Genomic DNA, 144,179 nt, shown 5'->3' with positions numbered 1-144,179 from the left:
GAAATCGTGGGAAGTCCGCTTCAGAAACATTGAGCCATGCTGCCTCTATACGCATCTATTGCTTCGAAAGTGTTGCCGGTACAGAATTTGTGCACGAACTGACATGTCGACTACGTCCTATAAAATTTCGATGGGATTCATCTCGAGGCGACCTGGATGGCCAAACCATTCTGTCGAATTGTCCAGAATGTTCTTCAAACCAATCGCGAATAACTGTGTCCCGGTGGCATGGCGCATTGTGATCGATAAAAATTCCATCGTTCTTTGGTAACATGAAGTTCATGAATGATTGAAAATGGTTTCCGCTAGCCGAATATGCAGAGGACTCAGTCCATTCCACGTAAACACAACTCACACCATTATGGAGCCACCACCAGCCTCCACAGTGCCTTGCTAACAACTTGTGTCCATGGCCTCTTGGGGTCTGCATCACATTCAAACCCTAAAATCGGCTCTTACCAACTGAAATCGGGACTCATCTGATCAGGCCACGGTTTCCCAGTCGTCTAGGGTCGAACCGACACGGTCACGAGCCCAGAACAGACACTGCAGGACATGTCGTGCTCTTAGCAAAGACACACTCGTCGGTTGTCTGCCGCCACAGCCCGTTAACTCCAAATTTCGCCACACTGTCTAAACGGATTCGTTCGTCGAACGTTCCACATTCATTTCCGATGTTAATTCACGCAGTGTTGACCGTCTGTTATCAGTGACAACTCTACACAAACACCGCTGCTCACGGTCGTTAAATGAAAGCCGTCAGGCACAGTGTTGCCCGTCGTGAAAAGTAACGCCTGAAATTTGGTATTCTCGGCACACTCATCGCATCGTGGATCTCTGGATACTGAATTCCCTAATGGTTTCCAAAACGGAATTTCCTATGCATCTAGCTCCAAATAACTTTCCGCGTCAGAGTCTGTTGATTCTCATCGCGCGGCCATATCAACGTCGAAAACTTTTTCACATGACTCGCTTGAGTCATGTGACAGCTCCACCATTGCACTGCCCTTTTATACCATGTGTACCCGGCAGTACCGCCATCTGTATATGCCCATATCGATATCGCGTGGCTTTTGTCTTTTCAGCGTAAATTTGCGGTTAATAACTATAGATTTACACTACTGGCCATTAAAATTGCTACACCACGAAGATGACGTGATACAGACGCGAAATTTAACCGACAGGAAGAAGATGCTGTGATATGTAAATGATTAGCTTTTCAGAGCATTCACACAAAGTTCGCGCCGGTGGTGACACCTACAACGTGCTGACATGAGGAAAGTTTCCAACCGATTTCCCATCACAAACAGCAGTTGACCGGCGTTGCTTGGTGAAACGTTGTTGTGATCTCTCATGTAATGAGGAGAGATACGTAGCATCACGTTTCCGACTTTGATAAAGGTCGGATTGTAGCCTATCGCGATTGCGGTTTATCGTATCGCGACATTGCTGCTCGCATTGGTCGAGATCCCATGACTGTCAGCAGAATATGGAATCGGTGGTTTCAGGAGGGTAATACGGAACGCCGTGCTGGATCCCAACGGCCTCGTATCACTAGCAATCGAGATGACAGGTATCTTATCCGCATGGCTGCCACGTCTCGATCCCTGAGTCAACAGATGGCGACGTTTGCAAGAGAACAACCATCTGCACGAACAGTTCGACGACGTTTGCAGCAGTATGGACTATCAGCTCAGAGACCATGGCCGCGGTTATCCTTAACGCTTCATCACAGACAGGAGCGCTTGCGATGGTGTACTCAACGACGAACCTGGGCGCACGAATGGCAAAACGTCTTTTTTTCTGATGACTGCAGGTTCTGTTTACAGCATCACGATGGTCGCATCCGTGTTTGGCGACATCGCCGTGAACGCACGTTGGAAGCGTGTCTTCGTCATCGCCATACTGGCGTATAACCCGGCGTGATGGTATGGGGTGCCATTGGTTACACGTCTCGGTCACCTCCTGTTCGCATTGACGGCACTTTGAACAGTGGACGTTACATTTCAGATGTGTTACGACCCGTGGTTCTACCCTTCATTCGATCCCTGCGAAACCCTACAATTCAGCAGGATAATGCACGACCGCATGTTGCAGGTCCTGTACGGGCCTTTCCGGAAACAGAAAATTTTCCTGGCCAGAACATTCTCCAGATCCCTCACCAGTTGAAAACGTCTTGTCAATGCTGGCCGAGCAACTGGCTTGTCACAATACTCCAGTCACTACTCTTGATGAACTGTGGTATCGTGTTGAAGCTGCATGGCGCAGCTGTACCTGTACACGCCATCCAATCTGTGTTTGACTCAATGCCCAGGCGTATCAGGGCCGTTATTACGGCCAGAGGTGGTTGTTCTGGGTTCTGATTTCTCAGGATCTATGCACCCAAATTGCGTGAAAATGTTACCACAAGTCAGTTCCAGTATAATATATTTGTCCAATGAATACCCGTTTATCATGTGCATTTCTTCTTGGTGTAGCAATTTTAATGGCTAGTTGTGTATTTTCTCATAACTGAGAGCACTCTAAAATCAAAGGGCAGACCTGGAGGAAATGCAAATCTGCTACGTAACTTAGCATTAAGCACACGCAGATATGTCTGATGATGGCTACCCGAGTTGGTAGGGATGACTTATACTGTTATTATCATCATATTTAGTGGAGCAAGATTCATCTTTGGGAAGTTCTACTGATAATACGTTGATGGACTACCAATTGACTAAAACTGGCTGAATTCTAGACATGGGCCCTCTGAGCATGGTGGGGACACCACTGATGAACATTACATACAATAACAGGCAGACATTTTCAAGTGTAACAGATCTGATACTACCGATGGTTGTTTCACTTACCGATCAAGCAGTATTTTTTCTTATCTTCTTTCACCTTTTTCCTTCCTGGAGGCACCGTGTTGTAATTCGTGGCAAGTAATGCGTCATTGACTCACTAGAGAGTTCCTTTTAAATGACCGTATAGTACTACAGAGCCTACTATTAAACGTAAACTCACTGACTGATAATTCTTCAAGACATAAACAGAGAAAATTTTCGTTTCTCGGAAGTCAACGTCGCGTGTAAACAGGTAAAATTACGTACGCATTCTTCTAACAAGTGTAAGGATTGACTGACAGAGAAATGTTATTCATCGTAGGAATCCTTGGAAGGCTAGAACGACATGCAAAAGGAATCTATGGAGCTCCAGAAGAGCTGATCACTGCCACCAGTGTCGCTGACTTACAAGACCGCCTAATCATCTCGCAAGGTTTGTCCAGACTCCTACTGGTTCTTTAAAGGAGGCAACGTTGTGCTGTAATCATCCCTAGGCGAGGTCACTGCTCTCTGCCTGTGTTTGGAGTATATGTCCAGAGGTGATGGGTTGGGATAGTGGTGGCACAGGAATACCATCGTACAATATGTGTTAGATGAGTATGTGCGAAGCAAGATCGTAAGAGATGGAAAAGAGCCACCGTGGTGCAACAACCGAGTTAGAAAACTGCTGCGGAAGCAAAGGGAACTTCACAGCAAACATAAACATAGCCAAACAAACAAAAATTACGCGAAGCGAAATGTAGTGTGAGGAGGGCTATGCGAGAGGCGTTCAATGATTTCGGAAGTAAAGTTCTACGTACTGACTTGGCAGAAAATCCTAAGAAATTTTGGTCTTATGTCAAAGCGGTAGGTGGATCAAAACAAAATGTCCAGACACTCTGTGACCAAAATGGTACTGAAACAGAGGATGACAGACTAAAGGCAGAAATACTAAATGTCTTTTTCCAAAGCTGTTTTACAGAGGATAACTGCACTGTAGTTTCTTCTCTAGATTGTCACACAGATGACAAAATGGTAGATATCGAAATAGAGGACAGAGGGGTAGAGAAACAATTAAAATTGCTGAAAAGAGAAAAGGCTGCTGGTCCTGATGGGATACCAGTTCGATTTTACACAGAGTACGCGAAGGAACTTGCCCCCCTACTTGCAGTGGTGTACCGCAGGTCTCCAGAAGAGCGTAGCGTTCCAAAGGATTGGAAAAGAGCACAGGTCATCCCCGTTTTCAAGAAGGGACGTCGAAGAGATGTGCAGAACTATAGACCTATATCTCTAACGTCGATCAGTTGTAGAATTTTGGAAGACGTATTATGTACGAGTATAATGACTTTTCTTGAGACTAAAAATCTACTCTGTAGGAATCAGCACGGGTTTCGAAAAAGACGATCGTGTGAAACCCAGCTCACGCTATTCGTCCACGAGACTCAGAGGGCCATAGACACGGGTTCCCAGGTAGATTCCGTGTTTCTTGACTTCCACAAGGCGTTCGATACAGTTCCCCACAGTCGCTTAATGAACAAAGTAAGAGCATATGGACTATCAGACCAATTGTGCGATTGGATTGAAGAGTTCCTAGATAACAGAACGCAGCATGTCATTCTCAATGGAGAGAAGTCTTCCGATGTAAGAGAAAATTCAGGTGTGCCGCAGGGAAGTGTCGTAGGACCGTTGCTATTCACAATATACATAAACGACATTGTGGATGTCATCGGAAGTTCACTGAGGCTTTTTGCGGATGATGCTGTGGTATATTGAGAGCTTGTAACAATGGAAAATTGTACTGAAACGCATGAGGATATGCAACGAATTGACGCATGGTGAAGGGAATGGCAATTTAATCTCAATGTAGACAAGTGTAATGTGTTACGAATACATAGAAAGAAAGATCCCTTATCATTTAGCTACAATATAGAAGGTCAGCAACTGGAAGCAGTTAATTCCATAAATTATCTGGTAGTAGGCATTAGGAGTGATTTAAAATGGAATGATCATATAAAGTTGATCGTCTGTAAAGCAGATGCCAGACTGAGATTCATTGGAAGAATCCTAAGGAAATACAATCCGAGAACAAAGGAAGTAGGTTACAGTACGCTTGTTCGCCCACTGCTTGAATACTGCTCAGTAGTGTGGGATCCGTAACAGATAGGGTTGATAGAAGAGGTAGAGAAGATCCAACGGAGAGCAGCGCGCTTGGTTACAGGATCATTTAGTAATCGCAAAGGCGTTACGGAAATGATGGATAAACTCCAGTGGAAGACTCTGGAGGAGAGACGCTCAGTAGCTCGGTACGGGCTTTTGTTGAACTTTTGAGAACATACCTTCACCGAGGAGTCAAGCAGTATATTGCTCCCTCCTACGTATATCTCGCGAAGAAGCCATGAGGATAAAATCAGAGAGAGTAGAGCCCACAGAGGCATACCGACAATACTTCTTTCCACGAACTATACGAGACTGGAATAGAAGGGAGAACCGATAGAGGTACTCAAGGTACCCTCCGCCACACACCGTCAGGTGGCTTGCGGAGTATGGATGTACATGTAGATAACGTCATTCACCTGCAAGTGTACAGCAGGTATGTAAAGCACGTGAAGTCTTACTGGTGTTGATGACTAGATTGTACGTAAAACTACACAATTAAATCCCAGGTCAAGTGTCAGTGTTTAATGTAGTGAAAATAAATGGTAACGATGGTGATTACGATGGTCAGTCGCCAGGTCGCGGTGACATTTCAGAGGCGTAGGCCATGTGCCATGTTTCAGCTTCTGTCTCATTTTTTTTCCACACTCATCCGTAAAAACATAAACCTCTACGCTGAACAGACAATCTTCCTACCCATACACTCTAGGAAAATTGGTATTTCGTCGAATGTGCGAAGGAAGGAATTGGAGTATTACATGCCAACAAGGAGTTCCCCTCTACAGCCTAGCAAGTCTGTAAATAATGCTGAGTTTAAGTGCATACGTTTTCCTTAAAAATCAAATACTTAGTATATTCAATCGATTCATCACATATAATCGTAAGGTATGATCTATATGACCTTCCACTTATATTTAAATGTTAGCATCTCAAATAAAGGTACACGAATGCAACGCCATCTATACGTTTTTTTTCGAAACCAAGGAAGTTAATGGTTCTATTCGTTGGTCGTTTGTCTATGGGTAAAAATAAACTACAACGGCTTCCACCAGTTGCTAAGTGCATGCTGTAATTAAATTTTTGTCTACAGCTTTTCAATCAGGATTCTGCATCTTATTTATGAGGCAGCAGTATCAGCTGAGGTGAAGGATAGAGAACCGTGTCGATACTTATAAATGGCCCTACAAACGCGCACCAAAGTCTGTGACGCCTGTGGCTTACAAATCACTATATGCCAAAACTTTAACCATTTTATATTGTGATGAGAGGGCAGAATAAAATTTTAACTTATGAGTAGACGAGTCTGGTAAATCTTTTAAAGTTCCGGGTATTGTCTGGATTGCATGCTAAACGTTCAGTCTGGAGATGTTAATATGTTGCACTGTGGTTCGCTAATACTTTGAAGTCCACCAATCAGCCATCCAAAGATATCGGCTGTATTATTTTAATGCCATCCGACAAATTTAGTTTTTCTATCGTAAGTTGTAGAACTGATTAAATGAATGATTTTCGTATTGTGTGTTTGTCTCTATGCACACGCGTGTGTGTACGTGTGTGTGTGTGTGTGTGTGTGTGTGTGTGTGTGTGTGTGTGTGTGTATGTGTATGTGACAGCGCGCGCCTCCTTTTAGGGTATTTCTATATTTTCTTTGTTGTTCAAGCTTTATTGTTTTGCCTCTTTAATCTATATTTGCCTCACTACATTTTACTAAGGACGCAACAGACTTCCCTGTCATGTGCAGAAGTAAATACATTATCATCACCATTATCATCACTCTTGAAAGGAATTTTTCTTGAAAAATGTGATTTCACAAATGAACGTAATGAAGTACAAGAATTTCTCCCTTGTGGCAGCTTGCACTATTCGCTTAGGAAAGGGGAGAAAATGGTTTCTGGAGAGTACTCGCACAAGAAAGCTCCGGTACGTTGCAGAAGCAATGCGATGAGAGCATTGTTTGTTTATCCATTCTCCAGTAATGGGTGAATGAAATTCTTTTTGCGATCCACAGCATTAAATCACACAGACAGTATACATCTATGATATTCCCTCCGGGATCTGTCCACTGAGTAAAAGTACTTTGGGAAGGGATGCCTGCTCGGAATTTATTCATTCGTTGCCTTACTTCTGCTTTTCTATAAGGAAACCCAACGACGAAGCTGGCGTATATCGTGATTATGAAAGTTTCCGTTACAGTAAAGTTACTACGTCCTCAGCTACCGATGTTTTTGGATTGGAGCCAGTGGCTGCTTGCTTCTGAGCACGAGATTTCAGTTGGGCACAAGCCAGCTGCCATCAGGTGAGCCGCTAAAGACTCACTTGCACCTCACATGCCACAACATTTATTAGCATTTTTGGAGTCATGATCGTAATAATAAGCACCACACACGACCCAGTGACACAAGCAACACTAAAGATGGTAACAATTTGAGGTTTACGTACTGTATCTTAATCTACTCGTAAGAGTACTGAACATACTATGCAAACAAAAGAAGGTGATTATTCGACTTACCTAGTCCTTCTGATGGAATAGTCCAATTACATCTGTTTTCTTATTCCCTCGTAATGTATTCAAACAGGAGTGTAATGAATATTAAACAACTGCCAAACAATATCCAAGCCTCCAGTAACATTGCATTCTATGGGAGTGAATCATTTTGAGAACTGATGTGGATGCAGTGGAAGCGGGTTAGTGGTCTAAGAACTAGAGGATCTGGATCTACAACCTTCTGACATTGTTTTCCACAATTTCTGAGAAGACAGTGTATTCTAGCATAGTATATCACCTGAGTAACAATAATATTCTCAACAAATCACAGCGTAGAATCCAGAAGTGTTGTTCTACTGATAATGCTATTCACATGTTCACTCACAAAATTTTACGAGCATTAAACAATAAAATTACGTAGGCTTACCTTCAAGTGCGAACATTTTATTTTAGGCTTTACCGTTACTGTTATTGACATTAAATGAAACAACTAGTTTACTGTTACCAATCAATGTTAATTTATCTCCACGACGCGTTTCAAAGGTTCAAACCTCCATCATTTGGTGGATTTACATTTGTTAGTATGACATTTGTGTGTGTGTTGTGTTACGATTTATTTTTATATTTTCTGCGACCTGTATAAGGCATCTGACTGTAAACCACAATATTTTCCTAGATAAATTGAAGTTTTATGGGACTGATGGTATAGCCAACTAATACATGTCGTCATACATCTGACCAAAAGAATGCGGGAATTAGTAATTCAAACAATGTAGCCTGAGGACATTGTTCTCACTGGGAGGAATTCACGTATGGGGCTCGCCTCGGCTCGGTCTTATGTCCAGTATTGTGCCTGATATATGTAAACGATCTTCTGTCTGATATAAAACAAGCAGAATTAGATCTGTCTGCAGTTGGCACTAGTATTACAACCAGTCCAAGCAAACATACAGAAACAGAAGAAACAGTTAATATCATTGACCGTTTCTCTGGGATTGGTCTTACCCTCAATTCTAAAAAGATACAAGGTATTCAGTTCTATGTACCTAGGGGTCCCTACAGCGGTGCTAAGTGTAACACATGACGAGGAAACGATAAACAAGGCGAAAACTTCAAAAGTCTTAGGTGTTCATAATGATGAGAATTTAAACTGAAAAAAAAAACACTTCTTGGAGATCCTAACAAATAGAATCATTGCAAGTCTTGGGGAGAGACAAATCAGTAAGTTGACACATTTTGCATATTTTATTTCAATAATATCGTGTGGAATAATGTTCTGATGTAACTGGAGTAAAGTCTTCGTTGCTCAAAAAAAATGCTGTGAGAGTGATATGTGGTGCTCATCTACGATCGTATTGTAGACTTCTTAAATAGTTGGGCATTCTGAGTACTGTTTTACAGTATATTTATTTTCTCATGATGTTTGTTGTAAGCAATCGATTCACTCTAGTTCTAAAGGATCAGTGACGCATATTATAGCAGTATCGGAAAGAAAAATGATATTCATTGCACCACTTTAACATTTTCTTTAGCACTAAAAGGGGTGTATAATGTTGCAACAAAAATATTTGGTGACTAGCTCGAGGATAAAAAAGGCCTGACAGAAAAGTAAAATTTGAAAACAAACTGAAAAATTTTCTCTTTGACAATTCCTGTTTAGCAAAAGAATTCCTACTCCTGCAACGTACTTAAATAAATAAAAATAGCTTTGTAAATGTTTAGCATGCAGCCATATTCAAAAATTAAGTTGTGATGTGTACGTAAAATAACGCGTTCCACATCATTACGAAAAATCGTGGAAACGATTGATGGAATGTATAGCTAAATAACTAATAACGTTTTTGAAGAATTAAAACTAGTTTGAACAGAAACTTTTGATTTCAAATATTCCGTTTCTTTAAATTTAGTATAATTAGTTAACCGTTATTCTGATTGTGTATTCGTTTGCGACAGATTTGAGATCTGATATGAGATTATGGTGCTTCTGCCGTTCGTGGAAAATGCTTTCAGTGTTACCAAACTCTGTTGACTAAAACCGCTACTTTTTGGGTGAATAAGGGTGAATATGGACAACTACTTTTGCTGGTGTATTTTTTGCTATTCTGTCGCAGATGGTAGTTAATGTTGAAGGTGATCGTACTGAATACGATATGTGCAGAGCTGTTATCGCATTGCGCCAAGGGAGAAGCATACCTCATGCTGCAGAATTATTTGACCTGCTTTGTTCATGTCCTTACCGTCGTCTACAAAGTGGTAATGATGATCATACGAAGAAGAAGAGATGACAAACTATGTTTACTGTCGAACAAGGAAAGCTATGTAGAGCGGATGCTTAGCTTGTCTGCTTGTGGCTCCTGATTGGATCCTGACTTGGGATCTAGGCTACCTGATTGCAATCAGGTACTGGCTTGGGATCTGAATTTCCCGGTGGTAGTGTCGAGCGAGCGGAGAGTGCAGCGTTCCCTGCAGTGCCCGAGACCAAACGGCGCGCGCCGCGAACAAAGAGACGTGGAGCAGAGTTGGACGAAACGGCGACCTCACAAAGCCGGCGTACGCGTGACTGCAGCACCGGTTTTGCCTGGTAGTCGGTGTCCACGTTTTCGCGAATGTGATGAAACTTGAGCACGGAAGTAGCAGTACTGCTCAGGCCTATTTTGTAGAGATAAGAAATTTGGAAAACAAATTACTTAGGAGAGAATTTAAATGAAAGAACTCAATTACCAAATCTCTATGATGTGTACCCTATTTTCTTGCACGTACTATGCAAATCAAATCTTTGCATCGATAGTAAAACACGAATGAACAAACTGCATACGGTCAAAAGTATTTCGTTAACGCTAAACAGACGAATAAGAAAATGGGGTCTTGACCCATGGTGTTCTTCGCTTAATACTTCGTTGCACAGTCATTTACATCTGCTACTGCACCATACCTGGGTGCCATAGAATCCACGAGTTTGGCCAATCGCGCCTGAGGAATCCTCTTCGATTGCTCACAGAATTCTTTGTAGGAAGCCTCCCTGTTGGTGCAGTTTTCTTGACGAACGCGCCTACCCAGCTCGCCCAGAATATGTTCTGTGGGGGTTTAAATCTGGACTTCGGCTTGACCAGTCGAATACGTTTAAAGTGCGCTGCTTGAGAACTATCTTCACATGGCCATAAGTGTGCTTCTGATCGTTTTCATGCTGGAATTGCCAATTACGAGGGGTATTTCGTCTTCCGTGAGGTATCATATCGTCTGTTGATGTTTTACTATTGTTCACAGTCTCCATTAGCCCATGAATTTCGACGAGAGGACAGCCCCACAGTATGGTGCCTCCTGCTCCTCCTCCGTCCTTCATTGTGGGTACTCAGTACTTTTTGTCATTCCTCTATTTCTTCGGCTGTCGAACGTGCTGTGTCCCGTCTGAAGAGAAGATTAGTATTGCTTTTATCACTCCCTAGAATTTTTGACCGGTCTTAAGTAATCCTCGTACTGCTTGGAAAATGGCAGCCTGGTCTTCCTATTTTCCTCAATTACCGTATGTTTTCGAGAAAGTCGCCTGCCATTCAGATCTACAGCAAATAAGTGACGTTCAACTGCCGAAACATGGACAACATGGACCCTTACCCCGTATTCTACCTGTAGGTCACACGTATTGACTGAGCTCATTTTTTTCGGATCAGTCATCGATTGCCTTCGACTGATCCTGTCCTGTTTTTGGATGGTTTATTTGTGCAGACCACTTCATGCGTTGTTCTATATCGTCTGATGTAATATCTTTGCGCACATCGTCTTCAGTCCAAGTACCTTCATCATTACCCATCTGCGAGAGAATAGCAAAAACTACTTCAGCAAAATATGTTCCCTGTATTCAGTCTTAATTCAGTCTTCCTATTCACACAATAAGTAGCGCCTTAGTCGACAGAAGTTGGAAATTCTGAAACCATTTTCTATGAGCAGGGAGAGTACCAAAATCTCCTTTCAGATCTCTGAATTAAAATCTGTGCAAACGAATACAGAATCACAGTAACTGTCAATAATTGTACTAAATTTAAAGAAACAAAATATTGGAAATTCACGACACTGGGCTGCCACTCTGTTAGGCAATTTTCTGATGTACAAATAAAGACGATAATCAGGAGATGGCAGCACCTTCTTATATGCAGTTCAATTCTACTGGGGAACCGATAATCTAAAATTGTCCATATTCTGCCGCTGTCCCGATTACCATAACAGTATACGAAGAAAGTACAAAACAATTCATTGTACATACGACCAAGCAGTATCAGCGGAATCAGACAGAGGAAGCGCTGCAGTATAATTAAAGTGTGAAGAGTATGAACTGGAAGACAAAATGTAGGACAGACCAAAGTGATTTGAATCAGCAAATCAGAAAAATCAGTCAGAATATTATTAGAAAGACGGATCTTGCTCTATGTAAAATCTCGTAGGTGCAGCGGAAGTTGGTGAAAAATATCTACAGGTATGGAAAAAATTTTGAAGTGGTGAAAGGTTGTATGGCATCAAAAAGTTTTCCGACAGACCTCTTAAAGGGTTTCGGCAAATGTTTTCAAAGGAGTGAAGGAAACTAGCCACTATAAATGTTTGTTGACAGCGGTGTGCGCGAGAATATGTTGTCGCAAGAAGACTGATTTCCGGAAAACCACGTGGCACTACCGAGGGGGAAGACCATAGTGTTCGATGTATGGGTCTGGCACATCGTAGAAATCTGAGGAGTATTTGGCACCGCAGTGACACAACGAACTGTTCCAAATCGGTTACTTCAAGGAAACCCAGACATCCTGTAACGTGCATTGCATGCCCCCAAATCACCGGCCATTGCCTGTTACGCAAGGTGTTTTATGTTTTTAAATATTTTAGTGATGAAAAACCTTTCATAATGTGCTATTTTTATCCACTTGATATCTTGTATGTTAAGTCCGCTTAAAACGAACATGTTTTACAACAAAAGTTTTTAAGGTATTTAAATGTACAGGTCCATCTCCAGTTTTTATAATACCAATCCAAAACTTTTATATTAAATGTTACGTCTTAACTTATGAAACATGGTCCGTGTATATACACTTTCTTACAGACCTGAATATGGTAGCACAGTCTGTTGAAACCGGTTGTGTTATATATATATATATATATATATATATATATATATATATTTAATGGATCTTGGCTGATGAATGGTTTTTAACAATTAAACAGATCACCCTTCAGTTCGCTCAGAAGCAGAAAATTCAATTTGCGACTTCAATGGTGTGAAGCGATACCTCATTGGAGAGAAAGGTGGAGATGTGTTTTCTGATGAAATCTGGTTCTGCCTCGGTGCCAGTGATGACCGTATGTTGGTTAGAAGGCAGAAGCCAATTGAGCACCTGCAGCTAACCTGCTGCATCCTAGACATACAGGACTTACACCTGGAGTTATCGTCTGGGATGCATTTCGAACGACGCAGGAGCACTCCCTTTGCTATCCCACGCGCCCTGACGGTAGAATAGTGCGTCAGTTTGTTGATTCGACGTGTAATGCTGCCATTCATGAGCAGCAGTCCAGGGGATGTTTTCCAACAGGATAACATTCCCCCGCATACCGCTGTTGTACTCCAGCATGCTCTACAGAGTGTCGACATGTTGCCTTGGGCTACTCGATCACCCGATCTGTCTCCGGTCGATCTCATATGGGACAGTATCCGACGACAACGCGAGCTTCATCACAAAGCCGGCCTGAGTGCCAGAGCGGTTCTAGGCGCTACAGTCTGGAACAGCGCGACCGCTACGGTCACAGGTACGAATCCTGCCTCGGGCATGGATGTGTGTGATGTTCTTAGGTTAGTTGGTTTGAGTAATTCTAAGTTATAGGGGACTGATGACCTCAGGAGTTAAGTCCCATAGTGCTCAGAGCCATCTAAACAATCTTCATCATAAAGTGCTCTGTACTGACCGAGAAGGTGCAGCAAGTATGGAACTCCAACCCAAAAACTGACATCCGGCACCCGTACAACAGATAGCATGCATAACTGCATGCTTGCATTCAACATTCTGGTGGTTACAACGATTATTAATGTACCTGCATTTCATATATTCAGTGGCCTATGTCGCACTTACATTAACTTCAGTTCACTAAAATATGTTACCTAGACGCATTATTTGTTGGTGTTGTGATTCTTTTCGTCAGTATGCATAATAAGCAAGCATGTTACCTCTTGTTAAGTTTCGCTCCCTCCTTTTAATGGGATAGCACGCAGCACTTTCACTGCCCTTTAACCATTTACACTTTTGTCTCAGGAAGTGTCACTCTTCTCTCATCTTATTGCTAGTTTTATTTTGCTATTGCGGAATGCGTTCTTCTTTTGTTTGTTTTCATAGGGGTGGAGGAATCCGCTTTCGTTATGCGTGTGTTTATATTTTCTGACTAGGAAGAGAGAGAGAGAGAGAGAGAGAGAGAGAGATGTATTTTATTAGTTTGAAAAGCATCAGGTTTCTGATGTTTGACTGGTCATCTGTTATGAGTTTCCTCTCTGTTATTGGTTTTTGAATTTAACCAGTACAGTGATACTTCTCGACAAAAGTGTAAATGTGTTAACTGCAGTGAGAGTGCTATGTCCAAATACTCCGCACATACACGTAAAATACTAAGAAGAAAGAAATAAACTTAAAAAATTAGAATAAAAAATAAATAAATGAGCGTAACGAAAAGAATACAAACTGTTTATAGTAATAAGTAAAGCATGCGAAATGTTAATGATGATAATAAACAAAATTGTAACAGAAAAAACCATATTGTTGCAGTGATCATTCCACTAAAAGTGCTTTAAAATAAAGCCAAACCCGTCTGTTCTTAATAAGACTTTTATTACAGCTGCTTAAGACGGTAATTAATTTATACAAGTTGGATATGTGCAACTGCGGAAGAAAGAGGCTGAAAAAAAGAAGACAACATGTACATTTTATTCGTGTTTACATTGTGTATATAATTGCTTCAATTACTTGAGGCCAGTGGCAATGACAGAAGTACTGCCGACATTTATCATTACTTTGCTTCTGAGTTTCCTGTGTCACTTGGACGTTAGCTGGTTCTTATATTTTGACTCATTTGGACTCTCACGCTGGTGGCCATTTGGTGATTGCTCTTCAGTCTACCTTTATTTTCGTGTCTGATGACTAAACATCTTGCCTGTTGTGTGTGTTTTAAATTTAGATTTAATCGTCTGTGCTTATGTAAATAGTATTTAACAGCTTAAATACTTTTGTTTTGCCTCAAGCAGCTTCTTCATGTTTGTGGGCTTTGACATTGTAAGGAATATATAATCTTGAAAGATAGTTTCGTGGGAGGCCTTGTTTCCTAAAGGTTTCTGAACAAGAGCTGCTTTCTATGTTTTGGTAACTAATTTGGAATGTATTTGGGCACCTGAGGTAGATAGTTAAATTCTTATGTTCTTTGATTTGGTGATTTAATCTGGTTGCTGTCACGTCTATTTGTCACATGTTATTTTTATGTAATTTAGCTTATCTGATCTTAGCTTATCTTGGTTGTGTTAAACATATTGTTCGCTTTGAAGGAGTCTAGTTAATTACTGTGTCTCAATATTCTACTGCCTCTTAGGGCAGCTGATAGTTGCGACTATTTTTCATACTTTATTGCTTCTACTCTTGTTATTATGAGTGTTTCCCAGAGCCAAAAAAATTTAGAAGGTATAAACTGCTTTTCTGTTTAATGTTCGCCTGGAGCATTGATCGAAGTAACAATGAAGAAGAAAAAGACTCACTTGGAGATGACTAGCCGGTACAAGGAAGAAATAACGTGCTTGGCCATTAACGACCACGACTTTCAAACCTGAAACATTATCAAGCACGGACATAAAACATCGAAGATTACCACGTACTGGTTAGCAGCAGAAGATATTATCAATTATGGATTTTTGTGTGAGGTTATCGTGACTCACAGTTCGTCCAGAATATGATGCCTCGGCCATGTTTCCAGAAGCTGGATGCAAGAGCATTCTCCTGTCGCTTCCTTAGCACACCACATAACACGACACTCCTACGCATTCAGCTGTGCCGGGGTACACGTGCCATAAGTGGGCTGTAGCTACGCACACATCGGTGCTAATTTTGTGCAACGGCTCTACGGTGAAAAACGCACACAACGTTCGCCTTAGCTGACTTATATTGTCCCGTGTTAATGTATTTTTGCGGTTTATCCTTAATTTATAAGCAGCTGGAATGCTTACCCAGCACCTTACTGTAGATGATCATGTACAACAGTAATAAAAAGTACTTAGGTAACACAAATAAGCTGCACGCCGTAGACACTGAACATTTTAAACGAAAAAATATCTCTGCAATTTGAATATACAGGGTAAATCAGAACTCCGGCGACAAACTTTCAGAGGTTACTCAGGGACACATTCTCAGTACTTTAGTATCAGGGATCGTCGGTCCCTGGCGTTTCATTACAGAGTTTCATGTGGTTTCTTTCTCCAGTCAGTTTTGTTTCTGTATTACATTGAGACTAGCGCAATCGTCAACGGTATGTGCTGTGCGTCTTCTTTCCGTTCACCCACGCTGCCAGCTACTGACAACGGTAGTAGCCATTCAACACTTCACCTTCAAGTTTGCGGTAAGTGCTGCCCGGTTCTCTCTTGGGAGTGTTTTCCCGGCAGCGTTAGTTGTGTGCACTAACAATCATACACAGCTGTGTGGAAATATTTGCTGATGAAGTGTTGGCCGATATGCATCACAGTACACTGCTTCGTGTGAGAGTCATTGTGTTACGCATTAACGTGTAGTGTACTTTTGGTTATTGCATATTACAGGCTTCTTCACTGTTGAGAAGATATTCTGACAGAAGCAGGGACGATAGGGGAAACAAAACAAATAAATCGTAATTACATTATCACTCCGTAAAGAGCCACTGGAGACCGTTGATCCATTGTACAAAAATACTCAGGTTTCCCTGAACAACCTCTGAAAGCTGGTTGGTAAAATTCTGTTTCACTCTATATATTATTATTATTATTATTATTATTATTATTATGTGCTGCTGGACGGTGTTGGAACTCACAAAGCTTCTTGATTCTTTTCAGTTTTCTTCCACACTGCTCTCATTCTTTCTGCATGCGCTCTCTTACTTTCCTGTGTCTATTTTGGTTGTGCTTTCTTGAGAGCATCGTTCTCTGAGTTAACTTCCCATCTGTCAACTTTCTGCTTGAATACCTTCCTGTCCAAAAATCTGAATAATTTATCTCAGCTTCTAATAGGTCCATTTTGATCTATTTTATCCAGGATATTGTTTCCAGTTCTCCTATGTACACTACTGGCCATTAAAATTCCTAGGCCACGATGATAACGTGCTACAGACACGAAATTTAACCAAGTGGAAGAAGATGCTGTGTTATGCAAATGATTAGCTTTTAAGAGCATTCACACAAGGTTGGTGCAGGTGGCGATACCTACAACGTGCAAACATGAGGATATTTCCAACAGATTTCTCATACACAAACAGCAATTGACCAGCGTTGCCTGGTGAAACGTTGTTGTGACGCCTTGTGTAAGGAGGAGAAATGCGTACCATCTCGTTTCCGACTTTGATAAAGGTCGGATTGTAGCCTATCACGTTTGCGGATTATCGTATCGCGACATTGCTGCTCGCCTTGGTCGAGATCCAATGACTCTTAGTTGAATGTGGAATCGGTGGGTTCAGGAGGGTAATACGGAACGCCGTGCTGGATCCCAACGGCCTCGTATCACTAGCAGTCGCAATGACAGGCATCTTATCCGCATGACTGTAACTGATCGTATAGCCACGTCTCGATCCCTGAGTCAAAGATGGGGACGTTTGCAAGACAACAACCATCTGTACGAACAGTTCAGTGACGTTTGCAGCAGCATGGACTATCAGCTAGGAGACCATGGCTGCGGTTACCCTTGACGCTGCATCACAGACAGGATCGCCTGCGATGGTGTACTCAACGACAAACCTCGATGCACGAATGGCAAAACGTCATTTTTTCGGATGAATCCAGGTTCTGTTTACAGCGTCATGATGGTCGCATCTGTGTTTGGCAACATCATGGTGAACGCACATTGGAAGCATGTACTCGTCATCACCATACTTGCGTATCACCCGGCGTGATGGTATGGGGTGCCTTTGGTTACACGTCTCGTTCACCTCCTGTTCGCACTGACGGCACTTTGAACAGTGGACGTTACATTTCAGATGTGCTACGACCTGTGGCTCTACCCTTCATTCGATCCATGCGAAACCCTACATTTCAGCATGATAATGCACGACCGCATGTTGCAGGTCCTGTACGGGCCTTTCTGGATGCAGAAAATGTTCGACTGCTGCCCTGGCCAGCACATTCTCCAGATCTCTCACCAATTGAAAACGTCTGGTCAATGGTGGCCGATCAACTGACTCCTCACAATACGCCAGTCACTACTCTTGATGAACTGTGGTATCATGTTGAAGCTGCATGGGCAGCTGTACCTGTACACGCCATCCAAGCACTTTTTGACTCAATGCCCAGGCGTATCAAGGCCGTTATTACGGCCAGAGGTGGTAGTTCTGGGTACTGATTTCTCAGGATCTATGCATCCAAATTGCGTGAAAATGTAATCAAATGTCAGTTCTAGTATAATATATTTGTCCAATGAATACCTGTTTATCATCTGCATTTCTTCTTGGTGTATCAATTTTAATGGCCAGTAGTGTATTATGTCTGAAGAAGAATACGTGGACCGAGGACGCTGTAAGAGGCTGATTGGTGAGGCCAAAGAACGACTGCGGTTTGTGTGGCCAACGTAGTAAGTAAGTAACGTATTTAAGAATTTTGTGCGTTAAGTCTTGCTTTTGGAAGCCCAGAGACGTGCCCATAAAATTTTAGGCGCCTTTTTCGAATGTGTGCTGCCAGATTGGACAATTTCTCAGTTGTTTGACGAGATTGTAGTCTATAGCCCTCTTCTGTCCCTTTAGCCCTAGTATCTTTCTGATGATTTTGTGCTCTTCCTTTAATAAGTTTTTTCGGTCACCTTCTATGTGGGCTGTCAGGGTTTCACTGGGATACAGGACTTCAGGTTTTAATACTGTGTTATAGTGCCAATTTGTAGTGTTTCTGGACAAACACTTTTTACTGTACACCTTGTAGGTTTATCCATAGTTTCTCTTTAGTTTTTGGAGGCGAATGTTTTGTACTCTTTTGCCTTGCCCCCTTGGTTCAAGGACTTCACCTAAGTATTTAAAATATGAGACTCTATTGATATGGCCGTATTTTGTAGTCAAGTTTCGGTGTCACTTTTTGGAGCGATGAACTCCGACTTTAGGAACGATATTTGGAGACCAGCTTCTGCTGCACATACTTTAAGGGTTTCAACCCGTTCCATTGCTGTTACCTCATCATGCACTAGTAAGTCTAAGTCATCAGCAAAAACTAAACATGAACTTGTTATGTCATACTTGATTCGCCCCATCAGTATAGTTTTCCAGCAGTTTTTATTCTTCAATTCCTTTTCCCATTCGTTGATGACGACCAGCACAAGGCTGAATACGACCGGAGACAGACCATCACCTTGTCGGACGTCAGTTTTGATCAGGAAGGCTCGGATATTTCACCCATGAATTTCACCTTGGAGATAGTATCGGTCAGTGTATCTTTGATGAGGTTAAGGGTTTTTGGATCTAACCCTTGTTCTTCAACGACATCAAAAAGTGACGGTCGGTCAACTTACTGGTATGCCTTTTTAAAGTTATTGGGCTGTTTCTGACTGGTCTGTATTTCAGCACGGTCTTTGGAATGAAAATTTGTTCTGTGCAGTATCTACTGGGGTGCAAGCCACCTTGGTATTCACCAGTTTTGTTTTCCAGTTGCTCTTGTGCCCTTTGAAGAAGACAAAGACAGGCTGACAGAACTTTCAATACGACCTCAAGTAGAGATATGCCCCGATAATTATTTACATCAGATTTTTCTCCTTTTTTGTGTAACGGATGAATAATCGCCCATTTCCATTCATGGGGTAATTTTTCTGTCTCCAAAATGTCTGCGATGATTTGGGTTAACTCTCTGAGAGAATTTGGTCCTAGAGTTTTCAGTAGCTCTGCAATAATCCCATCTTCACCCGCTGTTCTATTGTTTTTTAATTTAATGATGTGTTTTTGAATTTCTTCTTGTGTTGGTGGCGATGATTCAGGGTGCATGTAAGTAGATCTTTCTTTACGGAATCTCGAAGGTGGTTCCGCACACTTAATGAGTGTTGAAAAATAATGTGCCAGTTACTTACAGTTTTCCTGGTTTGTGAGTGCAAGTTTTTCGTCGGATTTCTTGAAACATAAATTTAGTGGGCTGTATCAGCGATTTTTTTCTAAGGCAGTTCTGTAAAAATGTCGTCCATTGTAGTTGCGGAAGTTTTCTTCGATTAAGTTCAGTTGGTTTTTCAGGTATTTTCTTTGGGTCTGCCTAATGATTTTCGCCACTTGTTTCCTAGTTTCATAAAAGTATTGAAGATTTTCCAGTGTTTTCTTTCTGTTGTAGTTCAGCCTCTTTTCGTTTTTCCAAAGCTTTATCACGTTATGTATCCCACCATGGATGTTTTGTGTTTTTCGTCAAGGGGACGAAATCTTTAGACTTTTGGATTATTTTACTGTGAAATTTTTCACAAGTGTCGGCGTGGACTTTTTCGAGTTCTTCTCCAAGCTTAGTTTCTTCGATTCTTCCGGTGTCAAATTTCTGCTGATGCACTTTCTTGTGGTGGACTCCCTTTGGGATAAATGTCATTTTCAGCTGTGTTAGATAGTGGTCTGAATCTATGTTTGCACCCCTACAGACTTGTACGTCATGAACTTCCTTCTGTAAAGGATACGAGACGCCAATATGATCAATTTGATATTCACCGAGCTCCTTTTTTGGGAATTCCAGGTCGTATGTTCTTGGGGATTCTTCCTCAATAGTGTTTGCATGATTTCAACGTTATTTTGTTGGCACAGTTCGATAAACCTTTTTCCGTTTCGGTTTTTAAACTTATGGGCGAAACGGTTCAAATGGCTCTGAGCACTATGGGACTTAACTTCTGAGGTCATCAGTCCCCTAGAACATAGAACTACTTAAACCTAACTAAGGACGCCACACACATCCATGCCCGAGACAGGATTCGAACCTGCGACTGTAGCGGTCGCGAGGTTCCAGACTGTAGCGCCTAGAACCGCTCGGCCACTCTGGCCGGCTATGGGCGGAATACTTTCCTACAGTTTTCCAGTATTGTTTTTCTTTGTCTATCTGAGCACTGAAATCATGCAATAAGATTTTGATGCCCTACTTTGGAATTTTAGCCATTACTTTCTCAAGATCGGTCCAGAATTTCTCCACAATCTGTGCATCTTTCTGTTAGCAATTTCCGTGGGAGCATGAACATTAATGAAGGTATATTTCTCGTTAGCACACTGCATGCACATTGTCATAAGGCGGCTGCTTTTGGGACACACATCTCTTGTGGAGTCTGTTATATTTCTATGTATGAGAAAAGCCATTCACAGAAGCGGAGTACCTTTAGCAATACGTTTTTCTGTTTTACATTTAAAGATGCGGTAATTTCCATAATCTATAGTGGTTTCATCTGTGAATCGTTTTTCTTGAAGGGCTAAAATCTGAATTGTTTGTCGATCTAAATCCTGCATTAGGCTGTGTAGTTTTTTTCGGATGAATAAGAGCGTTGATACTGAATGCGCCTATATAAGTGACAGTTTGGATGGAAGTCCACCAGAGAACTCCGACTTTCTCTGTGTTCGAGACTGCACAGGTCCCCAAGAGTCCGAAGGCCCGGTTGCCGCTTGTTGGCGGGTGGATGAGAACAACATGGGGTAACATTGTTATTTACATTCACGGATCATGATGGCTTACAGTTTTTTGTCCAATGTTGAAACTGGGTTACTAGAACCAGCGATTGTTAATTGCTGTAGCAATTCCTGCAGTCGCCCCTAACATGGCAAACAGACACTGTCCAGAAAGAAACCCATTATGGGTTCGGACGCGTCGGGGTTAGCTATCGTTAGCCTTTATATTAACCCTAAAAGTAGGGCCGCCTCATCCGCCAACTCCACCGTATGGATAAAGACCGGTGAGGTCATCGTCGTTTCACAAAGTTGTTAAGGCTTTCGTGGCAACTTGTTGACAAACTGCCTATTGGCTTCTGTCTCGGGTTCTTTGGCCGACGCTCGTCTGATGACTTTACTGACGTTTCACCAGCACGAAAGGCTGGCATTGTCAAAGCTTCACCCGCCATTCCGGTGCGGTTTTATCTTGATAACTGCGACGGTCGTTCGCTGTGGTACGGGAGGCCAGGTTCCGTTTACCTTGAGACTTTCTTCTTTCTTGTTGAAGCTGTTCCCGTGTTTTTGTATTTCTACACCTTCTCCGAAGAAGCGGGTGTGGTAGTGCTTCACTATAGCCAGAACTTACGTGTCGGCGAATTTTGTTACGTGGTCGGTCTCATTCAGCCCGTGCTCTGCCACGGTCGATTTCTCCACCTGCCCCAGCCTGCAATGTCCCTTATGTTCTTTCATCCTGGGGTTGATTGACCCTCCAGTCATTCCGACATATACTTCTCTGCATGTGCAAGGTATGCGGTATATTCCCCACATTGAAAGTTGATCCCTTTCCTTCTCTGCTAATCATAGACACTCTTTGATCTTGCTTGTCGGATTGAAAAACGTCTTTCCGCCGTTTTTGCGGAATATACTGCCGGTTCTCTCTGCCACTCTGGGAATGTATGGCAGAAAGGTCGCACCCGACCTTTTTTGTCTGACTTCTTACTTCACCAAATGTTTGGCTCTGTTACACTTCTAATATAATTTGTGGAGTACCCATTGCTCCTCAGAAGATTTTGCAGGTGTTGCATTTCGCATCTGAGGTGCTGCGGCTCACATACTCGTCCCGATCGCGTTACGAGCGTATTAATCATGCCTCTATTCTGGATCGGGTGGTCGTTTGATAGGTTGTGCAGGTATGGGTTCTTGTGTGTCGTTTTTCGGTACACGCTATGTCCAAGTTTTCGCCATCCCTTGTGACCAGCACATCTAGAAAAGGTAGTTCTATGTTCTTCTCTACTTCCATGGTAAATATTATGTTGGAGTGGAGGCTGTTCAGTTGTCTTAGGAAGTCACCGAGCTGTTCTTCACCATGGCTCCATACAATGAAAGTGCCGTCGACGTATCTGTACCACACCTTAGGTTTACAAGTCGCCAAGACCAGTGCCTGTGTTTCGAAATGTTCCATGAAGAAGTTGGCCACCACTGGACTAAGCGGACTACCCATGCGAGGCCTTCCAACTGTTCACAGAAATTGCCACCCCATGTGACATAGCTCGTTGTGAGATGTGCATGAAAGGGCTTTGTGATGTCTTGCGGGAAAATGGAACCGATGTGCTCCAGAGCGTCACTGAGTGGCACTATGGTAAACAAAGAAACAATTTCAGAGTTGAAAAGGATGTCGTTTTGTGCATGTTTTAGTTTCTTCATCTTCTCAATGAAATGTGTTGAGTCCTTTATGTATGTGTCGGTCTTTTCCACGTCTGGGTGGAGCCGAGAGGCCAAGTGTTTTGTCAGTTTATTGGTCGGTGAGACAGGAGCGCTAACAATAGGTCTTAGTGGAACGTCGTTCTTACGGATCTTAGGTAGTGCATACCGCCGAAGTGAAAGGGCTTCTGTGTTGCGCAGGTTTCTCTGTATGTCCGCCGGCAGAGAAGAGGCCTTGATTAATCGATTCGTATTCCGTGTGATACACTGCGTCGAATCTACGCTTAGTTTTCGGTACGCTGTGGGATCTGATTGCTCTCGGATCTTTTGCTCATGATCTTCGGTCTTCTTTACGACTGTCGCACTCCCCTCATCGGCAGGCAGTACCAAAATACTCTTGTCGTCGTTAAGATACTTAACAGTTTGTACCTCTTCTTTCTTCAGATTGCAAGCTGGTAGCTTTGCTCGGCGCAGTATCCTGGCTGTTTCAGTGCTTTATTCCTCTGCCCTTTCACATGGAAGTTATGGCTGTGGAGAAGTACTATCATACCTGTTTCTTCAGAGAAACTGTAGAGATACAAAAACACGGGAATAGCTTCAACAAGAAAGAAGAAACCGTTAAGGTAAACGGATCTTGGCTGCCCGTAATGCAGCAAACGACCGTAGCAGGTAGCAAGAGGAGAACGGCACCGGAAATGCCCGCGGAAAAGCCCTCGGACGTTGGCGCGTCAGGTATATATAATCTGTGGCCGCGAGCTCGGCTCCAATTCACCACCGGCAATGGAAGATGGAGCTTTGACAGTGCCAGCCTTTCGTGCCGGCGAAACGCCATTAAAATCATCAGACGATCGTCGGCCGAAGAACCCGAGACAGAAGCCAATAGGCAGTTTGTCAACAAGTGGTCACGAAAGCCTTAACAGTTTTGTATTACGCCCCTACGTGGAGGAGATTTGCAGATAGTACCGACGCCTTGACCTACGACGGAAGAAGAATGCGCGATTGATGTCCTCTCTCGCTTTACTGTCTCGGTACCATGATGAAGGTGCTACACCGAAGTTCTTGAAATGTAAGCGCCTATTCACCATCGCCCAAGCACATCGGATCCACAACAGAATGGAACGAGCTTCTCTTCGTGAGCCAATTCATAACACGGAGAGACTTGGCAAGAACGGATCAGGAACTTCTGGACATATTCTATCAACTTCGTAGCAGAACGCATCGAGACGACTGGGACAAGATCGACATCATCGCTCACAGGAGCATGCTCAACGAACTCGAGCGCTGCACTGAGTGACAGAAGACAAAGTTTGAAAGATGCCGGAAGCAGGCGATTCTCGACATGTCACCCACAGTGGTCAACCTCACTGGACGACAAGTGAGCGAAGAGGAAGTGTCTGTTCTTAAAAAAGGAGTGAATTTCGCTGTCATCCCGAGAACTATACCCATAGAGGACATCACACAATGTTACTGACGTGGCACTGACATCACAGCTAATATCGATGTGGCCATTCGGACCCTTTCTTGTGAAAGGGCAGAAGAAATACGCACTGAAACAGCCAGGATAATGCGTCAAGCAAAGCCACCAGCTTGCAATCTGAAGAAAGAAGAGGTACAAGCTATTAAGAATCTTAACGCGAACAAGAGAATATTGGTACAGCTTGGCGACAAGGGCAGTGCGACCGTCGTATTGAAGACTGAAGATTATGAGCAAATGATCCGGAAAGTATCAGATCCAACGACGCCCCATAAACTAAGTGCAGATCCGACGCAGCGCATCACACGGAATACGAATAGGTTAACCAAGGCGTCCCGTGTGCCGGCAGACATACAGAGAAACATGCGCAACGCAGAAGCCCTACCAAGTCGGCTGTATGGGTTTCCCTAAGATCCATAACAACAACGTTCCACTAAGACTGACTGTTAGTGGTCCTGGCTCACGGACCTATAAACTGACAAAGCACTTGTCTTCTCAGCTCCAGCCGCACGTTCAGAAGACCGACACACACATGAAGGACTCAACACAATTCATTGAGAAGATTAAGAAACTAAAAATTGCACTATACGAAATACTTTTTAGATTTGATATTGTTTCTTTGCTTACGAAAGTGACAGTGACGCACTGGAGCAAATCGGTTCCATTTTCTCGCAATACATCACAAAGCCCTTTCATGCATATCTGACAACGAGCTATGTCACATGGAGTAGCAATTTCTATGAACAGCTGGAAGGCGTTGCATGGGTACTCCTCTTAGTCCAGTGGTGGCCAACTTCTTCATGGAACATTTCGACACACAGCCACTGGTCTTGGCGACTTGTAAACCTAAGGTGTGGTGCAGATACGTCGATGGCACTTTCATCGTGTGGAGCCACGGTGAAGGACAGCTCGGTGACTTCCTAAGACAACTGAACAGCCTCCATTCCAACACAATATTTACCAAGGAAGTAGAGAAGAACATAGAACTAACGTTTCTAGATGTTCTGGTAACAAGGGATGGCGAATAATCGGTCATAGCGTGTACCGAAAACCGTCACATGGACCCATACCTGCACAGACTATCAAACGACCACCCGAGCCAGAAAAGTGGCATGATTAATACGCTAGTAATGCGAGAAGGTCGAATATGTGAGCCGCAACATCCCAGACGCGAAATGTAACACCTGGAAAGTTTCCTGTGGAGCAATGGGTACTCCACAAATTATACTAGAAGTGTAACAGAGCGAAACACTCGGTGAAGTAAGAAATCAGAAAAAGAAATGTCGCGTACGACCTTTCTTCCATACATTCCCAGAGTGGCTGACAGAATCGCCCGTATATTGCGCAAACACGACGTAAAGACGATTTTCAATCCGACAAGCAAGATCAAAGAGTGTCTGAGGTCGCCAAAGGAGAAAAGGGACCCACTTTCAATGTCGGGAATATACCGCGTACCAGGCTCATGCAGAGAAGTTTATGTCAGAATGGCTGAACGATCAATCAACACCAGGATCAAAGATCATAACTGACATAGCAGGTTGGGGCAGTTGGAGAAATCGGCCGTGGCAGAGCACGGGCTGAGTGAGCCCAACCACAATAATAAAAGTCGCCGACACGGAAGTTGTGGCTGTAGAGAAGCACTATCACACCCACTTTTTCAGAGAAGTTGTAGAAATACAAAAACACGGGAATAGGTTGAACAAGAAAGAAGAAAGCCTTAAGCTAAACGGATCCTGGCTTCCCGTACTGCAGCGAACGACCGTCGCAGGTAGCAAGATAAGACCCGCACCGGAAATGCCCGCGGAGAAGCCCTCGGGCGTTTGCGCGTCAGGTACATTTAGTCTGCGCCCGCGAGCTCGGCTCCAGTTCACCACCCGCAATGGAGGGTCTTTCTTGCTGGCGAAACATCGGTAAAATCATCAGACGAGCGTCGGTCGAAGAACCCGAGACAGAAGCGAATATTCAGTTTGTCTTCAGCGTTACTCTAGAAAGGGATCCTCACAAGGTAGGAGTCGGCCCAAGAAAATACTGATTATCTTTTGTTTCATGTAACGCCCAAGGTTGACAGAAAGCGTCGTTTGGCCTCCTGTTACGAACAAAATTTTAATATGGTACTTTGACTTGCCCATTCTATAAAGCGATCACATATTAGTGCGAAATTCGTTTTATCGATATGTATTGTGCCATCCTGCCCACTCGTGTAGTGTAGGGTGCCAAGGATGCTGATTTCTTGGATAGCTAAACAACAATTTGAGCAAATCACGTTCATGGTTTTTAATACAATAAAGTAGATCGAAAACACTTAACTTGGCGTCTTTACAAAGATTCGTCGCAAGCATTTGGCGACATGCATGTAATCAATGTTCTTCAGTGTATACAATTTCCATGCAAATAAATGATACTGTCCACAAGGCACGGCTCGGCTTTCAGTGCAGCTCTCCTAGTGTGGCACTTCTAGTGCAGCCGAGAATAGGCGGCGTGTCGCTTTTATTCTGTTCGTGCAAACTCCATTCGTGGTGACGTCCTAGTCAGCGTGCTATTGGATGACGTCGTCTCACAGCCCTCTCTACTGTATCGTTCTTAATCTTTTGGCCTGCGCTCGTAGTTACGCCCGAGTATGTATTAACAGGAATATTGAAACAAGAAGAATAACCAGTACCCCAGCAGCCCTCGAACAGCTATGTTGCATAGACGTAGCAGGCAGTGCGAAATACGACGGAGCGGTTCTGCCGCTGCTGAGTACTGCTTACTTCTCATGTTTTAACGTCCTTATTAATACATAACGATGAGAAAAATATCGCTCTGATTTGGGGTCACTCTACAGAATGAGCACGTAAAAATTTCAATTTAAAAACCATTTTGTTTGTAACGTGAAAAAATCGACGCTTTCCTCTCACAGTGGGTATCGCATGAAACATGTGATGAATAGTATTTGTTTGGAGCCACTTCAGCTTTTTTTTTTTCTTGCTCATCAGTCTTCCGACTGGTTTGAATTCCTCTCCTGTGCTAACCTCTTCATGTCAGAGTAGCACTTGCAACCTATGTCCTCAATTATTAGAGCTGATTTTATTCCAATATCTGTCTTCCTCTACAGTTCCCCCCCCCCCACCCCCCCTCTGGAGTTCCATGGAAGTCATTCCTTCATGTCTTAACAGATGTCCTGTCATCCTGTTCCTTCTCCTTATCGGTGTTTTCGACATATCCCTTCCCTCTCCGATTCTACGCAGAAAATCCTCATTCCTTACCTAATCAGTCCACCTAATTTTCAACACTCGTCAATAGCACCACGTCTCAAATGCTTTGATTCTCTTCTGCTCCGGTTTTCCCACAGTCCATGTTTCACTGCCATATAATGCCGTACTCCAGACGTACATTCTCAGAAATTTCTTCCTCAAATTACGTCCGATATTTTATGCTAGAACACTTCGATTGGGCACGAATGCCTTTTTTCCAGTGCTAGTCTGCTTCTGATGTCCTCCTTGCTCTGTCCTCATTGGTTATTTTACTGCCTTGGTAGCGGTATTCCTTAACTTCGTCTACTTCGTGACCATCAATCCTCATGTCAAGTGTCTCGCTGTTCTCATTTCTACTTCTCATTACCTTCGTCTTTCTTTGTTTACTCTCAGCACATACTGTGTACTCATTAGACTGTTCATTCTGTTCAGCAGATCATGTAATTCTTCTTCACTTTCACTCAGGATAGCAATGTGAACAGCGAATTGTATCATTTATATCCTTTCACCTTGAGTTTTAATTCTACTCCTTAAACTTTCTTTTATTTCCATAATTGCTTCATCGATGTACAGATTAAACAATAGGGCGGAAAGACAACATCCCTGTATTACACCTTTTTTAAACCAAGCGCTTCTTTCTTGGTTGTCCACTCTTATAATTCCCTCTCGGTTCTTGTGCGTAATGTATATTCCCCGTGTCTGCCAATTTTTTCAGAATTTCCAACATCTTACACTAGTTTACATTATCGAACGCTTTTTACCGGGTCGACAAATCCTATGAACGTGTCTTGACGTTTCTTTAGTGTTCCTTTCATTCATTATCAACCGCTACGTCAGAATTGGTTATCTGGTTACTTTACGTTTTCTAAAGCCAAACTGATCGTTATATAGTACATCCTGATTTTTCTTTTCCATTCTTCTGTATATTATCCTTGTCAGAAATGTGGATGCATGAGCTGTTAAGCTCAATGTGCCATATTCTCGCACTTGTCAGCTCTTACCGTCGTCGGAATTGTGCGGATGACGCTTTTCCGAAAGTCAGATGGTATGTCGCGAGACTCATACATTCTGCACACTAACTCGAATAGTCGTTTTGTTGCAACTTCCCCCCATGAGCATAGAAATTCTGGTGGAATGTTATCTATCCCTTATGCCTTATTTCACCTTAAGTCCTCCAAAGCTCTTGTAAATTCTGATTCTAATACTGGATCCCCTATCTCTTCTAAATCGACTCTTGTTTCTTCTTCTATAACATCAGACAAATGTTCCCCCTCACAGAGGCTTTCAGTGTATTCTTTCCCCTAAACGCTCTCTCCTCTGCATTTAAAAATGGAATTCCCGTTGCACTCTTAATGTTACCACCCTCGCTTTTAATGTCACCGAAGGCTATTTTGACTTTCCTGTATGCTTAGTCTGTCTTTCCGACAATTATTTCTTTTTCAATGTCTTCATATTTTTCCTGCAGCCATTTCATCTTAGGTTCCCTGTATTTCCTATTTATTGCATTCCTCAGCGACTTGTATTTCTGAATTCCTGAGTTTCCCGGAGCGTTTTTGTACTTTCTCATTTCATCAATCAACTGAAGTATTTCTTCTGTTACCCATGGTTTCTTTGCAGTTATCCTCTTTGTACCAATGTTTTTCTTCCCAGCTTATGTGGTTGCCCTTTTTAGAGATGTCCATTCTTCTTCAACTGTACTACCTTCTAAGCTATTTCTTATTGCTGTATCTGTAGCCTCAGAGAACTTCAAGCGTTCTTCCGTATCCCACTTCAGCTACATGTTGCTAAAACGAATATGGGCTATAATTCTACATCTACATCGATACTCCGCGAGCCACCTTACGGTGTGTGGCGGAGGGTACTTATTGTACCACTATCTGATCCCCCCTTCCCTGTTCCATTCACGAATTGTGCGTGGGAAGAACGACTGCTTGTAAGTCTCCGTATTTGCTCTAATTTCTCGGATCTTTTCGTTGTGATCATTACGCGAGATATATGTGAGCGGTAGTAAATGTTGCCCATCTCTTCCCGGAATGTGCTCTCTCGTAATTTCGATAATAAACCTCTCCGTATTGCGTAACGCCTTTCTTGAAGTGTCCGCCACTGGAGCTTGTTCAGCATCTCCGTAACGCTCTCGCGCTGACTAAATGTCTCCATGACGAATCGCGCTGCTTTTCGCTGGATCATGTCTATCTCTTCTATTAATCCAACCTGGTAAGGGTCCCATACTGATGAGCAATACTCAAGAATCGGACGAACAAGCGTTTTGTAAGCTACTTCTTTCGTCGATTAGTCACATTTTCTTAGAATTCTTCCTATGAATCTCAACCTGGCGCCTGCTTTTCCCACTATTTGTTTTATGTGATCATTCCACTTCAGATCGCTCCGGATAGTAACTCCTAAGTATTTTACGGTCGTTACCGCTTCCAATGATTTACCACCTATGGCATAATCGTACTGGAATGGATTTCTGCCCCTATGTATGCGCATTATATTACATTTATCTACGTTTAGGGAAAGCTGCCAGCTGTCGCACCATGCATTAATCCTCTGCAGGTCTTCCTGGAGTACGTACGAGTCTTCTGATGTTGCTACTTTCTTGTAGACAACCGTGTCATCTGCAAATAGCCTCACGGAGCTACCGATGTTGTCAACTAAGTCATTTATGTATATTGTAAACAATAAAGGTCCTATCACGCTTCCTTGCGGTACTCCCGAAATTACCTCTACATCTGCAGATTTTGAACCGTTAAGAATGACATGTTGTGTTCTTTCTTCTAGGAAATCCTGAATCCAATCACAAACCTGGTCCGATATTCCGTAAGCTCGTATTTTTTTCACTAAACGTAAGTGCGGAACCGTATCAAATGCCTTCCTGAAGTCCAGGAATACGGCATCAATCTGCTCGCCAGTGTCTACGGCACTGTGAATTTCTTGGGCAAATAGGGCGAGCTGAGTTTCACATGATCTCTGTTTGCGGAATCCATGTTGGTTATGATGAAGGAGATTTGTATTATCTAAGAACGTCATAATACGAGAACACAAAACATGTTCCATTATTCTACAACAGATTGACGTAAGCGAAATAGGCCTATAATTATTCGCATCTGATTTATGACCCTTCTTGAAAATGGGAACGACCTGCGCTTTTTCCAGTCGCTAGGTACTTTACGTTCTTCCAGCGATCTACGATAAATTGCTGATAGAAAGGGGGCAAGTTCTTTAGCATAATCACTGTAGAATCTTAAGGGTATCTCGTCTGGTCCGGATGCTTTTCCGCTACTAAGTGATAGCAGTTGTTTTTCAATTCGGATATCGTTTATTTCAATATTTTCCATTTTGGCGTCCGTGCGACGGCTGAAGTCAGGGACCGTGTTACGATTTTCCGCAGTGAAACAGTTTCGGAACACTGAATTCAGTATTTCTGCCTTTCTTCGGTCGTCCTCTGTTTCGGTGCCATCGTGGTCAACGAGTGACTGAATAGGGGATTTAGATCCGCTTACCGATTTTACATATGACCAAAACTTTTTAGGGTTCTTGTTTAGATTGTTTGCCAATGTTTTATGTTCGAATTCGTTGAATGCTTCTCTCATTGCTCTCTTTACGCTCTTTTTCGCTTCGTTCAGCTTTTCCTTATCAGCTATGATTCGACTACTCTTAAACCTATGATGAAGCTTTCTTTGTTTCCGTAGTACCTTTCGTACATGATTGTTATACCACGGTGGATCTTTCCCCTCGCTTTGGACCTTAGTCGGTACGAACCTATCTAAGGCGTACTGGTCGATGTTTCTGAATTTTTTCCATTTTTGTTCCACATCCTCTTCCTCAGAAATGAACGTTTGATGGTGGTCACTCAGATATTCTGCGATTTGTGCCCTATCACTCTTGTTAAGCAAATATATTTCCCTTCCTTTCTTGGCATTTCTTATTACACTTGTAGTCATTGATGCAACCACTGACTTATGATCACTGATACCCTCTTCTACATTCACGGAGTCGAAAAGTTCCCGTCTATTTGTTGCTATGAGGTCTAAAACGTTAGCTTCACGAGTTGGTTCTCTAACTATCTGCTCGAAGTAATTCTCGGACAAGGCAGTCAGGATAATGTCACAAGAGTCTCTGTCCCTGGCTCCAGTTCTAATTGTGTGACTATCTCATTCTATACCTGGTAGATTGAAGTCTCCCCCTATTACAATAGTATGATCACGAAACTTCTTCACGACGTTCTGCAGGTTCTCTCTGAGGCGCTCAACTACTACAGTTGCTGATGCAGGTGGTCTATAGAAGCATCCGACTATCATATCTGACCCACCTTTGATACTTAGCTTAACCCAGATTATTTCACATTCGCATTCGCTAATAACTTCACTGGATATTATTGAATTCTTTACTGCTATAAATACTCCTCCACCATTGGCGTTTATCCTATCCTTGCGGTATATATTCCATTCTGTGTCTAGGATTTCGTTACTGTTCACTTCCGGTTTTAACCAACTTTCCGTTCCTAATACTATATGCGCACTATTTCCTTCAATAAGAGATACTAATTCAGGAACCTTGCCCTGGATACTCCTGCAGTTTACCAATATTACGTTAACTTTTCCTGTTTTTGGTCTCTGAGGACGGACGTTCTTTATCAACGATGATAATGTCCTCTCTGGTAAGCCGTCAGGTATTTTATCGTTTCGCCCAAGGGGGGGTCCCTCTAACCTAAAAAACCCCCGTGTGCACGCCACACGTACTCTGCTACCCTAGTAGCTGCTTCCGGTGTGTAGTGCACGCCTGACCTGTCTAGGGGGGCCCTACAGTTCTCCACCCAATAACGGAGGTCGATGAATTTGCAACCATTATAGTCGCAGAGTCGTCTGAGCATCTGGTTTAGACCCTCCACACGGCTCCAAACCAGAGGACCGCGATCGACTCTGGGCACTATGCTGCAGATATTAAGCTCAGCTTGCACTCCGCGTGCGATGCTGGTTGTCTTCACCAAATCAGCCAGCCGCCGGAAGGAACCAAGGATGGCCTCTGAACCCAAGCGGCAGGCGTCATTCGTTCCGACATGTGCTACTATCTGCAGCCGGTCACACCCAGTGCGTTCAATAGCTGCCGGAAGGGCCTCCTCCACATTACGGACGAGACCCCCCGGCAAGCACACCGAGTGCACACTGGCATTCTTCCCCGACCTACCCGCTATTTTCCTGAGGGGCTCCATAACTCGCCTAACGTTGGAGCTCCCTATAACTAATAGGCCCGCCCTCTGTGACTGTCGGGACCTTGCCGGAGAATCGGCCACTGGCCCAACAGGCGAGGCATCCTGTGGTGGCTCGGAAACGATGTCATCACCACTAGGAAGCACCCCGTACCTGTTGGAAAGGGGTAAGGCAGCTGCCACGCGGCCAGATCCCACCTTCGCCTTTCGGCCAGGCACGCGCGAGCCCACCACTGTCCGCCATTCACCCTGGAGTGATGGCTGACCGGTAAGATGCTCACTGCCGGAAGACGCAGCGACATCAGGGGTTCCATGTGATTCCAAGGCCACCGAAGTAGGCATAGGTCTCACCACAGTTGCCCCAACGCCACTACGAGCCGACGCCTGCGCCTCGAGCTCGATGAGCCTAACAGACAAAGCCTCCACCTGCCCCCGAAGAGTGGCCAATTCTCCTTGCGTCCGCTCACAACAACCACAGTCCCTACACATGACTATGTTTACCCTACTCTATACGGTGACAAATTCCCAAGATAATCTTCTGATGAGCTACTCTGATAATCAAGAAACACTCACTGAAATACGAGACGCGAAAACTACGCTAGGTTTTCCCAGAAAAACTATTTAAAAGCTAAGCGCAGCAAATAAGTACAAAAACGCTTTATACAAACAGTACTCGCTGCTGCTGGTGCTCTCGCTCTGGCTGTCACAAGACAACTGCTGATTCAAGTGACTAGTGGCTAACGGCCGCGAAACAAACAAAAGACGGTTTTAGGGCGCTTTCTGTTCTAAACGATCAAGAAAACACTAAGAAATCTAACACGAAAACTACGTAAAGTTTTATCAAGAACTGTTAGTTACTATGCAGAGCAGATAAACACAAATAGAATCCCTTCCTTAGTGGAAGGTCGTAAACAAAATGCAAAATAAACGCTTTATACAAACAGTACTCGCTGCTGCTGGTGCTCTCGCTCTGGCTGTCACAAGTCATCAGTTTTCTGATTGGTTTGTTGTGGCCCGTCACGTATTCCTCTCCTGTGACGACCTCTTCATCCCAGAGTAACACTTGAAACCTACGTCCTCAATTATTTGCTGGGTTTGCAAGTTTTGTCCTCTACAGCTCCGCCTAACACCATGGAAGTCATTGCCTGAAGTCTTAACAGATGTCCTATCATCCTCTCCCTTCTTCTTGACAATTTTTTCCACATATTCCTTTCCTCTACCATTCTGCACACACAGAACCTCCTCATTTCTTGCCTTACCAGTCCAATTAATTTTCAACATTCGTCTATAGAATCGTATCTTAAATGTTTGTGATTGTAGCACTGGATCCTGTTTCGTTTCTAAATCTACTCCTGTGTCTTCTTTTATCACATTAGACATTATCTCCCCCACTCATAGAGGCCTTCAATGTATTCTTTCTACCAACCCGCTGTCTCCTCTGCATCTAATAGTAGGATTAACCTTGCACTCTTAATGTTACCATTTCTAGTTTCAATTTCATCGAAGATTGTTTTGAATTTTCTTTATGCTAAGTCAGTCCTTCCGACATCTCTATTTTCGATTTCTTCGCGTTTCTCATGAATCTACTTCGTTTTCGCTTGCCTGCTGTTCCTACTTATTTGCTTCCTCAGAGATTTGTGTTTCTTTATTTCTGAATACCCCCCAACGTTTCCTACTTCTTTCTTTTATCCATCAACTGAAGCATTTCGTCTGTTACCCACTGTTTCTTCGCTGTTATCTTCATTGTACCTATGTTTCTGTTTCCAGATTCTGTGATCACCCTTTCTAGAGATGTCCATTCCTCTTCAGCTATAATGCCCTCTGAGCTATCCCTTATTTCAGTATTTATAGACTTAGACAACTTCAAGCGCACCTCTTTATCTTTAGCACTTCCGTAAGCCAGTTCTTTGCGTAATGATTCTTCGTAACTATTCTCTTAAACTTCACCCTACTCTTCATCACCACTACATTGTAATCTGAGACTGTATCTGCTGCTGGGTACGCCTTACAAGCCAGTGTCTGATTTAGGAATCTCTGTCTGACCATAATGTAAAGTAACTGAAAACTTCCTCTATCTCCCGACCTTTTCCAGCTGTACCGTCTCCTCTTATGATTCTTCAACAGAGTATTTGCTATTACTAGCTGAAAATGATTACAGAGCTCAGTTAGCCTTTCTTCTCTGACATTTCTAGTACCAACCCCATCTTAGAGGATGTTTTGATTGATAATAAAATACGCTACCCCAAAACGACGGCTGCAAACTCAGTAGGTGTGATTAATAGGATTGAGTAGCAGTTTGAGGAAAAGGATTATCTTATGTTACTGTAATGTTCCGTCTTGAACGCTCTTTACTTTCATGTACAATGAAACGCGATTCACCTGAAGTAGTCATAAGAATTTGTCAGTTAATAACACAGACAAACAAATAAGAAATAGTTTTACACAAGTCACTCAGTATTATACATGTAAGAAATTGAACATACCACGTTTAAATGTTATTGATCCACATTGTAAGAGAGTAATTGTTAAGTATCATAACACACGAAAGCAGACAAAGATCAAGACGTTGCACTACGGTAATTAGCGCTATTACCACCGCGCACTCTCATACTGATTCTATATTCTTTACCGACATTTTATTATGAATACACGTTAAAAGTTGAACTCTTCTACAAGTGATTTAATTCAAATTTAGTATCATGTGGGTAAAGAATTTTATATGTTCTTCGAGAAAAAAAGGTGTGTTATTCAAATATATGATTAATAGTAGTTCTCCTGGGATCGTGAAATGCATTGATTAAGGCAGTAATACAGTCGAACAAACAAAAAACTGTTTTACACATCATACAATACCAAACATGTGATAAATGCAGTGTTGCTGGGTTTCTGTAAAGCATTTTACTCAGAACTACACAAACGCTCATTAACGGAACTACAATTACGTGGGGTGTTTGACGAAATTTGTGACTAAAGGTCTCCTGCTAGGGAGGACGCAGCGAGTTATCTTGGATAGAGAGACATCGCCATAAGTAATTTCAGGCGTATTCCAGGGAGTGTGTTTTGACCTTGCCGCTCATGTTGTAATTTAGTGACCGAACAGAAAATATTAATTGTAGCTCCCGACTTTTCACAGATGATAGTTATCTACAGCGATGTACTATCCGACAAAAGCTGCACAATCAGTCAGGTCTTTATATTAAAACTCTGCACGTCACAACAATGAAAACAAATATCTAGCATTTTATGACCAAAAAGTCAATGAGTCACAATTAGAATCAGAAATAAGCGAGGTGAAGCAATTTATAGCGATGCGAAATGGAATGTTCACATAGGTGTCACAGGTGAAGTAGATGCCGGAACTAGAATCGTTGACAGGATGCTAGGAATATGCAATCAATCTACAAAGGTCATTGCTTAGAAAACATTTGTGGTACCTGTCCTGGGATACTGCTGTACTGTATGGGACCCATACCATTTAGGGGATACCTTCCGTCTACAAAGAAGGATAGCTCGAATGGTCACAGCATCACAGGTTAGTTTGACCCTCGGAGGAGCATCACGGAGAAGTTGAGATACCTGAATTGATGAACGCTTAATAGAGGCGACTGTTATCACTTTAAGTCCACACAGAGAGTTTCAAGAACCACTATTAATAACGAACGAAACGAAAATATTCTACGAGCCTGAGTGTGGAATATCAGAAGTTTCAACGTGGTAGGGAAGCTAGAAAATCTGAAAAGAGTATATAAAGACTCAGTCTAATCACAGTGGGGATCAGTGAAGTGAAATGGAAATAAGATAAGGATTTCTGGTCAGACGAAATGAGGCTAGTATCAACAGCAGCATAAAATGGTGCAAAGAGAGTAGGATTAGTTATGAATAACACGACAGGGCAGATAAACAGTTACTGTGAACAGTTCACTGATAGGGTTGTTGCCATCAGATTCGACAACAAACAAACGCCGACAACAATACTTCAGGTACACACGCCGACGCTGCAAGCAGAAGAAGACGAGATAGAAGAGTATACGATGATACAGAACGGGTAATTCAGTATGTAAAAGGAGACGAAATCTAATAATAAGGGGTTGCTGGAACGTGGTTGTAGAGGAAGGAGTAGAAGAAATGGTTACAGGAGTATACAGGTTCCGTAGTACGAATGAAACAGGGGAAAGGCTGATAGTGTTCTGCGATAAATTTCACATGGTAATGATGAGCACTCAGTCAAGAATCACAAGAGGAGGAGGTGTACTTGGAAAAGACCCAGAGACAGGGCAAGATTCCACCTGGATTAATATTTGCCACGCAGATATTCAGAAGTCAGATATTGAATTTCAATACGTACCCAAGTGCAGTTAGACACAGGTCACAATTCATTAATAATGGGAAGTAAACTGAAGTTTAAGAAAACAGTCCGAAAGATCGAGTGCGGGAGGAGGTGCCGTACTGAAGTATTCAGGAATGCGTTGTAAGTTCACTAAAGATGAGGATACTCTGAGAAGAAATACCAGAGAAGCCAGTACAGAAATCTCTAAAATGGGCAATCACATATTTTGAGCAGACAAACGTAGGTGTAATAAAGGTAACTGCGAAGAAACGTAGGTGACAGTAGACATACTTCAGTTAATCGACGAAAGAGGAAAGTACAATAATGTTCAGGGAAAGACAGGAATAGAGTAATATAAATCCTTAGGAATGAGGTAAATAGCTTGCGCAGGGAAGGCAAGGAGAAATGGCTGTAGGGAACATGTGAAGAAATCGTAAAAGAAATGACTAAAGGCAGGTCTGTCCCGGCATACATAAAAGACGAAACAGCCTTTAGTGAAATTAAAAGAAAGAGTGATAACATTAAGAACGCAATGGCATTTACGGAGATAAACACAGAGGAGAGAGCAAATATATGGAAAGAGTACAGTGAAGCTCTGTATGATGGGGACAAACTACCTGATGACGTGGTAGAAGAAGAAATTTGAGTCGATATGGAAGCCACGAGGGATGAAGGAACTTTCGAAGACCTGAGATCAACTAAAATCATAAAATCGAGGGAGGAAGTGGCAAACACACGACTATTCATGTTTGTGTTTACAAATGATGAGTCTGGCGATGTACCATCAGTCTTTCGGAAAAATGTGATCCACACAATTCTGAAGACACCAAGAGAAGGTAACTGCGAAAACTGCTGCACAATCACCTTAACAGCTCATACACCCAAACTGCTGACCAAAAGTGATATTCAGGGGTTATTGTTGTTGTGGTCTTCAGTCCTGAGACCGGTTTGATGCAACTCTCCATGCTACTCTATCCTGTGCAAGCTTCTACATCTCCAAGTATTTACTGCAACCTACATCCTTCTGAATCTGCTTAGTGTATTCATGTGTTGGTCTCCCTCTACGATTTTTACCCTCCACGCTGCCCTCCAATGCTAAATTTGTGATCCCTTGATGCCTCAGAACATTTCCTACGAACCGGTCCCTTCTTCTGGTCAACTTGTGCCAAAAACTCCTCTTCTCCCCAATTCTGTCAGAGACAGCAAAGGACTTGGAAGAGCAGTTGAATGGAATGGACCGTGTCTTGAAAGGAGGATATAAGATAAACATCAACAAAAGCAAAACGAGGATAATGGAATGTAGTCCAATTAAGTCGTGTGATGCTGAGGGAATTAGATTAGGAAATGAGACACTTAAAGTAGTAAAGGAGTTTTGCTATTTGCGGAGCAAAATAACTGATGATGGCCGAAGTAGAGAGGATATAAAACGTAGACTGGCAATGGCACGGAAAGCGTTTCTGAAGAAGAGAAATTTGTTAACATCGAGTATAGATTTAAGTGTCAGGAAGTCGTTTCTGAAAGTATTTGTATGGAGTGTAGCCATGTATGGAAGTGAAACATGGACCATAAATAGTATGGACAGGAAGAGAATAGAAGCTTTCGAAATGTGGTGCTACAGAGGAATGCTGAAGATATTCAGGAGTATGGAAAAGTTGGGAACAGTTAGATGACAATCAGTTTATTTTTAGGAAAGGTAAAGACAACACATGGTCATTTCTGACGTTTTGTCTGATAATGAAAAAAAAAGCACTCCGTATCCAGGCCACAAGTGGCCCATCGGGAACATACGACCGCCGTGTCATCCTCAAATAAGGATGACACTGTCATTACGATGGTTTTCTTTGATCGGAGCCGCTACTATTCGGTCGAGTAGCTTCTCAATTGGCATAAAGAGGCTGAGTGCACCACGAAAAATGGCAACAGCGCATGGCGGCCCGTATGGTCACCCATCCAAGAGTCGGCCACGCCCGACAGCGCTTAACTTCGGTGATCTGACGAGAACCGGTGTATCAACTGCGGCAAGACCGTTGCCCTCTGATAATTAAAGCAAGACTAGAAAAATCAAGATCTGTTCATAGGATTTGTGAACCTAAAAGAAAAAGAGAATGTCTGACAATGTAAAATAGTACAATGTGTTCGAATTTTTGAGAAAAATAATATAGAGCTATACGGAAATACGGGTAATATACAATTAGCACAGGAGCCAAGAACGAAAAATAACACTGAAAGACCAAGAACGAAATGCTCGAATTAAAAAGCATGTAAGACAGGGATTTAGTCTTTCACCGCTACTATTCAGTCCACCCCTCGAAGAAGCAATGACGGAAATGAAAGAAAGGTTCAAGAGTCGGATTAAAATTCTGGGTGAAAGGACATCGATGGCAAAGGTTCGCTGCTGATGTTGCAGTCCTGAGTTAAAGTGAAGAACGATTACAGGAGCTGTTGAATGCAGTGAACAGTGTTATGAGTAACGAATATGGATTCAAAGTAAACCGGAGGAAGACAAAAGGAGAGGTAGCATAAATGTGAATAGTGGGAAAGTTAACACCAAAGTTGGTGATCATGAAGAAAACTAAGTTAAGGAATTTGCTGCTTCGGAATGAAAATAACGCTAGATGGACGTAAAAAGAAGATTAGCACAGTCAGACGGGGGGGTGTGGCCAAAAGAAGTGTACTAGAATCAAACATAGGCGTTTATTTGAAGAATAAATTCCTGAGAATGTACGCTTGGAGCACAGTGGTTTTTTGGTAGTGTTTCTTGGACAGAAAACAGGCACGGAAGAGATTAGAATAATTTGAGATGTGGGGCTACAGAAAAAATTAGGTGGACTGATAAGGATTCACGAGTTCTTCTCAGAATCGTCGAAAAAATGAACATGAGAATAACACTGACGAGAAGGAGGTGCAGGACGGTAGGATATGTGGGGATAACTTTTATCGTACTAGAGGGAGCTGTAGAGGGTAAAACTGTACGGAAAAAGAGGGCTTGGGGTACATAAACAAATACTTGAAGTATAGGGAACAAGACCTACTCTGAGAAGGAGGTTGGCACAGGAGAGGAATTCGTGATGGCCTGCATCAAACCAGATGGACGACTTGCGGTGGGGTGGTGTCGGTCGTCGGGGTTGTTGTTAATGCTGTCGCTCAGTCCACCTTCCTCGATAGGATTTTTGCTGATGTCCCTTCACTCTATGGTAGCAGATACGTGAGGGGCAGTGTAAAGCAGCGTTGATGAGCCCACTACCTAATACCTACCACACAGAGGCCGCACAACACTAGTTGAAAGTCAGTTCCTGAAAGTTCATGATTAAAAAATCGGGCATTCGGATTATTCAGTCTGCTTGCAGGAAAGCGTTAAAAATTAGATTAACTCTGTTTATTATTTATACTGAAATATACACTCCTGGAAATTGAAATAAGAACACCGTGAATTCATTGTCCCAGGAAGGGGAAACTTTATTGACACATTCCTGGGGTCAGATACATCACATGATCACACTGACAGAACCACAGGCACATAGACACAGGCAACAGAGCATGCACAATGTCGGCACTAGTACAGTGTATATCCACCTTTCGCAGCAATGCAGGCTGCTATTCTCCCATGGAGACGATCGTAGAGATGCTGGATGTAGTCCTGTGGAACGGCTTGCCATGCCATTTCCACCTGGCGCCTCAGTTGGACCAGCGTTCGTGCTGGACATGCAGACCGCGTGAGACGACGCTTCATCCAGTCCCAAACATGCTCAATGGGGGACAGATCCGGAGATCTTGCTGGCCAGGGTAGTTGACTTACACCTTCTAGAGCACGTTGGGTGGCACGGGATACATGCGGACGTGCATTGTCCTGTTTGAATAGCAAGTTCCCTTGCCGGTCTGGGAATGGTAGAACGACGGGTTCGATGACGGTTTGGTTGTACCGTGCACTATTCAGTGTCCCCTCGACGATCACCAGTGGTGTACGGCCAGTGTAGGAGATCGCTCCCCACACCATGATGCCGGGTGTTGGCCCTGTGTGCCTCGGTCGTATGCAGTCCTGATTGTGGCGCCCACCTGCACGGCGCCAAACACGCATACAACCATCATTGGCACCAAGGCAGAAGCGACTCTCATCGCTGAAGACGACACGTCTCCATTCGTCCCTCCATTCACGCCTGTCGCGACACCACTGGAGGCAGGCTGCACGATGTTGGGGCGTGAGCGGAAGACGGCCTAACGGTGTGCGGGACCGTAGCCCAGCTTCATGGAGACGGTTGCGAATGGTCCTCGCCGATACCCCAGGAGCAACAGTGTCCCTAATTTGCTGGGAAGTGGCGGTGCGGTCCCCTACGGCACTGCGTAGGATCCTACGGTCTTGGCGTGCATCCGTGCGTCGCTGCGGTCCGGTCCCAGGTCGACGGGCACGTGCACCTTCCGCCGACCACTGGCGACAACATCGATGTACTGTGGAGACCTCACGCCCCACGTGTTGAGCAATTCGGCGGTACGTCCACCCGGCCTCCCGCATGCCCACTATACGCCCTCGCTCAAAGTCCGTCAACTGCACATACGGTTCACGTCCACGCTGTCGCGGCATGCTACCAGTGTTAAAGACTGCGATGGAGCTCCGTATGCCACGGCAAACTGGCTGACACTGACGGCGGCGGTGCACAAATGCTGCGCAGCTAGCGCCATTCGACGGCCAACACCGCGGTCCCTGGTGTGTCCGCTGTGCCGTGCGTGTGATCATTGTTTGTACAGCCCTCTCGCAGTGTCCGGAGCAAGTATGGTGGGTCTGACACACCGGTGTCAATGTGTTCTTTTTTCCATTTCCAGGAGTGTATGAAATGGCTATCAAGTCCGTATTGAATTTGGTGAAACTTTATCGTTGAAAGTTCACTGTCTGTATAACAAATATTCACTCGTAAAAGCAGACGCCACGCAGAGTTGTTACTACGACCAGAAAGTTCACACGCTCATATCTCTCAAACTATTTAACTTAGAAACACCAAGCTTTCATTAAAAAGTTCGTAACTCCAATCGCTTCAGTTACGATATGTTCGAACCTAAATTAGCACACTATTTCCTCATGTTACAGAGTATTTTTAAGGAGCCATCTAACATAGTGTTAACCGTAGGCCGGCTAGCAAGCGACTCTCTCTCGAGTTACTCTCCTCTCTGCCCACTCCTCTATTTGCGCGGGAACAGCTTGATTCTGTTTGGCTGTTGATCAAAATGACCAATCATAACGTTCCTTCCTGATTATTCTCGCGGCAAATCTTGCCTTATCCAATCACTAATTTGATAGTAATTAATGTCAGCATAACTTCAATTTCTTGTATTATGTTTATTAAAAATAAGCAAAGTGTGAAACATTCTTCAAATTGATAAATACACTTATTCCGCCTCTAATTGCCATTCTGGCTGCTTTTATACAAAAGCATGCTCTCACAGACATTCGTCACCTGAAAATCGTGGTTGCAACTTAACTTTCCCACGGTTCATTTGTACACGGTTTTCCGTAAAATGGAATGTTAAATTTTAACATGTGTCCTGTGTACACTCTATCAATCATTCTCACACACTCACACAACAAAATATAATCAAATAATAATTTAGACCGGTTTTTGTATTACATAATGCAGAGTGACTAAAGTTTTAAAAAGAAAATTCTAATTGATTTTTATGCATTGACAACTTTGTAATGGCTTCAGATGATAATGAAAGTCAATCTGTTATTGTTCCTTTCTTGTTTATAAAAACACAAGCTTAGGTTTTAGGACTTTTAGGTAATTCTCTCTATCTCCGGAACTATAATAAACTAAAATCTGAAAATTTGACAGCATCATTCCATTAATAACATAAGGCTGTGTACCAAATTTGAACAAAATCGGATAATAACTAATATGGATTATTTAGATTTGTAGAGGGTATGCCACCGCACTAGACGGCTGCGTGCCATACTGCAACCAATGTTATCTCGTAATAACTTGCGGCGTTACAGACTGAAAGGAAAAGAAAAAGTGAAGTTCGATTGTAGGGAATATACTTATACTACAGCACATGAGTATGCTGAGAAAACTGTGGCTAGGAGCGACTAGCGCGCTAAGTGATGAGTGACCACTGAATATTTGGCTGAGCGGCTTGTGGCTGGAAAGTTGCCGTGAAGTGGCTGGGCTATGTGAGCGACTGAGCGGTCGCGGAAAGTAGCACAGGCCACCTGCTGACAGGCAGGTAGTGGTGGGTCAGCATCGGGAAATCCCCGACAGCGAGGGGACTCGGGCAGCGTGTCTGCTGAGCGAGTGAAGACACCACCAGCGCCTGAGAACACCGAGCAAAAATTGTTATATTGGACAAAAATACCAAAAATGCCTATCAGACGTAATTAAACCATAGACAACTTACGATTAGCTGCGTTGAGACGAGTTCCTTGCAGTTCATCCGTGCTTGTAAACACATTATTCATAAACTTGTTAAGATTTGCAGTTATTGCTGTTTATAAAATTCTCGAAAACTGTTGCAGGTACGCACAATACACATGCAATACATCGCCTGGAAATTCTTGATACCAGTAATGAAGATAACAAGTCACTTTCATTATTAAACATATTAGTAAATAGTAATTACCAATTCATTCAATAACATACCAAAAAGTTTCAGTGCAGTTGTATCTAAAGGTGTGCTTTAATGACACGGTGAATTTCGACTCAAAAGGTGCCTACAAACTTTGTATTGGTGGAAAAGTGTGGCTGCATGTCACGTCACTTTCGTGCTTGACAGCAGTTCAAACGGCAAGGTGTCAATACATGCATAAAAAAAAGGTCAGAGCTCAGTTCACGCGAGATGTGAGGTGAGTTAATGCTGTCACATTGGCACTAAATATTACCACAGTTCTGTTCAACGTCGTCAAGGACATGAAACAAAATGGTAAGATCTCTTAACCACATTTCACCTCTTCTTTTGACATCTGTGCAGTGGAGGTCAGACCGGCGGCACCTAGCTATGAAATCACAGCATTTTCTTGTGGGTGGCGGAAGAAAAGATTTCAGACGCACTGCCGCTCAGAATTGAGACGGAATGTCTCACGGGGTAGTATAACGGGCGTCAAGCAAACCACCTCTCTCGTTGCGTCGTTGATTCGCGCAAATTTCGCGGTTGAAAACTACAGCTATCATTGCAATAAGTAACAGGATGATCTTCTTGACAGCCTTTGATGCTTGTTGCCCCACCAGAAGATTCAACCTTTAGGTAAGAACATTGTAGGCCTGATACCACTGCTTTCGAATACAGCGCGACCGTGTTTTTAACTTTCGTGTACAGGTTGGAAACAATAAGGGCCATTCGAAACCATTCGAAGAAATTTCGACGTTATCTAGAGCAGCAAACACTGTATATAATTTTGCAGCCCTCCTGTGCTGGAGGTGCGCAACGCATGCATGAATGGAACGGGAAAGGATGCCTCCAAGACCCCCCCCCCCCCTCCATTCAGCAATGCCCTCGATGGCACCTGTACCCATTTATTCAGAATTTTTAAAATATACCCTTACAGGGAAAAGCTGTTAAGTAGGTCTAGGCACCTGCAGGCAGGCAACCACTTGGCACCCCTCCACTGCTGGTTGCCTGCCTATAGGCATCCAGAACTGCTTCATAATATTTCTCTGCACAGACACATTTTTAAAATTCTCTGTAAATGCAGGCAGATGGCAGTGGGCTATTTCTGAACTGGAGTGTCTTCGAGACACGATTTGCCGCTTTATTTATACATGGATCTCTGTGATCACACTCAAGGACGGCGTGAAACGACTGAAAAAGCATAAGCACCCTTCGGTACTTCGGATCACGTTCATATTTCGTCAATTGGGTTTCGGACAGCAACTACTGGTCCTGAGCTGTACAAGAGAACAAGCATTGCGGTCGCGCTGCACTCCAAAGGGATGCGATCACTTTCAAATGGGAAGCAGCCACGCAACGTCTTCAGAATATGATTGAATCTTCTGGGGGTGTCAGTAGTGTGACATGCTGTCAAGAACTTCGACCTGAGAACTGTTGCTTTCTACCGCGAAACGTGGGCGCCACCAGGAAAGGCGTATTTTTCATTGACGCTTTCTATGCCACCCTCTGAGGGCTTTTCGTGTCGTCCATGAGTGGCAGTGTGTCTAAAATCTTTTCCTTGACCACTCATATGGAAACAGCATGACTTGAACGCTGGCTGTCCAGTGGAGAGGCGTAAACGGTGTAATATGGGCAACAAGGGGTGTGACGATCTTCCCAACTGTGTGACACGTCCACAATGGTGTTCGGCAGAGTTGTGGTGAAATTTGATGTCAATGTGACTTCACTAACTCATCTTACACATCACATGAACTTCTGAGCTGCTGCCCTTTCTTTGTATAAGTCGACACCTTGCTGTTGGAAGCGACTTCAATCCCAAGATTGACATCACAAGGTTACACGCTTTTCTACCGTTGCAGAGGTAGGTTTTAGTGACCTTTGAGCCAAATTTTAATCTTATCCGTTGCAAGAGGAGTAACTTATGGGTTTTGGAAAGAAATGACACTCTAGTTGAGTTGTGGAGTGTAGTTATGCTTGTGCCCAATGTGGCGAATAAATATCTGAATGCTAATTATTATTATAAGACTTTCATTTAAATGAATTTTTTGTTATGAGACAACAATTTGATTCAGTAACTTAGGCTTTAAATAAGCATACTAAGCAGGGATAAAAGTAGCGAAACGCTGATGGTTGTTGTAATGTGGGATCTACCAAACATTTAATTCTCGACATGAGTTTCCCCCTGACGCAGACCGATCCTTAAGAAATAGCTCTCTACTCTGTACGCAGCGGATTCCTAGAAAGCCAATTAATTACATTTTGACCCTACAGTGAATATTAGGTTAGTATTTCGACACAAATCAATATACAGCATGTAAAATACGCCACAAATGAAATTATAAATGCTAAGTTAAGTGACTAAAAACAGATATCAACTTTAAAATGAGAGGAATTTCACTATAACAGATGGATTTATCTGTCTAAAAACACGTGAAAAACAGTGTTTTGTCTTAAGCAAAATGAAATAAAATTATTTCAGCTCATGAACCATATTTATGGGCACTGAAGTGTTCAGTTAGCAATGCCTATATCAAAAGGGCTTCTTCACGAATAGCCGGCCGGTGTGGGCGTGCGGTTCTAGGCGCTTCAGTCTGGAACCGCTTGACCACTACCGTCGCAGGTTCGAATCCTGCCTCGGGGATGGATGTGTGTGATGTCCTTAGGTTATTTAGGTTTAAATAGTTCTAAGTTCTAGGGGACCGATGACCACAGCTGTTAAGTCCCATAGTGCTCAGAGCCATTTGAACCATCTTCTCGAATACTCTACAGCAGGGGTTGGCAAATAGTTTTCAGTGGGGTCCGGATTCGGTGTAAAATTTTTATGGAGGTCCAGAAAAAAACTAACAATTTAAAGGTACTGTTTTTTATTTTGTTTTCAAGTCGAGTTGGTTTCCGAAAAAAGCGTAAACCAAGTAAAACAATCTGTTCTCAGTTAATATTGTAATATATTCAATGTGAGAAATCACATCGACAGTCTTGAACCAGTTTTATAAGGTTCGTTATACGAGGGGTACAGCAAATGCGAAGTATGTCTTCGAGGTGGGCGTCCGTCAACCTTGACCGATATGTGCTCTTCGAAAAATTCATTTTCGAGAACGACGATTCGCATATGTATGTCGAACCAAACACAGTGGCCAGATTGATGGCTACTTTCTTACAATTTTCATATTTTTCTGAAACATGTTTACCCCAAAATTCTTCAGTGGATACAGTTTTACACATTTGCAAAGAAATATCTGCTTGCAAGTAGGTTATCTCCACTTGAAGTGAAGAATTTGAAACGCTGAACATCTTAGCAGCCACATCAGTCCATTCTGACGATGCATCAACTTCATAGGGAAATTTTAGGAATTGAGACAGCTTTCCAATTTCTGAAAAGTCTTGAAATCTTGTAGCAAATTCGTTCCTTAGATTGGACAGAAATCTTACAAACACTGCATGCAATGTTTTCTTCAGAGTTCTCTTTTTTTATACTCAATAATTGTTGGGAAATGAATAATTCGTGCCTTGCAATATCTTTTTCAAAAATATTCAGCTTACGACGAAAAGCAGACACACTTTGTATCAAATCACATATTGATTTGCTAATCTACTCGATTAAATTTTTGTTTTTCAGACACGTTTAGTTACTAAATTACTCAGTACGTGACTAAATTACTAGTCTATTGCGAACGAGGCGCCGGGATACTTAGTTGGACGACGGACTGTATTTAAGAATATTTGGCGGTCCGATGTTCGACCTTCCGCGGTCCGTATACGGGCCGCGGTCCGCCTGTTGCCGATCTCTGCTCTAGAGTATGCTATCTCTTAGAGTATGATTGGTAACGCTCTGTGATTGATTTCACTCCGTGAAACAGTGATCGTGGATTGCAAAAGTTATCACCTGCAGTACATGCAACAACTGTTCGGCTGCTGTCCCTAAGTGCTAAATACGCTACGGTGAGCGTTACTAGCAAAACTTTCAAATGCTGGAGCTGCGAGTATAATTATCACAGTCCTTTGCCGTCGAGAGCGCTTGGTGCTCAGCGGTGTGATGGGTTCAAAATCTGCGCCAAGGGCCGCATGTGCTCGATCACGGACACCGGACTCTGTCGCCGCCACGGACTATCAACTTTGGCTTCTCTCCATCGACCCCCCCCCCCCCACCCCTCTACCTTTCGCCGCCGAGCGCCTTGCACTCTCAAATTATTCCACGTGGACTGCGCCAAAAACGCATGCCAATGAGTAGGCGACGCAGTTATATTTCTACGCCATTCACATAAAAAAACATATCTGGTCCCTTTCCCTCCAGCAGGTGGGCAGAAGTAGCTCTCCCAACAGATTTACTTGCCACCAAAAAGTTAGAGATGCCTCATTGTGTCTTCTGATGTCACCCTCTGATTTCCAACCATAAAGCCCGCTTGTTGCACGCAGACGTAATCACCAGGCGTGAGAACCCAATAGAAAACAGAAAAATGTGCTTTCTGCTTGGCACTCATCCCGCAAATGCCGAGAGAGTCTGAAAACAGTCATCTTTCGGCATAAAACGTTTTAGAAGGCCACCATCTGGCGTTGGGCGCGACCCCTGTGAAAACTTGCTACGGACACCGGCCAGCTGTCGGACAATGCAGCCAGCTGGCTTTCTCAGCAGCCACACGGCCCCGTTCGGCCAAGATATTGTTCTCTCTCTTTGTGTAAGGTCTAGTTTCTACTTTGAGTGAAAAGGGTTGCCATGATCTCGCCTGCTGTGTGGATACTAGTCTCTATGTAAATATTTACTCAGTCGTCGCCCACCGAAAACACCTCACTGTCATGTGCTTCCCTCTGCTTACAGCAGTAGTAAAACAGACCAAGGAAATAACAGTCAGAATGAAGAAAGGCTTCGTAACCCAGTGATTAACCAGAGCAACTAAATGCTGACCCTCTAAGTGCATTCTCACTCTTAGATCAAACATACTTCATGACAATCGTGATCATAATTATGAAACGTTGGCAATCCACTTGGACCTGCCACCTTCCAAAGTCTTTCGTAATTATTTTGTCATGTTGTCTTCGGTATTGTATCGTCTGGTGGGTTAAAAGTCTACTTTCAGTAACTGGTTCGTTGCATCCACGTGAACTATATCGCTGTTTCTTTCTAAGCAACTGCGAAACAGGTGGTTTTGATCCACTTCGATTTAACTGAGTGACTAACTTTTAAGATTCTGCTGCTGGTTCGTCTTGAATTATTGCACAACGTTATGCATTTATTCTACACTTGCTACTGTCTGTAAATGATTTCCTTGTACTAAGTAAGTAGGTTTTTCTTTGTTAGTTTAAATTATTATTCAATTAATTTGTAAATTTGATATGAGGCCACCATTCACATATAATTCTGTGCTTACTGTGAACAAACTTACAGTCAAAAGTCGAAACAACCTTTTATTTTTTGTTCTATATCGTTTTTATCGATGTTAATAGAGGCCTTTAGGGTTAATTAGTAGTTTAGTTTGGGCTTAAAATGGGATGTATTCTATTAACCCCCTTTGATTCAGTAGTCAATATCCCACAGCAAGTCGTTTATCCAGTCGCTACTGAGTTGTGTCTAATAATGCCAAAGATTCAAATACTTTGCAAGCACTTAAGTGTGAATTGCATAGAAGTAATGTAAATGTAGATGCTTGCCCCTTAGGCATGAAGTATTTAAGCAGTGATTCATGTAAGGTCTCGACCTTTAAGCATTCTTCCCGCCCTCCGCACGCTAAAGGAACCAGAAGCATCCCTAAAAGCTGGTATTATGGAATGTATCCTCTGCCATGTACTTCACAGTGGATTGTAGATTAGAGAAATCAAGCGGAACTGTAGTGCAATGGGGTTAACAGAAACAAAATTTGCAAATCTGTTCTGTCCTATCATGTTGACGGACGAATGGGAATAGCACTGAGCGATTTATTCCTCTGGGTTGGTGGTGAACCATTATGACAAGAAAATTAACTGTTTCGAAGTTGACAATACTGTCAAGTAGTATTTTGTTCATTCTATGACAAACATCGGATGTGGCGCAGAATTTGCTTACTTTGAACTTCATTTGCTGGCTGCTGTGGCCAAGCGGTTTTAGGCGCTACAGTCCGGAACCACGCGGCTACTATGGTCGCAGGTTCGACTCCTGTCTCGGGCGTGGATGTGTGTAATGTTCTTAGGTTAGTTGGGTTTAAGTAGATCTAAGTCTAGGGAACTGATGACTTCAGATGTTAAGTCCCATAGTGATTAGGGCCATTTAAAATTTATTTGTGAGTACTAATCACCTAAATTATGGTGTTGTAATTAAAGTAAATAGTAAGCACATTTGCAGTCTCTCTCACTAATTGGAAGTTCAGTTTTGAAATTATCTTTAATCTGTCTTGTGTTCAGACTAACTGAAAATGTACGGTTGTGTTTTGGGAATCTGGGTCGTCAATACACATTGTCAACAACAGTGTTTTTTCGGAAGAAGACCAAGAATTTGACAAAAGGAAAGAGCCACATGGCACTGTTCTTAACCCTGGAGATTGAACTGTGATTAAAGCAAATGGGAAACATAAACAGTCACTTAGACTGTATGCTTGTAAAATTTCTTATTTAGAAGGCAAAGGTTATGTTGACGTTTTTCTGAAGAAAACGACACCGTTAGAACACAATTATTTTAACAGATGAGATGTCATTGTACAATCAAGGAAATGTTGTTCTAAACATGTTGTGAGTTCTGGGGTATGGCTCGTAGAATCAAAGACAACATTTTTATACATAACGTAACTTTATGTCTTAGCAAACAAACCAAGTACATCAATTTAATATTACAATAAAGTCATTGGAGGTATAATAAGTTTTAATTGTAACACAGATTTTGTTGTTTCTAAGATATTAAACTATTTCATCTACTCAGTACCTCCATTTCCTGAGATGAAAATGTTAATGTCAGAATTGGGAATAAAACAAGGATATTATTTCAGTGTAAATTCGATGTTAGGCTGTTTAACTAAGGTAAAATATGTGACACATTAAGTAATGAGCTACAAATAAATTATAACTGTTGGACATAGAAAAAAATAATCGAAAAGTAAACTTTGATGACATATTGCAAAGATGTGACCAAATAGATAATCTTGGCCATTCCATTAGACATCTCCACTAAACTGTTCGTAGACCATGAACTTTAAATATCTAACCTCGTTTGCGGTGCACCACCACCTAAAGGACAACAAGTATTAAACAATGTCGAGAAGAAAATGAATGACAGTAATGTTATAGCAATCCAATCATATGAAGGAAATGCTGCTGTCTTAACGAACAAATGTTATTATGTTAACAAAGTTGAAGTTTTCCTGAATGCCACAAACTTCTAGCGATATAGAAAGAACTTACAAAATCCTAATAGTGATAAAATTAAATTGTTATCAAACTTTTCTAAAGTATAATATTAGACCCCATAAAAACTCCATAAACTTCATAAACATAAACTCCATAAGCATAATATCCCAATCCGTCCTGTGGTGTCTTCATTCTCAAATTTATGTTACAAGTTAACCAGAGAGTTAAATGACCTGATCAAGATCAAAGGCAATTTCAAACCTAGTCGTGGTATTTAATTCAGCTGACTTAATGAACAAGTTAAAAGACATGCAGGTCCCCCCTCCCCCCCTAATGCCAAGCTGTTTTCTTTCGATGTTAGCAACTTACTCACTACTCCAGTGCAGGAGTGCCTAAACATTCTCACAGACTACTAGATAAATCAGAAGTTTATACAGTTGTCACAGGTGACAGATGACAGATGATTACAGAAACTTGTCTAACAGAAAATGATTCCCATCTGAATGCCGGAATATACAAACAATTGGATGGTCTAGCTATGGGTTCCCCTCTCAGTCCAGTCCTAGCTGAAATCTTCATGAATGATGTCGAAACACAGTTTTTGGAAAATAATACACTCTCTTCCATGTTGGATACTGTCTTAGGTACGTTGGTGGTGTGTTATGCTTATGGACAGGAACTGTCAGACAACTTCAAAAATCCCTCAAGCAGCTGAATTCTAAACGCAACAGTATAAAATTCACAATGGAGTTTGGGGGTAACTGCATAAATTATTTACATCTAACCATAGACATCAGTGACTGTATTCAAGATTTACATGTAACCTGCTACCACAGATATGGTAATACCAGCCAGTTGTCAACACCCAGTGACTCAAACATGTTACCCTTCATTCAATTATATCTCATCTAATATCCGTCCCCACGCGTCAAGAAAACTTCCGAAAGTAATTAAATACAATCAAACAAATATCATCTGACAATGACTCTCTCCATACCTTAGTGCACCCCCATAATGCACAAAAAGCAGAAACACCAATTGTACTCTCTTCTTCACCCTGCCCTTGACCCACCACCTCAAAAGCCCAATAAGAGGTGTATGATTACATACATAGGAAAAGTCTCACTTTATATAGCAAGAAAACTTCAATACAGGAATGTAAAAACATCATTTTATGTGCACAACACTGCTGCAGACTTTTTGCCCAATGGTAAAGATAGCGCAGCAGCTCTGGAAAAGATTGGAATATGTAAAATTATTTGCATGTGTGGAAAATTCTATATAGGTGTAGTTTGGCAGGGCAATATGTACCTGCTTTGAGGAACACCACAGAAGTTGGTAACTTTGGAAAAGAGACTCTACTTTTGAAGACCACCTGCTTAATAAAGTCCATAGTCACAAGGAGTAGTGTTAAGTATTACATCACATCCATAAAGGAAGGAAGATGAACTGTCTAGAAATAATGGCAGTTAATAAACATGTGTCCATCAACCAAAGCCCATTACTGAATGACCACACACAGTTCCTTAACTCCCTACTCTCCCCCCCCCCCCCCATGAACCATGGACCTTGCAATTGATGGGGAGGCTTTCATCCCTCAGTGATACAGATGGCCATACCGCAGGTGCAACCACAACGGAGGTGTATCTGTTGAGAGGCCAGACAAACGTGTGGTTCCTGAAGAGGGGCAGCAGCGTTTTCAGTAGTTGCAGGGGCAACAGCCTGGATCATTGACTGACCTGACCTTGTAACACTAACCAAAAGGCCTTGCTGTGCTGGTACAGCGAACGGCTGAAAGCAAGGGGAAACTACAGCCGTAATTTTTCCCGAGAGCATCCAGCTTTACTGTATGGTTAAATGATGATGGCGTCCTCTGGAGTAAAATATTCCAGAGGTAAAATAGTCCCTCATTCGGATATTCTGGCGGGGACTACTCAAGAGGACGTCATTATCAGGAGAAAGAAAACTGGCGTTCTATGGATCGCAGTGAGGAATGTCAGATCCCTTAATTGGGCAGGTAGGTTAGCAAATTTAAAAAGGGAAATGGATAGGTTAAAGTTAGATATAGTGGGAATTAGTGAAGTTCGGTGGCAGGAGGAACAAGACTTTTGGTCAGGTGAATACAGGGTTATAAATACAAAATCAAATAGGGGTAATGCAGGAGTAGGTTTAATAATGAAAAAAAATAGGAGTGCGATTAAGCTACTACAAACAGCATAATGAACGCTTTATTGTGGCCAAGATAGACACGAAGCCCACGACTACTACAGTAGTCCAAGTTTATATGCCAACTAGCTCTGCAGATGATGAAGAAATTGATGAAATGTATGATGAGGTAAAAGAAATTATTCAGCTAGTGAAGGGAGACGAAAATTTAATAGTCATGGGTGACTGGAATTCGAGAGTACTAAAAGTGAGAGAAGGAAACATAGTAGGTGAATATGGATTGGGGGTAAGAAATGAAAAAGGAAGCTGTCTGATAGAATTTTGCACAGAGCATAACTTAATCATAGCTAACACTTGGTTCAAGAATCATGAAAGAAGGTTGTATAAGTGGAAAAATCCTGGAGATACTAGAAAGTATAACAGATAGATTATATAATTGTAACACAGAGATTTAAGAACCAGGTTTTAAATTGTAAGATATTTCCAGGGGCAGGTGTGGACTCTGATCACAATCTATTGGTTATGAACTGTAGATTAAAACTGAAGGACCTGCAAAAAGGTGGAAATTTAAGGAGATGGGACCGGGATAAACTGAAAGAACCGGAGGTTGTACGGAGTTTCAGGGAGAGCATAAGGGAACAATTGACAGGAATGGGGGAAAGAAATACAGTAGAAGAAAAATGGGTAGCCCTGAGGGATGAAGTAGTGAAGGCAGCAGAGGATCAAGTAAGTAATAAGACGAGTGCTAGTAGAAATCCTTGGGTAACAGAAGAAATATTGAATTTAATTTGTAGTGACGTAACAAGACTGTTACGCCACACGGTAGTAGCCAAAAGAAAGGCACGCTAGACTAATGCTGTGGCCGATAGTGCACGAACGGCAATAAGCAGACGGGCGTGAAGTCTGGAACATGAGAACTTATGAATGAATAAGAAGAAAAGTATGTAGATGCTTTTTACTTAACTTTTATTGCTTCCTTGGAATACATCTCTCTTGAATACTTGTAAGCTATAGGCACTGATTCAAATGGCTCCTTGCTAGTTCGTAGCCATTAACTTCTGATGGCTATTCTGTCTCTCGGCTAATGAGAGAGAAAGGCTTCGTACAACTGGGCGATAGCTAGGTTCGCGTACAACTGGGCGGTAGCTTGGTTCTCGTACAACTGGGGTCGAGTCCACTCTCGTATCACGAGACCTGCCTTGGTGGTGGCGCTAGGTCTGCGGTCACAGTGGCGACACGCGGGTCCGACATGTACTACATGGACCGCGGCCGATTTAAACTACCACCTAGCAAGTGTGGTGTCTGGCGGTGACACCACATTCCTCCCCCGCAAATCGGCGAACGGTCGTGTAATAAGGCTTCCGCCCGCCGTGGGGAGGACCACATGTTGACGTATGCGATGAGGTGGGGAGCCTAACAACAGGCGAGGCTGTGCCACCCGCACCCGGCCATCCGGTCCGAGGGGAGCTAGGAAACGCCTGCAAAACTAGTCCAGGGTGCACGTCAACATGCGGTGTATGCGCCCGTAATAAGACATGAGGGACCGAAGGGTCGATGTCCATGGCGTCGGGGTAGCCGACGCGCGATGACGTCATGTGGTCCGGAGCGGTCGGGAGTTCCATGGCGGAGGACAGCTGGTCACGGGAAGCGATCGGCGGCGCATGACCCTGGGAGGCGCTTGGCGGCTGCAACGAAGCGTCGAATGCGGTCGGCGGCGGCGGCGGCTGCTGCTGCGGCTGCTGCTGCGGCGGCGGCGGCGCGTCGCCATGGGGCAAAATGGAAGGCATCGTCGGTAACACCTGGGGATGAGGCGAGCCAGTAGATGGGTCCCCAGGGCGCTGACCGGACGGCACCGTCGCTGAAAGCAGACGGGGAGCGGCAGAACCCGAGCGACGACAGAGGCGCAGCTGATTGAGATGCCGACGCACCTCACCAGAGGCCCCCAAAACCAAATACATCGCGCGGCCGAGGCAGCGAAGAATGCGCCCTGCGAGCCAACGCCGTGAACCTCGATAGTTGCGATAAAATACAACGTCGCCTGGAGCAAAAGCAGGAGTCTGCCGCTGCGCAGGAACCTGATGCGGCGGATGCAGCAAAGACATCAAGGTGCGATGAGGACGACCGTGGAGCAACTCAGCCGGCGAGCGACCATCTCGGGGCTGAGAGCGATACGAAGACAAAAAGAGCAACAATGCGTCCTCCCGAGAATGCGACTCTTTCAATTTCAACATCTGTGACTTGAAAGTCCGGACCAATCGTTCAGCGGCACCGTTGGACTGAGGCGAAAACGGCGCGGATGTCAGATGTTGAATACCATTGGCCTGGCAGAAAGACTGAAATTCTGCGGACATGAATTGTGGGCCATTGTCGGAAACAATAGTCTGCGGAAGACCTTCAATGCAAAAGATAGCAGACAACGCTTGGATGGTGGCGGAGGACGTCGTGGAAGACATCCGGACAACAAAAGGAAAATTACTGAAGGCGTCGACCAGAACCAACCATCGAGCATTCCAGAATGGACCAGCAAAATCAATGTGCAAGCGTTGCCAAGGGGAAGTGGCTTTTGGCCACGCAAAGACTTTCCGCGGCGGTGCGGACTGTTGTTCGGCACACGCCGGGCACGAAGAACACATATTCGTAATCGCAGCATCGATTCCGAACCAAGTACAGTGCTGACGAGCAAGTTGTTTCGTTCGCACTATACCCCAATGTCCTTTATGAAGAAGCCGTAAAACAGAGGACTGTAACGAACGTGGGACCACGACTCTGGACTGATCATTATCAGAACGCAACAACAAAACACCACGTCGAACAAAAAGTCTCTCCTTGTGAGCAAAAAATCGGCGAACCAACGGATCCTCGATCCGAGACTTTGACAAAGGCCATTGCGTAGCAACAAAACGTAAAACAGTAGCAAGGACAGGGTCAGCAGCTGTGGCTGTAGCGACACGACGAAAATCAATCGGAAACGATTCGACCACTTCATCGGTTTCCGAATCAATGAACATGCAAGCAAGTTCGGAAGAATCGAATGCTTTATCCTCAGCAACAGGCAAACGGGACAACGCATCGGCGTTTCCGTGCTTAGCAGTGGACCGATACAAGATATCGTAGCGGTACTGCGAGAGGAAAATAGACCAGCGAATGAATTTCAGCGCTGTACGTGGAGGTACAGGCTTGGTCGGATGAAAAAGCGATGTCAAAGGTTTGTGGTCTGTGATGATGGTAAAGTGACGACCATACAAGAAATCATGGAACTTAGTAACACCAAACACGAGAGCCAAAGCTTCTTTCTCAATCTGTGAATAATTTCTTTGCGCAGACGAGAGCAATTTGGACGCAAAGGCAATAGGGCGATCATGAGATCCATCTTTGTGCGTAAGCACAGCACCGATCCCGAAATCCGATGCATCTACCATCAACAAAAGGGGTTTCTGGGGATCGAATGGCGTAAGGCAAGTATTAGAAAGCAACGCCGATTGCAACTGGCAAAAGGCGCGTTCGCATTCCGTCGTCGAGAGAAACGGAACACCTGCACGGCGTAAGCGATGAAGCGGAGCTGAAATGAAAGAGGCATTGCGCACATTCACTCACACCTTGTGATTCTACATTGTTCAATGTTCTTGCGACCTCCTGACGCAATGCGTGGGGAACATTGCGCGCCCCGAAAAATTTCGGTTGCGCGTTTACCTTCAGTTCTAAATGTGCTTCATAGTTTTGAGCGCAACCTAAGCCCGGTGCAAAAATGTCTGCAAATTCGTCACACAGCCGGGAAACACTGTCTGTAGGCACAGTCTGATTCACTGAGAGGACCTGATTTACAATAGACATGTTAAACAACTTAAATAAATCTAGACCAAACAAGTTCACTGCAGAAGAAGAACGAAGAACGTAAAATGACACAAGTTTTGTTTGTCCCTTGAATGTTGCAAGAAGGCTGCACTGTCCTAACACAGGAATTTTCTGTCCGGAATATGTAGTTAGCTTAACATTTGCGGCACGCAACGGAGGTGCGCCCAGTTGTTTGTATGTGTCGTGATTGAGCAATGAAACTGCAGCTCCGGTATCGAGCTGGAATGGTATCACTTTGCCTTCAAAGTCTAAGTCCACAAAAAGTTTATTGTCCTGCTGACGACAAGAGCGACTGTTTTGTGCAATTGGAACAGACACTGGTACAGAATCACTTGCTAATTGACGTGATTTCCGGCGACGTCGACGCACAGTTTTTGTGGGACGATCACTGTTACTGGTAGAGAAAGTGTCACTGGACGAAGCGGAATTAACGACATGAATGTCCATAGGCGAAGGTCCACGAGCCTGAGTGTCCTTGGTTCGATTCCGGCGCGAAGCAAAGGGCCTGGAATGATTGTGATTGTCTGATCTGAGCTTTTTCTGGCAAACACTTTGAACATGTCCTTTCTTATTGCAGAAAAAGCAAATAGCTTGGCGTGACGGGCAATGTTCACGCGAATGTCTAGTAGCACACCGCGGGCATGATTTCACTGCATTTGTGTGCTGGCGCGGCACACCTGGCTTAGCACGCGGCGGTCGCTGTGCGTCCGTGCGCGAGGCCCGGTTACCGAGCCGCGCAGCGCGTCCAGCGGGCCGGTTAATGTTACACACGGCTGGCGAAGTTTCAAAAGATTCCTGAGCACAGTCAAGTGTGTCCTGTCTATCCAATATGTCTATCACTTGTTGAAGGGAGGGATTAACTAGTTTCAAAATTTGCTCCCGTATACGAACATCAGAAACGTTCTGTGCAATTGCATCACGCACCATTGTATCTGAATAAGAAAGACCACAGTCACATTCAAAGGCACAGTCCCTAGTAAGTCCTTGCAATGTTGCTACCCACTCCCTATTAGTTTGACCGGCCGTACGTTTTGTACGAAAAAACGTATACCGTTTTGCAACCACATTAACTGTTTCTTTGAAATAGGCATCTAATGCAGACAAAATTTCCTCGTAGGACAGAGTTGCTACGTCGCGCCGGGGAAACAATTTCACTATCACACGGTATGTGGACACACCGACACAAGAAAGCAAAAACGGCTGCCGCTCATTACCTTGAATTCTGTAGGCAGCCATGTGAAAGGCGAACTGACGAGACCACTCTTGCCAGGTCTCATCGGCTGCCACGTATGGTCGAAAGGGAGGTGCAACAGCGTTCAGTGGCAGCGGTAGCGAAGAAGCGGCGGCGGCCGCATCGGTGTGCAGCGCACGTTGACCCTGGACGAGCTGTCCAAGGGCATCCAGTAACGCCTGCGTCTGCTGATTCTGCAAGCGATAAAATTCGGACAGTACATCTGGAGAATGTGGCGAAGCCATGACACAATTAAATGTAAGCAATCAGAAATAAATGTAAGCAATCAGAAAAAGGTCCTTTTCCCTCGTCGCCAATCTGTAGTGACGTAACAAGACTGTTACGCCACACGGTAGTAGCCAAAAGAAAGGCACGCTAGACTAATGCTGTGGCCGATAGTGCACGAACGGCAATAAGCAGACGGGCGTGAAGTCTGGAACATGAGAACTTATGAATGAATAAGAAGAAAAGTATGTAGATGCTTTTTACTTAACTTTTATTGCTTCCTTGGAATACATCTCTCTTGAATACTTGTAAGCTATAGGCACTGATTCAAATGGCTCCTTGCTAGTTCGTAGCCATTAACTTCTGATGGCTATTCTGTCTCTCGGCTAATGAGAGAGAAAGGCTTCGTACAACTGGGCGATAGCTAGGTTCGCGTACAACTGGGCGGTAGCTTGGTTCTCGTACAACTGGGGTCGAGTCCACTCTCGTATCACGAGACCTGCCTTGGTGGTGGCGCTAGGTCTGCGGTCACAGTGGCGACACGCGGGTCCGACATGTACTACATGGACCGCGGCCGATTTAAACTACCACCTAGCAAGTGTGGTGTCTGGCGGTGACACCACATAATTGATGAAAGGAGAAAATATAAAATTGCAGTACATGAAGCAGGCAAAAAGGAATACAAACGCCTGAAAAATGAGATCGACAGGAAATGCAAAATGGCTAAGCAGGGATGGCTAGAGGACAAATGTAAGGATGTAGAGGCTTATCTCACTAGGGGTAAGATAGATACTGCCTACAGGAAAATTAAAGAGACCTTTGGAGGAAAGAGAACCACTTGTATGAATATCAAAAGCTCAGATGGAAACCCAGTTCTAAGCAAGGAAGGGAAAGCAGAAAGGTGGAAGGAGTATACAGGGTGTTACAAAAAGGTACGGCCAAACTTTCAGGAAACGTTCCTCACACACAAAGAAACAAAATATGTTATGTGGACATGTGTCCGGTAACGCTTACTTTCCATGTTAGAGATCATTTTATTACTTATCTTCAAATCACATTAATCATGGAATGGTAACACACAGCAACAGAACGTACCAGCGTGACTTCAAGCACTTTGTTACAGGAAATGTTCAAAATGTCCTCCGTTAGCGAGGATACATGCATCCACCACCCGTCGCATGGAATCCCTGATGCGCTGATGCAGCCTTGGAGAATGGCTATTGTATCACAGCCGTCCACAATACGAACATGAAGAGTCTCTACATTTCGTACCGAGGTTGCGTAGACAAGAGCTTTCAAATGCCCCCATAAATGAAAGGTAAGAGGGTTGAGGTCAGGAGAGCGTGGAGGCCATGGAAATGGTCCGCCTCTGCCAATCCATCGGTCACCGAATCCGTTCTTGAGAAGCGTATGAACACTTCGACTGAAATGTGCACGAGCTGCATTGTGCATGAACCACATGTTGTGTCGTAGTTATAAAGGCACATGTTCTGGCAGCACAGAAATCATGATTACGTGCTCCATTGAGCGTAGGTGGACGAAACTAAAATGAGCTCTAACATGGAAATCAAGCGTTTCCGGACACATGTCCACATAACATCTTTTCTTTATTTGTGTGTGAGGAATGTTTCCTGAAAGTTTGGCCGTACCTTTTTGTAACACCCTGTACAGAAGGTTTATACAAGTGCGATGTACTTGAGGACAGTATTATGGATATGGAAGAGGGTGTTGATGAAGATGAAATGGGAGATACGATACTGTGTGAAGAGTTCGACAGAGCACTGAAAGACCTGAGTCGAAACAAGGCCCCGGGAGTAGACAACATTCCATTAGAACTACTGACGGCCTTGGGAGAGCCAGTCCTGACAAAACTCTACCATCTGGTGAGCAAGATGTATGAGACACGCGAAATTCCCTCAGACTTCAAGAAACATATAATAATTCCAATCCCAAAGAAAGCAGGTGTTGACAGAGGTGAAAATTACCGAACTATCAGTTTAATAAACCACGGCAGCAAAATACTAACGTGAATTCTTTACAGACGAATGGAAAAACTGGTAGAAGCCGACCTCGGGGAAGATCAGTTTGGATTCCGTAGAAATGTTGGAACACGTGAGGCAATACTGACCTTAAGATTTATCCTAGAAGAAAGATTAAGGAAAGGCAAACCTACGTTTCTAGCATTTGTAGACTTAGAGAAAGCTTCTGACAACGTTAAGTGGAATACTCTCTTTCAAATTCTGAAGGTGGCAGGGGTAAAATACAGGGAGCGAAAGGCTATTTACAATTTGTACAGAAACCAGATTGCAGTTATCAGAGTGGCAATAAAGGGAAGCAGTGGTTGGGAAGGGAGTGAGACAGGGTTGTAGCCTCTCCCCGATGTTATTCAATCTGTATATTGAGCAAGCAGTAAAGGAAAGAAAAAAAAAATTCGGAGTAGGTATTAAAATCCATGGAGAAGAAATAAAAACTTTGAGGTTCGCCAATGACATTGTAATTCTGCCAGAGACAGCAAAGGACTTGGAAGAGCAGTTGAACGGAATGGACAGTGTCTTGAAAGGAGGATATAAGATGAACATCAACAAAAGCAAAACGAGGATAATGGAATGTAGTCGAATTAAGTCGGGTGATGCTGAGGGAATTAGATTATCAAATGAGACACTTAAAGTAGTAAAGGAGTTTTGCTATTAGAGGAGCAAAATAACTGATGATGGTCGAAGTAGAGAGAATATCAAATGTATACTGGCAATGGCAAGGAAAGCGTTTCTGAAGAAGAGAAATTTATTCGAGTTATGATTTAAGTGTCAGGAAGTCGTTTCTGAGAGTATTTGTATGGAGTGTAGCCATGTATGGAAGTGAAACATGGACGATAAATAGTTTAGACAAGAAGAGAATAGAAGCTTTTGAAATATGGTGCTACAGAAGAATGCTGAAGATTAGACGGGTAGATCACGTAACTAATGAGGAGGTATTGAATAGAATTGGGGAGAAGAGGAGTTTGACGCACAACTTGACAAGGAGAACGGACCGGTTGGTAGGACATGTTTTTAGGCGTCAAGGGATCAGAAATTAAGCATTGGAGGGCAGCGTGAAGGGTAAAAATCGTAGAGAGAGACCAAGAGATGAATACACTAAGCAGATTCAGAATGGTGTAGGTTGCAGTAAGTACTGGGAGATGAAGAAGCTTGCACAGGATAGAGTAGCATGGAGGGCTGCTTCTAACCAGTCTCTGGACTGAAGACCACAACAACAACAATTGCCTACTTCTAACTGTAGGTACTCCTCAGAATCCCATCCAGGTCATGTTGTAAATTACTCACATGCACCATTTCCCTTTATTTCAGTTACTGTAATTTCTCTTGTTCCATCAAAAAATTTAATCTGTACAATCGCAGCTGCTTCATTGACCTACTGAATATCACTATTATCACTTATCGGTTTGTAATTTAGAACCTATTAATGAGGAGATTATTTTTCTCAGCGACATGTTTGGCAATTATCACCAAAATCTATTGTTCAAATATTTTCTTCTATGTACAACTGTTGTAATTTGACTATAGGTCATTAGTTAATGTGTCGTATATTTTATACTAGTTAAATTATCTTTTTTCGCATCTACGCTGAAGTAATCCCTCTCGTTTCATTCCTTATTTTAGCATTAACATTTTCATTTCTGGAAACAGAGATACTCTGTAGATGCACTAGGTTAAACCATTGAGGCCGAGCGGTCCAAGGCGCTGCAGCCATGGACCGCGCGGCTGGTCCTGGCGGAGGTTCGAGTCCTCCCTCGGGCTTGGGTGTGTGTGTTTGTCATTAGGATAATTCAGGTTAAGTAGTGTGTTAGCTTAGGGACTGATGACCTTAGCAGGTAAGTCCCATAAGATTTCACACACATCTGAACAGTTTTGAAACCATTGGTCCAACAAAATTTCACTGCTCCACATACCTATCTTTGTACGTTATGATGACGTAACAGCCGAAAACCGGTTCGTGTAACAGACAATAAATATCGTCGAATATTACACCAGTGTTGCGTGTGTTTCATTCATAACAGATAAGTTTTGTTTCTTACTCTCATAGACTCGACAGAGATCTTGGAATGTCCGTATTTACCCGAAAAGACCAATAAATAGAAACAATACCTATATAATTTTGATTTTTATATGCTTCTTAATAATCAATTTTTTCATCTGCGGATGAAAACTGTTAGTATTCACCCCATTTTACGGTATTAAGTCTGTTTACGTGTGCTCCTAGTGCAAAATAATCGGGTTTACTGTCTCCTCAAAACATTTCTCACTTAACAGTGAAGAACGCATCGAAATGAGTCTCGCTGTCGCTGCTCGAAAGCGCCGTTTAGGAGTCTCACGCCAGATGGGCACGTACCTCGCTGCGATTCACCCTGAGCTGCAAAGTGCGCCTAGCGGCAGGCTTCAGCCGATTGTAGCGCTTGCAGTTTCAATCCACGTCCAATTAGCACCCGGATGGCGATATAATTAACTCGATTCTGGCCTCGTTAAACATCTCTTCCTGCTGCGGACGGGACGGCTGACGAATGGTCCCTCCCCCCCCTTTCCCCCTTTCCCTCTTCCCCCCCCTTCCCCCCTACCCCCTCCACCTAACAGACATCCAGCAGAGCGGCTGACTGCTAGCTCAGCATCTCAACGCCGTCTCGGAATCGTCACACTAATACGGCGCGCTCACACAGGAGGTATACCTCCCTCGTAATTATATACCTCGCTCCTTCTCTCTCTCTCTCTCTCTCTTTCTCTCTCTGTGTGTGTGTGTGTGTGTGTGTGAGAGAGAGAGAGAGAGAGAGAGAGAGAGAGAGAGAGAGAGTGAGTGAGTGAGTGGCGAAATATTCAAGACTGCTGACTTCAGAGCTGATTCGTTGATTCGTGTTAGAGGACAGAAAATTCTCCTTGCGCTGATTGCTGCATACTGTTACCATTTGACCTTTTATATTCTTCAAATTGCCCATCACGATAAAAACAATACTTGCAAAAAGGCTTACAGTTTCTACATATCATGTCTCCCTCTTTTCATTAATATATCGAATGCTGTACTACCTTCAGAAACACTACATTACTGATGTCCATCGACAAAAATAGATCGTTTTCTCTTTATGATCCAAGCAATCACCGATGTCAAGTTGCATAAGTGCGTCTATGATACTCCGGTGCTAAATTTCTGATGCAAATGAGTTACTGTGCACAAGAAATATGAATCAACAATCCTATTACTGTGATCGTTTATATCATTTTTAATATGTCTTTTGTATTTTTTTCCACCCTCAGCAACATTTACAGAATTTTATACTTCATCGGCACTTGTAGCTCTTGAAACGCACACGAGTTTCTTCATAAAGAAAGCAGCATTTTTACTTTTTGAAAAATAGTAAAAGAGAGAGATATGTTTCGTTCAGTTGGGCCGTGGTGCAGAAGAGTTATTCTCAAAATCAACGTTATCTGATGGAAATTTAATGTTTCTAATAATCATCGATATTTCATTGTCAGACTTTCATGCTTCCTCTGCAGTTTTCTTTCTAGAGTAGTGTATGAACGGTGACGAAATGTCACGGTTGGTTCTCTGCGTTTCCTCCTTGTCTGTAGAGCGTTCCTTCTGAAATTTCGGCCTCGCGCTCTGCTGTTTTCTTACCATAGCCAGAGGGCGCTGTGGCGTTGCTGCAGCCGGGTGTCTGCCGTGTTTGCGGCGAGCGTCGGTCTGGAGGAACTCTAATTGCGGACGTCTGGGAGCGTACAGGAGGCCACGCTGTTTTGTTGACGTTTGGCGCGACTCGTGTCAGGTGTGATGCATCTTTAAGGCCGTGATAGCAGCCCATGTTACTGTCTCGGTCGCAGGTGGATCAAAGGGGATGAGGCCTGGTTGTCCATTGAAACTCCAATCCTACGGATGTCGTCGGACTTAAAGTAAGACGTTTCGACGGTTATTTTGCGTTATTTGCAAGCAACTGGGCATTCCGGGGTGTATAGTAATTCGGCGAAGGTTATCTGTTTCGTCGCTGTGTAAATCACTGAACAAGGAGCACTTTATTTAATGTTCACCTTATGCTCGGGTTCTGCGTGTGCTGTTTGCGAGTGTAATCTTGGCTCTCATCGTCAAATACTGGATCCAAGAAGTGACTTTCAATTAATTAGCTGGATTCTTTCATTTCCTCGTCGCGACGCGTGTTAAATGGCAAAGTAGATTCGTAGACCTTAACTTGCTACCTCATTTGCATGGCTTCAATAACAGAGTCTAACCTGTTGACTAATTAAGCCTTGTGGTAAACAAAGGTATTTAAGTATGTTGTTTTAAAATATTATCTGAAATATGTCAATGATTTACGTTGCGCTGGTTGATTCTGGGGTATGAACGGATGTGTTGGCACGTCTGCCTTGTAGGGGAATCCTGCTAGTTTTGATTACCTTCTGACCAGAGTCCTTGCTCAACGCTTGTCTTTACATACGCTGCTAACCTGGTTAGCCTATGTTGTGGCTATTTTAAATTAATCACTGCTCAATAGCCCAACACAGTTTATCGGCCGTCAGGAGCCGTGTATGTGTTATTTATTACTTTACTCTAGTCAGTCTATAAACATGTTATTCTTAATTTGTTACTCTAGGTAGCCATTAAGTTGCCATTTTTGGGGTATTTAGATGGAGTGCGGTGCCTTTGAGTATAGATTTGTCAATTTCTAATTTATTGTTCTTCCACCAATTTTTAATTGTGCTTATGCGCGTCTATGTATTTACATATTTGTTGGTGGAATCTAATTTTTTTTTATTACTGTTGAGCTGTACTTAATGTCATTGTAAAGAAAGGAACTTATTGGAAGTTAACTGTCGCCGTAAGGTGTTGTGGACTGTGCACTATCCTGTTATTTATTTTAATGTTCTAGTCAATGTGTAAACTTGCTGGTTATTTTCCCTTTACATGGAGCGTGTCTGCCTTGATGTTATGAGCGACTGTTTCATAACCAGTTCTGTAACGCGCCTACGTCCATATTTATATTTATGGGAGAACTTAAATTGTGTTCCCCTGTTGAACTTTAACTAAAGTGCAGAAAACTGAATCAGGTGTTTATTACTGTTTTAGTGCTACTATCAGTCAACTGTAACATGCGACATTTTCTTGGTCTGTTATCAAGTGTTACAATAAATGCAAAATGCAGTGAAGCGTTGCGCTATTTCGGTTATTCTCGTGATTTCCTATCTCCGCATTGGTTAATCTAAACTAATAATATTTAATTGTTTAAATATTGCAGGGAGATGCGTGTGTCCCAGTGTAAACTGGCCACTTCAGTACCTATTTCCTTGATTGTGTCCTACCAGCACCATGTAAACAGCTATTTTGATTAACAAAAAATGGTTCAGATGGCTCTGAGCACTATGGGCCTTAACAGCTGTGGTCATCAGTCCCCTAGAACTTAGAACTACTTAAACCTAACTAACCTAAGGACATCACACACACCCATGCCCGAGGCAGGATTCGAACCTGCGACCGTAGCAGTCGCGCGGTTCCGGACTGCGCGCCTAGAACCGCGAGACCACCGCGGCCGGCTTTTGATTAACACCTCACGCTGTTGAGTCTAGACCAATTTTTTAGCTTCGTCTCAGATGATCAGACATCTCTACTGTGGTTCGTTAGCCTCATTCGTCTCCCTGTTCGGCACTTGTAAACCTAAATGCTCATCTGCTGCCCCCTCCTCAAACTCCTCGCCTGTGCTAACTCATTTCTGTTGCCAGACCCATATGAAGTATATTCTAGAATATTCTTTCACTTCTAACGGTTTATTTCCATTGTAAAAGTAACCCTTTGCTCGTCAGTTCTCGATCCAAAAGAAGGAAGAAAGCTTCGATCACTCTGCAGAAACGTTTTGACAGTTGACTTGTGATGAATAAAAAAACGTAATTTGGTAATGCAAAGTAGTACTGTTACATCGTCGTTACTAACAATCCATATGCAAGGGACAATTGATGAAACGTCAATAAAAATTGTAACACAATAAGAAAACAAAAAAGAACAAGAAATTACTTTCTTCATTGTTATTTGTGCGATCAGATTAAGAAAGGTACGAAAGTTTCTGGCAAGGCAGACTACTTAAATACGTCAGTTCTAACAATGGACAGACAGGCGTGTACAGTCTTCAGACTGATGACCACAACAACGTAACAACAACAGCATCCACTATGGAGAAAGTAGCTGTGTGAAGTGTGGTACTCCCTTGAGTATTTAATATTTTCAGTCTTGTCTGTATCTAAGATACCGATATCCGAACTGATATCTAGAGGAAATTACGGCATCGTTAAATAGTTGACGGTATCCAATGCGACGGATCTATTACAAGGACCAGTATTTTATAACGCCTCAAAAGTTTTCTTCTAAACTTCGTTACTAACAACATGTGAATGTGAAAAACAAATTGGGCACAAATGTGTTTCAGGTAACAAGCGCCGAATCCAGAGTATATGACCATTTTGCACCGTGCGATGTTCTACAGTTGGCCGTTGAGAATAAAATGGCTATTCTTGCCAAGCAAGTAGGTCCCTGTTCCTAAACCCACTACTTCAGTGCACATACTGTATACACCACTTAGATGGCGTTTTTCTGAGGATAAGTTCAAGTCCTCAGCTTTTTTAGTATCCACAGATGTTTTACTACTGTGCGCCTCTGACAAGGGGAGGCCACGACGTTTGGAACGCGGATTTACTGTAAACTTCGTACACTCGTAGTACTCCATGAGGACAACAAAATGTGTAAGCAGTAGCGCGTACTTCTCAAGCGTTACTGAGAAAATCGCAAGATAATTTCGGTCGTCAAATATATATCTGTGCGTGGCCATTTTAACCAAGAAGCGGCTACAGCCGAGTGGTGCCGGCACGGTTGCTCAGCTAGTCTGGCTTTAGATGTCGCAGCGGTCGCACGCTCCTCAAGTTTGCTCCGTGAACGTTCAGTGTTTACGCCAGTGTTTTCGAGTTTCGTGCTCGTTTATTGACGTTTTGCACGTGAATTAAGCTTTATCAATTGAGCAGTTTGTCTTCGTCGTGTCATCTTTCACGTAGTGCTGTTGGGATTTCGGCGTTGTCCGAGATTTCTTCGCTGCAGAACACCATGGCAAACTCCGTGACAAAAAACACCGTGATTTTCACCTTCGACAAGTACACCCGTCGAGTACAGCCCTCTGCACTTGAAATACACGACTGGATTACCGAAGTAATTGACCTTCATTCTGAATCTGTTCATACCATGCAGCTAGACTCGGATGAATACTGCATTTTTGTAAAGTTTAACGATTCCGTGAGTGTAGACCGCTTTCTGGCAAAATTTGGTTATGAAACGGAATTTATACAACGTGATGGTACTAAAAGTACTGTCAAACTCCGGAATTCCGAGTCTGTAATTAGGAATGTTAGGGTTTTGAATATTCCCATAGAAGTAGACAACTCGAAAATTAAAGATGTCCTTTCAAAATATGGGGTTGTCAGGCAAATAGTCAACGAAAGGTGGGCTTCGCATTTCAAGCTGCAGTGCTTTAACGGCATTCACTCCGTGGAGATGGAAGTGAAGGGAAACATTCCCTCCCACATCTTTGTTGACGGGCACAAGGCGCATGTTATGTACCCAGGGCAAACCCCTACATGTCATGTATGTAACGAGTCTGGTCACCTCCGTCAGGACTGCCCTCGCCGTGTTTTTGTGCTAACAAATAACCTTACGCAACGCCGGAAATTAACACTTAACGATTTGTTGCCAGCCAGTAATACAACAGAGCCGGCGGCTGCCGTGGATCCTGTTACTACCTCTGAAAATGTTGCACTTATTGTTAATGACTTTCCGTCCTGCATTAACTGCTGAAATTCCGTCCCGTGACAGCGAGATTCCCACTAAAAAGCGTCCTCTAGAGGACACTGAAAAAAATGTTGATGAAGACTCTTCCTGTGAAACACCCCTTGCCAGGAGGCCGAAGCCCAGTCCTGAAGATCTGTTGGAAGTGGGGAAAGGAGATGGAATGCAGGTCGATGTGGCTCCCACTTCCGCACAAGAAATTATACCGCCACGAACAAATAGTGACGCAGCTGGTAGTGACCTTTCACGGAAATGTGACCCTGAGCCTGAGGTCACGACTGAAATAACCGCATCAAGTGGACAGCCCATACAGTGCGAACAGTACGAGGAAGTACCAAGTAAACAACCTGCTGACTCCGAAGCGCAACGCCGCGCCGAAGGAGGAAATAAACAAGCATCACCGCCTCGCCAGCAAGACAGCACAACAGACACCACGCCGGAACCAAATATTGACGACTCGCAAGCCACGACCGTTGCCCCATTCAGCCACCGCCGGCGGCAGCGACCGACACCGGGTCTTGCTGTCACGCGTCATCAAGCGAAAGCCACATCAGAGAAGAAAGACATAAAAAGAAAAAATATGAAACATGAAGTCATCAGGGCCAACACTGACGAGGAGGAAGAGAATGACCACAGTGACTTATAGAAATGCATTGTCGGAATTTCAGGATACTTTTCTTCTCAAGCTCTTTGTTTAAAAGCAGTGCAAATTTTTCTAGGAATTCAGTACATGTAATGGGCACACAGCTTGTAAAGATCGTGCCTTGTAGGGAAGCATGTTGATGCTATAATCATACCGATCCTCATCCCAAGTAGCTTCTTATGGTATGTCTGTGATGCAAGTTTATAGCATTACTACTATTAACATTAATAAAATAAAGTCACCCTTGAAATTGGCAGCACTAAAAGAATTCTTGTACCAGTCCGGGACCGATATCGCGTTGCTACAAGAAGTTGCGATAACGGAATTTCGGATCCCAGGCTTTTTTGAAATTGTTAATGTTTCTACGGAAGCCAATATCGGTACAGCCATTCTTATAAGGGAAGGCATTCCGGTGACTGAAATCGAACGACAAGAATCAGGAAGAGCCATAGGCATAAAAATATTCGATGTGACAGTGCTTAACCTTTACGCCCCATCAGGAAATAACCACAAATTGGATCGTGCGAAGTTTTTTCAAGGTGAACTGATTTATTTATTGAGGAAAAATCCGTGTTCTCTTATACTAGGTGGAGATTTTAACTGTGTTTTAAACCTGAAAGATCAACAACCCAATTTCAACTACTCGCCACAGTTAAAAAAGATAGTAAGTGATCTACACCTTAAGGATGTGTGGGAACTTCAGCACCCGACGTCAGTCGGGTTCACGTATATAACCAGCCACTCCTGCAGCAGACTAGATAGAATTTACGTGTCACCAAATTTGCAAAATTATTTATTAAACGTTGAAACTATTCCCGTGTATTTTAGCGATCACAGTACACTTTTAACTTGCTTTAATTTAAGCGTACAGCCAACCCGACGATTCAGAGGCCAATGGAATTTAAATATCTCTGTTTTAACTGACGAAGAACTGGAACAGGAAATAAGAGTAGCGTGGAAAAAATGGCTCTGAGCACTATGGGACTCAACTGCTGAGGTCATTAGTCCCCTAGAACTTAGAACTAGTTAAACCTAACTAACCTAAGGACATCCATGCCCGAGGCAGGACTCGAACCTGCGGCCGTAGAGGTCTTGCGGTTCCAGACTGCAGCGCCTTTAACCGCACGGCCACTTCGGCCGGCGAGTAGCGTGGACTATGTGCCTCCGCACAGTAGACAAGCACCCAACAGTCATTGACTGGTGGACTAGGAGGCCTAAACCAAGGCTGCGGAAAGTTGTCATGCAGTATAGTGCAGCGAGGCACAGAGAGTTGAGGAATACAATGGAGTTTTATTATAAAGTTTTAAGAGACTTATATCAACAGGCTCATGATCACGTAATTCGTCTGAATGATATAAAAAAATAAAAGCCAAGTTATTAAGCATTAAACGGCAACAGATGGAGGGACTAAAAATTAAATCGAAAGCCACATCAGTCGTAGCAGATGAAACAGCTTCTCTGTATCACTTGGTGCGACATGCTAAAAACAGACGTCTAACATTTATTAATGAAGTCCAGACGCTTACTGGTACGAGGCTCACATGCCAGAAAGAAATACTGGACGAAGTCCACAGGTACTATGAAACCTTATATGCCCCTACCACAGTGGAAGATGCAGCTCTCGAATACTTTCTCACTATTTTAGGTCCACAATTGTCGGGAGCAGACAACGCTGACATCCTGTCACCTATTACTAAAGATGAAGTGCATGAGGCAGTGCGTAACTCACCTCTCAAAAAATCTCCGGGACTTGATGGCCTCCCTGTGGAGTTTTATGCCTGCTACTGGTCTATAATTGGGGACAAGATCACTTCCATGGCAAATGAGGTCCTGAACGGAAAACCGGTCCCTGCAGAGTTTAAGGAAAGTAAAATAGTACTGATTCCTAAGAGTAAAGGCAAAACTAACTTAAACAATTTTCGGCCTCTTTCGCTACTAAATTCTGATTACAAAATAATTTCGAGTAGTATCAACAAAAAACTCTCTGCCTTTTCCAACAAAATATTGAGTCATCATCAATCTTGTTCTCCGACCAGAACGATATTCGAAAGTCTATCTGCATACAGAGACGTCATTGCAATTACGTCAGTGACAAGTATAAAATGTGTGTTAATCTTTATAGATTTCAACAAAGCTTTTGACCGCGTTAGTCATAGATACCTCTTTGCGACGCTGTCAAGAATGACTTTCCACCCCCAGATTGTGAACATGCTAAGGAATATTGCAACAGGTATAAATGCGAAAATAGCAATCAATGGCCAAACATCTAAACCAGGCATCCAGTGATGATGCCTAAGAGATGAGGATGACACGGCGGCCAGTCAGTACCCTTGGTCCTTCATGGCCTTTTTATGGTGGAGTTTAGTTCTTAGAGTTTAGAATAGATGTCAAAATTCTGTATAACCACTTTTTGCAGCGCAGTCCGCTGCGAGACGTGCAAGAAGAGTCAATGAGTTTCTGGCAAATACCGACAGGGATGTGGAGAACCATACCAGCTGCACTGCCGTGCAAGCTGCAATAGGTTTCCCAGTTGAGGTTCCATCGTGCGGACCCTCGATGGAAGCGGTTTTAAATCCGGGGAGTTTGGTGGGCGTGAAACACAGTAACTTCATCTTGATGCTTTTCGAATCACGCGCGTACCCTGCGAGATACGAGAAACGTTGCGTTGTCCTGCTGGTGGGTTCCTCTGTACTGAGGGAAACCTAACAGCGATGGCTGCATACTTGCTTTGAACCAATGTGCCTTGCATGCAGCGTCACAAAAACGTTCTCCAGATCAAAGCACACCCACCTCCTGCCTGGATCCTTCCAAAGATAGTTGCAGGGTGTTTGCTTGCAGATATTAAAAGTTATACACGCCAGCGGCGCATAAAACGTGATTCATTTGAAAAGACCACTTGTAATGGTACTGGTGTGCAAATTTCAGCCTTTGTTGTCGATGAATAGCCGTCAGCATGAGAGCACGAACTAGGCGTCTTCTGTGCCGGCCCCTACGCACCAACTTTGGCTGAACTGTCGTTGAGGAGACACTGTCGGTAGCTCGTTGGTTCATCTGGCCGTTCACTTCCTTAGTGTTTGTAAGTCTGTTGTCCCATAATGTCTCCACAACCGTAATTCATTCTTGTAATCTATGGCTCATGACGTACCACAGTTACCTCGGTATCGGTTTTTGATAGAGCCATTTCGGTACGCATAGTGTAGTTCAACCATGGTGGCATGTGAACAGTTTACAAACTCAGTTGTTTCAGAAATGCTTCCACCTCTAGTCCGAAAGCCAGTGTTCATGCACCAATTGGACGTCGGATAAATCACTTCGTTTCCACATTACGACCGTGACTGCACGGTTTCCACGTTTCCTCACCCCATCCCCCCGACACGCTTTATATACCGTCTACTGGTAGTGACTGGTTATTCCACACTGATGCTGAAAACCGACGGTGGGCACATTAATTTGGCTGGACCGTATAGTAACAACACACGAGCCACACCCATACAAACAAACACACGCACACAAACTCGCTCGTATTCTCATATTAGCTAAAATTGTATACGAAGTGACATTCATGTTATCACCATAAAATTATTACAGACGAAAACATGGACCCAGTCTGTGGGATATATATACCCCATCAGACCCTACTGACGCTGTCTCTCACACTGAATAGCATTTAAGCTAACGTACCTTCTTACCAAATGCACTGTGACTTCAGTGCTCTAGAGTCAATCATGCGTTGCAGCGTTAAGATTACGTGTCCTTTGTTTCAATGTATGTTTTACATAATTTTTAATTGTGCTGGAAGCTAACATGAGGAATGTGTGTGTCGTCATAAGCCTGCCGGGGTGGCCGAGCGGTTCTAGGCGCTACAGTCTGGAACCGCGCGCGCCGGCCGAAGTGGCCGTGCGGTTAAAGGCGCTGCAGTCTGGAACCGCAAGGCCGCTACGGTCGCGGGTTCGAATCCCGCCTCGGGCATGGGTGTTTGTGATGTCCTTAGGTTAGTTAGGTTTAACTAGTTCTAAGTTCTAGGGAACTAATGACCTCAGCAGTTGAGTCCCATAGTGCTCAGAGCCATTTGAACTGGAACCGCGCGACCGCTACAGTCGCAGGTTCGAATCCTGTCTCAGGCATGGATGTGTGTGCTGTCCTTAGCGTAGTTACGTTTAAGTAGTTCTAAGTTATAGGGGACTGATAACCTCAGAAGTTAAGTCCCATAGTGCTCAGAACCATTTGAATTTTTTTTTCGTCATAAAAATGGGAGTCCCTCAGAAAGCTCTGATTCTGTATGAACGGACATCAAGTTTATAATATCTTTATCGAACCAGATTGGTACGACATAAAGGTTGGAATTTTTTTAAAAACATTTAACATTAAAAAAGCAAAGTAAAAACGTGAATATACACTGCTTAGCAAGAAAAATTATTACAACGCACATAATATCCGGTATGTCCACCTTTGACATGGAAAACAGCGGTGACGCGTCTTGCCATGGAAGGAAGTGGGCCTTGATAGGACGGTGACACCACTTCTGCGCACACACACACACACACACACAAGTCACCTAATCCCAAAAGTTTTTGTGGAGGGTGGCAATTGACTCTGACGCCGCGTTAAATCACACCCGAGATGAGTTCGATCAGGTTCAGATCTCGTGAGTTGGGGCCAGAATATCAATTGGAAGTCGTCAACATGTTCCGAAAACCACTCCATCACACTCCAAGCCTTGTGACATAGCGCACTACCTTGCTGAAAAATGACACTGCCATTGGGAAACATGATCGACCTGAAGGGGTGCACATGGTCTGGAACCAATGTACAATACTCCTTGGTAAACATGATGCCTTGCGCGAGCTCCACTGGACTCATGGATACCCACGTGAATCTCCCCTCAGTGTAATGGAGCATCCGCCAGCTTGTCTCCGTCATGCACTACACGTTCCATGGAGCTGTTTCCCTGGAAAACGACAGCTTCGGGCTCCCCCATTGGCAAGATGAAGAAGATATCGGAATATCAGACTATGTAACGCTCTGCCACTGTGCCGACATCCAGAGCTGATGGTCACGTGACCATTTTGGTCATAGTCCCCCATGTCGTGGTGTTAACATTGGCACATGAATGGGTAGTCGGCTGCAGACGGCCATAGTTAGATGTATTTGGTGCAATGTGTTTTCAGACACTCTGGCACTCTGCCCAACATTAAAGTGTGATGTTAGTCCCACTAGTGTTCGCTGCCTGTCCTGTTTTACGAACCTGCCCAGCCCACGACGTCCGCTATAACGAGGGGCGGGGGCCAAACCTCACGACCCCAGGACATGGTTTCACCTTTGTTTTTTCACTTGTTGAAGACATTCGCCGCCGCACACCTTGAACACCTGACAAGTTGTGCAGTTTCCGAAACGCTCGTGCCGAGCCACTGGGACATCACAATCTGTCCTTGATCAAACTAAGTTAGATCACACTCCTTCCCCATTCTACACACTGATTCTACATGCATCGTGCATGTGTCTAACAGTCATTCATCACCAGGTGCCACTGATATCGTTTGGACGGGTTTATATATGTGTAGTAAGTCGGTGGTCTTAATGTTCTGGCTGTTCAGTGTACACTGCCTAGCACCCAGTAGACATCATCGGATGCCAGTATAGCTTCGTACATGTACAAACCATCTGCTGGTATTTAAGCAGTTCAAGAACCGCAGTTCTTAGGGACATACAGAATGACCATCAGAGAGCGTTAATGTTGATAGGCCTGATACAACATATAAATGTGCTAACGGCTTCAGAAGTTGAGTGATCACTGTGAAGGACATGTAGATGTCGAGTACTCGTCCGAGACAGCGTTATCAGCAGTTGGAAACGGGCCTTATTGTGGGTTTTCATTTGTCTGGGGTTTGAATCGTTCAATATCCAGATTTGTGGGACACTCGAACGTGATAGTTGTATAGTGTTGGACTACATAGGTACGTGAAGGCAGACATACTAATCTTCAACATTTTGATCGAACTAACCACCAAAGGACATTATTGTGCACCAAGCACATCGCAGCCCCTTCACATCTGCATAATGGATTCCTTGCAAGATTATATGACACCCTGCACCATTGGTCTGTGACCACAACAACCGGGTTAGGGAATTACGGCGCCATGCGTAAGCTGCCGTCAACGTGACCACACTAACAGTTATTTTTGGAGTTATGCCTTGACCGGGAAGCACATAACATGTGTGATACCAGTTCGGACATATGTCACAGTGCCAGTATCGAGGATGACAAGGAGCAGTTGCAACAGCTGTGAGTCAGCGTGCCTCAGAAGAAAACACAATGTCTCTGTGATACTGTTCTCAAACGAATCAGTGCTTCCATCCAGCTCAGAGGGTGTACAACGTCACCCTCATAAGTGAGCTAATGTTGGTAAGTTGTTTGTAAATCTGTTTCGATTTTGGAACAACTGAAATAACATCACAGATCCATTCGACCCTTCAAGTTTAATTAAGTTTCCCCCTCCCCTTCTGGACGCTTTACCTTTTCTATCAGGAAGACGATACACATAAAAAGATAACATTTCATTTGGAGAATATGATTCCAGTATGAGATTTTTTCGTTGCGACTTACTTACATCTAATACACGTGATATCTTACGTTTTCGTGGGATGAGAGTTAAATGATGCTCTTTGGGGTATGAATGCAGCCATCCTGCTGTTTCCATATTTTGCACAATCTTCGATCCTCCATTGGTCGTCAAATTATTTTGCAAAAGATGGCAACTGCAACACGTTTGTCTGCCCAGAAGCACACTACTAATACACGCATGTCTGGTGACTGAAGAACGTATTGAAGCAATGAATAACAGAATGAATAGAGTGAATCAATTAAGAAAGAACTGGTATGTTGAAGTACTGAGGAACGATGAGTTGCGTTAAATGTCTGTAAAGCTGTTTTCATTGCGATACTGTATGCCACACTAAGTAGCTCAGTGGAAGGGAATGGTCATCTATAAAAAGAACATCACAGAAATTTGACAGGCAAAACAGCTACGAAGAAAACATCAAAGAAATACGTATAGCGGTGGTGACAGAGTTTATGGTTCATATGGCTCTAAGCACTATGGGACTTATCATCTGCGGTCATCAGTCCCGTAGACTTAGAACTGAGTAAACCTAACTAACCTAAGGACATCACACACATCCATGCCCGAGGCAGGATTCGAACCTGCGACACTAGCAGCAGCACGGTTCCGGACTAAAGAGCCTAGAACCACTCGGTCACAGCGGCCGGCTGACAGAGTTTATCGACCGTTAGTATAAGAGCAGCAAACTGACCTTACGCTAATTGAGATGTCATATCTAGTTTAATGAACTACTCAGCTATGAATGTGCACTATAGTTTAAATGTGTGATACTTCGAATGGACAGATAGTAATGGACTACTTTAGGGTAAACTCACAATAAAACTGACTATTAAAACTATGGTTATTTCAAAATTCCCTTTCGGTAATATTACGTAATTTAAAGCAAGAAATGTAACCATAGCCACATTTTTAAGGGATAATATACGTGTTCTATGAATGTGAGTCCACTACGCATCCACCAGTCTGAAACGTAGACATCAATAAACTGTAATAGCATATTTGTATAAAAACTTTTACACTACATCAATTTGCAGATCTTCTAAAAAACCTATCGTATTAAGTTACCTAATATTCCATGCCCTGACCTGTAGAATTTCAGGTTTTTGACTACTCATCCTCAACGTGAAACATATCATTTTCTGGTTGCACCTCTGTGCTCTTCCTGTGGCTATGATATATACCAGGGTCTACTTTTGTACCTGGGAATGGAGGCTTTTTCCAGCATGCAAATGATGTGATGATCTTTGCCTTACCTTCCTAAATCTGTTGCGATTGAAAACAACTAGACTGACTAAGGCACCTCGTGATTTTCTAGCGTTTTCCAGCACCCTCTACAGAGAAACATCTGAAAGAGACATGAGGACAGTAAAATAATGAGCTGTTATCGAGAGAGGTAAATTATTATCGGGGAAGTTAACAAACAGAAGAATTACTTAACCTGTATTTCTCCAAGTGTACAAAGACTCACCATATATGATGCAGCAAGAATTAGTCCCGTTCCTACAGTAGCAACTAGGATGAGGCTCACTGAACTAAGATTGAACTGTGATGTTGTAGTCAAGAGACTCCAAGAGGAATTGGGATGTGTGGCTGCCACTGGCCACCCTATATCATGGCGGCAGAGGGCGCTTGTAGTCCATAGCCGCTGGAGGCGTGGCTCTGTGGGCACGCACCACTGGATCCTCCTGATCCTGCATGCCTGCTATCAGCGTCAGGCAGCAACATGCAATTCTGTTTCCAACTTTGCGATCCCTGTTGGGTAGCATCAATAAGTGATACCACAGTAAATATCGGTATTGACTTAGAAAGTCTCTGACAGAGCTATTTACAAGAAAAGGGGTATGACTTGGAAGGGGAAGGAATATGGCTTGGTAAGTCAGTGGGGATTAGAAGGGTGGGGCATGATATGCATTTGCCATGGCCCTGACTGTCGGCAACCCAGTTAACAAAGGTGCTATGGTGCAAGGAGTACTCTGCTTTTCTACTATGATTCTTTCACTTTCTTCATAACTGTGTCGTTCGCAGTTTTGATATGAACCAGGTCGTTATAATCATTCCTACTACTCTGAGCTTCAAATTTAGCTTTAGCTTATAAAGTTTAATACAGTGTCACAATGGATATATTCTATTTTGTATGATGTGCAGCAGCTTGCTCTAAATGAATCAATATGTAAGTAGGAAAAAACCAGTCCTGGAATGTTCGAATGTAGTGTCGGTGGTGTGCTGCTTAACACAGTCACATCGATCTAGGTGTACAGTTTCAGAGCGACTTGAGATGGTACGAGCACCTGTATTCGGTAGTAGGGAAAGCGATTGGTCGACTTCAGTTTAATGTGAGTATTCTACCAAAGTTTAGCTTGTCTATGAAAAAGACTGCGTATAGAATACTAGTGACCCATTCTTCAGTACTGTTCAGGTGTTTGGGATCTCCATCAAGTCAGATTAACTGAAGGCGTCGAAGCAATTAAGAGGCGTGCTGCCAGATTTGGTATCGGTAGGTTCGATCAGAAAGCGAGTGTTACGGAAATCCTCCGTGATCTCAAATGGGAATACCTCAAGGGAGCCAGCCGCGGTGGCCAAGCGGTTCCAGGCGCTTCAGTCCGGAACCGCGCTACTGCTACGGTCGCAGGTTCGGATCCTGCCTCGGGCACGGATGTGTGTGATGTCCTTAGGTTAGTTAGGTTTAAGTAGTTCTAAGTTCTAGGGGACTGATGATCTCCGATGTTAAGTCCCATAGTGCTCAGAGCCATTTGAACCATTTAGAACCTCAACGGAAGTAGTTCTTCCGTGAGCCACTGTTTAGGACAGGTGCCAGGTGGTGCCAGTAAACTGACGGCGTTCCGAGTGCTGCATTACGAACTGAATACATCGGAGGACGCTGAAACGTCGTAGATACGTTCATTAACCGTTGCGCTAGTGGAGTGTGATGTAAAAATAATAGTTCCGCTTCATGCCATCAAGTGAAAATATGGCTGTACAAGCAGTCAGAAATTTAAATTTTTGACGACAGTACGCTGTTTGTCGCTTGGCGACATATGTTGATTTTTAAGTGACTGTTGGCGTAAAGGTTTAAGAAGGTTGAAATTTACCATGCTAAACGCAATGGCTTTGAGAAGCAACACCGTGAACTGCTGGTAAAGTAAGTTTATCAGGACGGCAACAATAAGAGCACTGCATTCCGGGATTATCGCACAAGAAACAGGTGGAAGAGGCCCCGTTCAATTAACGGGCTAAAGACCATGATCAAAAACTTTGAAGCACCAGGTGAATCAAGTGGTGCAGCAGGGTGAGGGAGGTGGCCCGTTCCCACGGCAGTTGTTGATCAGGCTGCTGTAGCTACAGCCGACAGAGCAGCACATGCCTCACATTCTTCAGCCAGCGCTCGAGCTGGGTCACAGGAAATGTCTCTCCCCTAGTCAACGGTTCATATGATTTCACAACGATTTTTCACTGCAGGCTGACGCGAATACACGGAACTGTCGCTTAAGTGGTCCTACTCCGGCACGTGTTGTACGGGAACATCCACTGCTCACAGTTTGTGTGACTGTGTGGAGCGGTTTTGTAAGCTCCTTCATTCTCTGTCCATTTTGCTTCGAGGAGACTACACCTTACAGGTCTCTTAGGTGTGTAGTGACATGTGGACGTTATAAGAACTTTCATGTGCAACAAATGATGCCAGGTTTGCAGGAAAGAACGATGTCTACAACACTATTTTCGTTTAAGATGTGACGACACCACATGTACATACTGCATGAAAAATTTTCTTTGAGGAAGTTCGATGGCGACTGCATCATCTCTATGCAATTTCAAGATTTATGGCCTTCCAGACCTTCGACTTAAGTCCATGTAGGTTCTGGTTGGGGCGATATCTGAAAGACCCTGTCTGTGAGGTATATAATCGAAATTTTCCTGATCTGAAGGACAGGATAGGCCGACATATCGTTGTAATTACACCGGATATGCTGCGAGCAAGTCGATAATGACGTATTATGCGTGAATTATGTTCCTTAGTCGACAAACCATAGTGAATACACGTTGTAACTCGTAACCATACCATATCAAACTTGCCAGAGCCACCTTTAACATGTGTTTGATTTTCCTGCACTCACATCACATTCTGACTGCTTACAATGATACATTTTCACACCCAGTGACAAAAAGTGGGACTATAATTTTTACAGCATACTTCGTGAGAACAACGATTAATGAACATACCTGCGATGTTTCAGCGCTCTGCGATGTATTGAGTCCGCACTGCTGCTCTCGGAACACCGTCAGTTTAATTAAACGGGAATGCTCAGACACCGCCATTTCCCAAAAAATTAAACTTTTCAGGAGACACAAAAAACTTTCCAGGTCTTAACATAATGCCGAAATTCCGGTTTCTTCTCACTCTCCGCCCAGCCAACGACTTTTCTCCAGTGCTAAACAGATTCCCGTCATATCACCGAAGTTAAGCGCTGTCAGGCTTGGCTAGTGCTTGGATGGTGACCATCTGGTCTTCTGAGCACTGTTGGCAAGCAGGGTGCACTCAGCTCTTGTGAGGCAAATTGAGGAGCTATTTGACTAAGAAGTAATGGCTGCAGTCACAAAAACTGCCAATGAATGGGAGAGTTGGGTGCTGACCACATGTTCCTGCATATTTGCACCCAGTGATACCTACAGTTTGGGGATGAGCTGGTGGACGGCCAGTACCTTTGGGTCTTCCAATACATGTTCAGATGGAGGAGTTATCATTTTTCATTAAAATGATGTTTTGTGCTCCCTCGGTTCGAGATCACCCGTCCTTACCACTTGGCACACACAGAGATATATGACAGAACTAAACTGAAGTGAAGCCAAGCCCTGCAAGGCAAGGATGAAGTCACAATTAGACTTCAGGAAACCAGCCGTCATACAGTCCTAAGATATTTCACTAAGGAAGGGGTAGTCCTAATCTAGAACACATGAACTACTGTTAACTGTACTAAATCTTTTTATTACAGAATCACCATACACATTGGTTTAAAGTGTGTTGTTTGCGACTGAGCCGCGCTGCAGCTCGCGTTGGTGCTGTTGGTAGGTTTCTGTTCCCTGTTGGAGGCCAGGCCGTATCACTTAGCTGATATGGTTACGGTTGTTTGTCTCCTTCTCGTGTTGACTGGCGCCACTTGGTTTCGCAGGCATTGCCTGTTAGCAGCAGCGGCAGTAATCGGTATACAGTAACTATGGCCCTATCTTTAGGGCGACGTCATGCTTCTTCCGGGTCGTGTCAGTGTGCAGGTCGGTTGGGGACTCAGGAGAAGCCAGGTCCGCACAGTGTGAGAACACGCCGGGACTGCTGATGGAGCACATGGACTGCCGGATCGAAATCCTGTGGTCACGAGGGTGCACGACCTCGTCGTAAACCGGATCCTGCAAGTTTTAAGTTGAGTGCATTTGTTTACTATCAAAAACAGTCTTGATCACAATTTATTTATTACGGTGACCGGTTTCGACCACTAATGTGGTGATCTTCAGACCTACAAGTCGTATACAAAGCTTTAATTAGGGGGCTAAATACATTAAAGAACATACATAAAGTTATAAAGCTATAAAGCTATAAAACGATGAATTACCAATGAGTATGAACCTCCTTCTGGTGCTAAATCACTACTGGAGAAACCAGTGTAAGTCTAACTATATATAATTGAGGCTCCGCCCACTTCTGGCGGAAGTGTACTCTAGATTTTAACTATTTTTCATTTAATAATAGCGCCGGATTAGCCGAGCGGTCTAAGGCGCTGCAGTCATGGACTGTGCGGCTGGTCCTGGCGGAGGTTCGAGTCCTCCCTCGGGCATGGATGTGTGAGTTTGTCCGTAGGATAATTTAGGTTAAGTAGTGTGTAAGCTTAGGGACTGATGACCTTAGAAGTTAAGTCCCATTAGATTTCACACACATACGAACATATATTTAATAATAAAATGTATATTCAGTAAGATGGACTTGCAATGGGGAATTCCCTGGCTAGCACTATAGCAGATATCTTCGTCAATTATCTTGAAATTCAATTTTTCAAAAATAATCCAGAAATAACAAATAAAATTATATACAACAAAAGATATGTTGATGACACATTGCTATTATATAACAGTTCTAAGGAAAGAAATTGATGCTTTCACTAACAACTTAAATAATTTACACCCAAAACTTGTATTTACAGTAGTACACGAAAGTAACAATAGTAATAATTTCCTGGAGCTCACAATTGCAAACAGGAATGGAAAACATAATATTTTTATTTATAGAAAACCCACATCAACCGACATCACAATAAATGCTACATCATGCCATCCATTAAAATAAAAAATGGCATTTTTTAAATCAATGATACATAGGATACTGAAATTACCTCTTCAACCTGATTCAATCCTGACGGAAATTGATACCTTAAAACAGATAGCAGAGGCTAACAATTATAATTCCCATCAAGTTGATCTGTTATATCAAAAATTACAACAAATGAATGATGCTGTAGTATATTCGAAGAAGAGATTTACAAAAATGACATACATGGGACCTATTTCAGACAAAATAAGTAAATTATTTAAGAATACAAGAGTGACAATAGTATTCAAAACCAATAATCCACTATAGATGAAACTGAAACACACAATTTGGGAATCAAATATACACCAGAAGTCAGGCGTTTACAAAATACTATGTAATGACTGTGAGACACAGTATATTGACCAAACTGGCCGTAACTTTCTAACACGATTTAAGGAACTACTGGTACTGTACGTACCAAATCAATATCTGGTCAACATCTTGATAGATACAATCATTCTGAGGGTTACATTTCTAACAATTTGAAAATATTACATACTGTGCCAAAAGGACTACTGCTAAATACTTTAGAAGAAATTGAAATCTAATCACTTTAAAAAAAGTAAACCGTCATCTGTTTTAAATGGACAACTTGAATTCAAAGACAAACATTTCTTTGATCTTTTCGATGATCTGCTTTAGAATGTTCACTCTTCTGTCCTTCGTTTGAATTCAAGTTGTTCATTTAAAACAGATGACGGTTTACTTTTTTGAAGATCTGCTTTAGAATGTTCACTCTTCTGTCCTTCGTTTTTAAAATTATTAAGACTTTTAGGAAACATTTTATCTTTACTTTGTAATTTTCTTTCGCAAACATTATTTTATGACTGACTATCTGTGGTTGGAATGTTTGCTAACATGCTTTAAGACTGCATATTGCTAATTCACATCCCTTTATTTTTGACACTACGGCTCGTAGTACTATAATTTTAAATTCCTTCGATTTTCATTATTTTTATTTGTTTATAAGACTGGCATGCAACATAAGATATAGCAATGCCTTTTAAAAATTGTCACATGTAAAAAGAAAAGAGAAATGGAATTTACATATGAACTTCATAGACAATATTTCATAAACATGCGCAACTACCGCGCCCTCTCGATTTGTTATTAGTATTGATCTGTAAGGATTATCATGTAATCTATATAATTGGAAGTCTCTTATTACACCAGTAAATCGTATCTGTGCAGCATGTACTATACATGTCAGTTAACGACCATTGCAGCTTTCTCATTGAAAATCGTTTCAAGAAAGACATATTGCTGCTCAATAGTACATCGCCTGACGTGACAGTCTTTGCCATTCCACTTCGCAACAACTTCGTTAGAAAAAAGCTTGCTGCCACATCTTTGGTACGGCGTCCAACTTCAACATGGCAACCAATGGTTCCAAATGGTTCACCAACAGGCCTTGAGAGGGCAACCCATGTACTGTCAAAATGAATTTCATTTATCCTACATGTTTAAATATTTTAACGCTTCTTAATTGGCAATAGCTGTTAAACAAACTAAGTTTAGTATGTGTTTATTGTTATTTCTTGACAATGTTCTTTTAACTAAGAAATTTAAATTGTTACTCGACCTATAATCCATTGGTTAGTAATGACATCATTCCGTCAGAAGTGGACGGAGCCTCCATTATATACAGTAAGACGTGCACTGGTTTCTCCAGTAGAGATTTGCCACTTGAAGGAGGTTCTTACTCGTTGGTAATTCATCGTTTTATAGTTTTATAACTTTATGCATTTTCTTTAATGAATGCAGTCCTCTAATTAAAGCTTTGTATACGACTTGCAGGTCTGAAGATGACCACAGTAGTGGCCGAAACCGGTCATCATAAAAAATAAATTGTGATCAAGACTGTTTTTGATAGTAAACATTTGTAACACATTGATCACTGTTCACTCCCACAAAGTATTCAAAAGTAATGAGTGCATTTGGATTCAAGTAGAGAGAACCTCCACCACCGTGAGATCTTGCGAGTCTCCAGGACTTGGGTTCGTGTTGCTACTCGTAGTGTTGCCGAGTCGAAGAGCAGCGAGTGGAGTGCTTAGGGAAGGCGGATGTGATTAGCTTTCCTGGACTTCTAATTACTATTTATTGCGTTCGGTTTGTTACTATTTGTTCAACCAGCGGTATTTTTCCTGCCTTGTGGCTGCTAACGCCCCAGTTACCTGCCTTGGGGGTTAGTGTATGCAACGGCAGTGTACGTTTCCTCGCCTTGCCGCTGCTGTCCGGTTAGGCGTGTAAGTTTGACAGCTTTATTGATTGTAGGTTGGTTGGCGATTCTTTTACTCTGGTGGTAGTGATTCTTTTCTCGTTCGGGGCGTTCTAAGCACAATATTCTACAGGCAGAGTCCAGACCTCCGATTTCGGCTTTGGTGTACTTTTACATCTTTGCATTTGGTTTGTTGGACGTCAGGCAGCCTCAGCAAGATTATCATTAGTCATTCGTTAGACTGCCACTGGTCTGAGTTACCATATTGTGAAGTGAATGCAACTATTGGCTCCCTAGCTCATCGCTCGCGAAAGTGTTTTGTTGCCGGACCGACTCAGAGGTCGATTCCTAGTGCACCGTCTGTGACTGGCCCTTGTGTTTTATTATTTTATTTGCTATTTTATTGAATGTTCCTAAATTTTTTGTATAATGGCCATTCTTGGAGTCACAGCAGGTTTAAATGGTTGTCGTACCACGTTTACCATCATTTTGTCTCACCCGTTTGGTGATCAACTGCCTGTCTTTTTAAATTAACCTTGCTATTGCGTTGCTAATTTACAGTATTTTTGTTAACTTTTCTTATAATTGCCGTTCTTGGCGTTAAAGGTCTTCAGTTGTGACCGGTTACTTGCCTTAAAATTTTAACTGGGATTACATTGGCTTGTTTTTCAACCATTATTTGCTGAGTCTGTATTTTATGCTCATTTGGTAAATTCTAATGCACTGAAAGCACTATTACTTACACAGTTGTTTATTCCTTCATTAATAACGTGTGATATCTTTATTTACTGCTGAATCTGGAATTACCGTTTTAAAATAAATGTGTATAACTGCAAAAGGGAACCAACAGTAACTGATGACGGTCCCGTCCACAATCGTAACCGAATCCTGCCTTCCTTGACTATCATGTTTCAGTGACGTTGGAAAATCCTCTATAATTAGGAAGATTTTAACAATGAATTGACAAACCAAACTAAATTAATTGTGGTAAACATAAACACATAACAACCTTTCAAAAGCCTTCCTACATTACACAACAACCCGTAGCGTAACTTACAGTTCAATGATCACAAAAGGATTTACCGTCCAAAATGTTTCACTTACAACACTTCAGTCTGCCCCATGGTTCATGCTATTTCAGCTCGACAATAACGTATATTTACCGATACGTTTCTCGGCTTTTAAGCTCTATGAACACACACTCGATACGTGGCTAGCATGGAAACGAAGGAATGAGAAGAAAATATGTAACACAACTCCAATACAACTGGGGTGCACACAGAAGCTGTGACTCTCTTACATAGCTCCTGAGCAAACGCAATATTTACCGTGCTTTCTCAGCGGCTGCTGTGGTCAGCAGTGGCGTATGATGAAAGGGGGCTCCTCGATGCTATGCGGACCTGTAAACCTCAATACTATTCTGGTCTTGACTGTATCAGCAGTCGGAAACCACCCTGTGCTTTTGTGAGACGAAAAATTGTTTTTCCCCAGCTAAATTACTGGAAATGTCCACTAGCCCTGGCTTAGCGACGTGTACACCTCTGCCCTCCTTAACTGTTCCACAGAATGTAACTAACTCGGGTCGAAATCCGTGATCTCTACTCAGGAGATATTACGAGATTTTTGAATTCTGTGAACAGGAAGTGTTTCGTCTACACACGGCCCTGGTCTGAAGAGACGTCTCCGTTCTACCCACGGCCCCAGTCTGTATATCTTTTTTGTTCCCCACACTGTACCTTGTGTTCATCCCCTACCACAAGTCGTAGCGGCCAATGCTGATTGCGGTACAACGTGCGTCGTTTCTTGGCCCAATGAAGCTTCAGGAGCGTAATGGGTGTGAAATCTATTTTCCTTCTGGCCTATAGCATTTATGTTTGGCTCCTACACTCTCTAACCCAGCCCAAACACGCTGTCCACGTGCAACCTCGTGTCCTCCACGTCTTCATTATGTGATATGCGAGTATTTGTTAAAAATAGCGGTGCTTTCCACTGTGGCATGTTTTTTTGTTTTGAAAAAAAGGGAACATGACCATGTTTTATGTGCTTTTCAAAGATCCCCCATTGTGATTCTGAAAGCATTCCTTTCGAAGAAGCTTTCCCAGGCATCAGGTATGGTCTTTCTACCTGTGTTCTGTCCAGTCGTTTCTGCCTCACAATTAATTTTATTTTGTTGACTCAACATTTTTCATAAATGCAAATTCCGTGTATTGGTCCTCTAGCAGCGGCCACGCGGACTCTGCTATGTTAAGATGTTTCTTTCCATTCTTCGCTGGTGTGAGTTAGAGAATCTCGCTTAGTGGGTTATTGTTAGCTAATGAAGCCTGCCTCCCTCTTGCGAGTGGCCGACTTTTTATGGCCTCTCTCGAAATGAGTTCCATGTTCTACTTCTCTTAGCGGCTGGGAACTCCCTGCGTCCTCTTCAGTTCAAAGTGATTGCGATACTACGTGATTATGAAGATTCAAAGTAGGGAATTACTGTTAGTATCGAGTCCATGTCGGCCATGTATGAATGATTACTCCCTGTACTACGTAAATTAGTATCACTTTGCTTGAAGTAGGCCATGTGTGGTATCAAACACCTTGGCTTGAGTAGATTACGTTTCTATATTTAAAATAGTATGTTAAGGGGAAAATTATACCGCCACCTTACAATCAATGTAGAAGGAAGATTGCCAATGGAATGGAAACAATCGTAGTAAGGTTTTTTGACTGTAAGTTAAATTTATTAAGTGAACGTGTGAGATTTCTCAGTATTTTGTAGTAAATAAACATAAATATTTACTTAACTCTTCGTTTATTGCTAATATAGACAAAAAATTAAACAAATTATGGCTACTTTCCGTTGTCTTTAGAATTGTACTCCACATGTGGTTCATTCTTTGAAACACGTTGGCCAATTTTCTGCGTCAGTGTGTAAGTTCTGTACGATTTCTTATTTTGGTAGGAAAGGTAGAAATAACCATACGTCCTGCATTTTCTTGTTATTTATAGGTACATTTCGATTATTCTCTCTGTTTAAAACAGTGCTGACCACATAAAATTTTTTGCGTGTGGGTGTTTCTCTTCGGTTTAGGCGATACAATGGAAGCATGACAACACAGGAAATGCCAAAACATATGCATATATTGTGATCGGACTATACAGGGTGTTTCCGTAAGAGCGTACAAAAATTTGACATGACATAAAGGATGCTCCACTGAACAATTTGAGTTAGGGAATCTGGGGTCGGAGAAGGCAGCTTAATAAGATAATAGGAATAAAGTCACATTACTGTGTACATTTCTATTTACACTAGTTAACTGCAAATACCATGACTGACACAATGAACGTATCATTTGTACTATATCTTACGAAATGTCCTGTTACTGATAGCCATCAGCACCCATGCAAGCATGACATTGGCGAACAAGATTCTGCCGCACCATGACAAATATCCCAGGTGTGTTTCGAATCACATTACAGGCAGCTACAATTTTTCAACTAATTCCAAATCTGTATACACTGGGGTCTCATACATAAGTGACTTTAGATATTCTCATAGGAAGTTACGAAGGAGATGCATGTCAAATGACCTCGCAGGCTATGGAATAGCCAGCGATCAGGAAACACAGGATTTAGATGGTGTCGAACAAGCACACTGAAGTGAGACTGTGCACCATCATGTCATATCCGCATCCTCTCACGAACAGCCAACGGTACGTTCTGCAACAACTCTGGTGGAATGCTTTGGCGCCGGCCGAAGTGGCCGCGCGGTTCTGGCGCTGCAGTCTGGAGCCGCGAGACCGCTACGGTCGCAGGTTCGAATCCTGCCTCGGGCATGGATGTGTGTGATGTCCTTAGGTTAGTTAGGTTTAACTAGTTCTAAGTTCTAGGGGACTAATGACCTCAGCAGTTGAGTCCCATAGTGCTCAGAGCCATTTGAACCATTTTTGAATGCTTTGGCCGACCCTCACGTACAGGTGGCCATTGAGGCTGCCAGGCACAAGATACGGCTCGTCTTTCTTGTTTTCTTGCAGTAAATAAAGAATGTACACGTAAATAAGCAGCACAGTACGTGTTAATTTGGACAAATGTTATCTGTAAATTAGCGGAAAAACCGTAATGCTAGACAAAGTGGTAGACAAGTTCCATGTCTCCTCATGTTGGGATCACAGACCTGAGGTTCCCTACCTCAGATTGTTCAGTGGAGCATCCTCTATGTGCTGTTAGTTTTTTGCACGCTCTTACGGAAACACCCGGCATGTTCAAAGTACAAAATCACAACTAACTCAATTCTGTCAGTAATTGGACATGTGGAGTTTCTCAATATTCCCATTCAGTTATAACCACCTGGTACGTGCGGTAAACTGCTAAATGATACTGCTGCATAAGGAGGACGAAAACACAATGATAGAAATCAGGGCTCATACATATAAGCACACAGACATCGTTTTCATCTCACTACGTTCGCGAATGGAACAGGAAAGGTAATGACCACACACTGGTGTAACGTACCCCTCCGCCATGCACCGCATGGTGGCTTGCGGAGTATGTGTGTACATATGGAACTGATAGGTAAAAAACAGAATATCCGAAAAGTCAATGGTGTTGACGTGGCTGTGCGGCAATGGTGTACGCTCGCTTATACGAGTAACAGAGACGGCTTTTCGGCCTCGTCGCTCTGACCCGGCGGTGAGCCCCCGGTATTCCTTGCAACGCCTCCGGCCCGCTAAATCTTTTATTTCGACATCAAATATTGACTGGGATCTGCGTGGCGCAGGTGGGCGTCCGGCAGGGATTAGCCGGCAGCCGCTTCGGCCGGCGGCAGCAAGTGCGCGCACTTTGGCGCTCCGTTATCGGCCCGTTCCGTTCCGCCGGCCAGCCCCTGGTTTTATTTTCTGCTGGCGTTCCCCGGTGCGCCCAGTGCCGCGTACCTCGCTCCACTGTGCACAGTACAGCCCGGCACAGCGCGGCGCATAAGCAGCTCGCCTGCTGGCTGGCTGGCTTCGCCGGGATTTCTGCGCTGCACGGCGCGGCGCGGCGGTCAAAAAACCTGGCCGTGCGGCTGCTCTTTCCGCGCTGTTAGGCCCCTCCCCCTCCCAGTTTGGTCTTTTAATAATGCCGCGCTCGTGCGCTTGCGCCCCTTCGTCATTCTTTCGCGTTCCTTTTTTTCTTTTTTTTTTTTTTTTCACGTACCACTGCACAGTGTCCTCTGTAATTGCTGCTAAATCTGTTTGTCGATACGGCGACCCGGCATCCGTGACTGCGGGTCATAACTGCTGCGGGTAACCACCAAATCGTGCTTCTCCAGCTGTTCTGCCCTGGAGCACAGGCACAGACCGTGCAGAGAGAAATACAGTATCGTTTATACAAAAGGTGCGAATTAAAATTATACCATCTCAGCCCCCTCTCGCTTTCCACCACACTTTTTGACCATCCCCAAGTCCCCATTCACTCCTATTGTCCTACAACCAGCACTAACAAAATATCCCAGTCTGTCTTGGAAACAGGCAGTTTTCCTTCACCACCGACGGACTAAACCAAATACTGTAAGAGGAAGAGCTTCCACTTGTTTAGGGCTGCCTGAAAGTAGTCAGGAGAACACTGACAATTTTTTTGCCACTGTCGCTCGTCCCAAACTCAGCGTGCATGTTAACGCAACTGATATCGGCAGAAGCCATAGTGTAGGATGCGGCGTAACTGATGCAACTAAACTGAGGCCCATAATAATTACATTTATGCCATACCGGAAAAAGAGCGCAAGTGTTTACTCAAGGTGGCTCGCGGAGTATAGATGTAGATGTAGATGTAGAAAAAAGGCTACTAGCCAAGACTTGAAATACTGTCAGGCTAGGTCTAACAAGCGACACTGTTACCATCTCCTAGTTTCACAAACTGCGACAGAGTCGCGATCAAAACAGTGAGCCAGGAACTGTAGAATAAGTTCCTTTTATTTCCGTCTACGATCACAAAACGTTTGGTCTTCAGACTACCGGTTTTGGCCAGCGATGACAGTTTTCAGATCTCTTTTCAAACATGTCCTAAAGTAATGAAACCATAGTCACATCGTCTGAAAATACATACTCAATCTGCTTAGTATCGACACACAAATCTTGAATTTCCAGTTTGAAATTATCAGTCTGCAGTGGAACGTAAGCTCATATGAATCTTTCTGGCAGATTGAAACTCTCTGCTGGGCTGCGACTTGCGGGCGTGCTCTACCGTCTAAGCTACCCAAACGCGACTCACCGACCCGTCATGACAGCTTAAGTTCCGCCAGTACCTCATCTCCTACCTCTGAAACTTCACAGAAGCTCTCATGCGAAACTTCGAAGACATGCTCTCCTGGAATAAAGTATACCGCAGAGACATGAGCTAGCCAAAGACTGGGCTAAGCAATGTCTCTGTAATATCCTCTCTTCCAGGACTGCTTGTCTTGCAAGTTTCGCAGGAGAGCTTCTGTGAAGTTTCCAAGGCAGGAGACGAGGTACTGGCGGAACTAAAGCTGTCAGGACGGGTAGTGAGTCGCGTTTGGGTAGTTCGGAATCCGGCTTTTGCATGTGTTCCACGGGAGGTGTTTATGCGCTAAGTGTAGCAAGTGCACAGAGCGAATGAAGGCAGTCATTCCTCAAATCGACAATGACATTTAGTTTTGGTAACGAACGTGCTCGAACATTGGATTCCAAGATCGAACGTTCTCCACGGATTGAGGAAAATATGGAACCTGATGTTGTAGTGGGATGACACCTACCACAGTCAGTAGCGTGGTCTATGTCTGCCTCATTGAAGGGTAGCTGGTGACGATATACTGCTCCGACACCGACAAGAACTTGATTCCGAGTCTTTGAACTCCCGTCCGAGGTGCCTGAAGAATTGGTGATCTACTCATTGAGCCCTTATGGAACGGTTCTACATGAGTCTGGCTGAAAACCGGGAGAGTTTCGAAACATATCCTGTCTTCAATGGCGTCAGACAAATACGGATAGAACGACAAAAACATGTTCCATCGTACCTGCACATCGCTGATTTAGGGCAATTGGCGTCAAAGACGAACAGACACGAACATGCTCTGGACATGGAAAAGAGGGACACGTACGTTCTGAGTGTACCCAGACATATTTGTTACAGCTGCCCCTGCGTGTTCCCCTACGCACTTCTCGACCGACTTTCAATTTAAAGAATGTGGACCCAAGGGAAATGTATACACAAGATATTCTCCATCGTGAAGATCGTACATATGAATTCTGTGAGGAGTAGAATGTTTAGTACTGAACTAAGCAAGTTGATAGATGAAGTACAGACGGAGTCGCTTGCTTATAAGAACCGTACAAGGGTAAGCGACCCCAAAGAAGCAATCGTGGTAACAAACGCGCGAATTACTGGTAACAAAAATTACACAACAATGTACTGAACAAATACGTAAACAAAGTATACCATGATCGATGTTATTATTGAATATGTAGAAGGACTCACTAGACAAAAGACGATACTACCAACAAGCAAAGACAACACAAGGAGAAGAAGTACGGTTGCAGTAATACCTAGAAGCCAAACCACTGTACAAAGGCGAATTACAGAAAACAAGGCAGGACTGTTGGGACAGTTTTGACAGAACCAACGTACAGAACAACATGTGGGGAGAGAGCCCTTCGAAATACGAACTGAGAGACTAACTACACCAACTGTAATGTCAAAATTAAAGCGACAAAATGGTACAAGGACGGAGGCTGGAGATGTTCGTCAGACTACCTGCTAAATAAGCTGATACCAGACGATGACCCCACCCACGATCAATACCACCACACAGACCTACGTGGACAAATTGACATTAACTACACCGGTGTCCAAAATTAAAGAAAGAAACCCCTATTTCCCCGTCCTGTGTCTAATTCACGATATAATCACACTGTCTGCCAGATGTCCGTAAGATCGCGTTCTGGACGGAAGACGGCATGCCGGTAAACGGACAACCATGCCAACGATGACGTTAGGGGACCTATGAAACGAAGTAGTGTTTGACGATTAGTCCCACATCCACAATCGCTGTGTACACAGTCACAGACGTTGCAGTATGCCACAGAGAAGATGTCTAACAGACTCTCTGCGGTGGAGGGCCACGCAAAGGAAGAAAGCAGGACAGTCTCAATCTGATGTGGTCCGATGTCTTAGTGTGAATCGTTCAGTAGTTTGTCGGCTATGATGACAGTTTATAGGGATCCAAACTGTATACTGAAGACCTGGTTAAGCCCGACCATGTGTGACTTCAGAACAGAGTACCGGTATTTGGCTGTAAACCCATGACGGTGCCGCCTTAATACCGCACGGCGACTGTCTTGTGATCTTGCATCACCCACTGGATGCGTTGTATCGAGACATTGGGAGACTGGCCACAAGACTCCACCAGTGGGGACCACATGAAGCTGGAGGAGCTGCACCCACACACTCTCACGGTGAAAGAGGCAAACAGTGTACAAAGAGCTTCGGCAGAGTGGCCTTAATTGTCGTAGACTTGCTGTATGTCTACCTCTAACACGAAGGGAATGTATAGATTGGAGTCATCAACATGCCACATAGACGGTCGAACAGAGAGCCAATGCTACTTTCTCAGATGAGTCCGAATTTAGTCTTTAGGGACGTATTCACATCTGGAGGGAACGTGGAACATCATATCGGAACCCAAACATTGTGGAATGAGACCGATATCGAGGAGGATCCCTAACGGTGTGGGCAAGGATTACGTTTACCACTTGAACTCATTGTGTGGGTGAACCGGCAAGCTTTACCCGCTGTCAGATACCGTGATGAGATTTCGGGATCTCATTTTCGGTTGTTGTGAGGTGCTGTAGGCGCAGACTTTGTATTGATGGACGATAATGCTCGATCTCATAGAGAGCGGGTGGCTGATGTTTTGTTGGAACGGAAGATATTGCGCGGATGGCGGGACCTGCGAGCCCTCTCGCTTTGAATTCCATAGAGGAAGTCAGGGATGCACTGGGGAGACGGCTTGCATTACGATAGCATCCACTAACCACTCTTCAAGAGTACGAGCAGCTCTGTAAGGAGAATGGGCGTTATTGTCTCAACATAAGATTGATGACATCATTCACAGCATGCTCCGTCGTTGTCAGGCCTGTATTGTGTCAGAGGTTGTCACACCCCATACTGAGCACATTAATCAATTGTCGAAATGTGTGTGCAAATCTGTTAAGTTGGAAAAAACGGACATTTTTATCTACCGTTATGCATGTTGCAGTTTACGTTCTGTATTCTTTATATTGTTTCTATTTTACTGTCATCTATTTATACCGTTTTGTTTCAAAATAAACGCAACATTGCAAAATTTCCGTTTGTTGCTTTAATTTAGGACACCAGTGATCTTAAGTGGTTGAATCACTACTTCTTCCGCTCGTGAGGAGCTAGCGCTTGTAATAACGAAACTATTAAAACTGCTGCACCACTGATTGTCCCATATCTGTCAGACTTAATTAATGACTCTCTACTACAAGGCAGAATACCCGCCTGTTGGAAGACGGCCAATGCAGTGATTATAAAAAAAAATGGGAGGACAAGGACTCAATAGACCCAAAACATCCAGTCTACTGAATGTACGAGGTAAGGCAGTAAATAGAGCTTTACGCGTAACTCAGAGCACGCGGAACAGATACGTGATGGCAGATGATATATCTGGCGCTTTTGCAACCTTTGGTGGCGCGCACTATTCGCAAATGCAAATCCCAAAAGCTTTGTAATGGACTGACAAGGCAGCCAGTCCACAGTGACGGGTAGCCGAAAGAAAGGCACGCGTACACACACGCCGACTGGCGTAAAGTCTGAAACAGGATAAGTAGTGAATTCTAATAAGAAAAGTATACAGCTCCTCGAATACTTAACTTTTATTTCTTGTTGGTTTACAACGTTCTTGATGAGACATTTCATACGATAACTATCAAACTATGTAAGGCTAATGGCGCCTTGCTAGGTCGTAGCCATGGACTTAGCTGAAGGCTATTCTAACTGTCTCTCGGCAATTGAGAGAAAGGCTTCGTCAGTATAGTCGCTAGCAATGTCGTCCGTACAACTGGGGCGAGTGCTATCCCGTATCTCGAGACCTGCCTTGTGGTGGCGCTCTGTCTGCGATCACACAGTGGCGACACGCGGGTCCGACATGTACTAAATGGACCGCGGCCGATTTAAGCTACCACCTAGCAAGTGTGGTGTCTGGCGGTGACACCACAAGCTTTATATAACAGCTTCCTCGACTAGTGCACCGAGCGAGGAGGCGCAGTGGTTAGCACATGGGATTCTCATTCGGATTCGGGGGGGAGGAGGGGGAGGGGCGTGGGTTCAAACACGCGACTGGCCATGCTGATTTGGGTTTTCCGTGATTTCCCTAAATCACTTCAGGTAAATTTCGGGATGGTTCCTGTGAAAGAGCACGGCCGACTTCCTTCCCCATCCTTCCCTAATCTGACGGGATCGATGACCTCGCTGTTTGATCCCCTCCCCCATATCAACCAACCTCGACTGCTACAAAGACACAGAGGTAGAATGGCGAGCGGGCCGCTGAAGAGCTATTAAGAAAATCGCCAAACGGTGCCCACAGGGGTCCATAAGTGGAAACATATTCTGGAACATTGCTATTGAGCCGCTGATAGATAACGTAGACAGAGATGACAGAGCAAAGGGCACAGTAGCGTACGCTGATAATTTGCTCATAGAGGTATTATGAAACTCAGGAAAACACAACTAAAGACTACTCAGCTCCTCGTAGACATCAATCAATCGTGTAACACCAATAAACTAACAATTACAGCTAATAAAACGGTCTACTTACTACCGAAAGGCGAACTTATAAGAAACCCAAGCATCAAGCTAAATAATAAAACCTTGCGACGCAAAAGAGTGAACAGATATCTTGTTTCACACATTGATTACACAGTGAATTTCATTGAACATATCAGACTTACAACCTACAAATCAATGAAAATAATGCATAAATTGGAAGACTAAATACAACAAAATATCTACTACCCATAAACACAGTAAGTACATATCGTATCGCACCATACGAATCTATAGTATGCTTTGCAGCGAGCCCTTGGGCGCGTCAACTCAGGCTTGCAACGCATAAAATCATTGTGAAACGTGGCCAAAGAGGTGTTCTGCCTAGGACGTCAGGGGTCCCCGACTTAACATTCTGTATAGTAACAAGGTGGCAGGTCATTTGTACATAGCAGCAGCAAACTGACAAATAAAACCGACTGTACTCCCCATGACTTTTGCGAGATGAAGTAGGACTCGCGGCAGAAGCATACTGGAGTATACGGACGGTGGCAGATCATGGCGAACGATGCAAGGATGACGTCGCGCTGAACACCCGCAGCTGTCGCAATGCGCCCTGTTTGCGGTACCGTTCGCGGCACTTATGGGCGTAGAGAATTCGACGGAGCACGATTCCGAAGTCTCCCACGAACATCCAGGAACTGTGGAGCAGTTACACGAGCGTCGAGGGTCGACGGAACTCATCTAACAGTGTCCATCTACCGCTCTGGAGTCTGAAGATGACTCTTTCATAGAGTCGAAACCGGTCACTCACTCCAATAAAAAAATATTTTAACTAGATTGCGATCAAGACTGTTTTAAATTTAATTTTTGAATTCTGAGGAGTTTCCGTGTACATATCGGCCGACCACGGATGCAGAACAACTTCCTAGTGCGGATGCTGGGGGCAACGGCGAACTGCGAGCCGCTGTTGCCGTGACGGCGCCCCAGCGGGAGCGGAGGAGCGCGATCGACTGCACCAGGATACCAGTGAGGCTGTGGCGCTGCAACGCACGGTAGCGATGGGTCGCTGGGACACTGGACACAATACCCGCCCCACAGCTCGAGGAGCTGCGCCCACACATTGTCTCGCTGTCAGTCCGAAAGGGAGCATGGAATAGCTTCAGACGGCACGAGGCGATGGGAGCGGGTGATAGAAACAGCGTAGCTTCTTTTCGGCAGTATTAGCAACCTTAAGGTGCCCTATCTACGATGACAGCCATGCAATACGAGTATCAGATACAGTGAAACGCCAAAGAAACAGGCGCTGGCATGCGTATTCAAATACAAAGATATGTAAACAGGCAGAACACGGCGCTACGATGGGCAACGCCTATATAAGACACCAAGTGTCTGGCGCATTTGTTAGGGCGGTTACTGCTGCTACAATGGCAGGTTGTCAAGATTTATGTGAGCACCAAGTGTCTGGCGCATTTGTTAGGGCGGTTACTGCTGCTACAATGGCAGGTTGTCAAGATTTATGTGAGGTTGAACGTGGTGTTATAGACGGCACACGAGAGGTGGGACATAGCATCTGCGAGGTAGTGATGAAGTGCGGATTTTGCCGTACGACCACTTCACGGCAGTACCGTGAATATCAGGAACCCCGTAAAACATTAAATTTCCGACATCGCTGGGGCTGGAAAACGATCCAGCACGAAAGGGTCCAGAGACGACCGAAGAGAATCGTTCAGCGTGATAGAAGTGCAACCCTTCGGCAAATTGCTGCAGATTTCAATGCTGGGTTTTCCACAAGTGTGAGCGTGGGAACCATTCAACAGGATATCATCGATATGGGCTTTAAGAGTCGAAGACCCACTCGTGTGACCTTGATGACTGCACAACGTAAAGCTTTACGCCTTGCCTGGGTGCGTCAACACCGACATTGGACTGTTGATGACTGTATGCATGTTGCCTGGTCTGACACGTCTCATTTCAAATTGCGTAAGTAGGTTGTTTAGGTTTTCTTATAGGTAACGCCACGTAGCGCTTTGTATGAAAAACACTGACTGTGCTGTGTGCAGTCTGTGGCTAGTTTGCATTGTTGTCTGCCAGTGTAGTGTTGGGCAGCTGGATGTGAACAGCGTGTAGCGTTGCGCAGTTGGAGGTTAGCCGCTAGCAGTGGTGGATGTGGGGAGAGAAATGGCAGAGTTTTGAGAGCGGATGATCTGGACAGAGACAGTAAATTTGTAATACTAGATCTCATAAGCTGATATATATAATATGACTTTTGAACAATATTAAGGTAAATACATTGTTTTTTCTCTATCAAAATCTTTCATTTGCTAACTATGCCTATAAATAGTTAGTGCCTTCAGTAGTTTCAATCTTTTATTTAGCTGGCAGTATTGGCGCTCGCTGTATTGCAGTAGTTTGAGTAACGAAGATTTTTGTGAGGTAAGTGAGTGGCGAAAGGTATAGGTTATTGTCAGTCAGGGCCATTCTTTTGTAGGGATTATTGAAAGTCAGACTGTGTTGCACTAAAAATATTGTGTGTCATTTTAGTGCTGATCAGAATAGGTAAAGAGCGAAATGCAAAATGTCTGAGTATGTTCAGTTCTGCTCAGCTGTTTGAAAATCAAATAATGTAGGGGCTTACCAGCACAGTAATCCATTACTTTTTCTAAGGTGACGTTACATATGGCGACCCTGCCAGGATACCTCCCTGAAATTTTCTGATTTTTTTCTTGTAGTTTGTGTAATTAGTGTAGCTATTGTTTATTTCTAGCACGTAATTGTAGAGAGAATCTTCTTTGTAGTTGTAGTTTTCATTGTTGTACAGTAAAACAGTTGTGGCATGCATGCATGCATTTGCACCAAGTATTTCGCAGCTGTGCTTGCAGTTAACTAAATATTATTTTCAGTGCCATGTTAATGTGTTTTCTTATTTTACTCTTCCAATTGTGCATTTCTGTGTTATCATGTGAAACATTGTAACAATTATGGCATGTGGAAAACAAAATACTTGGCTCCAAAGTAAACAGAGAAATGACAGTGAAGACAAAAGCAGTGTGTTAGTGTCACCGAGTAATGAATTACCTAATGTTCGAAGTAGTAATTTGGTAATTTTGCATAGCGAAATGGATCGGGCGACAAATAATGGTGTAGACAGTGAAACAATTAGTGAACAGGGAAGCATTATTGATCAATCGGTCAGCAACAGTTCACCTCAGGAATCCGAAATGACAGGACACAATCTTGCAAATACTGTAGATTCAGTTTTTGGTCCTCACCGTTTTCTCAAATAAGTCAAGGCCTGTTTTCTGCTCGTCAAAATGTGAATGTTGCTGGTGCAAATGTACTGCCAAAAAGCATAGAGGAACAGATTCCAGACGCTAATAGATTATTATTGCAATTAATGCAACAAATGAACCAAAATCAGAGACAAACACAGCAACAGCTTCAAAAGTTGGACACCACGCTTGAACAAACACATGAAGGTTTAACTGCTGAGTTGCATAACATCGAATCGAAATGTGAAAAAGTCAGTAATGACGTAAAAAACACAAATTTATGAGCATTTCCCACCTACTTTTTCGCGTCATAAAAATGCATTACAGAATCACGAAGCAGCCATAAAAGAACTGCAAACTATTGTTCACGAAAATCACGACTCCTTGCAAGCTAAAATTGACTCAGTTGCATCTACCGATTCGGTTACACAACTTGCAATAACTCAGGAAAACTTAAAGGAGACAATAGATACGATTTCAACACAAATGGACACTCTGAAACTTGGTTCAGAAAAATACACTGAGGAAATAAGTTCTCTATCGGAGAAAGTAGCCGAACTTTCGGATCAGTTCACCAACTTATCCACAAAGGTAGATAATGATATGAATGACACAAGATCCGTAGCCTTCACTGACACAGAAGTGTATGAACAAATCAGAAAATTCAAACAAAATCAAAATCAAATCAATACACAGTACAAAAGAGAAATCCGGGAAGTACAAGATCAGTTGACACAGGTAATACAAGAATTACATATTTCATAGGAGACTCGCGCTCCAAAATGGGAAGAGGGACTTAGAAATACGGAAAAGTCACAAAATAATAACACAGAGCATTTCGAAAATTATGCAAGGCGCACTGAATTTTGAGATTGAACCGCCGAAACGGAGTAACAATGACCGACATGCGACTCGCCGACATGATGATTTTAACTATGAGTTGTTCATTACTACACGTAAATTCAAAACATTTAAGAATTCTGGCAACGACATTCATCCACAAGCATGGCTTCATCAATTCTCTCTTTGTTTTCCTCCCAACTGGTCATTGGAGCACAGGTTAAAATTTATGTGTGGCTACTTAGAGAATGAACTGGCTGTAAGAATGCGATCGGTCATTCACGATTATCACAGTGAAGGAGAATTTTATCATGCCTTCCTCTCAGCATATTGGTCTCAAGCTACACAAGACCGAGTAAAACATAGTATCATAATGATGAAACATTTCGAACAATCGGAATTTTCTAGTCTTGTCAAATATTTTGAAGACATGTTACATAAGAATCAGTATCTTTCAAACCCATACAGCCCCTCAGAACTCATCCGCATTTGCTTAATCAAATTGCCTGAACATTTACGACATATTATTTTGGCAGGACGTTGCAAAGACGACATTGAAGCTTTTCAGGGACTCTTACAAGAATTAGAAAATGACACTGACAATCACGGAACGTGAAAACAGGAACACAACAATTACAGGTCACATCCGTCACAATTCCACGATGACAGAAATAATAACTAGACACGACAAAGCTATTCTTACAACGTAAATCGTGATCAAAACAGACACCACCCGTATGACAACCGTTGGCACAGTAATAATAGTTACAGAGAAAGATCGGATTTCTGTACTAATGAATATAACAGAGACAATCAGAGAAACAGACAATATGGGAACCAAAATAATTATTATCAAGGGAAACAGAATAACTTCAGACCGAACGGTCCACCGCGCAGTTATGATTCCGGGAGAAATTCTCCACCACATGACCGACAAACAACAAACTATGTAAACTACCGACAAAACGACAGACCTCAATTCCATCAGAACTGGTGGGATTTAGACAGGGCAGGGCCCTCTCGACAAGGTGAATTTGTAGAAGTTATATCTCCAAACCCCAATAACGACGCGCGCCAACAAAGAGACAATAGGCAATGACTCACACCGCTGGCAGCCACAAAACGTACTTATGAAGCTGACGACGTAGCTGCCGTGGCTAGTAATTACGTAAAAATGGAAGACATTAGGGACATCTTACTCCAGGAACACGACGTAAAACATAACAACATTGCATATCCTGTAATTCACATTACAGTAAATGAAATAAACTTAATGACAGTACTTGACTCTGGCAGTCCCATTTCAGTAATTAGTGAAACAGACTTCAGCAAATACAACAAATCGAACTATTGCCCCACACTTCCGTTATGTACGATTAAATTGCATGGTGCAATCGTTGGAAAAAGTGTAGATGTACGCCAACAAACCAACTTAGAATTCTTTTGTCAAAGCCACAGTTTCTCAATGAACTTCCTTATCGTTCCATTATTGTCAACAGAAATTATATTGGGAGTAGACTTTTTGAATGAATACAAAGCAATCTTGAACATTCACGATGCTGAAATAACTTTAGAGAAAGAGGGTAAGTCAATAGCTTTGAAATTTGAAAATTGGCTCTCAAACCATGACGAGGAAATTAATCGGCTTTACCTCGTGTTAGACAACAGTTCGGAATTTTCGACGAAACTTGACGCCAACAATCACTCTGCAAGTACTGACAGGGATGATATCGACGGCGTATTTTATACTAATGAGTTAATTCAGAATAAAATTCAAACAATTGAGAATTGTAATTACACTGATAGGCAGGGCCTTTTTGAGATTTTACAAGCACATTCCACAGTTTTTACTCACAATACAGGAACAATCAAGGAATTTCAATACCAATGTCGTGTTCGTGAGCATACTAAATTTTGTGTTAGACCATACGTAATAGGGACCATGTTAGATCAGAAATACAATCTATGCTTGACGAGGGCATTATTGAGCCAGCAGTAAGCTCGTACAACAATCCATTACATGTTGTTGAGAAGAAAAATGGACCAGTCAGGCTTGTCTTAGATTTGAGACAAATCAATACTATCACTATTCCTGAAACAGACAGGCCGCAAACGTCGGAAGAACTTCTCCAAAATTTTTATGGTGTAAAAGTGATGTCTTCCATTGATCTCAGATCCAGCTTTTATCAGATCGAACTTCATCCGAATGTAGAAAATGCACAGCTTTCCTTTGTTTCGGCGTTTGTTATCAGTTTCGGAAACTTCCTTTTGGTTTGAACATTTCTTCGGCAGCATTCATTCGTGGGCTAAATTCCATATTACCTGAGTTCTTAAAACGTCACATCACCTTATATTCTAATAGCAGAAGCTTCATGGGAACAACATAATCGCATCCTCAACAATTTGTTACGTATTTTTGCAGAATCTGGAATTACAGTTAACTTGGTAAAGTCTGAATTCGGTAGGTAAAAGGTGAGGTTTTTGGGACATATTATTTCTTCTGAAGGCATTCACGCGCATCCTGAAAAGTTAGAAGCAATCAGAGCCATTCCAGTTCCATCCACAAAAAAAACAAGTCCGCAGTTTTCTAGGTCTCGTAAATTTTTACCGTCGTTTTCTGAATATGCAAATTCTAGTTACACCAAAACTTTGTTCTCTCACTGGAAAAAATGCTATTTAGAACTGGGACGGACAGGCACAGTTGGAATTCAACTCTTTGAAACAAGCGCTACTTGACGCGCCAATACTAGCTCATCCAGATCTGTCACAAGAATTCTGCCTTAATAAGGATTCTTCTAAAGCTGGTCTTGGTGCCCATTTATTTCAAGAAGCCATAGAAAATGACACTACTGTTCAGAAAACCATTGCTTTTGCTAGCCGAGTGCTAACAAAATCCGAAAAAAATTATTCCGTTACTGAATTAGAAGCTTTAGCTTTCGTTTGGGCATTTAACAAATTCCATTTCTTTCTTTCTGGTAAGCACGTAAAAGTGTACGGCGATCATCGTGCATTACAATTTCTTATGTCTTCAAAATTGAATCATGACAGGTTAAAACGTTGGGCATTGTTTCTGCAAGAATTCCGCTTCACAATAGTCTACATTCCCGGCAAGGAGAACATTGTTGTGGACGCACTGTCACGCACACCGGCTGGGCTTGAGAAAAGTAACACAGAAGGCAACCTTGAGAAAAACTTCAGTACTCTTCACATTCAGAAAGTCAGCTTTGAAAACTTCATTACCACACCGCTAAAGGGCATTGCTCATGATCAAGATAAAGATCCGATTTGGGAAGTTATCAAAAGCAAATGGCAAGAAAAGACACACACACAGATTCAGCATTATTATCTGGTTAGAAACAACATACTGTTCAAACGCTGCACTGTGATGACAAGCTATGGGTACTTTGCATTCCTGACGATTTTGTTAATAAGCTCATTTGGTACATTCATTTCAGCTATGCACATTTTGGTCCACGAAAATGTTATTATATTCTTCGGACGACTTGTTGTTTTAACAATATGGAAAAGAGAATTCGAAGAGTCTTGTCTATTTGTAAACTTTGTCAAAAAGCTAAACCATCTACTATCTCACATCGTGCTCCGTTATTTCCTATCATTCCCTCTAAATTAAAGGAATTTGCTGCTTTTGATCTCTTGGGACCCCTTGTCAAAGCATCTAATGGCTTTTCGTACGTTCTAGTCGCTGTTGAGCTTACTTCAAAATTTGTTTCTTTCACACCGTTACGTAAAGCCACTGGACGGTCTGTATCCAACGCCTTTGCTAAAAATTTCTTACGTGAAGTTGGACACGTTAGTAAAGTCATTTCAGATAACGGATCGCAATTCAGGTCTGCTGTTTGGTCACGCATGCTTCGGAATCAAAAAATCAAACCTGTTTTTATTTCATTGTAGTCACTACACTGTAACCCGTCTGAACGGATTATGAAAGAAATCAATAAGCTTTGCAGCCTCTATTGTCACAGAAAGCATCAGCATTGGGACAGATTTATACTTATTTCAAAACGTGCTGAATGAAATGCCTCATGACTCCACTGCTTTACCACCAATTCTTGTACTGAAGAATGAAGAACCACCGAACAGAATCAGAGAGCTTGTACCTTTTCCGAATACACGTGAACTTCGACACAAAGACATAATTGATTTGGCTATTAAAAATATAAATTCGGCTGCAGACAAAAGGAGAAAACTACACGATAAAGCAAATGCAAAGAAACTGTATTTTGGTCAGAAAGTTCTCGTTAAAGCTCATTCATTGTCACATAAGAAGAAACACTTGAGTCACAAATTCTTTCTGGTTTACAATGGACCTTACAGAATCCGACGTATACCACATGATAATTGCGTTGAATTTGAAACTCTCCGTACTAGGAACAGTAAAGGATTGCACCCGCATTTAACATGTAAAACCGTTTATTGAGAGATAATCTGCTTTTTAACTTTGTCTTTGCCATAAAACTTTTCACTTCACGTTACTAGTACTCTTTGTCACACTTAGAAACTGTTAACATGCAACTATGTTTTAAAATTAACTATCCAGTCTAGAACCTAGGGAACATATTTAGTCAATAATCACGAATGCATTGTTATAGTAAACAGACGACGCTATGTTATTGTGTGTGTACATTCTTGCTTGTTAGTTGTAGGATTGCGTAACTACTATAAGGCTCACATACTTAGAGCATATACCAGTACTGCTGACGAGATTTTAATGCAACATTTTGGTTTACTTGAGAATGCATTCTGGATTTAAAGTACTTTCTGTGAGATTAAAGATGACTTAGCATTTGGTTTCTTTGACAGCTACATGATTATATCACGACGTTACTTATGTGTGACACAATTTACATTGTTGCTTTTGCGGTGTATCTGTTTTATATATGCACAGGTTTTCAGAATTCTTCTGGAAAGTAAAACATGTTTTAGTAGTAACTTTTGTGGTATAGCCACAATGAGACAGCCTTTTTCGTAGAACAACAATACGTTACAGTATAGTACTTTCTTCATACGGTACTGTACGTAATAACTACGATATCTATACGCATAGCATTTCCCTTTTGTTTATTACGAGGTAAGTACATTGACTTCCACAGAACTTTGCTTACGGACAACGATAATTACGACACTTGGCACATTTTTTACCCTTAAGTAATGACAGAGATTATCGTACAAGAAGACGCACAGTTTAGCGCTACAGTACACATATTTGACTGATTAATTTTGCACTTAAAACATTTATTTTTAAAGATTTTTGAATTACAAACATAAAAAGGTTTTTCGTGATACATTTCATTCCATTGCTGTAATTTGTAACACTTGATGGTATAATTACATTAATCCTCAGGGGGGACACGCTTACTTTCTGTACCATGTGTTTGGCAAGCACAAGGAGCCCTAGCTAATATGGTATTTGCTTATACAACTTTACGCGTCGGTACCGTATTTCTCTAACACATAAATTACACAGCTATCTGATCATTTAACTGAGAGAGACAAACATTTATTTTACTACATCAGTGACAGATGTTTACGTAATTACACCGTTGGATAACTTCACACTTACGAAATTGTATTTTGTCTGTACTTTGTGAACTGTTTATATTTTTTCGGAACCACTGTGATGCTCTGAGAGCTTTGAATGATGTATTAGGTATGGGATCATGATTTTTAAAGTACGTTTGAGGTAGATGACACTACTGAAGTGGCAGAGATTTTTTTTTTAGGTTTTTACATTATTGGAGGAACCTACAACGATTTTGAGATTTGACTGAGGTGTTATGATGTTATCATTATGATGACCGTGTGTCTTATTTTGCTGAGGTATGTTTATGATCAATAAGCTGATGCTATATGAGGAATTTGATTATGCTACGTATCTGTTTTGATGAAATATTGAAGAAGTGTGGACGAATATGTATATGTGCAATAAGGTAAGGAATAATGAGTAGTGGTTATGGACTCTGGTTTGTGAAAAAGGGATGTTGGAAACCAAGAATCGTACTTTAAGAGTTATGAAATGTATGTGCATGCGTGAATGTATCCCAATGCCGGCGAAAATTTTTTGGACACTGTTATATTCATAGGATTTTGTTTCTACACCTTTGTAACGCAAATTTTTGACCTGTGAAATTTTTTATATGAGACTGTCACTGTAGCGCAAACTGCTGTCATAAATATTTCAGTAACGGAGCTAAGTGACCCAAGTGGCGCCCAGGTGTGCCAGTCGCCTGGAGAAAAAGCCATTAGGTAAAAGAAAAGGCCATTATCCTCACTATTGACATTTCTTTGTAGAAAGCATCGCAAATACGACACGCTCAAACTTGAAAACATATGATTACACTGTGGAGCTCTTAATTTTTGATATTTACTGAAATGCCTAATGAAATGACAAAAAATATTTGTCTATACACCTGATTATGAGTACTGTCTTTCTAGCTGAGAGATTTTTTTACTGCCTTATGAAATGCCATATGGCTACTGAATGATGTTTCATGCCTTCCTTTGTACATATTTGCTCAATTTGTTTAATATCTAGTTTCTAGCTGCACTGCAGCATTGGTTAGAATAAAATTTAATAGATGTACTAATATAGATATTTTATGCCTACAGATCCAGTAAATAATAATTTTATGATCTACTTCCAAAAAAAAAAAAAAAAAAAAAAACAACGAGGGAGCACTAAAAGACATTTCCCTCCACAGGAATTGCATACATAATTTTTGTCAATGACTGGGTGACTAGTTTCATAGAGTAAGTCAAGGTAATGCATCTCTCTAGTGTTCAGATGTGACATAGTTATTAGACATTTCCTACTTTTACTGTAAAATTTTTTCTGCTTGAGCTATGTCATATTTAGGTATAAGTTATTGCATTTGCTGCTGCTGTTTGCCAGGCATTGTGCTACTGAATTTCACTTTGTATTACTCTGTTAAGCCAGTTTTACTACTGATTTATTTATCTTGTTGCTGCACATTGGCTCATATTAGTTCTAATGTTGCATTTGTTTTGATAATTTATGTTTATTGCTGCTAGCTTTGCTAATTTGCGTTTTTTTTGTCATTGCTGTTTGTGTTGCTTGTTTTGTGCTGCTGAATTGCCTCGTCCCTTAGTTTATGCATCTGAGCTCAGTAGATTTAAGTTAGCTTAAGATGGGGTAGGCTATATAAGAGAACGAGTTGTGATGAATTGGAAGAAATGCATTGAGAAGGTATAAGACAATGGTTTTGTCAAAAAAGTATTTTGAAAGAGGATATGAAAAAAAAGTTGGGTTTAGGGACAACAGGTTTAGGTAGGATTTTCTTGGAAATAAATGATGAGGTAAGATAATGGAAAATAAATAATGAGGTAAGAAATATGTGAACATATAAACACAGAAAGCATGCTTGGATTGGATATTTTTGGTGGAAACAAATGTTGAAATAAGACGAAAAATCTATGGAATAAAGTTTTGGGTAGGACTGCAGTGCCAAATGTCACACTGAAACCAAACCCTGGCCTTTCCTCTTGTGTTATTCTGCTATGTGTTTGTGTACCCTTGTGTATTTGTGTTTTTCCAGTCTTTAAGTTTTTAGCTGATGAGAGTTATGTTGTAGAATTTTTCTTATACTATGTTATTTACTTTGTATAGACGTTTAGACATTATTTAAATGTTCTGTTTTGTTGCTGATGTCTGAAGTTGATGTTTCAAAAGTTATTCTGATCTTTTATGTATGTACTTATGTCATAATTCCTGTAACACAGATGTATATGTTATTTCGATTCTTTTGTAAAGCCCGTATTACTACAAATGTTATCTGTATTATGTTCCTTAATGATGCATTTTGTACCTTTGTTATTGTATTCTCATGTTATAAAATTGTAATTGACAACAGTTCATCAAATTAAGTAACTTCTAAGCATTCATTTCACTGCACATATTTCTGTATATGCACAATATGTGAAAAAAAAGGACTGTTAGTGTTTGGACGTGTGTTAATAATTCAGCAAGGGACTGATTAACAGCATTGCTGGTTCTAAGGACAACTCCAAAATCTTTGTGAGTGCACAAGTGGTGGTTTATGGACTTGCTATATTTCCTGCAAGACTCTTCGATGGTGATTGTGCATCTGCACAGTCGTAACAGATGGCTGCTGGCCGTCTCTACAAGGACTACAGTGGGTTTACTCTGTGATGAACTACCTACTAATATTCTTCAAAACCTCGACTGACTCTGCGGTGGGTTTGCTCTGTTCTGGCCCATTACCTGTCTGCATGTCAAGAGTCAACACTATCTTTCCGTTGGAAGGACAACACTACTTCTTCAAGACTGCATGGATATCCACTACATCCGTGTGCATTTTCTTTTACTGCTCAGACTTTGAGAATAACACTGCTATTTTACTGTGATGAATGATCAGGACTGTCTTTATGGACTGTGAGAAAATTTTAGCTTTTGACGAACATTCTAGCAATAAGTCTGTGCATTTGATTTCTTTGTTATTGTAATTGTGAAAAAATTATAACAAATATGTATTGGCCAGTGCCCAAAACAATTTGTAAGATTTTTGTGGGGAGCATGGGGGCTATGTAAGTAAGCTGTTTAGGTTTTCTTATTGCTAACACCACGTAGCGCTCTGTATGAAAATCACTGTGCTGTGTGCAGTCTGTGGCTAGTTTGCATTGTTGTCTGCCATTGTAGTATTGGGCAGCTGAATGTGAACAGCGTGTAGCATTGCGCAGTTGGAGGTGAGCCGCCAGCAGTGATGGATGTGGGGAGTGAGATGGCGGAGTTTTGAGAGCGGATGATCTGGACAGAGACAGTGAATTTGTAATACTAGATGTCATGAACTGATATATATAATATGACTTTTGAACAGTATTAAGGTAAATACATTGTTTTTTCTCTATCAAAATCTTTCATTTGCTAACTATGCCTATCAGTAGTTAGTGCCTATCAGTAGTTAGTGCCTTCAGTAGTTTGAATCTTTTATTTAGCTGGTAGTATTGGCGCTCGCTGTATTGCAGTAGTTAGAGTAACGAAGATTTTTGTGAGGTAAGTGATTGACGAAAGGTATAGGTTATTGTCAGTCAGGGCCATTCTTTTGTAGGGATTATTGAAAGTCAGACTGTTGTGCTAAAAATATTGTGTGTCATTTTAGTGTTGATCAGAATAGGTAAAGAGCGAAATGCGAAATGTCTGAGTATGTTCAGTTCGGCTCAGCTGTTTGAAAATCAAATAACGTAGGGGCTTACCAGCACAGTAATCCATTAATTTTTCTAAGGCGACGTTACAATTGTATCGAGCGGATGGTTCAAATGGCTCTGAGCGCTATGGGACTTAACATCTATGGTCATCAGTCCCCTAGAACTTAGAACTACTTAAACCGAACTAACCTAAGGACAGCACACAACACCCAGTCATCACGAGGCAGAGAAAATCCCTGACCCCGCCGGGAATCGAACCCGGGAACCCGGGCGTGGGAAGCGAGAACGCTACCACACGACCACGAGCGGCGGACTCGAGCGGATGGACGTGCGCGGATATGGAGACAACCTCATGAAACTGTGGAGCCTGCATTTCAGCAGGGGACTGTTCAAGCTCGTAGGGCCGTATGCAGTAGAAGTGATATGGGCCCCTGATACGTCTACATACGACTGTGACAGGTGACACGTACGTAAACATTCTGTCTGATCACCTGCATTCATTCATGTCAATTTTGTATTCCCATGGACTTGGGCTATTCCAGCAGGACACGTCCAGAAGCGCTACAGAGTGGCTCTAGGAACACTCCTCTGATTTTCAACACTTCCGCTGGCCACCAAACTCCCGGACAGAAACATTATTGAGCATATCTGGGATGCCTTGCAACGTTCTGTTCAGAAGAGATGTCCACCCCTCCTACTCATGTATGGACAGCGTTGGAGGATTCATGGTATCAGTTCCCTTCAGCACTACTTCGGTCATTAGTCGAGTCCATGCGACATCATGTTGTAGCACTTCTGCAAGCTGACGGGGGTCCTACGCGATATTATGCACGTCTACCAGTTTCTTTGGCTCTTCAGTGAAGGATCCTTTAACAGTAACAGCTTTGGGACGCCTCTGAAGATCAACGTGCTCAGTGACATGTTAAGGTCTGTAGACGTATAATAACTCTGTTACAGAAGTTTCGTGCTGCCTGCCACATATATTTTACGGTTATGGTATTTACTGTTCCCCGCATGACGAGAGGGTATTTGACACAGCAGTACTAATGAAGGAAGGGATACAGGTAGACAATGTGGCACATTTGCCTTCGGCCTGCGGTACGGCCGTTACAATAGACGGCGTGTAGCTCATCGATATTTACGCGCCATCAAGCTCTGATAAGAGAAGGAAACATGCAGAATTTTATTCCGGTGACGATACGGTTCTTGAATAATCGGTGGAGATATTAATTATGTGATGTCCTGGAAGGACCAACATCCTAACCACGCTCCCAGGCAACAACTTCAGGAGCATGTCAACGGGACGGAAACAGTCGATAGATGGGACTCGAAGCCTCACAAACAACCAGTATACATGTGTTTCATAAGCCACTCTGCGAGCTGTTTGGATCGTACCATGTTTCAAGGGAGTTAACGGCGTGGCTTACAAGGCACTTGTTCGACCAATTCTTGAGTACTGTTCATCTATCTGAGATCCCCACCCTGATGCTACTGATACAAGAGATAGATAAAATCCAACAGAGAGCGTCGCGTTTCGTCACGGGATCGTTTAACTGGCGTGAGAGCGTTATGGAAATGTTCAACAAACTCCACTGGCAGACGTTACAAGAGAGGCATTGTCCATTACGGAGAGATTTTTACTATTGAAATTTCGAGAGAGCACTTTCCGGGAGGAGTCGGACAATATAATACTCCCCCCCCCCTTCCCCCCCACACACACACTTCCTCCCGGAATCCTCTCGCTTAATGACCACTCGGAGAAAATTCGAGAAATTACAGCCAATACAGAGGATTACTGTCAATCGTTCTTCCACGCGCCATTCGCTAGTGCAACAGGGTTGGAGAGCTCAGTTAGTGTTACAAAAAGTGCTCTCCGCCACACACCATTTGGTGGGTTACTGAGTGTGATGTAGATGTATTGTCGGCGATCAACGTAGAAATTTGGTCGTCGTCATTTGCAGACCATGGGGCGTATATTTGTAAGGTTACCCTCGCTAGACAACAGATTTGGAGACGGAGAAGTAAATGGAAGATGAACGTTTCCCACATGCGTGATGCGAATTGCCGCCGCACGGTGCAGGACATGAAGCGCAGCTGCCTCCCCCGAAGAAATACTTATGGCTGGGTCCTACTGTGGTGGATGGTGTGCGCGAAGCGACCTCTAAGGAGCACGTTAATAGTTTATGTAAAGCAGGCTTCTCGATGCCAGCGCACGACCTCTTGGCTTTTACTTTACGGCCCTCCGGGAAATGTTTGTTCAACAGCCTTCACCGCAAAGTCAGACAGCTGCCCACAGAGTCAAGGCGATTCTGATACGGCTTGCGACGCTAAGGATGGAGGGTACAGTAGTACTTGCGAAGTCGCAGAACTCCGTGCGCTAAAATCTACCCTCGATGCATTATGTGGTACAGAAAAGACAGTGAAGACGCAGGACGTTAATTCATAAGATCGATATCGGCGAAGGCCGTTGTTTTACAACACAACGGTACATAGAACCGGCGTTCACGGATCATTTTTGCAGGTTCTGTGGGACTGTCGAGAAGGGCCAGAATGAGCTGGAGACCGTCCGGAACGGAATCTCCAGACGAGACCCATGGGAACAGAGACGCAGATGGTTCAAGTGGCTCTGAGCACTATGGGACTTAACTTCTGAGGTCATCAGTCCCCTAGAACTTGGAACTACTTAAACCTGACTAACCTATGGAGATCACACACATCCATGCCCGACGCAGGATTCGAACCTGCGACCGTAGCGGTCGCGCGGTTCCAGACTGAAGCGCCTAGAACCGCTTGGCCACTCCGCCCGGCTAGAGCCGCAGATGTCTTAACTGAAATTATGAGTGAGGAAGTCCCCCCGTCCAGGCGGGTTCCCGCTGGTATTTTACCGTGCCTCTGTGACCATTACGACACCGATGTGTTTACGCACATTTAATGAGCTACTGAAGCAGGAACTCCCGATTCCAGTTGAATTCCCAGAAGGGCTCGTGATCGTCATACCCAAGTCAAGTAGCAGCAAACAAACTTGTGATTATCAAAAATGTTCAAATGTGTGTGAAATCTTATGGGACTTAACTGATAAGGTCATCAGTCCCTAAGCTTACACACTACTTAACCTAAATTATCCTAAGGACAAACACAAACACACACACCCATGCCCCAGGGAGGACTCGAACCTCCGCCGGGATCAGCCGCACAATCCCATGTGATTATCGCACCTTGACCCTCCTTAATAGTAACCATAAGATTTTTGTGCGCATGCTGGCCAGTCGTATGAAAACGTGGTAGGCGCATCGTATACATGCAGATCAGAAGTGTCTTGGTGACACAAGTAATATCAATACAGCTTTGGGATACTATAGTGGCGTCGCAGAGCCTGCCTTAGGCATGTGCAAACGGTGCAGTCGCACAGGGCCCCGCACATCTAGGTGCCCCACGCAAAACATTAGAAGGTAATTGGAAAACTGTCTCCCGTAATTTTGTTATTACATTTAAACTGAAAAAAATACAGTGTTTCTGAGACTACTCTTAATGTAATGTAATTCAGGTATATACCATTTGTGACACGACTATGGCCACTGGAGTACGTCTCAGAAAATTATGCCTGCATTGGAGTCGAGGGAACCAGGGGCTATGAAGCTGATGCGTATGGTAATATCTACTGTCAATACGTGACTACTGATCTTGGGTAAATTAAGAGGTACGCCATGTTTCTCAGCGCTTCTCCGTGCCCTTTCTAGTCGCTATTGTGGCTAAAAATCAAACATTACATCCTTCTGTCAGCAGCTGTTTCCCACAGAATGATATGTTTATTGTCATCAGTTTAAACGTACGGTGCATTTCCTGTTCACGCTGTTTCACGTGTTGTGCCCGCACTCTGTGTGGCCGGTTCGTGTGGCTGATCGGTTCTAGGCTATTCAGTCTGGAACCGCGCGGCCGCTACGGTCTCAGTTTCGAATCCTGCCTCGGGCATGGATGTGTGTGATGTCCTTAGGGTAGTTAGGTTTAAGTAGTTTTAAGTTCTAGGGGACTGAAGGACCTCAGATGTTAAGTCCCCTAGTGCTCAGAGCCATTTTAACCATTTTTGAACTCTGTGTGAAGGTAGTGTTTCCTCCTGTCCTGTGAAGTTGAAAGTGACAACAGGAAAAGTCTCATAAAAGGGACAGATTTCGAAAATACGGTTCTAGTACTCAAAAGATCAAGAAAAAGCTACAACACGAACAATTCTTGAACTCACAAAAAGGCGCTTTAGAAAAATTTATTCGATCAACAACAGCGAGAGCGAAATGTGCTTAAAGGTCGATGGCCTCTCATCATGCCATGCTTTAGATACAAGTGAACATGAAGCATTGGAATGCGCTCCAACTGTTCCACATTCAGGCAGGCCTAGTAGTAGAAACTGTGAAGTAATCATAATTTCGTTCCCAGGCACTTGGGTTAATACGATAACATCCTCCACGTTAAATGAAATTGTACAGAAAGGAGCTACTAAAATTATAAATTTTGAGTATACCATAAATGAAAACAGAAGAAAATTTTCAACTCATTCTTATGTAAGAACTTTACCAAATGGAGAAAAAAGGGATCGTAAATGACTTGTGTTTTAGAAATCTATCGACAATGTTTTTCGATTTTCTCGTAAACTTTTCGGAGCACCTTCAAACAAGCTGTCAAGTGATAGACTCTGAGACTGCGTTCATATAGGAAATCGGCTTCAAGAGCATGAATAGTCGTTTTACCACATAAACTGTACAAAAAATTGATAGAATGCGAGACACGTTTGAGCCAAAAAGTGATATTCATCAATTGACTTTGAACTACTGGAAAAAGAGAAGGAACGTTGGCGTCAGGTTCCAAAAGGGATTATACTCGCCATCAGGTATCTAGTTAAAAATAATATGGCCTTAAGTGGAACGAGCTACAAGCTCTATCAAGAAAATAATGGTGAGTTTCTTTGTGTGATTGAAATGATAGAATTTGATCCTGTTTTGCAGGAAAATTCAAGGCGGGTAAAAGCTCAAGAGATTCATGACCATTATATTGGAAAAAGCATTCAGAATGAAATCATAAATTTGCTTGCCAACCAAGTGAAAAACAGCATTGTTAATTTTGTAAAGGAAAGTAAATACTTTTCTATCATACGTAATTGCACTCCTAATACAAGCCACAATGAGCAAATAACACTGACTATTATGTTCGTAAATTTATCAGGAGACGCAGTGACTGTAGAAGAACACTTCCTCGACTTCTTGAGTCTCACTTCAACAAGAGGAGAAAGTTTGACTGAAACTCTCTAGTCGAAACTAAATCAACTAGGACTCAATATTCATGATTGCAGAGGCCAACGTTACCTCAATGGCGCAAATATGAAAGGTCACCGAAGTGGTGTTGAAGCCAAAATGCTGAAGTGCAATCCAAAAGTATTTTATATGCCATTTGCCAGGCAAGGCTTAATCTTGAGTTATGAGATGCGGAAAAATCTACAGCAAAAGTATTCGTATTTTTTTATGCAATTCAAAGACTATACATTGTTTTGAGTACATTTACTCAGACATGTTACTGAACATGGTACCAACTTTAACAGTGAAGAAGCTTTCAGATATTCGCTGGGAAAGTAGTGTGGAGAGTGTCAAAGCTATAAGGTAACAGACAAGAGAAGCCAGATATGCCCTTCTTGAGGTGAGCAACAGCACTGTTGAATCGAAAATTAAGAACGAAGCACACTCGCTTGCTGTGAACGAATTATTGCTGTAGAAGTTGTCACACAGTCTGACCTTCTCTTTGCCATTGATAAAGCAAGCAAGGAACTTCAAGCAGAAAACATGGACATGAAACCATCAACTAAATGCTTCAAAATTCTAGTTGAGTATATAGAGAACTTCCTTGAAGGAAGTTTTGTTAACGCGCAGGTAACAGTGAAACAGAGCGCTGACAGTTTACAGACTGAATCAAAATTTGGAGAAAAGAGAACTGGCAAAAAGGCGAAGCGCTTTAATTATGAAGGTGACGACATAGTTTGTAAAGTAAAAATTCAAAATCGATTTTTTCTACCCTGTCGTTGACACAGTGTTAAAAAGTTTGAGAGAAAGGTTGGGCCATCTGTTTAAGTATTCCAAAGTATTCGGATTTTTGCTGTACCCACGAGGTTTAAAATACATACAGGACGAGGAATTGAAAATGCTATCCAAAATCCTTGAGAAAGAGCTAAGTGTAAAAGTAAATGGTGAATGTTCGAAAGACATTGTTGCATCAGACCTTTCCGTGCTAGAGACGTTTTATTCAGTCATACTTTATTACAGAGATACCCTGTCTAATACCCGCTGTACCACGCAGCCACAGTTACAGCATGTGATGTGTATGCGCCATAGCATGCAATGCCTTACACATCCACAACGGCCAGGCTGAATCCGAGCAGTGTCAAGGGCAGCATGAATACGCTGCTCAGTGTCTCAAAATCTGGAATGGCTCTGCATACAGGATAATTCTCGATAATTCTGAGATGGCCTCAAAACTAGAAATCGCACGGGTTGAGATTCGGTGAACGAGTAGGCCATTCAACTGCACCACGTTGTCCAATCCATCGATCGGGGAAGACACGACTGGGGTATCAACGGCGAAGTGGGCTGGAGCACCATCATGTGGCAACCACAGAGCCCTTCCGATCATCAACGGCACTTCTTCCAGCAGGGGAGGCAAAGTCACCAGCAAGAGACAGCGATACTTACGGCTGTTAGGCCATGTGAAAGAAAGATTGGTTCCTAAATACGGTCGCCAGTTATCCCGGCCCACACATTCCGGCTGCACCGATGCTCATGATTCGCTGTCATCAGATGATTATTATGGAAGTTGAAGATACCACTCTGCGTTTAGGTGGCCTCATCTGTGAATACGATGGATGACACATTTCCCACAATCGTGTTTGCCCGGTGAAGAAGCCAGTGACAAAACTGCTGTGATGTGGAAAGTTATCGTTAGTACACGCTGCACGCGCTGTAAGTGAATGGTCCATGGTGCACACGGTCGTGTGGCTTACCCTGTAGTGGCGGGACAACTGCCTGGTACTGACACGGTGGTCTCTTCCCACAGTGTTAATCACATTTTCCTCCAAGTTTGGTATGGGTACGTTCTTCATGATTTCCTGCTTCCTGAAACGACCCGTCTCGTACGAACGATGAAACACTGTTTGCAAACACTGAATGCTGTGGTTGTTATCTGCGGGGTGGGTCTCCTGATACCACCTTGCTGCCCACCGCCTATTACCATTTGCCTTTCCGTAAGTAAACACAATTTCGGCAAGCTCCCGATTCAAATACTGAACCATTGTGTACAACGTTGTGTCACATCGACTAAAAGGTGAGTCAGAAAGAGAAGGGAATCGGACACAACATTACCTATTACTGTGGCAGGAGAGGGCCCTAGGATATTACGTACGAGGAACAGTACCAGCCTCGAGGAGGAAACCGTGCATACTGTAACTGTGGCTGCATGGCACAGCGCGTAACAAAGTATGATTGAATAAATAATCTCTAGCATGGATTTCGGGACGTAGTTTCATTAGACCTTTTCTGCTCCGTATTCTCTCATCGATCAGTCACTGGAGTTTGTACACGGTGGAAAAAATCGTCCCGTGTAGAGCACAGTCAATGATGTAGGCATTTAAGTGTATATCCTGAACAACACTTGTGACCCTTATTTAATTTTAAATTTCATTAAAAGGGAAGGATTCCCATAGATAAGTTAGTTTTTATTATTATTTTAGTAATTGGCATACCTATTAAGATTCCTTCTCCGATTAATTATTTTCATATCACAACAGTAGGTCTGCTGTAGAAACATTCTTTTGAATCATTGGTAGTATGTCACAGACGGAATTTGAAATTATTTTGAATGTATAATGTGTGTTGGACAAGGGGCACAGACATTGTGATGCGGGAGTGCCCCGCACGGAAGTTTTGCACACGGCCCTGCGTCGTCGCTTACAGAGGGCACAGGTCGTTGTAGATGTCTACTATGCCTTTCATCGGGTGGATCTTCACGTCAGTGATGAACAGCATATGTATCCCGCCATTACTGACCACTGCAGTGATGCGGCTGTTGTGTGGTGCCTGATCAGCAATGGTGATCAACTAATGGAGAACAGACTATTTTAAGATCCTACGATTTGTCAGGCAGGGTTGCCCCTTGTCGATTGTGCTGTACGCGATTGCCTTAGAACAGCGCCTCGCAGGCCTTCACCATCGACATAGTAGAATCTCCCAAAGGTATTCATCACTCAAATGTAGAGCATACGCAGATGATATTGTGCTCGTCCAGAGTGAAGGTTGCCGGAGGTTGTCCCCCTTGTTTTTATTTTCGTACTGCATGATAGGATGGCAGCACAGTTCCTTCCGTGACAGCTGTAAAAGTTATCAGGACTTGCTATATTTTTGTGAATAATGTTTCTCCCTACTTCCTATACCCAGCAGGGTTGATGGCGGTGATGTAGGAACTGCGAAAAAAGTCGATTGACCTTCCTCGAAAGGCAAAGGTCCTGAGTTCGAATCTCGGTCCGGCACATAGTTTTCATCTGCCAGGAAACATCAAATACTGAATTTTTCGTGAAGAGTAACGCTCACAGCAGGATGACTCTGCCCATATTGTTACCGAGTTTATACCATATTTTTAATATGGGTGGGGCTGCTAAGCTGATTTTGTGGGTATTTTTTGACGATGTCACTATGGTTTCTCCATATTAGGTAATCTTTTAAAACAGGTCTGAATCTAGTCATCGTTCACCGAAACTGGCAGTGTAAGTACCAAAAGTTTTGTTATTGCAGACGAAAAAAAAGTTTAATCCCGTAGTTTTGGTCACGAAGGTGGGAGATTCGCGGAATATGCGTGGTGTCCCACTCAACTACGCTACCTCATATATTTCAGAAATGAAAAAAAATGTGAAAAAATTCTATTGGCCGGGGATGCACCTATGTCAGGGGCTCATGCAGTAGGCAGGAATGCACAATCTCTACAAGTAAACAAATGCTGTTAAACACAAAGGTAGCTTTTTTGAAATGCCATGTATATATATTTTTATACCGAAATGAAATATAGAGGTACAATCAGAGACGACTGATTTTCAGTGCTCTAGACCTTATATACTCTGATATCCTTAGACTTTAAATAGTGGTAAGGTGCCACAGTTTCTGCCGTAATGTTGTAACGTCGTAATGTGGATTGTCTGCACTGTCATGAAGCCTGCTGCTTTGAGCATTACGTCAGAAGCTGTGGCACCGTTGCCATCCTTTAAAGTCTACGTATATCAGAATGTATGAGGTGTAAACCACTGAAAACAAGTCTGCCGTCGTTAACTGTACCTCTAATTCTCATTTCTGTAAAAAAGAATTACATGAGCCATTCTGTTAATACGAGAACGAATTTTCACTCTGCAGTCTAGTGTGCGTCGATCTGAAAATTACGGCTTTGCTACGGAGTAAAAGTGAGTGCTGGATCGGGATGCGACACTGGAACCTTTGGCTTTCACAGGTACAAGCGCTCTATCGACTGAGCTACATCCAAATACTGCTCACAACACTTACCCAAGTACTACTCAAGTTAGCTATCCCCCATCCCACACCTCACAGCTTTACTTCCGCCACTGCCTCATCTCTTAACCTCAGAACTTCAGTTTTGTACATCATTCGTGTTAGTATTTTGCAACCCTTACCTCTGAAATATTTCGAAGAGGTCTAGGTCCTCTTAGAGAAAAAAAGTTAGGACAGCAACGAAATAGTGGCTGGCTTCATCAGACAAACAGAAAAGAGAGTTCATACAAAAGTAAGTACGTACGTCTATGTTTCCACATACTGCGACCGGTGATGGCACCTTCCAGCAGGTAAACGTTGTCATGTTAGTCACGCAGTGGTTCAATGACCTCGACGGCACTCGTCAACGACGCATTGCTGGAGAACGCGTTCGGCTGTAGTTGGCTACGGCTCCCAGCCACAGCCCGCCGACCGTTCCGCAGGTGAGCTCGCGACCGATAGCCGGTCCCTTCCGACCTCGGGTGATCAAATGGCGGATATTGCCTCTCAGCGAGCTTCCTGTTGTAGTTTGCGGTGAGGTATTCAAGCTGAACGGAGCTCTGCCGCTTCGTCCGTGTGGACACACATCCAAAATCACACGTGCATACACATCTTCTCTGTTCAAAACACAACTGCGTCGAATGCACACTAAACGTCCGCCTTCCATTATCATTACCGTCATCTTTGTTATCATCATCGACATCACCAGCTACTCGAAAGTCAGTGCTTGCCAAAGAGCTACTAAAGGCTCCGTGGTGAGTTGCGATCTTGGAACTGTACATTTCCAAATCGCTCTAGAGCGTATCCTATTGTTATCTACAAAACATTATGACCACAACACCTTGCGAGTCTAAAAGTCGCCTGATAGCATTATGGGCGTGTGATGCGGTGAGGGAAGAATGTAAGGGGAACACGGACGAGTGGTGAATAATTCCAGCGACTGTATCGGATGGAAACTGAGGAATCCAGTGACAGAAGCGACATTCACAAAGGACAGATTGCTGTGGCCAGGGATCTGGGAGCGAGCATCGCTGAGACAGCGAAGATTGTCTGCTGTTCGTGTGATACTAAAGTGAAGCACGTGACAAGGTGATGGAACGTGGAGTTCTGAGGCATACCGCTTTTATAAAGCAGGGCAGGTGGCAATCTGTGGCAGATCTTATTACAAACCGTAACGCTGATACAAGTACAAGTGCTTCAAAGCGAACAGTTCAGCGTACATGGTTCAATGCGGGGGTCTGCTGTAGCCGACTTCTGAGTTTGCCCATGCTGAACCAACGATTTTGTTAATTGCAGCTGGAATGGGCACTGGATCATCGAGGTAGGGCCGTGGAACACTGGAAACGTGTCTCCCGGGAGGATTAATAGCGGTTCCTGTTATACCTGGTCGAAGTCGGCTCCGGAAATTCCGTCATCCAAGCGAACGGCTTCTTTGAACGTGCACAGCGCCACGGACGTAGGCCTGTGGGGACACTAATATGTTACTGGGCTTCTTTGAGAACTGTGGTAGTAATCAGAAGCAACATGGCAGTTGTGAACTACGGGAAAATCATGGAGCACTACTCGCGTCCCTGCTTGCTTGATACCTTCCCCGAAGGCAGTGGCACCTTCTAGCAAGAAAACCGCCGAGTCACAAGGACGTAATCGTGCTGCATGGGTTTTTAGGAGCACCGTAACGAGTTTGCGCCATTATTTCGGCTACGAAATTCGCCTGATCTGAGGCCCAAGGAGCACACTTGAGACAGTATGAGGCGCCAGCTCCATGAGAAAAAATCACATGTGTGGACGGCTGGTGCCACATGTCTCTGAAAATCGATGAAAGATTTGTCGAATCCACGCAACGCTGAGTCGCAATTGTATTGCTTTCCAAAAGTGATCATCACTACGATTAGCAACTCTTCGTATTGTTTTATCTCATAGGGGTATCGTTTTGTTGTTGTTGCCGTTGTGATATCTCATACGTGAATGGTTTTGTTATTGTTTTGATGTTGGTATCTCATAGCTGTAAGTTCTTGTTATTATTGTCCTTGCGACATTCATTTCGACTATGGATCACCTCACGCTTGATTACCTTTGCAAGTCCTGTCATCTCTGCTCCACTGAACCCTACGTACATTTCAAGCTGCACACTGTAGCCGAGCCTCAGTAACCTCCTCTAGTTTGTATCCCACCATACTCCCTCCGTCAGCAAAATGACAATTCCTCGATGCCTCAGGATGTGCCCTATCGACCGATACCTTCCTTTAGTCAACTTGTGCCATAGATATCTTTCTTTTCCCATATCGATTTAGTATTTCCTTATTAATTATCTGACCTATACATACAGTCGTAAGTACTATCCTGCAGCCCAAAATTTCAAAAGCATCTATTCTCTTCTTGTCCGAGCCTCTTATCGTCCACGTTTCACGTCAATATATGGCTACACTCCGGACATCTCCAGTCTTTTATCATTTCGCGTAAGTCTGCAACGAACTCCTGTCTGTTCGCCTGGGTACGTATATACGTTTTCTGCCCCATCCATTTCATTTTCGTTAGTGTTACAGTTACTTCTTCTTCAATCTGCTGCCTGAGTCTTTTCTGGTTTTACTGTCTCTCATAATCAGTCCCGTCATGTAACTCTCCATCGCTTTCTGAGCGAAACTCGAGTTGTGAGGTTTTTTTTTTTTTTTTTGTACGAAGCAACGAAATAAATCGTGCCAAATATAAAAGAACACAAAATCTCCAATATTGGCTATGTTTTACTGAAACTCGAAACTTAGTTCGGACTTCAATGTGAGATTCTTTTAATAGCTTCCACAATGAAAAGCTGTCTCGAAATGTGATAGAAAATTCTTAGAGATTCTCGTCAGATGTAAAGTACACCAGCGGCAAGACACAACTGCATGATACAAATCGAAATATCACCTATGAGAGCCCCGCTGAATCAGAAATTCCTTCACCAAAGGAGATGAAGTAATTATTCTAGAATACGAATCGAGTAAAACTGTCAACATGAGTATCTAAGAAGTAGATAGCCTCCGTGTAGCGAAGCAGTTTACATCACTTAATAAAGTCGAGTCTTCTGTTCCAGAAACCAGTCAGGTTCTTTTCAAAGCATACTCATGCAGTAGACCCATACTTAGCAATCATTCACAACCCTTCGCTCAACGAAAGATCCGTACCAAAACACTGGAACGCTGCACAGGTCACACCAATGCGGGAGTAATCCGCTGAATTTCAGACCCATATCACAAAATAACATCGAATTGCAATAGGATTTTAGAATACATACTGCGTTCGAACGTTATGAATTACGTCAAAGGGATCCGTATATTGACACACAGTTAGCTCGAATTCAGAAAATAACGTTGTTGTGAAACACAACTGTCTGTTTATTCTCATGAATAAATGAATACTGTCAACAGGGGATCTAAAAATGATACCATATTGGTGTGTTTCAACAAGGATTTTGACACCGTTCCTCATAGGGAACATCTTATCAAATTGCGCGAGTACAGAGTATCTCTCCAGTTGTGCGACTGGATCCGTAATCGACGAAAACTCGTCGAGTAAAATGGACATAATAACCGGTGTTCCCCAAGGAAGGATTGTAGGCTCTGCCCTGCTCCTAATCTACATAAATGATTTAGGAGATAATGTGAGCAGTCTTCTTAGATTTTTTGCAGAGGGTGCTGTGAATTATCATCTAGTAAAGTCATCAGAATATCCAAACGAACTGCAAAACGTCTTGGACACTATATTTGAATGGCGCGAAAAGTGGCAATTGTCTCTCAGTATGGAATATGTGAGGTCATACACATGAGCACAAAAAGAATTCCGTTAAGTTTCGATTACAGCATGAACCACACAAATCTAAAGGCTGCCAATTAGCTAAAATACGTAGGTACTACAATTACGGATAACTTAAACAGGAACAACCTCATAGATAATGTTGTGGGACAAGCCGACTAAAGACTGCGATTTATCGGTAGAACACGTTAAGTGTTCCTACACTAAACATCCTCTGCTAGAGTACTGCTGTGCAGTATGGGATTCTTACCAGACAAGAGTGACGGAGGACAATGAAAAAGTTCAAAGAAGGAAAGTTTGTTTTGTATTATCTTGAAATAGGGAAGAGAGTATTACGGGTATAGTGAGTGAGTTGGAATGGCAATCATTAAAGCAAAGGTGCTATTCGTTACGGCGAGACCTTTACACGCAATTTCGATCACCAATTTTCTCCTCTGAATGTGAAAATATTTTACGTCGCCACCTTAAATTAAATGATGATCCTAGCCAAAAAAGATAAATCCGAACTTGTGCAGAAAAAAATTAAGTGTTCTTTTTTCCCACGCGATTTGAGAAAGTCCAATGGTAGAGAAATAGAGTAAAAGTGGCCGGAAGAACCCTCTGCCAAAAGTGAAGTGTGAATCGCAGAGTAGACATGTAGATATACTTAAAAAGTGCATTTCTTTTTAATAATGTGTGTTTGGAATATTTTGACCTGTTGTCTTTATTTGTGATGTCCATGCATATGACATGTTTTCTACTTCGGAGTAACACAGCTCCATTGTCAGACTCAAGGATGGAATACAACAAGCAAATCGAATGGCGTAACACAGAAGCTCTATTGTGCAAGCCAGCTTTACGAGTACGTAAGTAAAGAAGACATTTTTTAGCTGCTCTCCGAGGTCGACTGATTAGAATAGCTGAGAACATTCACGGATCCAGGATTTGTTAATGGGGCGGAGGGTGATGGTAGGGGGGAGGGGGGAAGACTACTGTTTCACTCCTCCCCACCCACTGAAATATAACTTGCCATTTCAGTTTTAATTTACCACAGATATTTACGATTTTAATAGTAGTGATAAAACATAGAAAATGATTTAACGTAAAATTAGTTTGGTTACAATATACTTTATCACGTTTTAACGTTATTATTATCATTATTATTGTTATAATTATTTGTTTATTTTAGTTCCTAGTACACTACTTTGGCTCAACTTTAAAAAAAATTGCCTATCAGAGAAATAGAGTAAAGGAAAAGCATTTGTTTGAAAATTTGCGATGTGACAATAAAATGAAAATTTTGAATTACACCTCATTCTGTTCTCTTTTTAGAAAAAATTCGACCTAAGTAAACGAACATATACATCTGAGCGCACCACCACTTTTGAGTTTCGCGGGATCCAACCAATCAGCCATACACCCTAGCTTCAACTCCAATGAAACCTGATCGCATGGTGTTATTGGCCCGGAGAGGCAGTCAGGGGCTCTTCGGTCACCTGTTGAAACTGTTTCTATTTGACCTCGACTCATCAATGAAGATGAGAGGAAATGGTGTGGAAAACACAGACATCCAGTCCACAATTGGAGATAATCTCGGACCCGGTCGGGAATCAATGCCGGGGCACTGCGATCTAGAGGGAGCTTTGCTGGCAGCTAGATCACGAACAGTCGACATCTGTAATGACCACACTCATCTTTACTTACCAAAAACCCTATACTACAATATGTGTCATTTAAAACTTTTCCTCACAGTTCTTAGTCTTACGGTTTTGTACCTATTGGATTGCCCAGACTTAGTTTGCTGTGATTTAAATTTTATGCTTTCTGTACAAGCCTAATAAAATTTCTGGTCACTAATCTATATTTTCTGATTCACATCTTCTTGCTAACGTAATCTGTGCTTACTTTTCTTCTTCTTATGATATAATATCTACTGTCCCTTATAACATATCCATATAACGCTCGTTCTTTTTAATTCTCATTATGTACTATTCATTCTGAGAACTGTTATTTAACATGCTTGTCTCTAATAGTATCAGCTATTACCCTTATCCTACACAACATTTAACAACGTGTGTCCTCCTAGGTGAAAACCTACAGTTGTAATTTCAGTCAATTTAATATTAGCAATAAGGACTCCATGTAAAATCTGCATTGAAATGTGTTTCTCGTGTAGTGGCAACTGCTTACATTACAATTCTGTCCGCTGTCAATCTCTTTCGCAATCAGTTGTACCACACTAAGCCACTAACTATTACAAAGTGTTTCATGTATAACTCGTGCGATGAGGACTCCATTTGATACTCTCTGACAATGTCATGAGAAAAGTTTTCTTGTATTCGTAACAGCTGTTATAAATGTTTTTGGTTCTTGCTAGTCTGGTGCCACCGGACACTGGTCTAATAACCTGAATACTGGTCCATAATAAACACACAATAGGGGAACAAATGCAGTTTGTTTGTATTTTGGCTCCATGCTCGTCGTCAAATATGGGGTGTCTAGGAATCTTTCGTACTCGGTTCGCTAAACAAACATTCAAACAAATCGTATTAGTGAGTTTTATTACAAAAAGAAAAGAGACAATACTTAACTTTTACAAGTATACAGATGTGTCGCAAGCAAAGGGTGACTTACAAAATAATCAAGCTTTTTTAGTATTAAAATATTTCAAGTCTGTGCTACATAGTACAAGGGAAGTAACTAGCGTTCACGGTGCTACACAAGTGCTTAATCCTGAAGCTGCTATTCAACTACACCGCACCAGTTGGTCGCGGCGTTTATGTTCTCTCCACATAGGGGCCGCTGCTGTCTCGTTGTCATCCTGGAGAGGGGTCGGTCAAGGTGCGATTGGCTGATTTCTTGCACAGCCATCTCTTCTCTAACAGGACTGGTGTGTCGGAGATTGACTTTACGCCGTAATAGCTTGCTTACCAAATTTAAGAATGAAGTCATTCCTCGAAAAAGTGACGGAAGAATACATTAATATGATACTGATTAGACATACGATGCAATAAATAACAGTAATTGTGTGTTCTTATTTTTTGTGGTAGCATGTAAGCTCTAACGCAACATTTTATTTTTGGTGGAACGTAATTACCGACAAGTTTCATATTTGTTACTATGAGAATTCTCATTTCAGTAAACCGTGTAGGAAGAATAGGCACAGAGAGATTTTATTCACCTGCAAGTTTGTGAATTAACGATTAGCATTCCACTGTATAAGAGTCGTAAATTGTAGTACAAATTGTTGCATTGTTTTACCAAGAAGATACACAGCCGACAGAACCGAAAGTCCAAGGAGTTTCTAACACTCTTGATTACAGTTCACGTTCCGTCGACTTATATAAACGCCTTTGCCAGGACTAAAATACCAGCAGTTGGTAAACGTCCTGATGGTGGGAATTAAAGTTTCTTTAGTGGATAACAATCGTGCTGCCTTCTTTGATTAAATGCTTCCTATTGATAATAAATGATGATGCCCAGAATATTTATTTACTCAATTAATTAGTTAATTCTAGAATTGAACAACCAAGTACAACGGATGACGCAATGAGCCGGCAAGCAAACAAATGAGGTAGCATTTACACCACTGCCTGACACAATAAATAACCACATCGGTTTATAATTTAGTTATTGACTGATTAATATTATTTCAGGGGATAAATCACTTCAGGATTGTAATATTAGATGAGGTCAGGTGATTGAAATTACCAGCGTGAAGACTGACGTTGATTTTCTTAAATTATACAATTTTTTGTGGCACTTGCCCAAATTCAGTGGAGAACAAAGCAGTTACATGGCATGCGCTGAGGACCCTCAATATGTAAACATAAGTGATCTATTACGTTATTATGTAATGAACTGGGAAAAAATTGTGTTGCTTTCGGGATTTTATTGGTTCTCACACGTAAGTTCCATTTTGGTGCCAACCATACTCTGGCTAATGTCTAATGTTTCTAGAAATGATCCACACAACGTGGCAACTGGAACAATCATTGCCTAACTTCAGCATGAAATTGAGAAAGTGGCGGTGAAGCAGACAAAAACACACTTGACAATATACAAATAAATAATCGGTGTATCCTAGCAAATCCTTCACACGGTTACATGTTTAGCCTACTTGAAATTCTACGAAATCAGTCTGTAGCGACCACGCAGCCAGTTCCTCGTCAGTGATTGTATGTCAATGCCAGAGATACGTACTCACCATATGGGATAGATCTTGGATTAACAGCAAAATTTCACGAGTAAGACACGCAAAAAATTTGTTCTGAAATTGGACAAGAACTTCCTCTGTTGTGCCATCAACATGTGAATGATTGGAAGTCAGTGGCACAGTTACTCATTATGTTGCATCCTTCTTGCATTAACAGCAACACTTCACACTCATCACACGCAGATCCTGTCCTTAACCTCTTAACTAACTTGGGAAGCATATAATTCTTTCTCTGTAAATTAATATTCACGCTGGATCGTGGATACAATGATCAGCAGAGAAAGACAAATGAAATCAAATAATTCGACACACACGAATGCTTAGTTAATTCACACTGTTCACTAGGTTATAATGCTAACTTGAAACCAATACACATAGGTGCCTACTCTTTATTTTCATAAATGATAGAGAACCTGAGTTACACTGAAACGAAATAAGCGAGTGGAACAACCAGTCCCACCTCAATATAAAAAGTGGAAATTTAAGGTCACGACAAATCCTTTCATTTCTCTGTAGGCAAACTCAAAATAGGTAGGCTCAAACTATGTATGTTGCCTGATGTTTCACAAGTACTTATTTTATTTACTAGGTAACACGATGAAAGTTCACATTCTAAATTAGGAAAATCTGAATGCGTTATCACAGACTTGCTACAAACTCTTACACTATCTGACCAAAAGCATCAAGACACCTGTTAGTGGACATTAATATAGAGTGTGTCTACCCTTCGGCTTTATTACGGCTCCATTTTAATCAAGTGTCTGAATTTATGTTAAGAAATTGCAGCCCATTCTCCATCAAGAGAGGAAATCAGAGAAACTTGGGGTATGGAACGAAGTCGTCTTTCTAACTCGTCCCAAAGGTGTTCCATGGACTTCAGCTCAGGGCTCTGGCATACCAAGATATTTCAAGAATGTTATTCTGCACAAATCTTGCTTCACAGATGCTGCTTTATGACAGAGTGCGTTGTCGGACTGAAGAAACCATAAACCAATCCGAATTGCTGATCCACTACAAACAGTACACAACGCTGGAAATGGATCGATACGTTTCCAGATTTAGCGTTTTGTTAAACACAATAAGAGTAGAACATCTTCACCATAGTTACGACACAGAATATTAAGGGGTTGAAAATTAGAAAATTTTATTAAAACTCATTCAGCTTGCTACAAACAAAGTGTGGTCACACCAGAGGCAGAGACAGAACCAGGAAATAAGCGGTATGTCGAAAGTGGGTCACGCCTCAGCACATTACAACAGTGCACCGTGGGAGGGAGGATGAGCTCAGCAGAAAATAGCAAGGGGCAGAAACCAACCGAAGCGTGTCAAACCTATTCGTTAGCTCGTAAGAGATATCGAAGGAAACTGTACCTGTGTCATAAAAACCAGCATCAGCGAAGCAGAAAAGTAGTTAGGATCCTGTTAAGCGCTTGTAGCTCAATAGGAAGGACACAGGCGTTCATTATGAAGCGAGCATCACATTAGCTCCCTTTGAATACTCGAGCTCTTCAGCTGTCAAGGAGCTCATCATTGGAAACTATGGCGTTCACTGTAATAGCACTCGATTCCGTGATTAGGATACTGTAGCGGATCTATGTCCTAGATACTTCAGAACAGTCTACGAACCAGTCAAAGATGTACCTGAGATGACGGTCTTTGTCTCATGAACTTCATACTGTTCGCCGCATACCATTCCTGGTGGAGAAGCTGACTTCCGACACCACCACATCACGGAGTGCTGGCAGCACTGAACTTCAGCGCGGAAACTGGCAGCAGTGCCAGGCGAGGTCCACGTTCCTGTTCAACACTTGGGCGCCTCTGGGTGCTTAAAGCCACCTGGCCGATAGGAATGAGATCGACTGACCGCGCGACTCCCGACAACACCACATAGTGGATGGATCATCGAGGGACGATCATCGGACACACTCCAGCAGTAGAGACCATTCGTGCTGGACAATAGCCACGCCGGTAGCACGCCGCGGCAGGAGGTCACACACTCTTCACCTGGGCCTGCAGACGAGAAGCTGACAAGGCAGCCGTCAGTGGGAATCCAACAATCAGAAGAATGAGGCATCGGCTACAAGGCCGGTGTGGAACAATACGACTGTAAACATGGCTAATAAATAATTGAAGTTCGACAATGTTTTACTAGAGGCAGATACGCTTCACAGGCTCCCCACTGGTATCCCGACTTCATCCAGAGGTATCACCTCTATACCACGAAATACACTCCCATACCCTAACACCACACCTTCCGTACTTCTCTGTTGCCAGTACATATAGTTCTCCAGGCATTTTCTCCAGGCATTCGCCAAACCAAAACCCTTCCATTGGATTGTCACAAGTCACAGCGTGATTCACCACTCAATATCACTGTCCAATGGCGTCGCTGTTCACTTTACCTCAAGCGTCACTTAGCGCTGACTACAGAAATATGTGGATTATGTGATTATGCTGAACCACTGCACCCCATTCTTTTTAACTCCCTACGCACAAGAATTGTGTTAACTGGGCTGCTGGTAGTACTTTGTAAGTCACAAGTGATTTCTCCGCTGACTTTCTGAGATTTTTAGAACCAAACTTCCCAATGTATAGCGGTACCTTCTGCCAGTACATGTCTTTCTCCACTTTTCTACTTCACTGTTACATCTCTGAACCGTAAATTTAGCTTTTCAAAACCTTCTCTTAAAGAATTTACTTTATTAGCGATTCATCAAGAACATTAAGACACAATGTGAGCGTGGATGTAGTTGCCAAGGAGTAACTGATGGAAAAAATTAAATTTAACCAATGGAAATTTTTTTCATAAAAGCCTTTTCAAACTTTTTATAAGGAGAAAAGCACTCTCGCAATATCAAGTTACAATTATTCAGAGGCAGAATTTTTTTTTTTTATTTATTTACAATAGGAGCCTTCGGGCTGAGAAGCCTCCGCTTCCTTTCAACACGGCCGTAGTCACGACCGCTCACAACGACCTCTGAAAAAATACACTGGTGCAAATCTGCAACACACCAGATTACTTTAAACTAAAATTTTTAACAACTCTCACAAACATATTAACTATGCACCCCGTAAGAGTGATGGAAATGGTACAAACACTCACACTAAGAACTTATTTACCACCAAAAATGAAATTTGTTTTTTTTCTAAAAAAAGGCTCTTACGGCGGAAGGGTGGAAACTTTATAAAAAGGAATATTTAAATAAAACCCATGAAATTCAGACATACATAAAATGTACAACATGCTCTACATTACACATATACCGTCTCGCAAGATGACAGGCAAGATAAAATCATATTCCAGGAATTCGGCCCTTACCTTAATTCTATAAATTCGTTAACACCGAATCCGACAAACATGGCCGAGGCAGCTATTAACGTATGGCAGACCGACAGACAGACGACAGACACTAACTGCCTAAGAAATGCGAACGAGAGACAGACGAGCAAACTGGAGACGAGAGACTCACCAAGAAACAAGTCGAATTTAACAAGTAAATGACACAACGTGTCTACAGTCACTTAACTTCTAATAAACTGCGATTTCTGGCGAAGACCTGGCGCAGCATCCCCGAAACGCTCTCCCGAACCGTCCGCTGCCAGCCGCTTCAACGGACGCTGGAAGGCGCGCCGATCTCCCGTCTCACGGCGTCGCAGCTCGCCCCGGCCAGACCGATGTCGTTGGTTGACTCCTGTTGCTCTCGTGTCGGCCGCGAAGCCACCGCGCCTCGATATACGGCGCGGCCACTGGACTCACGTGGCGACCTCACACGCGTCGACGCTCCAGGTGGACTAGTCATCTGGTGTCACAGTGCGCGACCGACCAACCGATCGATCCAACCGCCAATGCCCATTGCGTGAGCCAACTCGAGCACACTGGTGGCCTAACACATACTAGCACTCCGGACGACAGACAGACACTAACCGTCTCACCAATGCGGACGAGAGACAGACCCAGACTCACTTGGCTGACCAACTAACCAAACTCGACGACTCAGACTGACCAAATGCCGAGTTTTTTTTTCCTTTATTGAGTTTCGATTCCCCCGAAAGGGGGCGGGCTGGCAGCAGCTTATTACGCCGCTCTTCAGCCTACAGAATTTGTTTTAAAAAGATGAAGATAAGAAAAAATAATAACAGTTGCTAATAAAATACACAGGAAGCAGAAAAATAATAGACAGACATTTAAAAAACACGGCGACAGTCTGGGTTCTGTTCGCAAGAGATATAAAATGCACACCCAGCGACAGTATGATTTTCGTTCGCAACACTGTGGAAAGACGCACAACACTGAACACTCACTGAAACACTGCACTAAAAAGTCGGCTCAAATATGACATACCACACCCGAGAGCAGGTGGGGGAAACTGGTCAGATGACGGGAAAAACGGGGGGAAGGAGAGGAAAAGTGAAGTGGGAGGGGGGAAAGGAGCCAATGGAAGAGGAGGATCCAGAAGAGGGGGGGGGGGGGTGCTGAGCAGACGTGCCATGGAGTGGGGAAGGCAGAGGAGGGGAGTACAAAAGGACTCGGGGGGGGGGGGGGGGCAAATGCCGAGCTCATAGCGCCCCTTAAATACACGTGAACAGGCAACCTTTCCCCTTTTCCACCAGAGTGAGACACCAAAGCTGCCCTTGCCACAGCGGCGCCACCGCCAGAAACGGAGGACGACTGCTTTACACAACGTGCTGCGGCGCGCTCTTTAAAGCAGCAAATTTTACTACGGCTCAATCACTAACAGTCTTCAGAAGGGCTGAAATGTCTATGATGGATATGGAACCCAGGTATTATCCGATGTCCACTTCCGAGGTAACTGAGCTGTCCTGTTGTTGCTGTTTCTCTGGTGACAACACAGTACTCACTGCCTCTTTTTATACTGGCGGGTCCGCCTCTCGTTCTATGTATTAATGAAATCCGCATTACTATTTTTTTTAATTTGTGGTAAGTTCCCATGGGACCAAACTGCAGAGGTCGTCGGTCCCTAGACTTACACATTTCTTAAACTTACACCAAGGACAACACAACAGCCATGTCCGAGGGAGGACTCGAACGTCAGATGGGGAGGAGCCGCGCGAACCGTGGCAAGGCGCCATAGACCGCGCGTCTCCGCATTATATAAGGGTGACTGGATATTTGTGATTGAACTGAATGATTGCCAAAGTTTCCTCGCATTCCTTTCACGGACACACGATGTTACTGTAGAAATGCGTGGATGCGAGACAGCAGTTCGTCTTTCCCTACTCACAAGCGACAGCGTGGGAGAGACGGCTCAGCGGCGGGTGGCAGTCTTGCCCTCGGAGGATGGGCGCCAGAGACCGCAACACCGGATGGCTCTAAGACTGGAGCCGTGTCCGCCGGCAACTTCCAACCGCAAAGCCAGCGCTCCTTCTGGCACTCCAGGCGGGCGCATCGAGTGCCGTCTAGTTCTGTTACTCCAGGTTCCATGTCAGCTCATCTGGTCTCCTGGGGGCAGGAGGAAGCGTCTGGATGAGCCCTAGTCAAATGCGGCAAACTCAAAAAAATCTCAATTCATGAAGCCAGGAAGAGGTATTCTCTGATGTGCACGAACTAGCACTAAGGGTTTTAACTTTTTTCTCACGGATTTTAACCGCACCAGTAGCGTACAACGTTACCGGATGGTGGAAAAAGCACGCATGTGTGATGTTCGATTCTCAGACAGTCGGTTCGAATCTAGGTGACTACGGAATAACATGCCACCGCCATTACTTCCTTCAGAAAGGCTCGTGAACTGTTGGCATGAATTTTTAAATGAACACATCGCCATGTGACTGTCTTGTTGTTTATTAAATGAGGACCCACGTTTCAGACTTTTATACCATTTTCAAGTGGTTGAATTTATGTCATTAACATATATTGCAAGATATCAAGCTCAAAATTGGCCATAAATTAAGAAAAATTGTGGCTCCTCACGTAAGGCCAAATGTAAAATCATTGTCTTGTAAAAAGATAATTTACTAATAGTGAGCAGCGGGGGGTAGTCGCGTGGTCCAGGGCGCATTGCCACGTGGCTCTCCCCGTCGGAGGTTTGAGTGTGTGTGTGTGTGTGTGTGTGAGCTAGTTTAAGTTAGGTGTAAGCCAAGGGACCGTTGAGCTCAGCAGTCAGATCTCTTAGAAACTCTCCACAAATTTCCAGAATTACAGATAGTGGGAGCATGTCACGTGTTATACTAAATATGACGTGCTCCCACCATTACTAATGGTCATTTTTTTTCCTACATATGATGTGCTTCCACCATTGTTACATGATCGTTTTACAAGATGATGATTTTGCATCTGGCATTTCGTGGGGAGCCACTATTTTTCTTAACTTATGGCCAATTTTGAACTTGATGTCCTGCAGTAAATGTTAATGACGTAAACTCAGTCACTTGAAAATGGCATAAGAGACGGAAACATGGGTCGTAATTAAATAAACAAAGACAGTCATATGACGTTGTGTTCATTTAAAAAAGTATTTTATGACTGTTGCTCAGCAACATCAGAAACTGTTTGTTGGCAAGAAGTTACGGACGACTGGACTTGGGTCAGTACGCTGGGTAGAATTCTAGTCTACACAAGCAGATATGTTTGACCGGTCTTAGCGTCAAGTACCTTAGGGAATCCCCCAATGACAGCGATACAAGGCCGCTACAGCTCACCATCGTAAGCTCGCTGGACAAAATATCGCTCGCCCCTAAAGGAATCATTATATGCATCCTTTAATACCACATAATTACGCTCCTGGACTTTATAACCATCTGTAATCAGTTAGGAAGTGTGTCGAGAAGCTTTTACAGTTCCCTCGCATCCAGGTTAAGCCACAAGCTGAAGATTTCATCGCGCAGCTCCAACAAATTGCAGAGATGCTGATGTCGGCGTTCTACCCACTGTTCCAAAATGTCCACAAATTTTCTATGGTGTAGGAGTCAAGTGATTTTGCAGGTCAAGTCATTTTGATTCAGAAGCCGTAAAATGTGTCTCCAGTCCCTGTCAGAATCTTTTTCCGACCACAATTCTGACATCTTCCTTTCGTGGCCACGTGTGTTATACCACTGCTTGCACACACGTTGAACAGCCCGCCGCGAAGCACCAACAAATTCAGAAAGTTCAGTCACCATAAGTCCATGGGCACGACGAAACGCTGTAGTCCCTTTTTGCCACTCTGTAACGTCCTTACATTTACCCATCTTTAAGGACAATGTCCGCTAGAAACATAAATGTCTCTCTGATCGCCACCGCATTATGCTCAAGTACAGGCAGCGCACATGCAGTTGAGCACCATGTGTAAAGGTTTAAGATTCGTCTGTGCTTGGGAACTGTGATGACTCTTTCTTTTCCAGTGAAATTACATATGTGCATGTCCTCGAGGCTGTTCACAGACGATGCTGTTGCCACTATCTGATCAAAAGTACCAAAACATGTACGTTAATGTGAGTTTTGTCCACCCTTCGCCTTTGTGGCGGGCGACACATTCAATGAGGTGTCCGAATACCTGTAGGGGAATGTCAACCCACTCCTCCTAAAGAGCCGAAACCAGAAGAGCAGTGTTTTTTGATTTTTGAATGCGAAGCAAAGTTGACGGTCTAACTCATGTCAAAGGTGTTCGATTGGGTTGAGGTCAGGACTCTGGGCACCTCTGCCCATTTCAGAAACGTTATTCTCCACAAACCATTGCCTGACAGATGTCGCTTTATGACACAGTGAATTGTCAGGTTGTAACAATCATTGTCTGCGAGTTATTCCTCTACGCAGTACACAACTGTGTAAGATGTGTTCATCTCTTTCCACGTTAACGTTTTCTTAAGCGCTACAGGGGTAGGACATCCTAACCGCGGTATATGCCCACATGCCGTAGCAACATCTCTTCCTTACTACACGTTTGACACTACACACGATTAGCAAGTAATGTTATGGCATTCGCCAAACTCATACCCTTTCACCGCACTGACACAGGGTATAGAGCAATTCATCATTGCGATTCATTCATTTTCGATCATCCACTGTCCAGCTGCCTCACTCTTTACACCTCAAGCGTCGCTTTAGCATGGACTTTAGAAACTTCCTCGCAGATTAAAACTGTGGCCGGACCGAGACTCGAACTCGGGACTTAGCCTTCCGCGGGCAATTGCTCTACCATCTGAGCTACCCAAGCACGACTCACGCCCCTTCTTCACAGCTTTACTTCTGCCAGTATTTCGTCTCCTACCTTCCAAACATTACAGAAGCTCTCCTGCGAACCTTGCAGAACTAGCACTCCTGAAAGAAAAGCTACTGCAGAGACATGGCTTAGCCACAGCCTTAGAGGCTCGGTCCGGCACAGAGTTTTAATCTGCTAGAATGTTTCAAATCAGCGCACACTCCGCTGCAGAGTGCAAATTTCATTCTGGAAACATCCCCCAGGCTGTGGCTAAGCCAAGTCTTCGCAATAGCCTTACTTTGAGGAGTTCTAGTTCTGCAAGGTTCGCAAGAGAGCTTCTGTGAAGTTTGGAAGGTAGGAATCAAGGTACTGGCAGAAGTAAGACTGTGAGGACGCAGCGTGAATCGTGCTTGGGTAGCTCAGATGGAAGAGCACTTGCCCGCTAAAGGCGGAGGTTCCGAGTTCGAGTCTCGGTCCGGCACACAGTTTTAATCTGCCAGAGAGTTTAATATTTTACTTGTACGGGCACGAACTGATAACCTTAAATTAGAATGAAGAAAAAAACATTGGCTTTAGTTGGTAGGTTGACGTAGGTATTTTTAATGGGGCAATATACTTCAGCAACCTATCACACAGTAATATGCCACCATAACAACGATTAAAGGAAACACTCATACTCATTAGTGGAACTACACTACTAATCACGCATTAAATAACATCCATAGTAATATAAATGATCCTGTATTGTTAATAAATCTGTTAATTCACTGCAATGGTTGAAAAAGATGTCTGTAAAACAATTTTCTATTTTAGTGCCAAACTTCAACTAACAACCGACTTAACTTTATGAAGATGGTTTGTAAAACATTCAGTAAAGGAAGTAAGTTCTGTATACCGTACTTAATTGTCTAGCTTCAAAACATGAACCATAAGAGCCAGTGAGAAACTGCACTTCACAACACAATGTTCAACTTAGCTGGATTGTTCTCATGGACGTCGTGACACTGTGGTAGAGTTTTTCAAAATGTTCAGATGTGTGTGAATGTCTAAGGGACCAAACTGCTGATGTCATCGGTCCCTAGACTTACACGCTACTTAACGTAACTTAATCTAACTTATGCTAAGAACAACACACACACACCCATTCCCGAGGGTGGACTCGAGCCTCCTGCGGAATGGGCAGCGTAATCTGTGACATGGCGCCACTAATCGCGCGGCCACTCAGCGTGGCTTCAGTTTGTCCTTCAGTCCTTCGATCGCAGTGTTATGTTAAATAAATCACAATGGCAAACCTTTTCTTGTTACATTTCAACACATTGCCACTTAAGTACTATCCCACACGCTTTCATTCGAGAGTTACTAGTGTACACCGCTACTCGTTTCATTTAGCAATAATAAGCTCTTTGATCTAGCAACAGCAATTATCTTTGACACATTCACAAACCTGTTTATAAATATTTTCTTAATTCACACTACACATTTAAATTTTTGTTAAAGAATTTCGCTTTTTACAGAAGTACTCTTTCAAGTAGCAAGAAACAGAATTATACGTTTGTGGAGACCAAAATACAACAACCACTACACAACTAGTTCTCTGGGGCCCTAACAGATGGCATTACTTGTTACATTTACTCAACTTTTATGCACAAATCTAACTACCTCGGTCTGGAATAATAAATAAAATTAACAAATAAACGAACGAAAATTATGGTGTGCCTTTATGCTTCGAAAATGTGTGTTTTAAACGTACATTCATGTCAGGAACTAACTGTCTAATAACAGGCCGAAGGACTGGACGCGTGTGATCGAAGGGCTTCGATATGGGTATAGAAACTGTTCATGCAGGGTCGCCCAGACCAGAGCATGAATAGCAGTCGTAGGTGTTGAAATCCTACGTACGCTGACTCCAGGACCTGCCTCCAGCGTTCACTACAGTCCCTGTTCTACCGCTGTAGGAGTACAAATGGTGCAATGTTTGCCACGATCCGTCGTTGTTGGAACTATGGTGCCAGAGTCCGCTGTTCGCTGTAAAACACAGCTGTATAATTGTGCAGATTGTCCCTTGCGTTCTGGATATTTCTCGGCATACAGTGCGTAGGCTCGACTGTTAATTTGCCAGATCATAAGCGGATGATATCAGTTGTTTCCCGTGCGGAATAATGGCCTTCCGTTATGTTGGTAAGTGCAAAGATAAAACTAGACTGTAAATGCATTTCACAAACTTACCAAAACAGAAACTCATTCCATTAGAACTAATGTATGAGCTGCACTTACTCTTCCCTGTGAATACAGTCTACAGTTGCAACACAAACTCGTTTACAGCATGCTATGTCCATGGACATGAATGTTTCCTCAGGCGTTTTCAGCATTCCGTAGGTTCTTCATAACAGCAAAGAGACTGCAGTAGAAGAGATGTGTTTCACATAGCGAGGATGAACAAGTGTTCAGAGCTCTAAAGATGTACAGTTTAGAGGCTATGTTTACTGGATATTTTTGTCTTGTTTTCGCTGAATCTACCGCTTCTTAAAATATGGAATACTTTTTCTTAATACCGTGTATACAGCTCATGTGCTGTACAAACTCTAATGGTAACACACTAAGGACGTCTGGTTAGATGAGAGAGGGGGCCAGGTGAAATAAATACGAAAATAAATAAATGTGATCCATATTTCCACGCTAACAGCTGTCATTTAAGAAATGTTATTTATTAATAGCGTAACGAAAAAAATACATCATTTTGGGTAACACCAATGATCAAGTAATGAATAAAATTATTTACTTGCCTTCACAGATACTAAAACAGCAGTTCCCTAAGAGGAATTTCTTAGAGAGAGCAATATCTTGAGTTTTCCGGAATGGATCTCACCACTGTAACAACAAAAGATGGTGTTTCTGATCGATCCCGCCTTTCATGAAATCTATGAAAGTATAGTCTTATACAGGAAGTTCTGAACTATGTACGTGGTAGTTATCTTTCACGCACGGCTTTCACGGCTGTTTCTGGCCTTATTTATTGGTCTCCCAAAGTTATGTGAACTTAGTTATCACAAATGGTAATGTTTCCCGCCTTTGAAACCCTCAACAAAATGAGTCGAAGACCTGAAAGAGCTCGAAAATCTCTTATAAGTGATTTGTTATGAGGAATATGTTAGCTGAATCCTATGGTCTCAAAAAACCTTCCACCATTTAAAAAATCACTTAAGTATCTAACAGAAATTTTTAAAGAATAATATTAAATGTTTGGCAAGAAATTATTCATTACAAAATTATGGATAATATTAGCTGATGCAGAGCATATCAAGGAACACAGGATCTGATACATAACAAGGGTCATTTACCCCCCAACAAATGCATTGTCGTGGAAGGATCTCACGTACGTTTCCTTTAAGAAGAAATGTGATAGTTCGGTACAATAAGCCTGAGAATGACACGTACCTACTAGAAACATGAGGCGTTTGGATGTTCCTGTATTTTAAAATGATCATAAGTATTTGTAAGCCGTAGAATAATTAACAATTGTTTAACAAGCCGATTTTGGCGTCATTCTTATTCGCATCTTGTAGCCCTAAGACGTGTAAATGTAAAACACTTTTAATCCATAAGAACAGAGTCACTGAATCTTGTTTTTATGGCAAAATTACACCTTTACTAACAGTAAATTAAAGTGTGAGGAGAATACATACGAGCGCCTCTTAATAATCACCATTGTGCCTATATCACACACCACAAGGTATAACTTAATCAGAGGGCTCATTGACCGTCGAAACACTTCTTTTGTTGCAATAAAATCGTAAACAGCCCATATGACAGAAGAATGTGAACAGTTACAGCACTCGCTATTGCGCCGCGACTATTTACATAGTGCAAAACGAATATATAAGTGTATTTCATCCTCTGTTCGTTTTAAAATCAGGGAATTGTACGTGTGTCTACAGCATAGCTACCACAAAGGAATTCAGAGAAAAACAAATAACGTAAATGTGAATTCTCATTCAGATTTCTTAGAATTTGGGAATAATCTCTCTGATACCGAGTACTTCCACCACATTGATACAGCTCTCCACTTGGAAAATAGACTGTTATTCTCATCGTTTAAAACGAGGAAAAAAACATTGCTATTGTGGATGGCAAATCTTTCCTTAACTGCATTTCTGTATAGAGCCGAGTCAAATAACCCTTTGTAGAAAATATGAAAAGACCTAAAAATTAGGGTTGCTAAGTGAAGAATACTTGTGTTGTTGTTCCTTAATAGATTTCACACTGTGAAGTGCACAGCAAAACTGAAATAGTGGCGATGTAAATTTAAGTTGGTAGAACTAGATTCTAAAGTCTTTTACAGTCATTTATGAATAGCTAAGTTCACATGTCTCAAGACTACCTCTATAATTTAGTTTTCATAACACGAAAATGAAGCCTCACATGTTCTACAGCTTTGTAGTTCAGCATATAACAGTAATAGATGGACGGTTCCACTCCATAATGAATTGTTCTGAGGGTCATTGAAACGAATCTTCATCAAATAACAGTGTACGTTGAAAATTGCAAAATGTCTGGTAGTTTGCATTACACGTTAAATTACGTTTCCCATAACAAGGTGGTTAATTCAACTAACAGTTTGAAAGTGCGTGCTCTTCCATAACTACCTCCAGTAACGCAAAAACACACAAAATTACATTTTGGCTCATGATTCCATTATCTTTTACGCTGGCATTAGCGTACCGCCACAATCTGCTCATGAACATAACTTTTCAGTAAGTATTTAATAAATGCAAGGTGACGTATAAAACAACTCTTTTAAGGTATGTTTTAGACCTGATAGTTATTTGCAATATCAACCTGCCCTCTTCCACAGCAATGAGTGTCAACAGCCATAACCATTGCACCTGTATACTCAAAATTCACTGATTATAGCTGCTAACATTGTCATTACATAGGACTGTGTGTGCTGTTAACCTACGATGTGGCTGTGCAATTGTAGTGGAAACTAGGGGGTATGAAGTGTACCTTTACATTCAATTAAAATGACTTTTAGCATTCACAATCCACAGTAGTTGCATAAAACTCGTCATTCTGCTTTAGAGCTGTGCCACAGAGAACCGTGAAAAAGAGTGAATTATAGTACTTTACTGATAGCCTTAAGACAGGCGGTCGTGACAAAACTGTTCCACCTGGTGTGCAAGATTTATTGTAATAATTTCAATTACAAACAAAACAGTTGCTGACAGGTGTGAATATTTCCGAACTATGAGCTTAACAAGTTATGGTTCCAAGATACTGACACAAATTATTTACGGCAGAATGGAAAACTTCTGGAACCGGATCACGGGAAAGATCTGTTTGTATTATGAAGAAATGTAGGAAAACTCGAGTCAAGACTGACTGTGCGATTTACCTTAGAACATGGATTAAGTTAAGGCAAACCTACGTTTATAGCATTTGTGAACTTACTTAAGGCTTTTGAAAATGTTGAATACATTGTATGGAATTGTGAAATTAGCTGGTGTAAAATATAGGGAGTGAAAGTTTGTATACAACTTGTACAGAAACCAGACGGTGGTTACAAGAGTCGAAGGACACGAAAGAGAAGCACAGAATTGTAACCTATGTTATTCAGTGTCTACAGTGAGCAAAAAGGAATGGAAAAGAATCCATGAAAATTTCCGTAAAAGAATTAAAGATCAGGAAGAGCAAAGGAGTTGGAAGAGTCGTCGAATACAATGAGCAGTGTTTTGAAAGGAGGATGCAAGATGAACATTAACAAATACAAAACAAGGGTAAATCGGAAGTTGCTGAGTGACTAGGAAATGATACACTAAAATTGGTAGATGAGTTTTGCTATTTGTACCGCAAAACATTTGACGATCGTTGCAGCAGGGAGCATATACACTGAAGCGCCAAGGGAACTGGTATGGGTACGCATATTCAAATACAGAGGTGCGTAAACAGGCAGAGTACGGCGCTGCGGTCGGCAACCTCTATATAAGACAACAACTGTCTGTCACAGTTGTTAGATCGGTTACTGGTCCTGCAATGGCCGGTTATCTAGATTTAAGTGAGTTTGAACGTGTTGCTATAGTCGGCACATTAGCGATGGGAAACAGCATCTCCGAGGTAGCGATGAGGTGGAGATCTTCACCGTATAACCGTGCGGTAGCGTTCTCGCTTCCCGCGCCCGGGTTCCCAGGTTCGATTCCCGGCGGGGTCAGGGATTTTCTCTGCCTCGTGATGACTGGGTGTTGTGTGATGTCCTTAGGTTAGTTAGGTTTAAGTAGTTCTAAGTTCTAGAGGACTGATGACCATAGATGTTAAGTCCCATAGTGCTCAGAGCCAGCTATCCCCGTATAACCATTCCACGGGTGCACCGTGAATATCAGGAATCCGTTAATAGATCAAATCTCCGACACCGTTTTGCTCAAGAACGACGACTGAAGAAATTCTTTCAACGAGACAGAAGAGCAACCCTTCTACAAATTGCTGCAGATTTCAATGGTGAGCCACCAGCTAGTGTCAGCATGTGAACCATTCAACGAAACATCACTGATATGGGCTTTCGGAGCCGAAAGTCCACCCTTATGCCCTTGATGACTGCACGATACAGAGCTTGACGCCTCGACTGGGCCCGTCAACACCGACATTGGACTGTTGTTCTGGAAACAGATTGCCTGGCTGAACGAGTCCCGTTTCAAATTGTAGCGAGCGAATGGACGTGAACAGATATGGAGACAACCTCATGAATGCATGGGCCCTGCATGTCAGCAGGGGACTGAACAAACTCTCTGTAATTGGAGGGGCGTGTGGAGCTGGAGTGATATGGGACCCCTGATACGTCTAGATAAGACTCTGACAGGCGGCATATACTTAAGCATCCTGTGTGATCACTTGTATCCATTCATGTCCATTATGCATTCCGACGGACTTGGGCAATTCAAGCAGGACAATGCGAAGCTCCACACTTCCAGAATTGCTACATAGTGGCTCCAGTAGCACTCTTCTGAGATTTAACCATTCCTCTTGGTATCAATTTCTCTAGACATGAACTGGCATGCCTTGCAGCGTGCTGTTCTCCAGGCCCTCGTACCCTTACGGATTTGTGGACAGCCCTTTAGGATTCATGGCGTCAGTTTCCTCCAGCACTACTTCAGACACTCGTCGAGTCCATCCCCCGCCATGTTGCGGCACCCCTGCGTGCTCGCGGGGGCCCTACGCGATATTAGGCAGGTGTACCAGTTTCTTTGTCCCCTCAGTGTAAAATATAGACTAGCAATTGACAAAAAATATGTTTTTGAAGAACGTAAGTTTAAGCGCTAGAAATTCTGTTCTGAACGTATTCGCCTTGAATGTAGCCTCGTAGGGAAGTGAAACGTGACGGATAAGCAGTTCAGACTAGAAGAGAATAGAAAATTTCGAAATGTGGCACAACAAATGAAGCTGAAAACTAGACGAGCAGATTGCGAAACTGATGAGGAAGTACTGAACAGAAATTGTGAGAAAAGAAATTTATGATACAACTTGACTAACTAAAGGGACCAGTTGATATAATACAATCTGATACAGCAAGGACTAGTAATTTTAGTAGTGGAAGGAAGTTTTTCGAATAAAAAGTGTAGAAGGACATCAAGAGACGAATACGGCAAGCAGATTCAAATGGATGTAGGTTGCAGCAGTTATTTGGGGATGAAAAGGCAGGCTCGCACGTGACGAAGTAGCGCGGAGAGCTGCATCAAACCAGTCCTCGGACTAAAGACCAACACAACAACTGATATGAATCTGCTAGGTTCGCAGGAGAACTTCTGTAAAGTTTGGAAGGTAGGAGACGAGATACTGGCAGAAGTACAGCTGTGAGGACCGGCGTGAGTCGTGCTTCGGTAGCTCAGATGGTAGAGCACTTGCCCGCGAAAGGCAAAAGTCCCGAGTTCGAGTCTCGGTCGGGCACACAGTTTTAATCTGCCAGGAAGTTTCATATCAGCGCACACTCCGCTGCAGAATGAAAATCTCATTCTGGAAACAACAACTGACATGTTTATTATGTTATACATTCTTGCTGGGTACTATGTTTTGCAACAGAACGTTCCCAGGACGTAACTGACAAATCTATATAAGCTGCGGTGTGACTACTGATGATATCCCTTCCCATATGGGATGTGGTTTTCTATGTTGACACAATCTAATTAATCCACTACGTGTAGCGGAAGCAGGTCTTCCACGAAAAGTGATACCGCCGTGAGCGACATGTAAAGGATGCTTTAATGCAGCCGGTTCCATGCGCTGAAATATCGTGAGGACCCTTGAAAAAGGAGACTGCTGTTAGTAAGAGGCAAGTAGCTGCTACCATCACCCACGAGAGGACCTCGTTAGCATTTTTCGGATCGTTTGCTCCGTTATATCGAAAAGTCATTATCATGCACTTCACTTTGCGTTAAGAGCTCCGGTATCTGAGATCCTATCAATTCTTGCGAGCAACAGCAGTTGTGGAAGCACTTAGGCACGAAAGCACACTGCAGTTCTTTTGTCGGAGAGGAACGGAGAGATCGTTCGATAGTAAGCAAACACCTAAACGTGTATTTCTTTTGCTACGTGATTGATGGTGGTTGCGATGCATTTTCCTTAAGCCCTACAGCACAAACGTAGAACAGTCATGACAAGAGCTGAATTTTAGTCTCGACGTAAGCTCGCCAGCGAGAAGTATGTGGTTGCTGAAATGTACAAAGATGTAAGGAGTTCGCTTTGTGTAGAATACAAGTCATGTCGAAACTCGTCTAGATTAAATCGTTGAAGAAAAGCGTCAGTGAACCATATTGCTCTCGATAGGTCTTGAAGAGAAACATATTTTGCTCGAGCATTTTCACAATGAAAGTAGTTTCTTCAGCTTTCGCTTCGTGTAGGCTTACGATTTTAGAGTGTAGTATTTTACAAATTTCAAGAGTTTATCTCCTGTAAACGCTCCTAATAGTCCTTTGAAAACATATAATGCTACTTCGCGTATTTTCATGCGCTTATGTCACATGGTATTATTTTTTGGGGTAATTCTTCTGATTCAAAAAGGGTATTTTTGGCTCAAAAACGGGCTGTTCGAGCTATATGTGGTGTAATTTCGAGAACCTCTAGTCGACTCCTGTTCAATAGTCTGGGAATTCTGACATTGCCCTCACAGTATATATTTTCTTTAATGTCGTTTGTTGCTAGCAATATTAGCTTATTCCTAAGAGTTAGCAGCTTCCACTCAGTTAATACTAGGCAGAAATCAAATCTGCATGTGGAATGCACTTCCTTGACTCTTGTGCAGAATGGAGTGCACTATTCCGCTGCATCCATTTTCAATAAGCTACCACAAGAACTCAAACATCTTATCAGTAGCCCAAACGCTTTTAAGTCTAAACTAAAGAGTTTCTCATGGCTCACTCCTTCTATTCTGTCGAGGAGCCCCTGGAAGAGCTGAAAAATTAAGCAAATTCCAGTGTTACATTGTTGATTTTCTTTATTTAAACTTACGAATTGTCGCCGGAATACGTTTCTTGTACTTCATTTTATCTGTTTCTACTATCGTGTTATAATTTCATGTACTGACTCGTTCCATGACAATGCAGACTTCTCCTTAATTTGGTTCCACGGAACAGTAAATAAATAAATAAAAAACTATGGTGTGCAAATAAAGTCATTTCACCATTCGTGTGAAAAACTGAGATACCTACTTAATGACTACAGACTTAGCGGTGTCTTCCGTCTTCTAGTTAACCGTCATACTAAAGAGCAATGTCTTAAAACAGAAGACCAACAGCTGAGAAAGAAAAGTCAGAAAAGTCTTCAACAATGAAAAAGAAGAAAACATTCGATCATGCACTGTTATTCAATTGTTAACACATTATTACGTGTTCCAGAACCTATGCGTTCTCACGTGAAGCAAAGTAAAAAAAATCAAACAAATTATACAAATCTTCAGTATTTTCCGTCATAATCTGTTCCTGCAGGAATTCAGTTGACTTACTAGAAATTTCTACAGACGTCCACGATGTGTTTCGGAATGATTAGGAGCGATTCATTAGTCGTCCGACGATGGACAGTGGGCTCTGAGACGCATTTTGAGGCATTACCAACATTATGTAATGTCCGTCATGAAATTATATGCTTACTTGGCAGTTATCTGGCTCACAGGGCCATCTGTGCCTGCTCTTAGTTGACCTCGACTAGCATACCACATATTA

Source organism: Schistocerca piceifrons, chromosome 6, assembly GCF_021461385.2.
Source record: "Schistocerca piceifrons isolate TAMUIC-IGC-003096 chromosome 6, iqSchPice1.1, whole genome shotgun sequence".
Taxonomy (NCBI): Eukaryota; Metazoa; Arthropoda; class Insecta; order Orthoptera; family Acrididae; genus Schistocerca; species Schistocerca piceifrons.
Note: the sequence above shows the minus strand (reverse complement) of the source record.